Here is a 144,179-nt window from a genome sequence, read left to right on the forward strand (position 1 = left end):
ATTTAGAAGAATTGCACATGTTTAAGCTAAGTGATTTATCCAAAATTATACAGAGAAGATGATCCTTGATTTATATTGAAACCATCTAGTTCAACTCTCTCAAATAGGAGTGACTTGCTATAGGTTAAGTGTTTTGCCCCAAGTTCCTGCAACTGGTAAAAGGTATTATTCCTTAAGAGGATACAGTTGTGAAATATTGAGAAATGGAATGTGAGAGGGAAGAGAGGGATAAAGACTGAATCCTAGGATTTTGAGATCATATTATAAGTCATATGTAAATTTGGAAGGTGATCAAATCCAACTTCCTCATTTTGTAAATTAGGAAACCCAGGGTCACAAAGCTAGTTAATGTATTCCTGATTCCAAAATCTGTCAGTGTCCCAGCCTTAATATTGGAATCATTCCATCCATCCATTCGTCCTTTAATCAACTAACAAGTATTTATCACATGCCTGATAATTCCAGATACAAAAATAAAAATGAAACCATGGACTATTCTCCAGGGAAACCTCCTAAATCATGAAGAAACAAGAAGCAAAAAAGAGGTAAGTTATTATTATTTCCTGATGTTAGAGTATGTATGCTGAGCCTTTAACTGACTTATAGGTTGGGAGTGAGGAATACCTGGCTCATCATGTCCTATGAAGATTAGCTGCCAATTGACTGAAAGATGCTAACACAAGTAATTCTTTAGTACCTCTTTGATATCATTACAGTTTTAAATGTGGGTTTAGTTCTATTTGTACCTTTTGATTGAGAGACTGTGCTGTAAAGAAGATATATAACAGAAGTAATTATGTTACAGTTACAATGACAATTGTACAATAGATTCCATCCAAATTGTATAATAGATTAATTTTAACAACTACTTGGAGTGGCATACTAGTTCAAAACTGAAGAGTAGATTTTTTAAATGTGTTTATTTCATTTGGAAAAGAAAGGACAAATGACAGTATTTTGGTTAAGTTTTAGGTTAACAGAAATACATTATTTCTGTTATTTTTAAAAAATGAAATTGAAACTTTGGTTTTAAACCCCTTTTTGGAGGATGATAGGAGAGAGGATTCATACATTGTTATCCTGATGGATAACCATCGTTCTGATGCCTTTTTGCTCCATCCTCATGCTCAGTCCATCATTCCAATTTTCTCCTTGACCTCTATATATCCATTTATTCATTTCTTTAAACCAAAAAGAAAAAGATTTTCCCTTTTAAAAAGTCCTTCCTCTAGCCTTTTCTGCTCTAGCAATTGCCTCAAGTCACCTCCCAATTTCTATATCGCTTTCTTTTTCACAAATTCATCATGTATATCTAATTCTTAAATATCTATCCCTACCTCAAATCCATGTAATCTGATTTCTGCCCTGGCCATTCTGCTGAAATTGCTCTCTCTAAGGTCACCAAAGACCTACTCAACAAATCTAATGGACTTTTTCCAGTTCTCATTCTCCTTGACACCTCAGCAGTATTTGACATGGATGACCAATCCTTCATTCTTGAAACTTAATTCTTTTTTGACTAATGCTACCTAATCCTAGTTCTCCTACTCCTCTGTTTGCTCCTTTTTGTATTTTTCAAAAGTTTTGAAAAATAATTTAGTCATGTTAACTCTTCCTTTACAATGTGCCTCCAAATCCTTCTCTTCATGCTGCTATCACATTAATCTTAAGCCCTCACAAATTGTCACCTGTACTATCCCAGTAGCCTCCTAACTTGTCTTCTTTAATTTTCATATCACATTGTTGTAAAATCACGTGGACCATTTTCATAGTAGGTGTGCTTTCATTATTATAGTGAGGAGAATTCATCTGCTAATATAAATGATTATCTAACGTATAGTGAGAAAAAAAATTACACAGAGTCTAGAAGAGTAGAGTGAGTTGTTCCAATTCACACAGTCACTATTTGACAATTGGGATTTGAACACAGGATCTTCCTGATATGAAAGCCAGTTCTCTGTCCATGATGCTTCTAATTGTGAAATTAATCTTTTGAAAACATAACTTTTCTCAGTGCGTTTGTGTACAAAACTTTCAGTATCTCTTTTTAACTGTAGACTTTGGTACAATTCTATTATCCTTGTAATAGTCCCCATGTTCATTGGTCATTGGTCAATGATTTCACATTAGAGTATCAAGAAGTGTTAGTTTGTACATGTTTTTAAAATTATAATTCTCAATGAAAATTAAAACAACTCTGAGGCAGCACTTCTCAAATTGGCTAAGATGATGGGAAAAGATAATGATAAATGTTGGAGGGGATGTGGGAAAACTGAGATATTGATGGAGTTGCAAAATGATAGAACCATTCTGGAATTTGGAGCTTTGCTCAAATGGATATAAAATTGTACATACTCTTTGATCCACAGTATCACTATGGATCTATATCCCAAAGAGATCTTAAAAAAGGAAAAGGACCCACATGTGCAAAAGTATTTGTAGCAGCTCTTTTTGTGGTGGCAAGGAATTGGAAATTGGGTTACTGCCCATAAGTTGGGGAATGCTGAATAAGTTGTGGTATTTGATTGCAATGAAATACTATTTTTATATAAGAAAGATTGAACAGGCTGATTTCCAAAGATCCTGGAAAGACTTACATGAACTAATGCTGAGTGAAATGAATAGAACCAGGACAATATTGTACATAGTAACAGCAAAATTATTTGATGATCAACTGTGATAACTCTTTTTTAGCAATGAAGTGATCCAAGATAATTGCAATAGACTTGGGAAAGAAAATGCTATCTGCACCCAGAAAGAGATCCATGGAAATTGAATGTGAATCAAAGCAAAGTATTTTCACCTTTTTTGTTTGCTTTTTCTTTTGCATGTTTTTTTTCTTTTTTTCCTGGTTTTTCTTTTATAACATGAGAAATATGTAAATATGTTTAAGATAATTGTACATGTATAACCATATCAGATTGCTTGCTATCTTGGAGTAGGGTGAGGTAAGGAAGGGAGAAAAAAATTTGGAATACTTAAAATCTTACAAAAATGGCTGTCTTTGCATGTATTTGGAAAAATAAAGTACCATTAAGAAAAAAAGATAAAATTTTAATTTTCAGCATCTACTCCTCCATACAGTTTCTACTACTTCCACTATCACTGCAGAAATGGAAGAGAGTCACATAGAAACAAGAGCCAAAGAATGGATTTTATGGGTTACCATGGCCAAAGAGTGTATCATTAAGTGGACCACCTTAGGATGATGAATCCCTCAATAATTATTTAGGAAAGTTCTTGGAAAGAAGACTATATTCCAAAACATTTCTGAAATACTAAAACTTGCTGAAATTTATATTGAATTGGTATAGTTCTGAGAACATAGGATCAACAAGCCATGATGAGTTAGCTATATGAGCTATTATATAATCTCCATTTCATAGATAATGCAACTGAGACCCATATAAGCTAGATAATTTGCTAAAGGTCATTCATTTGAATATATGTTTTAGTATGATAGAGAAAATGGGTTACATTTAGTCATCCACACTCTCTTTTCTGGTTCTAATCAAAAGCATGGATTTTGTGAGATGGCTGACCAAGATTAATCTGGTTAATAGAAAATTGAACACTCTAATACCTAAGGAAAGAAACTTATGAGCCCAGAATTCCACTCAGGTGATCTTCCAGCCACAGATGGTACTTTGACTTTGTCATCTTCTGGCAGCAGTGGGTGATGAATATCTCTTTATTTTCTTATTCTCAATAAGGTTAATCCTTTTCCTAAGCATAAAACTATATTACAGTATCAAACTATAAAAATAAATATAAAACTTATATTCTGTGGCAATATTTATGATTAAGGTGGAACTGAATCACCAGTGTTTATGGAGCCCTCATTCATTCCTAAGTCATCAAACACCTCCAAAGCCAATTAGGTAGTGAGTGGTGAGGGCAGCATCCCTTGCCATTTTGTAACATTTCACTTCTGTTTTCCTCCTCTGTTGTGTTCATTTCCCCCATCGACCTATTCCCAACTATGCTTTGACTTAAATTTTCTCCCTAGCATATAATCATTCTTGGGACTTTGAATATTTTCTGGGCTTGTGTATTGAATAAAAGAGCTTCAAAATATTTCACTGTAGCAGTTCCAGCATCTGAGTGATAAAGATTATCTTTTTCAACCTGTACCAAGGAAGAAGAAATTAGGATGAGAAAGAATAGCCATTACAGTGGAAACAATATCCAAAGATCTCATCCAGGTAAAGGTAGGGTTTTTTAATAGGTGTCAAAATTATCTTTTAGCTGGTTTAGGGCACTAATACTCAGACCATTGGAATATTTTCTTGGTTAACTGAGAACAAAAGCAGCTTCCTTTCTCAGACTTCTAACCACAGATCAGCAATAAAAGAACAGTGCTTCACTGAATTGACTGTCTTCTTATGAATATTCTTTCTTCTGATTTTTAGTTTAATTCCCCTGATATTGCTAAGTAAGCCTCCTTTTGTTACATGACCTACAAGCATATGATTTAATTCCAATGTTAAAACTAGAATACCAATTTTGTCTATTACAACTATTAAAAGGGAGACATAGAAAAGAAAGGGGAAGAGGAGGAGAGAAGGACAAAGGAGGGGGAAGATGAAGAGAAAGAAGACTAGGAAAAAGAAGAATATGAAGAAAAGAGAGTAAGTAATGAACAAAAGAGAAAGAAAGATGGGGAGAATAAAGAAATGGAAAGGAAGGAAGGAAGGAAAAATAGAAGAAAGGAAGAAATGTAGGATTTCTTCCTAAATTGTATCACTTTCTGTCACTCAGTAGAAACTGGTAATACACTTCAGCAAAAAAAAAAAAATTAGAGAGTAGCAGAAGGGAAATTTAAGAAAGGAAAAGGAAAAGATCCTTCTTTGGATTTGAGAATTTTGATCTTTTTTAATACCATGCCATATTACCATCAAATTCTTCATCAGAGAGTGATAACCTGTGCTACATCTTTCTTCCTAAATTCCTAAATAGTTTTCTGTCACTTAATAGAATAGGGGAGTACACTTCATGGTAGCAACTGGGGCATGAATTCTAGGAGAGGTATAGTCTTCATTAGATACGTGTTTTGTGTGGGCATGTACCCACAGTGCCCTCTACTGCCAGGCTAATGCTGAGCCAGTATTACATAGTCACTTAAAGGCAGTTAATCATAAATTCTGTAGGGTCTCATAATAATAGATGGCTGGGGAAAAGGTGGATCTTAAGGAAGAAGGCTTATTTTTAGACCTTTCCCCCACCTTAGATCAGTCAAAGGACACCTGGAACTGACTGGAAGGAGACATATACTAGTCCTGCTTTTGCCAATATCTAAGTGCCCATGCAAGTTATAGAATCACAGAATCCTAACAGCTGGAAGGACCTAAGAGATCCTCTGACCCTACCCTCCATCATAAAGAAGAACAAATTGAAGCACAAATGGGTAAACTGATTTGTCTAAAACTGTATACTGTTGATACCAGAATCTGGATTAGAGCATGTGAATTAAATTTTAGTTCAATGCTCTTCCCCATTATACCATATTGCTATAAACAAATTTCATTATTTTTAAAATTGGGAATATAAACTCTGCTTTATCTACTTCATGGGCTTTTTTGTGAAAGGAAAATGAAAGGTGTCAAAGGTGCAATGGGTATAGTGGAGACATGAAGTCAGAAAGACCAGATTTAAATGCCTCCTCCTACACAGCTCTGAGAAGTAGGTGGTATAAATTATCCCGTTTTACATATTAGGAAAGTAAGGTAAAGTAAGGTTAGGGAAATATTGATAGTATGTGTTGGAGTCAGGTTAACACTAAATGAATTTAAAAGATTATTACAAAGCTATTCTAAAGATGAAATCTTGGGATTTTTCTTAAAGAGGGAGAGGAGGGAATAACTATGTAAGTCAGTTCAGTGGAAAATACCTAAAGTACCAACAGGAAGGAGAAATAATCTATTTAGAGACATTGTAACATTAAATGGGAAAAAAACACAGGCTCTGGAATTAGGGTGTTAGTTTGATTCCCTTTTCTGCCTTTTATGAGCTATCTGACCTGAGGCCAGTCACTGACACTCTCATTTTTTCTCTCTCTGTGTATGTATATATATATATATATATATATATATATATATATATATATATATATATAACGTCAGCCTTAGCTTTCTCATCATTTGTGTAAAGGGTTAATAAGATTTTATTGTCTATCTCAGAGTAGTGTGGGTGAGGACAGTAAGTAGCTTGTAAACCTTTAAGTACTACAGAAATTTGAGCAGGAACTATTATTAAAACTCCCCTTTGAAGATACATTCTGTGCAATTATTCAGAGAAGATTTGGTCCAAGAATTATACAACTCTATCACTTACTATCTCTCTGACATTGGACTAGTCCTTTTACTTCCTGGATTTGTTTCCTCAACTGTTAAATTAGAGTATTAGACTACATGATTTCTAATGTCCTTTCTAGCCCTCAGAATCTTTGAAAGTATGATGTCTCTTAAAGAAACACCAAAGGATGAAGGGAGTAGTATTTTAGACTGTTTTCCTAGGCAATGTATAACCCTTGTCCACTTCAACTACCTACAAAATGGAGGAGCTTTCCCTGGTGCTAGAAATATTGTTTCAGGGATACACTTTAGAACTACAATTTATAATCATAAATCTAGATCTGGAAGAGACCCTTGGAGGCCTCTAATCTAACTCTCTCTTTTTGAAGCTGAAGAAACCAAGGTGTGTAAAAGTTAAATCTCTTGCACAGGAATCACAAAAATAACTTTCTGAAAGAGGATTTGAGTCCATATCATGTTGGATACAAATCCAGCATTTCATGCACTACATTGTTCTTCTTGTTCTTGTCATTGTTGTTGTGAGAAAGGACTTTCTCAGTCCCTCACAGTCTGAAAGTCTTTTCACCTAAACATGACTGGGAACCCAAGGAAACTATTTATATACATAAGCATACTCCTTTGTCCTCGGGAATGATACTAAAAGGAGATTCTTCTGGACACTAAAAATAATTTGCTTTAGACATGCTAGCATTTTCATGTTGTGACCATGAGATTCACTCATCTTCTATAAGAAGAGAACAGGAAAAAACATTTTAAAGTCAAACTCTTGTACAGCAGAAAAATCCCTGAACTAAAAGGCAGAATTCCAGGTTCCTTTTTTAGGGTCTCAATTGTCTTGTCTGAACAATAGAGATAATAGTATCCCCTTAATGAATCAGATTCTTGAAGTATGTTCAATCTTCAGCATCAGATCTAGCTGCTCCTTCAAGAAAAAAAAATCCATTTTACCTTACTGGTTTGGAGAATGAAGCAGGACACATTGTGGTATCAAATCGTATTAGCTATTTGATCTTTTAGAAGTCTTTTAACATTTCTGGGCCTCAGTTTCCTTATCAAACATAAAATCATATTTCCTCATAAAATGAAAGTATTGGACTAAAAGTCACCAACATCCAAAATCCTGTGACTCAGAGATTCAGGATAGCATGAAAGTCATTGAACTTTAAGTCAGGAGATTGGAATTTTCTTCATCTGAAAAATGAAGATGCTAATTTTTAAACTTCCTACCTTAAAAAGGCATTACAAGGAAAATGCTTAATATGCTATGAAATACAAAATAAATAGGAGCTGGTATATTATTTTCTACCACTTTCTGTGGTAGAAGTGATTTCACTTCTATGAACATGATTCCTGCTTTCAGAATGATAGGATTGTACTATATGTTACCTGAAGTTTTTTCCAGCTTTACAATTTATGAGTCTGTATTGATGTTAAATGTTAAGAAACAGAAACATGTCTGTCATCTTTGGGGAAGGAACTTTCCAATGCAAGCCAGTAGGTGGCATTGAGAGAGCAGATAATACCACTTTGGACTCTTCTTGATGCTGCCAAGAATTTGTCCAGTCAAGACTGGTGTGGGTGAGTTTCGATGGCAGACCAGGAAAATAGTCATTTTTATTGTATTCAAAAAAGTCAAATTTTCATTTATTCCCTTCAAGTTTTACTTTGGAAATCACAAGGTATCTAAAAGAAAATACCCCTCCTAAGTGCCAGTGCAAAAAAGGAAAGAGAGAAGGCTGAGGAAGTAGAATGTGGTAGAGTTTGAATCAAAGTGACTGGATTTGAATCATCACTCAGTGTGACCTAGGATAAATCATTTAATCTTTCTCAGGTTCAGTTTTCTTATCTATAATGTGAGGGTATGAAGCTAGATGATTTTAAAAACTCTTCTTGCTATAAATCCAGTGTTACATAATGCAATTGCATAAAAAGAACTGAATTTACTGTACTTTTTTATCATTACTACAAGCCATTGTTATTATTAACTTTATTAAGAATAAAATTCTGATAACAATAACAACTAGATTGGTAGGAGGCATCCCATTAATCATGCCATAGCTATGGCATTCATCTTTTGTAAGAAGAGCTGATGGCCTCCTGCAACAATTCTATTGTGGGGGAAATAATAATAATAATACATTGTATTTGTAGAATGCTTTATACTTTTCAAAGTTCTTTCATATGAATTTTCTCATTTGATCTTTTCAACAGTGTTGCAACGTGGGCAAGGCAGACATTATTCAAATTTTACATAAAAGGAAACTAAAGAAAAAATAAAGACACCATGCCTCAAGTTGTACCCCTTGCTTATTGTGGAAGCTTTTATTCCCTCATCTTCTTTGGAGGAAAAAAAAGCAAATTTAATAATAATAGCTGGCACAACTCTATGATGTAGATAGTACCTATTATAATAATAGCATTATTATTTTCATTTTACAGATGAAGAAATTGAGACAAAGACTAAGTGACACCAAAGCCAAATGTCCATTAAATTTCAGAGGTAGAATTTGAACTCAGTTCTTCCTGACTGCATGTCCTAAGTTGTATCCACTGTACCACCCAGCTGCCTGTGAGGGAACATTTATTTTTATTTACTTATTTTTGAAGGACTATTGCCCCAACTCACACAGTTAGTTAGAATTAAGTGTTTGAGGATGCATTGAACTCAGGTCCCCCTAATTCTATGGCTGGGGCTCTATCCACTGCACCATCAAGCCACTCCTAGGGATACTTATTTTAATAGAAGGATGACATAATAGAGAAAGGAGGAAGGACATCTAGTGGTTTGGAACTATGTGTCCAGGAATACAAGCATCATAAAGACACAACTCCAGCCAATTCTTCCTTTAGACCAGTGTGGTGTGGTCAGGAGAACATTGAACTTGGAGTTTAAAGAATAGGTTCCCATTCCAATACTGTATAACCCCCAAGAAAACCCCAGTTTTCTCATCTGTAAAATGGATATTAGAATTGCAATACATATCTAATAACACTATTTTTAGATTCAAATGAACTTTTGTTAAAGCACTTTGTAGTAAACATGTCTTCTTATCATTGTTATTATAAATCACGTGATGACAGGAAGTGATATTATACTGAATCATTTCCCATCCCCCCCATGCCCCCTAGCCCCACCATTAGATCTCAGCTTTTAAGCAAATTGTTTTCAGATGTCCCACGCCACCAGAGAAATGGTTTGTGCTCCTATTTGATTATGTTAACCTTTCCTGGACCAGGAAAGTTCTACCAAGAACTTTGGTTCTCAAGATGCTGCTACAGGAATATGTCTTATAAGTATTTGCTTTCATGTCCTCATTTTGTATCTAAGGTAACTGAGACTTGCAGAGTCTGCGTTTATGAGTCTGGGTTGAGGTTACATGTTAAGAAACAGAAACATGTCTTCTATACCTGCCCCAAGTGAAAAAACAAATCTAGTCATTTCAAATTCAACACTATTATATTTTACTGCTTTCTCTCCTTTGGAGGTTTTGAGAGCAATGAACACTGCCCATTCAGGCCACTTGGATCATATGCTTGATGAATGTTTATTAAACTTTCCCCTAGAATCAGGCTGGATTCCACTTTGGTAGCTATTTATTATTCTATCTTGTTAACCAGAATTGGAGGTTAGGGTGCTTGTGAGGGGTGGAGAGGGTGATTCATAGCTCTCTAAGCTCTAGCCTAGATCACCAGTTAACATCTCAGGTTAAGGAAATTTCATAGTGTGAGGTAGATGGGGATGCATCAAGGGGAACTGGCCCATTAATTCACACTTAGATCTCTGTATCCATAATCAAGCAACTCTAGTCAACAATTCAGCCCACCTCCACATCGGGGCTAAGGACTAACATAAGAAGACCCTTGTGTCATTTCTAGATTCAGGACAAGGTTGAGATAAAGCCTTGTTCTAACATCCAGATTCTTCCCACCATACCAGGCACTAGAGAGCCCTCCTTTTAAGGTTCATTGAGGCACAGACCAAAATAAATATGTAAGGCTCTCTGAAAGAGAAATAAGATAAAGGCACTGACTAATTCTGTTAATTTTTTTAAAAGAGAGAAATACTACATATTTGCCCCTACTTCACAACTATTACTAAACCATATTTTCTATTTTCTTTGGAGAGTTAAAAGGTAATATCCAGGATGCACAAACTTCATTTGATAGAAGAGAGTACCATTTCTATAGCCAAGGACATGATATCTGGCTAGATTAATGGAACAGCAAAATTCCAAGGATAGACAGCAGCATCCCTGGCCCGATCATTAGGAACCCTGAAACATAAAAGAGAAAATGTCAAGTTATTCTCCTCTGATCTCAAGCTTTAAGGATAAGCTGGATTCCCAATAATAATTGCACAGAGGTAGAAGAAAAAGAACTTCTGAATAAACTTGAAGCCACAAGGATGCATCCACTACAGTCAGAGAGGATAATATGACGTGCCCTCTCATATGTATATCACCTATATTTGTATATCTCATACTTAATTAGCCTCAGAATTTTCAAGGCTCTATAACATGACACAGCAAAGTGGTACCATAGTGCAGAGAGTACCAGGCCTGGAGTCAGGAAGACTAATTTTCTTGAATTCAAATCCTGCCTCATATACTTACTGTGTGACCCTGGGCAAATCGCTTAACCATAATTGTCTCCATTTTCTCATCTGTAAATGAGCTAGAGAAGGAAATGGCAAACCACTTCAGTATCTCTGCCAAGAGAACTCAAAATGGGCTTAAGAAGAATCAGACACAATTGAAATGACTGAACAATCAGAGTAGCAATATGTTCTCAGATTTCTTGACCTGAAGCTAGTGTACTATAGTGGATAGAAGGATAATCTCAGGATAACAAAGACCTAGTTCAAGTTACAAGTCACTTAACTTCTCAGGTCACTTCTCAGTGACCCTAGGCAACTCTTAAAGACTGTAAGTTGAAGAAGAGGTGCTGATACTAAGGAAATGAAGACTCTGAGGTTTCTCTCCACTTCCATCCTGGCTCATTCATATCCCTATAGCATCAATAGAAGATAGGCAGGCTTTGTGCCCAGCATACAGACAAGAAAAAGGAGACTTCAAGAATTTAAGGAACTAATCCAAAGCCAAGTAACTGCTTAGCAGCAGAGCTAGGATTAGAATATGTGTCTCTCTTAATTTCAGTGCTTTTCCCTTATTGTACACCCCCATCCTCACACAAATATGTATGTATACACACACACACACACACACACACACACACACACACACACACACACACATATATATATATATATATATATATATATGTATATATATATATATATATATATATATATATATATATATATATATATAAACACACACATATACCCTATTTCTTTTAATTCTTTCTTATTTCACTATCTCTTCTACTTTCTTTTTCATATAACCTTCCTTCATACAATTTAAAAGCATGATTCATCCAGAGAAAGAGTGATAGAGAAAGAGAGTAAAAGCAAGAGAGTCAAAGAATCAGAGAGAGTTGGAGAAAAAGAAAGAGAAAGTAAGAGAGATAAAGAGACAATGAGAATCAGAATCAGAGAGAGAGAAAGAGAGAGAGAGTCAGAGTTAGGCAGAGAGAGAGAAAGAAAGAGAATCAGAGAGAGAGAGAGACAAGGGGAAGAAAAGAGGGTCTTAAAGCAAAGTTTGTTGTTGTTTTTTTAACATGGAGTCTATGACATTGATTTCATTGTTGTTATTATTATTATTCCTATGATGATTGTATTTCAGTACCACTGATTTCTTTTGTATTTCTAAGAATCTTATTTGATGCATTTAAAAGCATCCTTCTAAGAAGGGACCATAGGCTTCACTAGCCTAACTAAAGGATCCATGGTACAAAAAGATTAAGAATCCTTGGCTTACATTTTGGAGAGCAATTTGGAACTATGCCCCAAAAGTTATCAAACTGCATACCCTTTGATCCAGCAGTGCTACTACTGGTTTATATCCCAAAGAAATACTAAAGAAGGGAAAGGGACCTGTATGTGCCAAAATGTTTGTGGCAGCTCTTTTCGTAGTGGCTAGAAACTGGAAAATGAGTGGATGCCTATCAATTGGAGAATGGTTGGGTCAATTATGGTATATGAATGTTATGGAATATTATTGTTCTGTAAGAAATGACCAGCAGGAGGAATACAGAGAGGTTTGGAGAGACTTACATGAACTGATGCTGAGTGAAATGAGCAGAACCAGAAGATCACTATACACTTCAACAACAATACTGCATGAGGATGTATTCTGATAAGTGGATATCTGTAAGGGCCCTTTAAATGGGCAGGCACAGTGTAACAGGAGATTTGAGTGGCCCAGAAGTAATCTCTGTGGATATTAGGACTGCCCTGTGGTGGGATCTTAGCCATATTGAGAAAGCTTCGTAATGGGTGATGGCTCTCTCACTGGTTGGCTGTGTGTGTAACCTCACAGGCCCTTTATAAGCCCACTGCAGAGAGCAGTCTCTCTCTTTAATCTGGTGCTCTTTAACCTGGCTCCCTAGCCTGGGGTAGCCAAGCCAAGCTGATGGAAAGCCGAGAGAGGTAAGAAGTCTGGTAGTAAACATGTGGATCTTCAGACCAGGTGTTCACTAGGGAGCTGACAAGTCAGGGCAACAAGTCAGGGCATTATGTGAGTAGGTATAATAAAGGCTTTTAAGATTACACATGGCTGTTCTTGAGTGCGCTACCAGTTATTAAACTATAGATTCAAGAGATCATGACCAGAGACCTTTGAGGGCCTCAGAGGAGGCGAGCCGGGTAGAGTTGACACTGCAAAGGTCAGTGGTCAAAGGTACTCTGTTGGGCATAGGATAGACTAGTAATTGCCAGGAAGTCAGATTACAAATGGCGCCTGAAAGTGGATGAATCAGAAATTATCAGGTTTTGAAAATTAATATTTAATATTCAGAATTAAGATTCTGAAAGATTCAGTAGAAATGTTGCCTAGGAGGGAAGGCTGAGAGGCAATATGGATCCAGGTAATTCCGGGATCAGGCTCAAGGATACAGTTGAACATAATGCTTATATAAATAGGCTAAAGAGCCAGATGGAATATCTTTTAACAAAGATCACCACTAAAGAACAGCAGGAAGCTTGTAATCAAGCTCCAAGAAGGCTATCCCCACACCCATTAAATATAGCTCGGAGAGGGAGCAACCTAGTGTTTGTATGACAGTATAAAGTATAAAATGCAACAACTAGAAGTTGAGTTACAAATAGGACGACAAACAATTAAAAAGAGTTACTAGAATTGCAGGTTAAATTACAGGTAATAGAGAAAGAAGAAAAAGCTAGGTTACTACAGATAGAACAGGAAGAGTTCAAACCAGTGGCTGAAGCTAAGGAGGGAAATAAATGAACCACATGGACTTCAGTTGGAGAAATTCTTCTTTTGTTGGTTTACCTTGTGCATTATTGTCTTAAGGAATCTATTGATTACTCTTCCTTTGAGAAGAGGTTTAGTTCTTTTTATGTGCAAAGCTTGGGTTGGATTTTAAATCAGCCTTTGGGGAATTTTCCAATTCCTGATCCCCTTCTCTCAGCCCCACCTTTGTGGGCCAAGGGAGAAGGGGGAGGAGGAAAAGGAAGGGGCGATAATATCATCAGCACTGCCCATTAATCCATTCAAAACTCCTGTGTCTTCATTTCAAAAGACAGGAGTAGGCTTTATGGCCCAAGCCAAAAAGGAATTGTGGTCTATTGACTATAATATTCAGAAAAAATTTTAAAATACAGTTCACTTAATTTCTAAGAAACCTTACAGGGATAAGACCTTGCAGTTAGAGTGGAGTTTTTTACTTGTAAAACGACTAGGATCGTCTTTGGAGAGTTGGAACTCCTCTTTTCTTACCTCGTGGATTTTCCACTTCCACAGGTGGGCTTGATTTCCCAACCCCCTATGAGTACTTATAAAACAGTGTTTATGTTTAGAATGGTTTGGAAAATTGCTGTTTTAATCACTAGAATAAATAGACAGTGTGTGATCTTTGACCCAGGAGGAAAAGTAATATCAGATTTATTGAAGTACAATTCGGTATCAGAAACTCAAACTTTAATTTTAGGCAAAAGAATTCAGGGATATAGCCGAGTGTTCTTTTTTCATTAACTGTATGAGTGGCAGACCACTGAAAAGGTATCAGCTATTTTAAGAACTTCAAGAGCAAGTGAGAAAGTGCTCAGATAAATATTATATCCTACATGTCCATTTTCAGAGTGGACCTTCAAATCATTTACAATCAGGCTGTTAGAGTCTTATATTTGCAAATTGTGATAATTAAAGAGGAAGCTAGGAGCATGCAGAAGGCTACACAGCTTATCTTTCTTTCACTCTCCTATACTCCTTATAGGACAAAACCCTTATGGTTTAAAATTTAATGTTTTAAGACCAATGGACATTATGGCTTCATTCCAATCTGGAGAAGCAGCTAGACATGTGATCAACCATTTTTCCTTGTAGAAATTTCACATGCATTTAAGACAGTTTATGGATTGGCTTACAAATATTTTGCCTTTAGGTGTTTTTGCATTGAATTTGACTTTGCCCATTCCATTGGCATTTCTTATAATCCTACTAGTAAAGTCATTACTGCACAGACTATATCTCTTCTAAACAAGAGAAGGGAATTTTGGGATATGCACAAGATGTGGCAATTCATATATGTAATTGCTTGCAATTTTTAAATTTTGATTTTACATTTTAAAATTCTTTTGATTTTGCATTTTTAAGTTATTTTGATTTTACATCTTTAAAGTATTTTGATTTTACATTACTATTTTGATTTTATATTTTAAGTTATTTTGGTTTGACATTTTTTATCTATTTCGGTTTTACACTTTTAAATTATTTTGGTTTTACATTTTTAAATTCTTTGCATTTTATCTTAGCAATGTACTTCGGGCATACACAGAAAGTGCAGTTAAGTGACAGACTGACTAACTTTTGTCTCTCTTTTGTTAATCTTTTTGACAACAACTTTGTTTCCACTGTGATTTGGAAAGGCCCAAGTTGGGCCCCGGGTGCATTCTTTCCTAGGTGCAGATCCAGCAGCAGAGTTCATCCCCACCAGAGACATTTGTGACCTGGGGGTCCAAGAGAAGGACCAGACAACAGTCCAGAGGGACCAGCCATGTAATGTGCTGTTGTCTCCAGAGACTGCTGTTCGCTCTCTGTCTAACACAGCCAGATGTCAGCAGCCCTCCAGACGCTGATGGCAGCAATGTCCCTCATGACCATGACACCAGAGACAGCAGACAGTTCCAGTGTTGTAGCTGAAATGGACTGTTTTGGGTGACATGCAATATAAAGACTGTAAATGGAGAATGGGCCTGCTTGCTCCTCCCGTGGCTACTTGCCATATGGTGGCCTGGGGAGAGGCTTTGCCCTATGCTTTCTATTGAAGGACTATGCTTTTAAATTAGTGGGTGAAAAACCAACACACCCACCTGCCATTGTTATTGAGACAATGTTACTGGACATGACTTTGCTTATGTGCACCTGTGAAACTAGAATTGCTCTAGGATTGTGACAAGTGCAATAGAGAATTGTGATAAGCTAGAATTGGTCTAGAGTTGTGATAAATGTAACTAGAATTGTGACGACCTACCTCACTGATATTTAATTGCTAACTAGAATTGTCATGTTTTACCTTGTTGACTTCCCACCTCAGTGTTGACATCCTACCTCATTGGCATCCAACCTCTTTGGCTTATTGAGTATGACTTTAATGAATGGGTTGAACACTTGGCCACTGTTGAGCCTAGTTCTCATTGTCATACTTCTGTTTACTGATCTGCTGCTTTGTACCTCCTTGGGCATAACACTCTGTCATCTCATGGATCAAGTGAACTATAGCTGGTGCTAAAAGTTTAGCTTGATGAGATGTGCGGTTCCCGCAAAACAAGAGAAGGGAATTGTAAGGGCCCTTTAAATGGGCGGCGCCACAGCGCAACAGGAGATTTGAGTAGCCCAGAAGTATTCTCTGTGGATATAGGACTGCCCTGTGGTGGGATCCTGGCCATAATGAGATAGCTTCGTAATGGGTGACGGCTCTCTCACTGGTTGGCTGTGTGTGTGACCTCACAGGCCCTATGTAAGCCCACTGCAGAGAGCAGTCGCTCTCTTTAACCTGGCTCCCTAGCCTGGGATGGCCAAGCAAAGCTGATGAATAGCCGAGAGAGGTAAGAAGTCTGGTAGTGAACATGTGGATCTTCAGACCAGGTATTCACTAGGGAACCAACAAGTCAGGGCATCAGTTAGGGCATTATGTGAGTAGTTATAATAAAGGCTTTTAAGATTACACGTGGCTGTTCTTGAGTGCGCTACTGGTTACTAAACTATAGATTCAAGAGATCGTGGCCAGAGACCTTTAAGGCCTCAGAGGAGGCGAGCCGGGTAGAATTGACACTGCAAAGGTCAGTAGTCAAAGGTACTCTGTTGGGCCTAGGACAGACTAGTAATTGTAACTGACAGAAGGGCAGATTACAGATATCTTTAACATAAAGAAGATCCAACTAATTTCCAGTTGATCAATGATGGACAGAAACAACTACACCCAGAGAAGGAACACTGGGAAGTGAATGTAAACTGTTAACACTACTGTCTATCTACCCAGGTTACTTATACCTTCAGAATCTAATACTTAACGTGCAACAAGAAAATTGGATTTATACACATATATTGTATCTAGGTTATACTGTAACACATGTAATGTGTATGGGATAGCCTGTCATCTAGGGGAGAGAGTAGAGGGAGGGAGGGGTAAATTTGGAAAAATGAATATAAAGGATAATGCTATAAAAAATTTACTCATGCATATGTACTGTCAAAAAAAATTTTATAATTATAAAATTAATAAAAAAAAAAAAAAAAAAGAATCCTTGGCTTAGAGGGCAATTAGAAATCATCAATTACAGCTCTCTAGTATTACAAGTAAGAAAACTAAAGTCCAGAATGAAGAGGAGACTTATCCAGTGCTACCCAGCTAGTGAGAAGCTGCATTTTGAGGGAAGCCCAGCTCCCCTCTAACTCACTTCAGCAATTATCTTACTATACCATATATTTTGTCTACTCAGCCCATCTGACTTTTGGCTATACCAATAGCCTAGTCCATTGTGAAGATTTTTCTGACTTTAAAGATCTCCAGAGAAGGAGATTTCAAAAGGAATCATCCATTCCAAAGTTTGGCCATTACTTTTATAGAATAATATTGTCTCAGTTGTTGTAGCTATGTTCTGTGTTAAGCAGGATGTATTGGCAGGTTGCCATCTTATTGCACTTGCTTGGTGATTTTTTTTTCAGGTCATTCAGTCCTGTCTGACTCTTTGTAACCTCAAGGATCATAGCATATCACTACTGTCTATGGTTTTTTTCTTGGCAGAGATATCAGAATGGTTTGCTATTTCTTTCTCCAGTACATTAAGGCAAATACAGGTCAATTGATTTGCCAAGAGTAACATAGCTAGTAAGTGGCAGAGGCAACATTTGAACTCAGGATTTTCTGACTCCAAACTCAGACTGAGCCAACTAGTTGCTGTGGTGATTTTTATTGTACTCTAATTGCATAGCTTATGATTGGGTTTCAGGTTTCCTTATAGTCATATTCCTTATTGTAATTCATTATTACAGAGGTAAGGAAGAAAGGAAGGAGGAAGGGAGGTAATAAGAGAAGAAGGGAGACAAAGAGGGAAGGAGACAAGGAGAAAGTGAAGGAGGGAAAACAAAAGAAATAACTTACCTAAGGGTCTGGTGGATCCACTTTTGACAGGGACCGATGAGGAATCTACTAACAAGAATATAAAGTTGAGTGTCAGGTTCCTATAGCCTTTGATTCATTCTATTTCTGAAGAGTAATAGTATGAAAAATGATGGAATAATGAAAATTATGTGACTTATCACATTTAGATCAAGAGAAGGGCAAGACAGCTCAAAGCTTTAAAACAGAACCTACTTAAGAGAAATTACCTGTTGTTTCCTACTTCCCCTTACCCCCAAGGGTTCTTTCTGATATGAAGTAATGAAAGACCATTTCCATTTTATCCCATGTAGCCCCTCAGTTTCTAGATCTTGCCTCAACAACATCCTTGTATCCTTCACTTTCTCTCTTCTCAGATCCTTTCCTAGTTCAGACACTAATTATTTTCCACCTGGACCATGGCAATAACCTCATAATTGATTTACCTGCCTCACATTTCTCTTCTTCTCCAATCCATTGTCTTCCACACAGGCAACAAAGTCATCTTCCTAAAGCCCTGAATAGCAAGCTTCACCAAGTCACCCCTTAGCTCAATAAATGCTGAGGGCTCTCTATTATTTCAAGGACCAAATATAAACTGTTTTGCTGATACTCAGCTTATTTTTTCAGTCATGGAAAAGTTTACTGTATAATAAACACATCATTCCTTTTCATATACATTATAGCTTAACCAGATTGGACTTCTTACTGTTACTTATACATAATACTTGATTTCCACTTCTGCCTTTTTAAAGATGTCTGCTCTGTCCAGAATGTACTCCTTACTTCTTTCTCTTAGAAGTCTTACTTCAAAGTTCAGTACCTCTTACACGAAACCTTTCCTCATTCCCAGCTTTGTCTAAGCTACTAGTACCTTCCCTACTAACTCCCCCCCACACACAATTAAAAATTGTCTTGTATATATTTTATGTAACTTTATACATACACATTGTCTCTCCCAACCAGATTGTTAAAGGCAGAAGCTCTTTCACTTTTGTCTTATATCCCCAAAGCCTAGCACAATCCCTGACACATATCTGGTAGTTGATTAAGAAGTAAAAGAATCTAAGAGGCATGAACATGGGAAGATGGACTAATCCTAAATTTTTTTTGAATTAAAAAAAATTAAAAATCTCAAACTTAACCAATAAGCATATTAAGGTAAAGCTTTCTGTATCCCCCTACAACATGCACAAGTCCCCTTACTATGCAATATGCTTACTGCCTTTTCTTAACTTCTTTTACTCTTCAAAGTTATCATTGATGTTTCAGACTGTGTTCTACTAACCAATCCTTCTTTTGCATTCTTACTTCTTCCTCTCTATCCAATAATATGATGTGGTTGCTTCCCTCCTTCTTTTGACCTTGATCTCCATTTAAGCTCTCATCTCTCTTTTCTGTCTTAATGACTTATTTCCTCACCATCTACTCATTTCCCAAACCCCTACCATATAATCCCCAGTCCCTCCACCTTACTATTGAAAGTGCTTTTTCCAAGGTCACCAATAATAACCTAATCACCAAATCCATTAACCAAATAGAAAGTTAATTGGATCTTTCTTCCAAGGATATTACTGATGACCTCACACTCTCATCATTATTAAGTTCTTCTTACCTCTCCGGGCAATAGGTCCCAAATTCAGAACATGAGATGTGTTGATTGTAACTTCACTGCGTTGTTGAGCTCCAGAGCAAGACTGTTAGAGTGGGAAATTCCCATCAGATGAATTTCTAACAAAAATTTCCAACTGACATTTGCCCCTGACCCCAGTAGCACAAACTTTGGAAGCAGTCACACATTACTTATGTTTTTCATCGTTCAGAATAGTGTAAGTTTCCCTTTCTTAGCTTTTCCACTATTCCTTTTTACTCACCCAAATATACCTCTATGCTACTCATGTAATATCTTTGTCTGAAATGTAGTCTTTGTCAAAGTGACCTCAATTGGATCTCCAACATTTTGTATCAAATTCAGACTCATGCCTTCCAAACCACTCCTCCAATCCACCCCATGATGCATGACCTCCTTTACCTCCCTACCTTTCCAATCCATTCTCTTCAAATAAGCATACTTTTTCCAAGCTATGATTTCCATTTCCCATTTCCAAATATTCCCCCACCCTCCTGGGTTTCCATAAATGTTAAATTAAATATACATTTTCCTTTTATTTAACACTTCCTCTTCAGAGGTCTAAAATCCTAAATGTGGTTTCCCACAGACAGTGTTCTTGCTTTACTGGGATGGGTTAAGATAACCTCCTTTGTTCTTCAGTATTCTCTTAAGGAAAAAAAAAAAGGAATCTCAACAGGAAGTGGAGTGAAAAACACCCAAAGGAAATGGTTATCCTAAACTATTTCAGATTTAGCAAAGCTTCTAAAGGCAAGGACCCCATCACTCTAGTGTGATTTGTATAGCTTATATTATACCTGCACACTGATTATGGACACCCAATCATATTCAAGATGCACTTACTGGATGACATCGTTCTTTCAATTTGTCACATAGATGAACTTCACAGTGCAGGTAGACAAGGTCATAATTTCCAGCAAACATAAACATTTGAACTGAAAAGCGACCTTGTGAAGACACCCCATTTTCCACCACTCTGATGGTTGAATCATATAAGTTTGGACAGCTGTGAGGGTGACAGTACCGGTAAGGTTACACTTCTAGAAGGACCCAGATGGCCCAAGTCCTGTTGCTGAAATTTAGTTTTGCCCTCAAACAACCATTAAGTGACAAATACCTGTTCCTAATGATGAAATACTTCAAAGGGTCAGTTGCATCTTTAGTGGGTGTAGCATAGCAATTCCGCATCACTAGGTTGAACTGGGAGGTGTCCCCTTGATATAAAATGGCACCCACATATAGCATGGCTTCAACAGACAATACAGCAGTAGAACCTTCATAAGGAGTTGTGTAATTCTTGTCTTGGAAGAGAGCCATTCTCACTAGGAATTTTCCTGAGCCAGTAGCACTAATGTTCAGAGCACTGGAACAAGACCATAATGTCAGAAGCAACAGCCTTTTATCTTTCATTCATTTACTTATTCAACAAATATTTAATAAAAGTCAACTGTGTGCAAATTACTGTGATAAACCATAAGGAAGACATATCATTTAGACAATACAATATTAATGCCTTGAAGCTTACAGTCAGTTGGGGTTGAGCCACAAAGACAATTATAATATGCATCATTGTATGACAAAGGCATTAGAGATAAATAACAAAACTGATATAAGCAGTAGAGGGAAGGGGGTCATTACCAACCAGAGAGGAATGAGAATGAATTTTACTCAGAGTTATCTCCAATGGTAAAACACATTTGAAGTCAATGTTTTATGAAGCCAAAATTTTATGAGGTTGATCTCTTTATGGGCTATCTAGCTTAGACCTATCCCACTCCCACACCTACCTTTCCAATGTTCTTACACATTATACACTCTACATATTCTTTGATCCAGTGGTTCCTTGCTGTCCCGTAGACACTTATCTCATAGCTTTGAGCATTTTTACTGGTTTTTCCCTATGCTCGTCCTTCTCATTTCTACCCGCTAATTTTCCTGGTTTAAGTCCCAGATAAAATTCCACATTCTATGGGAAACCTTTTTTAATCCTTCATAATTCCAGTATTTTCTTTCTATTGATTATTTCCTACTTATCCTGTATACTGTTTTTTTGCATATACTTGTTTGCATGTTGCCACTCCGTTAGGTTATGAGCGCTTCAAGAGTCTTTTACCTTCCTTTGTATCCCTAGCATCTGAAACAAATCGGGCACTTAATGATCTATTCCATAACTTTAGGCTATTTCTTCAATTCTAGCCAAGATAAATTGGGTGTAGATGGATTGTAAATGGGACCATTGGTCATAAGTGGGGGAAAAAGTGACACAATAATTTTAAACACAATTAAGCCCTGACTCACATTCTCCTGACAGTGGGAAAGTGGTAATATTCTTGCCACCAGAGAAAATGAGGATATACAAAGAGTGCCATCCATGCTATACACATGTTCTGTGCTGTAAATTGCAACTACAAATATTGATAGATTACACCATTCACCAAAGCAACACTTCCAGTGTCATACCTGACAATGGGCTTCGTGGCTGTTTGGAGGCTGACTTTCATATCCAGGGGGTAGGCACACTGAAAGTTAATTTTGAAAATGCTGTCTCTGATGATGAACTGGTTGGCCAAGGTCAGGGTGTTTTTATAAATAGCGTGAGTTTCATTTCTCTTGGGGGAAAAAGAAATATTTTGTGTTACTAGAGTTATGTTTAAACAAATGAAAACAGCTTCAGCACTTCTCATAATGTCATAATGGTGTTTTCTTCCTTTTATATATATATATATATGTATATATATGTATTTATATATATATATATATATATGTATATATTACCTTTTATGTTTCCATCTTAAAAGATTGCTCCTTATCCTCACCATCATATACAAATATGCAGGTATATACGTGAGTGTGTAAACATATATTTGTTTTATCATTCATTTATCAGAAGGTACAACAGGAAGTTCTCAATAAGTTTTTAAGGCATTTTACTTGATTTAAATTTTTTTTTAAAAATATATTTATACTATTTGCTTCTTTTAGAGGACATTATAAAATCCAACCAAAAAAAAAGACATCACGGTTCCATGGTTCCTCAAAGACTTAGAATCACTATTATTTTTTTATCATCATCATCATCATCTTTTTCAGTGATTACTGAATGGTGATGATGGATTTTAGAGTAAGAGGTCACTGTCTAAATCATCCAGTTCCCTCATTTAACAAATAATGAAATTAAAGTATAGCTAAAACCATGCTGTTTAGTCGTTTTCAACTCTTCAAGACCCCATTTGGGATTTTCTTGGCAAAAATACTGAAGAGGTTTACCATTTCTTTTTCCAACTCACTTTACAGATGAAGAAACCAAGACAAACATCATGTAGGGCCACACAATTAGTAATATTTGAGGCCAGATTTGAACTCAGAAAGAGGAGTCATATTGACTCCAGACCTGGTACTCTATCCACTGCACCATTTAGCTCATTCATTATTTCTTCCATAATTTGGATTTTTTCCATGAGTATATTCTTTCTTTTTTTTTCTTTTTCCTGAGGCAATTAGGGTTAAGTGACTAGGAAGTCACTAAGTCACTAGTAACACTAAGGAAGTGTTAAATGTCTGAGACCATATTTGAACTCAGGTCCTCCCTAACTTCAGGACTGGTGCTCTATCCACTGCGCCACCTAGCTGCTCCCTTTGCCCCCATGAGTATATATATTCTTAACTTAGTGCTTTTCATTGAAGTATTTTCTCTTGGAAATTCAATTTTGAAAGTCATCAGTGTAATTTATGGGGATGAAGTGAATTTAATTCTAAATGTAGTCCACATATCCCTAAAAACTCTCTGAGAAGTAGCAGATGATACAGTGGAAAGTAGAGTGGAAAGATCTGAGTTGGGATCTAACCTCAAACATTTACCACTTACTAGCTGTGTCACTCTGGGCAAGTCACCTAACCCCAACTGCCTCTCAGCAAACAAACAAATAACAAACAAACAAAACACTTCTTTTAGTCTTCAAGGACTAAATGTGGAGTAAACTTTTTCACATTTTTGGTCACCTCTATGGCAAGGTCTTTATTAAATGACATTATCTATGTAAAGCACTTTGCCAACATTAAAGTGTTGTAAAAATGTTAGCAATGTAGAAGTTTGCTGGAGACAAGTCAACCAGTTGGAAATATAATCGTTACATTTTGAGTGTCAGATTTATACCTCTGAAATACCCAACACTAAAAATTAAGGCATGATTTGTTATTTTGTTGATTGTCTAGACTTAAGAAAGTAATGGAGAAATTATTAATAATGCAAATTCAACTCCATAGTTTGTCAAGCATACTTTGCCCCCGATGTTGTAAAAAAATTAATCATACATATTGTTACCATTACCATTTTAGGGTAAGATAATGATTTCAGCAACCCAACCAAAATTGGAGGTCAAGATTTAGAATGGCCCAAGAAATACTCTGTTGACAGGAAGTGGGTTCGAATAAGCTTATGAAGACCTTATTCAATGACTGACAAAGGAAAGATTACTTATCTTTCCCCATGACAGAGAATTGACTTTACTTTCAGAGATGACAGATCCAAACACTAGAATGCCATCCAATATGTTTTTAATGGAGAGTAGAGGATGGATGGTTGTTGTTGAAAAAATAGAATATCATTTTGGGAAAGACAGGAAACATCAGACCTGGCCTTCTTCTGGTCTCTTTCTATCTCCTAGAAAAGAAAGAACTGAATTAAGCCTACCTCCAGAATTGTTCCACAGGCTCCAACCTGTGTGGGGCTCACCACTGTCAGCGAGTTCCTCTCATTTGTCTTCAAAAACCCACTGCAGTTTCGGTCTTGGAGGTACCCAAATATCTGTCCTGTTAACCCCACACTCTCCAGTTGGCACTTGTCCAGAGACAATTGGATATCATTGGCTCCACATTTCAGTAGAGGGCGCAAGCTGTCAATATCTGAAAAGTCACCAGACTTACCAGTCAATAAACATTTGTTAAGCACTATATTTTACTATTGTGGCAAGCAATACAAAGAAAAGAAAAAAAAAAAAAAAAACATAGTCACTGCTCTCAAAGTGCTTCACAGTCTAATGGGAGAGACAATACACACTCAGCTATGTACAAACAAGGGTAAATTAGAAATAATCCACAAAGAAAAGGCACTAGAAATAAGGAAGAGCAGGAAAGCTTCCTATGGATGGTAAGATTTTTTCTGAACTTTGGAGGAAGTCAGAGAGGGCATAAGATGGACAGGCGGAGCAAGAGATTTCCCCAGATGGGGAACAGTCAGTGAAAACGCCAATTCCTGGGAGTTTACAATGGCTCTAAATTAGAATCTGAAATCAAGAAATGTGCAAATAGACATTTAGCTTAGATCTAGAAGGGACCTCTCAGGTCATCTAAGAGTCATTTACTGTAATCTTCCCATTTTTCAGATGAGTAAACTGTGGCTTAGTAGCTTGTCGTAGATCATCACACAAGTGGTTAAAATGTGAACCCATGTTCTCCAGCTCTAAATCCAGGCTTTTTCTACTGTTCTATGCTTTGTAATGAAATACTTGGGAGCATAAACACATATCCCCATCTCCTTTGTATTGGAAACATGGGACAAAAAATAGTTTAAATAAAACCATTTTCTTTCTTACTACAAAATGAAAAGGGGAAGCTAGATGGTGCCATAGTGCACAGAGCACCGGGCTTGGAACCAGGACGATTGTTTCATCTCCCTGAGTGCAAATCTGGTGTCAGAGACTTACTAGCAGTATGGTCCTGGGCCAGTCACTTAACTCTGTTTGCCTTGGCTTCCTCATCTGTAAAATGAGCTGGAGAAGGAAATGGCAAACCACTCTAGTATCTTTGCAAGGAAACCTCTAATGGGGTTACAAAGAATTGGACAGGACAAAATGAAAAAGCTTGGCTTTAAGACTTCGCTGTAACACTTACTACAAAATAATATTTTTCGCATATGGAAAGCAGAAAAATTCTGTCTCTGTTTCTTTCTGTCTCTCTATTTCTCTGTGTATCTGTTGTTTCTCTGTCTCTGTCTATCTTTGTGTTTCTGACTGTCTCTTCCTCCCTCCCTCCTTTCCTCTCCCTCTTTTTCTCTCTTTTTCTCTCTTTCCCTCTGTTTCTTAACTTCTCTGGTTTCCTTCATGGAAAGATGGAAGATACTACTCTCATCACTTTGACAGAAGTAAAGGGTGAGGAAGCAAGAAAAAAAAAAAAAAAAAGATACTGGATAACCTTGCTACTAGTCAAAGTTCCAAAATAATGATCCAGCAAAACCAGGAAGTTAAGGTATCCTAGCTTCTTTTCCTTGGTTGCTTTACATATTCTCAATGTTTTTCTTTCTTTCTTTTTTTCAATCAACAAGCAATAATAAGTGTCTACTGTGTACCAGGCACAATGTCAGTTAATGAGAATACAAAATCAGCTAACGATAATCCAAAGGAGCTTAAGTACGCTAAGTGCATGAATTGTTTCACTTTTGGTTTTGTGCTCCCAGCCCAGCTACTGGCATATAGTAAACTTCTAAAAAATTGCTTGTCATTTTATTGATTTAAAGCATATTGAAAAGCTACAGAGTATTCACGAAAGGAAAACTCTCTTCCTAATTTTGCTTTACATCAGTGTTGGTGGAGCATGTGTCTTGGTTGCATATCCATACCACATATGTATGTATTGACTTTATATCTCTAGTACTCTAGTACAGTATCCAGTAGATAGCTGGTACTTAATAAATGTACTTTGAATATCAGAATGGAGCAAGTGATGATAAGAGCTGTAAAATCAGACTCAGTCTAGCATTGTAGGAATGATTGAACTTGCCTCTGGGTTTTTATTCCTAAAAATCTCAGGTGGGAGAGAACAACTGGACAACCTCACCCTGCCCACTAGCTGTTGCTATTATACTTGCCTGTCCATCCTCCTCTCCCATGTCAAAGTAATTTATCTAAAAACACAGGTCAGACCATTGAACCCCACTACTTGATAAATTTTGGTAATTCTCTATTACTTCCAAGATAAAATACAAAAATGCTGTTTGTCATTTAAGACCTATCACAATTTGATACTTCCTATTTTTCCCTAACTTTTTTCATTCCTATATTTTCCTTCATGCACTGAATGATTCTGCTACTCTCCCTCTCCAACACATTTCCAAATAAGTGCATTTAATGATTATTCTTTATACCTGAGATCCTTGCTGTTATTCTCCCCCCTGTCCCTTCTTCTCTGTTCTCTCAATCTTTAGCTCTCTCTCTCTATCTCTCTGTGTCTCTCTGTCTCTCTCACTTTTTCTTTCTCTCACTATCTCTCTCTGTCTCTCTCTTTCTCACCCTTTCTCTCTTTCTCTTCTCCTCTCCCTCTACTTCTTAGTTTCCCTGGTTTCCTTCAAAATTCAACTTAAATATTACCTCCTACAAGAATCTTTTCTGGGTCATGCTTCCTTCCCTCCCTAACATTGATTCCACCTCCTTCCAGTGTCTTCCCTCTGAGATTATTTTTTATCTACTTTGTAAGTAATATAATAGCTAGAAAGTTCAAATCTAGTCTCAAATACTTAGTACTTATGTGGTCTTGGGAGCAGCTGGGTGACACAATGAAGTCAGAGAGACTTATCTTCCTAAGTTCAAATTTGGCTTCTGACATTTACTAGTTACATGACTCTGAGCAAGTTACTTCTCCTAGTTTACCTCTGTTTCCTCACCTATAAAATTGTCTGAAAAGAAAAACCAGTCCAGTGTTTTTACCAAGCAAAATCAAATTTGGGTCTGAAATAATAAGAAACATGATCTTGAGCAAGGTTACCTAACTTTTCAACCTGAGTTTCTTCATCTTTAAAATGGAGATAATAACAGAATCTACCTCATGAGGTTGCTGTGAGGATTGAATGTTATAATATGTATAAGTGCTACATAAATACTATTCTCACTTGCTAAGTTTATGAATGTGAGCTCCTTAAGGACTGGTACAGTGTTTTTGCCATGTTTTATACCTCTAGATCTTAGCCTATAGCCTGGCACATGGTATACACTTAATGAATGTTTGTTACCTGACTGATGAACTCTCTATCTTGCTTTGACTCTGACCTATACTATGTTATGGATCACCCATTCCACTCTTCCCAACAACCATTCTTTTCCTACTTATAATGTCCACCTTCTGTCCATAACCAGAATAAACAAAGAACTTTGATTTCCCACCAGTCTTCCCATACTTGTACCTACCAGAAATATTGAGATCTTTTCTGCAGTGACAGCCCCAGGTGCCATTGACAAGTTGGCATTCCTCTTGAGGGGGACAGCTGGGATCACATGTTGGCTCAGGCTCATCAGTAGTGCTGGGGTCTACAATAGGTGGTTAGGAGAAGAGGAGGTCAAACTGATAGAGGGGTTCATGAGCCTCCCACTAACAAGAGCACCAGAGTAATCCACTTCCCAGCTGCTTACCTGTACAGTACGCCAGGTCACACTCAGGAGTGCCATTTAGCTTGTAGACATAGAATCCCCCAGCACAAGCCTTCACCTTCACCACTGTATTCCAGAGGCAACAATTATTGCTCCAATGAGCACAGGCTGTGCGACTAACAATACCCTCCTCTTTTGATGGATGGGTCCCATTCAGCCACATTGGGGCATCTGTGCCACATCTATTAACTGCCACACATTTCTCTGGTATCCGTACCCCACCTGGACCGGAAAACCGATACCAGCCTTCTTTATCAACATCACAGATCTTGTTGTTAACTGTTTGGTTCAAGCTTCTCCAGGCTTCAACAAGCGTGGTGTAGTTAATACAGGGATCAGAACACACATGGGCTGTCGGTGTTCCTGGTTCTCCACAGTCCAAGTCCACTCTGTAGGAACTAGGTAAAAGACTATTTGCTGAACCTAATGGAATGAAGAAGCAGGTTCATGTTAACATTATTTTTTTGGCTGATTGGAATAAAGCTATATGGCTACTCTCTCTTGGTTTCCCTTTTCCCCTAATTGCTAGTACCCTTCCTGCCAAACTATTTTGTGATTTGAATTTATTTGCATTTTTTCTTTTTAAATTTATTCTGTATATACTTATATATTAATTTGTTATTTTTCCTCCCTTTTCTCCTTCTTTAGTCACTTCAATGGAAACTTTTTGTTGAGTAGATTTTGCTCTACTATTTGTATTTTTACCCTAGATGTCTAGCACAGTGCCTGGCACAGAATAAATGCTTATTGATAGAGTCTACTGTCTATTTGTTGTGAATTTTCTTTTTGGGGGGTTTAGAATGGAGCCTGGTTCATAATAAATACTATTTGTTGTATATTAAGTCTCTTTTGATGCAATAACCATCAACTAAATAATTATGGGGTTGAGAACAGACTCGTCAGGATATCCATGACCTACTGACTTTCTAATTTTTTAGTCAGGACTTCCACTATAATAAAAACACTACATAATTGTTAACAAGTTGTAGTAGAGAAAAGAATAAGGATAAAAACACCACTGATTTTGGAGTTCGAATACTGGATTTACAAATTAAAAAGCTTTTGTACAAACAAAACTAATGCAGACAAGATTAGAAGGGAAGAAGAAAACATTTTTACAGTTAAAAGTTCTGATAAATGCCTCATTTCCAAAATATACAGAGAATTGACTCTATAAGAAATCAAGCCATTCTCCAGTTGATAAATGGTCAAAGGATATGATCAGACAATTTTCAGATGATGAAATTGAAATTATTTCTACTCATATGAAAGGGTGTTCCAAATCATTATTGATCAGAGAAATGCAAATTAAGACAACTCTGAGATACCACACACCTCTCAGATTGGCTAAGATGACAGGAAAACACAATGATGATTGTTGGAGGGGATGCAGAAAAACTGGGACACTGATACACTGTTGGTGGAGTTGTGAATACATCCAGCCATTCTGGAGAGTGATTTGGAACTATGCTCAAAAAGTTGTCAAACTGTGCATATCCTTTGATCCAACAGTGTTACTACTGGGCTTATATCCCAAAAAGATTTTAAAGAAGGGAAAGGGACCTGTATGTGCAAAAATGTTTGTGGCAGCCCTTCTTGTAGTGGCTAAAAACTGGAAATTGAATGGATACCCATCAATTGGAGAATTATTGGGTAAATTGTGGTATGTAAATGTTATAGAATATTATTGTTCTGTAACAAATGACCAGCAGGATAAATACAGAGAGGCTTAGAGAATCATGAACTGATGCTAAATGAAATGAGCAGAACCAGGAGATCATTATACACTTCAACAACAATACTATATGAGGAACAAGTGGCTCTCTTCAACAATGAGAGGATCCAAATCAGTTCCAGTTGATCAGTAATGAACAGAACCAGCCACACCCAGTAAAAGAACACTGGGAAATGAGTGTGGACTGCTTGATTTTTGTTTTTTCTTTTTTCCCCAGGTTATTTTTACCTTTCTAAATTCAATTTTTCTTGTACAACAAGAGAACTGTATAAATATGTACACATATTTGAGATATATTTTAACATGTTTAACATGTTTAAGACTGTCTGTCATCTAGGGGAGGGAGTGAAGGGAAGGAAGAGAAAAGTTGGAACAGAAGTGATTGCAAGGGAAAATGTTGAAAATTGCCCATGCATACGTTATGTCAATAAAAAGCTATAATATAAAAGGACTGTATTTAAATTCTGCTTTTGTCCTTTTTTACATTTATTTTATGGCAGTGGCCACACCTGTGATTTCATTATTATAGGAAATGTCTTTGACTAATAAAAATTGGCACTATTTTTTCTGCAGCATATTAGGTCAACTGGGATCATTGAGAGGTTGTGATTTGCTCAGGGTTACATGAGTCAATGCCATCAAAGGTAGCTTCAACCTAGGTCTTCTTGTTCCAGGGCTTGCTCTTTAACTGTTATATTTATTTACTATATAATTATCTACATGATATTGAAAAAGTCCTTTCCCTTTAATGGTCTGTAAAATGATTGAGTTGAAGGAGGATGAAAGGAAGGGAACAAGTATTTGTTAATTGTGTACAATGTACCAGATACTCTGATAAGTACTTCCAGCTCTAAATCTTATGAGTTCTCTTTTCAATTTGGTGCTGTTATCAACATAGCTCTAGTAGACAGAGTGCATAGGAAGGATTAGAGTCTTTCACTCTCAGAGCTGGAAAGAGGTCTATTAGGGGATTCAATAACATCCCCTATGTTAGCAAACTGAAACTCAAAGTTTTGGGGTGACTTGCCCAAAAAGTTAATAACAAAGTTATGACTCAGAACCCAGGTTTCCTGAGTCCTATCCCACTGTTCTTTCCAATGTGCTACACTATCTCCTATTATAAATAAAAAGTACTTTACAGAAATAGTACTAAAATGATAAAATGGATGATTTAAAAAAGATTTAGGTAAACCAATGGATGATGGAATCATTGTGGAGACATTCATAAAAGTTAGCAATTCTTAGGGCTTAATATTCTAACAGAATTATAATTAAAAGAGACTTTAATTCTCATTATCTTATCAATGTACCTGAGGCCCCAAAAGAGAAGAACTTGGTTGAAGACTGCATACTTAATGGCAGATACAAAATTAGAATCCAGGCCTTCTGACTCCCTAATCTTTGCTCTTCCTGCTACACCATTCAAAGACTGTAATTGCCTATGTTATTTTTGAATTATGCCATACCCTTCCAGCCCAGGTTAAAACCTCCTACCTTCTGGCCTTTTGCTGCTCCTTATAAAAGCCATCTTTAAAAACTTATCTGTGAATAAATACTATTGTTCTATAAGAAATGCTGAGCCAGTCAATTTCAGAAAAGTGAGGAAAAACATAAATTGTTGCTGAGTTGAGAAAACAGAACAGTGTACAGTGTAACAGCAAGATTATGAAATGATCAACTATGATAGATTTAGCTCTTCTCAGCAATACAGTAATCCAAGACAAATCCAATTAGACTTGGGATGGAAAATTCCATTCACATCCAGTGAAAGAACTATGAAGACTGAATGTAGATAAAAGGATACTATTTTCACTAGTTTTTTTTCTTTTTTGTGGTTTTTCCTTTTGTTTTGATTTTTCTTTTACAACATGACTAATATAGAAATGTTTAAAATGATTATACACGTATAACTTATATCAGATTGTTTGCCATCTTGAAAATGGGGGAAGGGAGAAAGGGGGAAAAATTTGGGACTCAAAATCTCAAGCAATGAATGTTGAAAACTACCTTTACATGTATTTGGAGAAACAAAATATTATTAAGCTGTGGGGGGAGGGGGGGGGAAGGACCTAGATATGGAGTTAAATAGCTGTGACTCTCAATCAGCATCTGAAGATTACTCAAGGAACTAGCTTGATGTCCATAAGTAATTTTTTCCAGCTTCATATCTAGTACGTTATTTTCTTCCAGTTACATATAAAATAATTTTAACACTTGATTTATATATATATATATATATATATATAATCATGCAAAATCTTTCCATAAATAGTTGTAATAAAAGAAAACATAGACTAAGAAAAAAACCTCAAGAAAAACAGTATGTTTCAATCTGCATTCAGACATCATCAGTTCATAAATAAATTTTAATCTACAATTCTTCATTATCCATAGTAGTAATCTACTCTCCCCCTATGTCTCTATGCCATGTTCTACCTGGCATCCTAATCAACCTTGCCAGATTATCATATTGGATTAGATAAATCCAAGATACCAGGTAACACTCACGCTTCTGGGTTGCAAATGCCAAAGTGAAAAAGTAGCAGGTGCAGACCACAAAGAAGAGGTAGAACCTCTTCATCTTGATCCCTAAGGCTTCTTCGTATGCTACAGTCCTGGGAACTTTTGTATAGCTGTGGGAAGAAAAAACAGCAGGTTGAAGAGAAAATTAATAAAGCAGAATATTATTGCTGATCATGTGACAGGCACTGAAAATTGGCTTGCTCTAGAAATTGAATTCCTTCCAAACCCCACCCTTTTACTCTTCCTCTTACTCTTTATGATCAAGTTAAACTCACTTTCTCTGTGTTTCTCATACTTAACATTCTATCTCACATCTCTATGCCTTTGCATTAACCATCTTCTATGCCTAGAAAAACACTCTTTTTACCTTTGCTATATAGAATCCTTCTGTGTAAGCCACAGAAAAAGACTGGTAAATAGAATATATAGAGATATAGATAGATAGATAGATAGATAGATAGATAGATAGATAGATAGATAGATAGATAGATATGTGTCTATGTATATACATACATATGTGTGCATGTATATGTATAGATATACGCATAGATATATACATATATCTACATACATATTTATGCCTAATAGCCACCTCTATGAAGAGGTTCAGGGAAGGGAAGGAAAAAAGGCAGGGAAATTTACATGATAACTTTATCATATATTTAAAAAGAAAAGCGAGTTATATATGATATTGCCAAATAACAATAAATGATACTCAATGGTAAAATGGGATTTTATAGACAAGTCTCTCATTCACTCAGCTTTCTGGGATGCAGTTATTATATCAATCAATACATCAACAATTTCATGTGCAAACATATTTTTATTATGCTATGTTATAGAATTGCTTGTTTTATTCTATAAATTAAAAATAAGATAATAAATTTTAAAAGATATAGCTCAAGCATTATCATTACATAAAGCCTTTCCTGATCCCCCAATTTCTACCTTGTATTTAATTACTTTGCAAATATTTGCAAACTTATTTACTTTATATCATGCCATGTGTATTTATTTGTGTCCTTGTTTTCCCCATTAAAATATAAACTTCTCATGTATCTCCAATGTCTACCAAAGTACTTGGCACACAGTAGATCATTAATAAATACCTCTTGACATATTGATTGATAGAATAACTATGTCCCAGAAAGTTGAGTAAATATGAGATTTGTCAAATTCCATTTAACCATTATCATTTCATTTCTAATTTATCTTTATTTCCCAGTGGTTCCTAAAACTATAGCTTTAAATTTTTCATTCTTTTACCTCTACAACCTTCCAAGTAGTTAGTAACATGTAAGTAAACAAACTCTTAAAAGTATTGAAGGTACAAAAGAATTCTGAATGAACCTTTTGTAGTAGAACTCAACTTCTTCCTATGTCACAAGATCCTAGTATAATTACCTTATTTAACAGATAAGATAATTGAGGTCCAGAGGGATGAAATGATTTCAAAAATGTCACACAAATAACAAATTTGAACCCAAGTTTTTTTGCTCCAAAATCAGAGGAATAAACAAAGGTAATCCAAGAATTTAAAGTTAAATAAAATTAGAAGATATCCCTGATAAATGTAGTTGCCAATCAACTTCAGAGAATCAATGGTAAAAATACCTTTCTCATCTTGAAGGAGAAAGGGCAGATTATGGTTGCAGAATGAAGCATATGTTATCAGACATAGTTAATGCTTTGGTTTATTTTGCTTAATTATACAAGTACTATCAAAACCTTATAAATTGCAAAGCCTTGGGACAAACACCCTATCCTTTTAACCTAGTCATGACTCCACTTCAGAAGGACAGCAATAAAAATCAGTTCTATAAAAATGAGAGACCAAATTCTGCAAAATTTCCTTGTAGCACGTTAGAACAATTGAAAAATCTCTCCTAATATAGTTAGAATTCATATGCAGACAACTGGCAGGGCAAGATTGTAGATATTAAGTAATTTTAAGACACAGAAAAAACTCACCTTTCATTTTACCTAGTAGCCACAATGCTGATGATACAGAGACACATAGTCTCTGAAAATTTCCTAGGAATGAGTGAAGCTAAAAAATATTCTTTTTGAGAAGAGATGGGTTGGAGACCAACAGAGTCAATCTAGTCTGTTCCATTGAGCTTACCTTGGGGGGTGAATCCAATGCCTTTGTTGGCTTAAAGGTCTTAAATCTTTAAACTGTAGCCTCTCTGAGAAAGCAGATTGTGTTAAACTGTTTGGTTTTATTGGCATTCATAGGAGAACCTGACCTCCCAAACTGTCACGGGGCTTTCCTTGATTGGCCCCCCAGATCAGAAGGCAGGCGGAAATAAGAAGTATGTCTTACTGTTTTGTATACATTGAGATAAGGATTTCACTGCTAGGAAGTGACCATGAGAGCAGTGCCAAGAGGCCACACTAAATCCCAGGCAAGATAGGCAATGTCTGAAAGAACTGAGGGAAGTGGATTCTTTAAGCTTTGAGTTGTGGGCTATTTAGTCATATTTTTAATAGTCCAATGCAACATCTGACACCTTTCAGGCTCTATACTAAGTAACACTTCCCTTATCCCCATAAAGTTACAACTTAATTCCCAAATCAAGATTCTAATTCCTTTGCAGAAAGAGAGAAGGTCCTGGAATCTTTAGTACATTGGAAGCCAAAAGAAAATATTGCAATCTAATATAACAAGGACATACAGCTATAGTAAATGACCCATTTGGAAAACATGTTGAAGAGACAGCATCGAAATAAAAAAAAAAAAAAAAAATTGGGGAATGTGTCTGGTGAGGGAAGAAGGATTAAAGGGGGCAAACTATTATATAATGAGCATTAATTGAGTCTTCTTATGTTAGGGAATGATATTGAACATATCATTTCTTCTGTTCTATCACATTGCTAAAATTAGGATCAGAATTTAAAAACATCTTGAAGGAACAAATTGTGTCAATTGACATAGTGTCTTTTTATGCAAAGTCAAAGACAATAGAGATGGTAGAGTGAACGTTTTTTATTTCAGAGTAAAATTATATATACATGTATTTACATGGATACATACATATATTATGGATATATACTGTACATACATATATATGGATACACACATTTTCTTTTCACCAATTGACATGCTTGGACCTTCTCTTGTTAACTAATAATGAGAGGAAAGTAGTAAAAAAAAGTCCATTGTTCCCTTTTCAGGTACATAGAGTTATTTCAAAAGTTATACTTTATAAAGAATCTAATCCAAACTGGATTAGATTAAAGAATTGTAAGATTATTAATTTGTGTTCCATTAGAATTGGCACTAATGAAGCCAATGTCATAGAATCAAGGGCTCTTAATGTAGGTTCCATAGACAGATTTCAGGGGAATGGATAGGGAAAAAATTATTTCTTCATATCAATATAGTTGTTTTCTTTTGTAATCCTATGTCTTATCCTTTTATACTATTTTTTTCTGAAAAGGGATCCACATATTTCAAAAGACTGTACCAAAAGTCCACCATACATTAAAAAATTAAGAATTTCTTTCTTAGATTAACATTGTATAAAGGAAAACCTAGCATGCCAGACTGCTTTTATAATTCTAGTTAAATGAATTGCACATGTGTTTTTACAAGCAGGACCAGATAAATGAATATATGCCTGTTGCTGGAAACCCAAAACAAAGCAAATTTTGGAAGGTCAACAATATCATCTTTGTCTATGAAGGCTGGCACACTATTATGGGTATGTATGAGATAATGAGAAGCTGTTATATAGGAAATATTTTACTTAGACCCAATTTGCTGATATACACATGTGTTTTCCCATGGGAAACACTAAACTCAGCCAATGAAACGTGACCTTGGGCTTTTCCCAGAAGTGTTGTTAGAGCTTCCAACAACAGCTGAAGTCAAAGAAGCCTTTTCCCATTAGTATTAAACCTTTCAAATCTATTCTCTGGAAAATGAGCCTTTTCTCTGGAGGCATCTCATAGACAGTTAAAGCTGGAAGATACTTCTCAGGTGATAGAGATCAATCCCATTTCTTTAACCAATGAGGAACTTAGTATTAAAAGGGGCCTTAGAAATAGGATCCACAATTTGAACTTACATCTTCTGATGGACTGACAAGCATAGCCAATGAAAGATTTATTTTCTGAGAGATCTTTGCAAGGCTCTGTCCTCCACCACTCCTCACGCCTATCAATTCAGTCCAAGAATACTGGCCTTAATATGGAATAGCTTCCAGAGGTGATTACAAGAATTTTGGTAAGATCTGAAATCAAGACAAACAGACATAGAGAAAGAGAGAAAACAAGAAGAGAGGAGACAGAAAGAGAATGGCAGAGAAATAGAGAAAGAACCAAAGATACAGAGACTAGCAGACAGACAGAAAGGCACAGGCAAAGAGGCAGACAGGAAAAATGGGAAAAGATATAGAGATAGATGCAAAGGGAGTAAGGGAGGGAAAGAGAGAGAGAAAAAAAGACAAACAAAGAGACAGAGAAATGGGAAGGGGGAGACAAAGATAGACGCAGAGAGAGATGGAGATGGAGAGATAGAGATGGAGAGACAGAGATGGAGAGAGACAGAGAGAGACAGAGATGGACAGGGACAGAGAGATAGAGCCATTCAGAGAGACAGAGGGGAGAGACAGAGAGAGAGGAAGAAAGGAAAGAAGAAAGGAAGGGAGGGAGAAAGAAAGGAAAGGAGAAGGAAGAAAAGAAAGAGAAAGAAAGAAAAAGAAAGTAAGAAATAGAGTAACTTAATGCTTCTCCCCTAATTTCTTCTCTATTTAGAATGACTGGCTCCCCTACTGGCATAGAAACTCTGAGAAAAAGAAACTTTCTCTGCAAATTATAGTTTCAAAAAGTTGTTTGACTAGGCATTGACCCACACTTAACACTGTATACCAAGATAAGGTCAAAATGGGTTCATGACCTAGGTATAAAGAATGAGATCATAAATAAATTAGAGGAACATAGGATAGTTTACCTTTCAGATCTCTGGAAGAGGAAGGAATTTATGACCAAAGAAGAACTAGAGATCATCATTGATTGCAAAATAGAAAATTTTGATTATATCAAATTGAAAAGTTTTTGTATAAGCAAAACTAATGCAGACGAGATTAGAAGGGAAGCAATAAACTGGGAAAACATTTTTACAGTCAAGGGTTCAGATAAAGGCCTCATTTCCAAAATATATAGAGAATTGAATCTAATTTATAAGAAATCAAGCCATTCTCCAATTGATAAATGGTCCAAGGATATGAATAGACAATTCTCAGATGAAGAAATTGAAACTATTACTAGCCATATGAAAAGATGCTCCAAGTCATTATTAATCAGAGAAATGCAAATTGAGACAACTCTGAGATTGTGAATACATCCAGCCATTCTGGAGAGCAATTTGGAACTGTGCTCAAAAAATTATCAAACTGTGCATACCCTTTGATCCAGCAGTGTTAACACTGGGCTTATATTCCAAAGAGATTTTAAAGAAGGGAAAAGGACCTGTATGTGCAAGAATGTTTGTGGCAGCCCTCTTTGTAGTGGCCAGAAACTAGAAATTGAGTGGATGACTATCAATTGGAGAATGGCTGAATAAATTGTGGTAAATGAATATTATGGAATATTATTGTTCTGTAAGAAATGACCAGCAGGATGATTCAGAAAGGCCTGGAGTGACTTACATGAACTGTTGCTGAGTGAAATGAGCAGGACCAGGAAATCATTATATACTTCAACAACAATACTATATGATGATCAATTCTGATGGACGTGGCCATCTTCAACAATGATATGAATCAAATCAATTCCAACAGAGCAGTAATGAATTGAACAAGCTACACCCAACAAAAGAACTCTGGGAGATGATTATGAGCCACTATATAGAATTCCCAATCCCTCTATTTTTGTCTGCTTGCATTTTGGATTTCCTTCACAGGTTAATTGTACACTATTTCAAAGTCGATTCTTTTTGTACAGCAAAAAACTGTATGGATATATATATATATATATATATATATATATATATATATATATATATATATATATATGTGTGTGTGTGTGTGTGTGTGTGTGTGTGTGTATATACACAATACAATATGTGTATATATATATATGTGTGTGTGTGCATATATATATACACAATACAATATGTGTGTGTGTGTATATATATATACACAATACAATATGTGTGTGTGTGTATATATATATACACATATTGTATTTAACTTTTACTTTAACATATTTAACATACATTGGTCAACCTGCCATCTGGGGGAGGGGGTGGGAGGAAGGAGGGGAAAAATTGGAACAAAAGATTTTGCAGCTGTCAATGCTGAAAAATTACCCATGCATATATCTTGTAAATAAAAAGCTGTAATAAAAAATTTTTTTAAGTTGTTTGAGGAAACTGAGAAGTTAAATTACTTTCCCAGGTTCACACAATTATGACATATCAAAGGCAGGACTTGAACCCAGGTTTTCCTGATTTTGAGGCTAGACCTGTATTCATTATGCCATGATGACTTCTCCTTTCAAAATAAATAAGGACAAGGCATGTCACTGTGAAAAGGCTGTTTTTTTATTACCCTCTATCAAGTCTGCTTCCATTCCATTTTATTATGGCAAGCTAAGAAACAACTATGATATTTACTTACATACTTTCCCCTTTCACTTTCCCTAAAATTTCATTCCAAAAGTAAATGAAGCAATCCAATCCAGAGAAGAAATAAAAGAGAAAAGTGAGAGAATCAATTGGGCTGGGAAAGGTTGAAGGAGGTGTACTGTCTCTATCTCCTTTCTTCTCATATCCAACCTATAAAAAATGTTCTGTTTTTGTTTTAATTTGAAATACTATGGGAATGTATTTCAGATGAAGAGCTATGAATCTAAGTGTTTGCTTTGCTCCTTTACAAGCCACTTGATCTTGAGTATGTTAACTTCCCTGAACTTCAATGAAGACATGGGAAAAAGGAGATGGTAGGAACATAGGGATCTCCAAGACTACCTAGATCAGTCACTTAATTTTACAGATCAGGAATACTTGAGGCACAGGAATATACAGAGGGACTTACTCAAGGTCATACAGGTGAGCATCAGAGGTAGAATTTGAAGTCAGGTTCTCTGATTCAAGAGTCATCACTTTTATTGTGGTGTAATAAGACTAAAATGAAATTTTGGACTAAAATACTGTTTATAAACTGTGAAGTGATATACACAATGAAAGGATTATTTATTATTTCTCATCATTATTAACATATTATTGTTGCTATTTCCATTTCATAGATGAGGTAATTGAAAGTCAGAGTACTTAAATGGATGCAGAGATAGGGTTAAAATTTAGGCTTTCTTCAGTGGTCTTTCTATAACATAACTGAGTGGCTAGAAATCTCCCCTTGCAAACAGAAGTGAAAGAGACTTCAGAAATTTTGTAGTAAGAGAAAACAAAAGTTCAAGGTATCCATTTTAGGCATCCATTTAAAGGCACAGATTCTTTTAAAGTACCATTGTTAAAAAGAAAAAAGAAAAAAAAAGTAAATAATGGGAACCCCATCTTGTCACTTTCTGCAGGACTGGGTCTCTTCTTTCTGCAGTGAATGAAGTAATGGCTGCAAATTCTTGGTTCTGAAGCTTCTTTTCTCCGTAGCTATTTGCAAACTCAAGTGTTTCCCTCAGTTGGATCCCTGGGTTGCTAGAAGCACAATAACTGACAAGGGCAAACCCAGCCATGGCATCAGGAACCCTGAAATGGAAGTGTGAAATATTTTGGGAGAAGTCCTCATAGTTCTCAATTGCCATGGGACTCATTATTGGATTAGAGGGATCTATAGGGGAATAAATTTTATAGGATGTTGCCATGGCAATACCAAACACCTGAGGGACTCCACCACTACTATCCCCTGGTTCCCAGGGTACCAGATGTGGGGTACCAGGCAGACCAAGCAGCTGGATGGATGATCAACTGGACTATCAAGGCAACTTTTTTGGGGGTGGAGGAGTATTATTGTACGGTCTTGGCCTAATGTACAAATCATGAACCTGTGAAGTCTACCAATTAATTGCTGATCTTCAAAGAAAGTAAAAAAAAAAAAAACTGAGGAATCTTATGTTTAGTTTAATAGGAATTACATTCTATCAGATCTGTAATATGAAAGCTTTGGAAGATTGAGATTGAGTCCCAGCTCTTCTACTTGCTTATGTGACCTTAGACAAATTGATTAACCTCTCGGAATTCCAATTTCCTTATGAGTAAAAAGGAGATAAACTCACCCTCACTAATCACTGAGGTAATGAAATGAAGCAATGTACTACATGCTAAATGCTTTAGGGCAGTTTTCCATAGAAGCTAGCTATTATTTATTTATCTAGATCTTCCATTTCATTAGTTTCCTCGGTTGTAAAAGGAATATAAGGCCTATTTCATAGTATTGTTATGAGGATGAAATAAGACAATATTTGTATGTAAAAAGCATTTAACACAGTGCTTAGGCATAGTAGGCACTTTGTAAGTGCTTATTCCTTTCCCAAAGTAGACAGCTTTGGGGAGGAAACTCCCTCCACCAATAAAGATAGGCAGTTTTCTCTGCAATTTATCATCTTATAGAATTGCCCATAGAGAGGTTCCATGACTTAACCTGGGGTCACACAGCCAGTGTGTTTCAAGGGTGGGACTTGAATCCTTGATGAACCAACTCTAAGGTTGGTCTTTTCCCCTTAAGCCTCTTGGTTGTTATTGTTAGGTCTTATTAAGCAATTTGGCCTCTGGTCACTCCTACAGAATCAGGCACAGGAAGCCATTGGGCAAGAACTCTGGTTCCTCCTTCTTTCTGCCTTTTAACATGCCTTGAGGGCTACAATTTAATGCCCATTGGCTAAGGCTGCAGGTCTTAAGACTGAGATCCTAAGAAGATAGACTTGGAACTGGAATAGACTTAGAACCATTTAGTCCAATCTGAATGAAGAAACTATGCTGAAACAAGGTGATATGTGATGTTCTTTGTCTTTCATGCTCAAAGAGGATCAAAATGAAGGAGGTCAGTGTACAGAGTGCCTGGCTGTGGCTGATCAGATCAGCATGGGCTTGGAAGACTCTACCACAGGCCAGCCACAAATGGTCCATATGACTTAACCATTTGGGAGGGAGAGGTCCCTAAACTTGCACATCTCACCTTTCTTTTGAGCTACCAAAATTCCACTCTGTTTATAGATTGTGACCTAGATTATCAGAGAGAAAAACTACATACCTGCACGGCTAGGGATATCACTCAGTATGCCAGCCTGAGCATCTGTGGATACAAAGAGATGCATTAGTCTTTTGAGTTGCCCTAGATGACACAAAACTAAGGAGTGACTTAAATTTAGTCTTCTAAATAAAGGTATAAAGGGCTGTATAAGAGGGATCCTAATGGTATTTGACAGTCACAGGGGATGCAAGAAGAAGAGATGAAGATGGGGCGAGATCAAAGCAGCATCTCATATGTTTGTGATATTTTCATATTTATATTATTCAAGTCCCTCAAAAGCTTCAATTGATTCAGGATGTATTTCATATGAGTATAATTCTTACTTTTACTCCCTTTCTGAAATGCTCTTCCCCCTTCCTCTCCACTTATCTAATTCCTGACACGTAGTATTGTGTAGTGGTTAATGTTGAATAGTAGTTAAGAAACTTGAGATGCTTCCTCAGCTCTGTTAACTTACTGTCTCTGTGATCTTAGAAAACTCACAATCTCTCTTATTTTCTTCCTTAGGTCTCCCTCTACCCATTTTTTTCCTCCAGTTTTATTGGAGTTTTTATACAACAAACATTTATAGATTACTCTCACTTCATGAGATGTCTTTTGTAAAAAAGTAAAATGTTTAAGAAAAATTAATAATTCAGTAACCTCCTCTGATAGTTTGTGTAATATTTTACTTCTATAGTAATCCTTCCTACCATTTTAAAAAATGAATGGAAACTTATTCTTTTATATATATATATATGAATACACACACATATATGATGTAACTATATTTATAGATAAATATATATAATATATGAATCCTCATATAGGTATACTATATATAAATACAAAAATGCATCTCATTCTAATATGTCATATTAGGAAATATGAGGAATATCTATGATTCTAAAATATAAACATATATATATATAGGTATCACATATATGCATAAATGGATGTAATATATAATTGTATGCATATATAAATGTTTTTCATGTATATGCATATATAGATATAGTATGCATACATATTTCTTCCTAGATATAGAATATATGGATACTTATATAAGTTATATGTATACATCTAATTATTTTATCTGTTTTGTATATTTGTTATTGATGATTCACTTTTGTACAATTCTTTGTGATCCTATCTGAGGTTTTCTTTGCAGAGATACTGGAGTGGCTTACCATTTCCTTTTCCATCTCTTTTTATGGATGGGAAAACTGAGGCAAATATGATTAAGTTACTTCTCCAGAGTCACATAGCTAGTGTCTGAAAACAGATCTGAACTCATTAAGATGAGTCTTCCTGACTCCAGGCTTAGCACTCTAGTCACCATGGCACTTAGCTGCCTTAATGTTTTATATGTGTGTGTGTATATATACATATATAATATACATAAAGGTATATAATATATAGATGTATTCATGCATGTATAGATACAATATGTCTTATTCTTATATATACAGATATATATTATTATATGAATAGATACATAATAGATATGTGACATGTCACATAAGATGTAGATTGATACAATATGTAATATGATAATGTGCAATATGTGATATATATAATACATAATATATATATAAATAGATGAGTAATATATATATATATATAATATAAGACACATATCTGTATGTATATATATTATGTGTATGTCATTCTGGACTCTTTATGTAATAGATAGAATTTTTGATTGCAGGTCCTCTGGAATCAAGAATGGTCATTGGATCAGAAGTCTTAATTTCCTTATCATCAAAGCATTGTTTACTATATAGGGTTCATGTGGAGCTCAGATAAGATAATGAATATATCTTCATTCATTTGTGATCACAAATCACCTAAAAATGATAACCATCATCACTATCCTATGTATCACTCATCCTCTGATCACCCTAGATTCAAATACTGGTCCCTGAGAATTCTTCTAGCTTTATGATCTATGATCACATGACTCTGGAGCCTCTTCCTCCAGGAAGTCAACCTTGATCATTCTATGACACTCTGATCTTTCCCTTCTCTGAACTAGAATAGACAATTTAGCATTTAATTTTATACCTTTTGTATTAATCTCTAATGACTTTATCTTCTTTAGTCTTAACTTCCCCAAAGAGATTATACTATACTTGATGGCAGGGGCATGTTTTCTTTAATTATCTCTCTCTTTCTGTGGTGTGTGGTTCTGGGTAGGCATTGCATAAGCTTATTTATTTTGGGTGATAGGATTGGTCACATGAATAGATGACTAAGACAATAGAGTCTCTCCCTTAAGGCATCATAAAAAAGGAACCTGAGAACATTTTTTTGAGTTCCTTTACTTATTAACTAGGCTGCAGGCAATGGGATGGATCATAGGATGACTTCGGCTCCCCTCAAGCTCTAAGGATCTATAATTATTTATACTACCTAGAGAATAAGCATGGCAACCTGGTGGTCCCACTTTCTGGTGCTATGATTACATAGGACTCTGGTGCTTGTCAAGCTACTCTACTCATTCTACCATCTATCACGAGTAGCACAATGAGGCAGAGCTTCTTGCTTATAACTCTGTGGTTGAGGGGAGTTGTATGTTTACTCTTCCTTTTATTTAAATAACACTTTCAGACTCCTAGAATTTATGACCCAGTCCTTATGATGTCAATATTCCCCCTTCATCTGAGCAACAATTTGCATGTTAAAGAAAAGAATCATTATTAATGGGATGTCCCAAGAAGAAAAAGAAAAAAAAAAGTATTGGTATCTCCAACATCCAGAAATTCAGATTCTTCTAATTATGAACCAAAAAGCATCATCTCTGTCCTGGGCTCTGATACCTAAGTGGCTTTATCTCCACTCCATTTCTTCCCCTACCAACAAGGTGCTAGAATCAATTACCTCTCCGAGTGATAGGTCCCAAGTTCAGAACTTGAGCTGGATTGATGGCATCTCCACTACGGCGTCTAGTCCCTGAGCAAGACTGTATGAAAAGAAAGTGAAAAGGAAATTCTTATTAGTTGAGATCCTATAATTGTATTGTTTTATGTGGCATAATCTACAACCCTTGGCAATCATCTCCCAGAGTGAAGCTGAGGATCTCAGAGAAAAAACAAAACAAACAAACAAACAAAAAAAACCATTCTTTTTAATTTCGGAGATCCAAAAGGCAGTTTTTTGTTTTTTTCTTTGTTGTTTTTTTTTTAAATATGAAGAACACAAAGAAATGTGGGAGATATATGAAGTGGTACAAATGTAAGATGGCAGCATATATACCCAGACTATATAAAAATAATAGCATAGAAATACATGGGTAAAAAAAGATTAGGACTAGACATAGGAACAGTAAAGATATCATTCAAATGAATTTGTAAATGAATTTGTGATTGGGATATTACATGGTACAAGGCAGGTCACGTCAATTCTGCCCTGTCTATCCTGTGATACTCATAGGCATATTCTTCCTAAAGTCCACCATAGATGCACCACTCAGTAGGCTGGGAGCCTTCCTTACTTTCTTTGGGGGCATAGCAAGGAAGCAGGTAGGCTGTCCCATCATGTATTCATCTAACAAATTATTGTTATTTTCTTCTTGAAGTCTGGGCTAGTGGATCTGGTAGATCTCGGCCAGCTAGAAAAGCTTCAACAATGGGCCTATTGATAGATAGTATATCTAAAGTCCCAGGACCAGAATTTAAACCAGCTTGGTTAAAGAGTGATGAATATTTTAGTCATGGTATCCCTCCAAGACTGTTTACTAAGTTGTGGAAGGATTGCAATATGCATCAGCAAAAAGAGAAAATTACACTGCATGAAATCCCTAAATAAGAAACTTGCTGAACAGAGGTTGCATTGGCTTTTAGAGGAATCATCCCATGGGATAAACTCTGACTGGTAATTTCTGGTTCTAAGTTCCAACCCGCTTTCTACCACATATGAGTCAGGCTAAATGACTGACCTTTTGAGTCCTACAGTTGGCTGCAGAGTCAGGAAAACTAATAACTCAATGAACGTTTAAAACAGAGCAACCCTCTCTGAGGTCTCTCTTCCTTTCTGATTACAAATTGTGTCAGGATTATTTCTAGTTGCTTTCAGATATCCTTGCTAAATTTATTTAAATTTTATTTTCCTTTTAAGTCAACTAGAAATAGTATTTCATAGTTTTATATGTGATTTTATATTTTGTGTTTTTTTTAATATTTGCTTTTTTTCAATAGTCACTAAAGTAATAATAATAAAAAAAACAAAAACTGAAGCAATGCTGCATACAAGGTCATATCTTGTCCAAATTTCCACCAATGCCATTGTACCTCTTAACAATCCTGTTCTTCTGTCTTGATGCATTAATCCTTTCCTCTTGCTCCCTGTATTCTTAGATCATTGTTTTTGTTTTTATTTAAAATTTTAGTAACATTATTTCAACAGAATTGGTTTCCTTTGCAATCCTATGTACTTTCTTGTATGCTTTTAAAATATTATTCTGAGAAGGGGTTCATCAGTTTCATTAGTCAACAACAGCAAAAGAGTTAAAAAAAAATCTTGCCTTAGATTTAAATAATAAAATAAAAGATATCCAGAAATTCTCTATCTAAAACCCAAATTCCCAAACACTCATGAGAAAGGGCATAGAGAGAAGAATTCAGTTTATTTGTCTTTTCTCCATTGCCTTAATTGTTTTAGGTCTAAGAATACATGAGGAAATGTGAATTTGCTATTTGTTGAGGTGGGAAGGTTGGACTAGAAGAAAGGTGGAAAGAGAAGGGTAGACTTACTGGCTTGCATTGCTCATTCCTAGTGTCACAGAGAGAAACTTCACAGTGCAAGTAGACTAGGTCATGGTTCCCAGCAAATCTGAACATCTGGACTGAAAATCGACCTTGGGAAGACATCCCATTCTCCACCACCTGAATTGTTGGGTCCTGAGTGCGTGGACATCTGTAAAAGATGTGTTCATATGGTGCTCTCTCCCAGGAGGTTCTCAGTATTTAGAACTAAAATGGAATATCAATGGGCCAGTAGAATATTGGGTATTTTGAAGATCTAGAGCAGTTTTATTCGGAAGAGGGGAGAGGAGGGAGATCTTACCTTTCTACCAAAAAGGAAGTGTAGTGTCACTGACATTATGATATCAATTCCTATCTAGGAATACTCCCTGCTTTCCCTTGGGACTCAGAGGTCATGCAGGTAGGGGGTCTTACCTCCCTTCTCTCTATTTCTTATACCCTCCCCACTCCACAAAATATTAGTTGATGATAATCCATGCTCCCTGATCATTTTCCCCTAGGCCTTCCTCCTCCCACCTGAGACCCCCCCCACATCTCCATAAGAATAATCCAATACCTGTGTCTTATGATGAAATATTTCAAGGGGTCCGTGGCATTGCTGCTGGGGGTGGCGTAGCAATTCGTCATCAACAGAACAAACTGGTTCGAATCTCCCCTTTCTAATATGGTGCCCACGTAAAGGATGGCTTCAGTGGAGAGGGCCACGGAAGAGCCCTCATAGGGGAGAGTGTAAGTTGGACTTCTGAACAGAGCCATCCTCACCGTAAACATGCCTGTCCCACCTACACTGATGTTCAGGGAGCTGGAGCAGGAGAGAGCACACGCTGTTAGAGTCCATCTCATAAGGCTCAGAGATAATGTGGGGGGCTAGAAAATGGGGGGCTAGAAAAAGGTATGGAAACAAAAGATGGGCAGCTAGATGGAGCAGTGGATACAGCACCAGCCCTGGAGTCAGGAGGACCTGAGTTAAAAATCAGACAATTAACACTCACTAGCTGTGTGGTTCTAGGCAAATCACTTAACCCCAATTGGCTCACCTAGATAGATAGATAGATAGATAGATAGATAGATAGATAGATAGATAGATAGATAGACTAAATAAATGAAGTACATAAATGGATGAATGAGTGAATAAGTAAATAAGTGAGCAAATAAATGAGTGAATAAATAAACAAATAAATAAATAAAGATGATTTTAAAAAAAGAAAAAAAAACTTGGATTCAAGTTTTGGTTCTGCTACTTATTCAGAGTGCCATCCTGGACAAATCAGTTCACCTCACTAGGTTCTAATTTTCTCATCTATATAATGAGGGGATTTAACTAGATGTCCTTCAATATCCTTTTCAATTATAAAGACCAAGCCTCTTAGTCAAGATTTGGCCTTAATACTCTAACCACTAAGTGACTTTGACCACTCCTTTGACTTTCCTTATCTTTAAAATGCAAGGAGTCCCTTTCTGGGTAAAGATTCAGGAATTTGAGACAACAATGGGCTCCAGTGTTCCTTTCCCATTGGCTGTTGAATCCTCAGAGCTAGTAGGAAGAAGAGGCTTTTGCAGAGAAGAGCTATGTTATCATTCCTAAGTTTCTAGATGGCAACATGGATAGAATGCTGGACTGGAAGTCAAACATTTAATAACTGTTTGACCTTAAACAAGATACTGATACCTCAGTTTCCTCATCTGTAAAATGGGGCTAATGATTGCACCCATCTCACAGAATACTGTATTAACTCCAGATAAGGGTTTTGCAAATAATGAAGCACTCCACAGATGCAAGATATCATACCTGATAAGGGGTTGGGCTGCCGTTTGGAGGCTGACTTCCATATCCAGAGGGTAGGCACACTGAAAATTGATGTTGATATTGGTATCCCGGATGATGACTTTGTCGGACAAGTAGAGAGTGTTGCTATAAATGGCATGGGTTTGGTTTTTCTGTTTGAAGAGAACAGAGAGAAAAGGCACTAGATTCTAGTTATTATATAGGCTAGGCCTGGAGAATCTGTCAAGTCAGGGAAAGTTATCTTTGGTGCTCCTTTCGGTGACCCTGGATGACTTCTAGGACACCTGCCCCTGTATCAAAAATCATAGGACTGAGAGTTTATTTTTTTGTTTGTTTTGTTTTGTTTTTAATTTTATTTATAAATTTTTGACAGTATATATGCATGAGTAAATTTTTTTTATAACATTATCCCTTGTATTCATTTTTCCACATTATCCCCTCCCTCCCTCTACTCCCTCCCCCTGATGACAGGCAATCTCATACATTTTACATGTGTTACAGTATAACCTAGATACAATATATATGTGTAAATCCAATTTTCTTTTCTTATTGCACGTTAAGTATTAGATTCCGAAGGTATAAGTAACCTGGGTAGATAAGACAGTAGTGCTAACAATTTACATTCACTTCCCAGTGTTCCTTCACTGGGTGCAGTTGTTTCTGTCCATCATTGATCAACTGGAAGTGAGTTGGATCTTCTTTATGTTGAAGATATCCACTTCCATCAGAATACATCTTGTTGAAGTGTACAGTGATCTGGTTCTGCTCATTTCACTCAGCATCAGTTCATGCAAGTCTCTCCAAGCCTTTCTGTATTCCTCCTGCTGGTCATTTCTTACAGAGCAATAATATTCCATAACCTTCATATACCATAATTTACCCAACCATTCTCCAATTGATGGACATCCATTCATCTTCCAGTTTCTAGCCACTATGAAAAGAGCTGCCACAAACATTTTGGCACATACAGGTCCCTTTCCCCTCCTCAATATTTCTTTGGGATATAAGCCCAATAGCAGCAATGCTGGATCAAAGGGTATGCACATTTTGATAACTTTTTGGGCATAGTTCCAAATTGCTCTCCAGAATGGTTGGATTCTTTCACAACTCCACCAACAATGTATTAGTAGGACTGAGAGTTTAAAAGAGTTTCAGTCCTTCTCATTTTGCAGATGAGAAACAGAACTCAAGGACCATGTAGTGACTTGACCAGTGTCTCCTAACTGGAAAAAGAGAAGAGCCTGAATTAGAACTGAGGGTCTCTGACTCCAATTCAGGGCTTTTTCTACCATGCCATGGTCTTCCTCCTTCCTCCAGGGGTTCTGTTCCCAACCAGCTGTCAGATTCATGTAAGAAATGATAACAGTTTAATGTGTAACCTTTCCCAGGAATATTTCCATTTCCCTCCCTGATAGAACTCTGGAAGATTGAAAAGCCTTTAAGTTTAATATGTATTATCATTCTTCCCATCTCTAGTCCCAAACTTAACTCTGACTCTTAAAGTGTAATTATATGCAAATCACTCTCATTAAGCCCCAGTCTCCTCATTTGTAAAATAGAGATAATAAAACCTGTATTGGCTGTACCTCTAGGATACTGCAAGGAAGTAGGATATTGCTTTGCAAAGCTTAAAATCCTTTAAGAAATGTGAGGTTTTTGTGGCTAATCTGAAAATGTTTTGCATGACTGCACATGCTTGCTTTGTCAAGTTGAGGGAAAGGAGAGAAGGAGAGAGTATGAAACTCAAAATTAAAAAAAAAAAGTAAAAATGTTTGTGTATTGAGAAAAATAAAATAAAAATTAAATGTAAGAAAATGTAATGTGTATTGTCTATTATTATTATTGTTATTATTAGCCCTGATCTGTTCCCTACATGACCCTTCATTCAAGCAGGTTTTCAAATCATCTCTTGTTGCTAGGCTGACACTTAACTTCTTAATAAGAACTCAGATTTTGAAGAAAACAAAAATTTCTTTAAATCTCTCAGAATTAATCTTACATATAGCTGCAGTAGGTAGATATTCCAATGACATGGTTGGGGGCGGGGTATAACAACAAAGCCTTCCTCTAGCTCAAAATATCATTTCTCCAACACTGCTCTTACCATACCTGGAATATGACTACTGCATTCATTTTGCTGAATTAAGGCACTATTGTCACTGAGAGAGGTGGCACATTAAGCCATCCCCAATTTGAACCAGATGTTCTCTAGAGTCTCTTTCTACTCTAGAGTCTTAAAAGATTGTGTTCCAATGCAAAAAAAAAAAAAAAAAAAAAAAAAAAAAAAAAAAAATGGATAAGTAGGAAGTGGACACAGAATGAGAAAGTTGCACTGGAGGAAAGAGGAAGGGAGGTTGTCCAGAGTTCAAGGTACTGTTTATATGAGTCAACCAATGGGGGGTAATAAGAGAGGAAGGGAAGTATGTTTTGGGAGAACAGTGTAGAACAAAGCAACTAGACAGATTAAAAGGTGTTAATGCTAAAGACAGGGCCTGGGAGGACAGTGAACATAGAACATAGAGGCAAAACCTAATTCCTGGACCCAGCCATGTTGCAACAACATGACTGGTAAGATTAATAAAGAGTCAGGGAACAATTCAGTTGTGTGAAGATAGATATATAAGGTGAAGGGCTCCTACAGTACAGAAGACAAGACAAATCATGCTGTGTAAACTCCCCTGAACACTATCTCTTCAATAGTTTTAAGTGCTCTAGAAAGAAATACAAAAGAGAAAATAAAACATTTAGAGAATTCCTCTGACATATATAAAAAGGGAAAGGGGCTTTGCTGAGAGGGTGGAGGAAGAGAGGGGAATAGGGTACAGATTTGAGGAGATAAATATGTATAGATATAGATATACATGGGGGCAGCTAGGTGGCACAGTGGATAGAGCACCAGCCTTGAATTCAGGAGGACCCGAGTTCAAATCTGATCTCAGACACTTAACACTTCCTAGTTGTGTGACCCTGGGCAAGTCACTTAACCCCAGCCTCAAAAAAAAAAAAAAAAAAAAAAAAAAAAAGATATAGATATACATACATATATATATACACACATATATACGTGTGTGTGTGTGTATGTGTGTATGTGTATAAATATCAACTCATTAAACAGGATAGCAATAGCACTGGAGTCAGAAAAAAATTCATTTTCATGGATTCAAATCTGGCCTCAGACACTTACTACTGTGTGACCTTGGGCAAGTCACTTAACCCTGTTTGCCTCAGTTCCTCATTTGTAAAATGAGCTGGAGAAGGAAATAGTAAGCCACTGCAATATCTGTGTCAAAAAGATCCAAATAGGATCTCAGGGAGTTGAAAAATAATGCCATTAAAATCAGGTGTGAGAGCCATCACCTTTTCCCAACAATCAAACAGCTTCCCTGAGTCATTGCCCCATCACTCGGTTCCCACAGTAGGACATCACTGCTTTGCCCCATCCCATTCCCAAGCCTTGCCCTAGACAGGCTCTACCCACCTACCTACCATTAGCGTGGTTCCGCATGGCCCATCCCGAGCTGGAGTTACCACTGACACCCAACTCTGATTGTCCTTCTCTTCAAAGCCAACACAGGAGCTGTCCTTCAAATATGTAAATATCTGCTCAAACCCTAAGTTTTCCAGCAGGCACTTATTCAAAGACACCTTGATGTGACTGGCCTCACAAAACAGATCAGGTTTCAGGTCAGCAATGTCTGAAAGAGTAGGGAAGTAAAGAAAAATAGAATTGTAGCACCTGAGTTGGATGGAAACTTTAAAGGTTAATCCGGCGGTAATAAACACTGGTTAAGCATCCACCATGCACCAAGCACGATGCTAAGCATTAAGGATACAAAGGAAAGTCCTTTCAGGTAGTTCATGGTAAAACAGAGGCGACAATATACAAAGAAAAATATACTCACTCAATGGAAATTTGAAGGTTAGAATCCTTACAACCTAAATAGATAACTCTAGTGGTTTAGGAACTACTGAGCTCTCTCTATATCAGTGGGATTCTGGATGAACTCTATCAAGTAGCATCAGGAAACACTTTGTTATACCTGCACTCTGTTCTGTGTGGGCTCTACTAGATATTTATGAGGTATAGTGGGAGTGCGGGTAATATGATAACCAATCGATAAATAAATATTTATTAAGCACCTCTAAGCACTGTGCTAAGTTCTGGAATACAAAATGAGGCAAAAGATTTTGTAAAAGGGAAAACAGCACTCAAACAAATACATACAAAGCAAGCTGTCTATAAGGTAAAAGGGAAATAATGGAAGGAAGACACTGGGATTAAGAGAGGTGGGAAAAGGCTTCTGGAAGATGATAGTTTTAAGTGGGAGTTGAAGAAAAGCATATGTGATTAAATATCTTTTAGTCCACACTATCTATAACTTGCTACTGAAAACTTTAGCCTATAGTTCCTTTGCTTTAATTTAAGCTACTGACTCACAGAAATCTACATGAATCTCAATTGGTGGGATAATGCATGTGTCTGGTTGGTTTATTATTTACATTCTTCCTTACACTTCAAAGAGGATAGAAAGAGAGAGACAGAGAGACAGACAGAGAGAGAGGGAGAGAGAGAGGGAGGAAGGGAGGGAGGGAGGAAGGGAGGGAGGGAGGGAGGGAGAGAGAGAGAGAGAGAGAGAGAGAGAGAGAGAGAGAGAGAGAGAGAGAGAGAGAGAGAGAGAGAAGAGAGAGAGACAAAGAGAGACAGAGACAGAGACAGAGAGAAACAGAGAGAGAAAGAGAGAGAGAGACAGAGAAAGAGAGAGAGAAACAGAGAGACAGAGAGACAGAGAGACAGAGAGAGAGAGAAAAGAGAAGAGAAGAGAAGAGAAGAGAAGAGAAGAGAAGAGAAGAGAAGAGAAGAGAAGAGAAGAGAAGAGAAGAGAAGAGAAGAGAAGAAAAGAGAAGAAAAGAGAAGAGGAAGAGAAAGAGAGGGAGGGAGGGAGGGAGAGAAGGACACAGAGAGAGAGAGAGATGGGAAGAGACCATAACAGAGTAGAAAGAACTCTGAAACTGGAGGGAGGAAACCTGATTCTTATTTTGGTCGTCATTAATTAACTATGTTACCTTGGGTAAATAATTTATCTTCTCTGAACGACCATTTCTTCATTATTTCTCCCACATCAGGTTGTGAACTTTTTTCAGGGACGATTTTTTTGTTTTGTTTGAATTTCTTTGTAATCTCACTGCTTACTTAGCACAGGTGTTCTCCAAAAAGAAGGGACTAGATGAGATAATCTCTGGAGTCCCTTTCAGTTCCTACCTAAAACTCTTTGCCCCAAAGGCAAAATTTGGGGCAAAATTAGGGAGGCAGTGCTGTACATGAGAAAAACCACGAATCTCAAGTCTGAGATTTTGGTTTCAAATCCTGTTCCTGGGCAGTACTTTAACCTCCTTCTTCATCTGTAAAACAAGAAGTTTGACTTAAGATGCCCTCCTAAGTGCCTTTTTGCTCTGGGTCTAGGATTCTATGAGATGATAATCTTGAGTCATACAAGAGATTGGCCATAAATGTCTCCTTTGCATACACACACACACACACACACACACACACACACACACACACACACACTCACCCCCTTTACCCGTGGCCCTCTCTTGAGTCAGTGCAGCCCCTCCTCTGCCAAGGACTTGCCTGTGACATCTGAGGCCTGTTTGCACTGGCAGGTCCAGTTCCCATTCACAGCCTTGCAGTCCTCGTCCAAGCCGCAGGCATTGCAGGTTCCTTCCACAGAGCCCGGGTCTGCAGGGTACCAAGAATAGAGGGAGAAAAGGCCGGGTGACTTCAGAGCCCATGGTGTGGAAGGGATGTGAGGGACAGCGGGGATGTGAAGGCCCATCCCTTTGGAGCCCCAAGAAAGCAGAGGACTTCAGGATGGCGGCCTCCAGCGCTGCTTCAGTCGCCACTGACGGGCACGGGCGCCTGCTCACCTGTGCAGTAGGCCAAGTTGCATTCTGGGGGCGAGGTCAGATTGTAGACGTAGAAGCCGCCGGCACAGGCCTTCACCTGCACTCGGGACTCCCACAGGCAGCAGTCGCCACTCCAGTGGGCACACGCGGTCCGGCTGACGATGCCCTCGTCGCTCGACGGGTGGCTTCCGTTCAGCCACATTGGGGCAGCGGTGTTGCACCTGTGAATCGGGACACACGTCTCCGGCATGCGCACGCCTCCCCTGCCCACAAAGCGATACCAACCTCCCAGGGCGGCGTCGCAATAATAGCCGGCCCGGTAGGTGGCGCTCCTCCAGTACTCGTCCCGCAGGGTGTAAATCTGGCACGGGTCCGCGCACATCCGGGTCCCATCGGGGCTGGCGACGCAGTCTAAGCCGGCCCCGCAGGAGCCGGGGGAGCAGTGACACTGGCGCCCGTCCCCAGAGTAGCCGGGCGGACAGACGCAGGAGTAGTTCCCGGGAGAGTTGGTGCAGACGGCCAGAGCGTGGCAGGCCACGTGCGGGTCGCTGCATTCGTCGATGTCTTCGCAGCCGTTCCCGGGCGTGAGTCGGAAGCCCTCGGGACAGCTGCAGCGGAAGGAGCCCACCGTGTTCACGCAGCTGCTGGCCGAGCAGTTGTGGCCTCCCGGGGAGGCGCACTCGTCCACGTCGGAGCACACGAAGCCGTCCCCGGTGAAGCCGGCCAGGCAGGAGCAGAGCGCCGAGCCGTTGCTCTCCGCGCAGGAAGCATTGGCGTGGCACCTGGAACAGCTTCCACCTGAGAGAGAGGGGGACAAGTGGCAGCGCAGGGACAGGAGGAGACACCCGGACCAGGCCTCGAGCCCAACGTTGGCCAGCCCGGCCCGGTTAGAGACAGCACCGCGGGACGTAGAGCTGGAAATGATGTGTAACTCCCTAATACAAGCCCCCGTTTACAGAAGAGCATAGCGACACCCGGAAGCTGCCCGCGTTGCACAGTTAGCGGTGTTGCTAAGCTCGGACCTGAGTTTCCTGACCCTGAATTCAGTGTCTTTCTGACACAGATCGTGGAGCTCCAGACCCTGCGATACTCCCTGACTTGTCCAGAACGACGCTCCCACCGAATACCATCACGCTTTTTCAGGGCCATGTTACAGGAAGAAAAATGGAAGCAAATCAGCTCTGTCTGGGCGCCAGCAGCGCAGACAGAGCATGCGTCACACATAAATAACAATAAACAAATACATGAATAAATAAATAGATGGATATAGATAAGTGAGCAAATCAATAAATATAGTATGTAGTAAATTGAAAAGAGAAGTCTCCTCCCCATGCTTCTCCCAAAAAGAAAAAAATATCTTTGGCCCCGCAGAGCAAGGAAGTAGAGCCTAGCTAATGGAGTTCTGAATTCAGAGCAAATAAACCTAAGGGGTGTACCTGGCCCTACCATTAGCCAGATGAATGAGTTCTGTCAGTGAACTCCATTTTTTGCAAAAAGGGAGGGACGAGAGGATCTCAAGACTTCTCTCATTAAAAATGATTCTTTGATTGCAAGTGTTTGGTTTAGAACAAAGAACCTAGAGAAATTCTGGCGGCATCTCGTACTCACACGGTTCTCCCGGTAGAAATAAACAATAACCAAATAACGAATATTCATAATAGTATTTTAAAGTTTTGTATACGTTGTATATGTTATATAATTTGTATACACATGTATATATATGTTGTATACTTTGTATGTTATATAATTTGTATATACATGTATATAGATGTATACTTTGTATATGTTATATAATTTGTATATACATGTATATAAATGTATACTTTGTATGTTATATAATTTGTATATACATGTATATATATGTTGCATACTTTGTATATGTTATATAATTTGTATATACATGTATATAGATGTTGTATACTTTGTATATGTTATATTATTTGTATATACATGTATATATAGTTGTATACTTTGTATATGTTATATAATTTGTATATACATGTATATATAGTTGTATACTTTGTATATGTTATATAATTTGTATATACATGTATATATAGTTGTATACTTTGTATATGTTATATAATTTGTATATACATGTATATAGATGTTACATACTTTGTATATGTTATATAATTTGTATATACATGTATATATATGTTGTATACTTTGTATATGTTATATAATTTGAGTCTCACAACAGTCCTATAAGGTGGGTGCTATTATTATTTCTATTCTGAGAAAAGTTAAGGGATTTAAATGCCCCAAGATAACACAACTAAGTCCCAGCGGCAAAATTGGACCTCCTGACTGCAAGCCCAGCCTTCTCTCTACAGCATTACCTAATTTCAGCAGGTGTGGCCTCAGATACTTACTGGCTATGTGATCCAGGGTAATTCACTTAACTTTTTTCTACTTCCAATTTCCTCATTTGTAGAATAGAGATAAAAATGACAATTGTCGTGAGAATCAAATGAAATAATATTTTCAAGTGTTTTACACAGTGCCTAGCACCAAGTAGGTACTACTGAAAAGCTAGCTGCTGTCATGATGATATGATGATCATGATGATTTAAAACCAGAGTATTCAAAGACAGCAGCATCCCTAGAGAAGTAGGTGGAGGAGGTGGATAAGGACAGATGGAATGACCCAAGATCATCACTTACTATCTGCAAAACTATCAGCAGTTGCTGGATTCCAATGTTGAAAAGCCGCTATAACCAGCAGGATCAAATAGAAGAGCTGTATCATCCTTCACACCAGTTTTCTCTGTCACTGGTGTCTTGTCTGGAGACAAGAGGCTAGAAGAGTTGCCCCTTTGTGATCTCTTCTGGGCCTGATTTCCGTGACTCTTCAACCTGCACAAGAGAAGGAACATGGTTATTATGATTCATTTTGTTTCTACCACAATCTCCAAGCTCACAATCAGACCTGAGAATCTATATAGTAAAAACAGATTCCCCTTTAAAATGAGGAAGTAGCTGATCTCTTTCAAACACCAGGTCTTTATGTTGGAAAAGCACCTGGCTTTCCACAGGACCAACTTTGTTTCCTTGTACTGGTAAAGTGAGCTCATTCTTCTCTCTCCTATTCCACATACCCTAACACAAACCCATTTTTGTAGTTACAGACCTTTGGAACAAGCAGTTTAGAATGGGAACCATGGGCAATAGGCTAAGGTCCATTGAGGAACCCAATGACTTCAGGGAGAGCTCTGGGTGAATGGAGACATAAGAGATACCATTCTAAGTCCTGATTGCAATCCATCTTACCTGGGATACAATTGAAGAATGACTCAGTTCCCAAGCATTTTCCTAATATCTAATATAACTATATATAACACCAGTAGGGCAGAAGGCCACACCTCCACTCAGTTTGTTCCTTGGGGTTTAGGTTTGTTTTAATTGGGGGCATTTCACACTTTGTTTTCCTTTTCTCACTAGGCTGATTTTTCTCATTTGTTGTGACTTGCACTAAATTAACACATGGGGAGTTATGCCCTTGTCTGGCAATAAAAAGGCTTTGACTTTGTACCTTTGAACAGCAAGTGATTGCTGTTAGAGATTAACCAAAGAGGTAGTGTCCAGAGTTCTGGTCATTCTTTCTCCATCACCAACAAAGGCATAATGGGCATATCCTATGCAACCTTGAGGCATGAGCAGGTGAGCTCCAAACGTGCCTTGAATACCAATCAATATTCTAGCACCCAGCATTCTATCTAGACTGAGCAAGTTCCAGAGCTGGAGGCTGTTTCTGTGCTTCTCTCAGACATGGTGGACCCAGACCCACCTAATGACCACTGGAAACCAGGACATGTTGACTTGCCCATGGTGAGTTGTAGCTGGAAGTCAGTCCTAGCTTTTCCCAGAATGCTCATTCTCTTCATCATGTGCCCCCTGATAGGAATTCCACTCCCTAATTAGTTCCACATCACAGAATCCAAGGTGCCAGGAACATTCACACAATCACAGATTCCAGTGGGCAAGAATACTTAGTTCTTCCAGAAGCTCAGCCTTCCATCAGCTGCAGGGACCTCTGATGTTTTCAGACATCTTGTCATGAAATAATCCTGGCTAAGAAGTAGGCAGCTAGGGCTAGCCAGATGGCAGAGTGAATCGAACACCAGCCCTGAAGTCAGGAGGACCTGAATTCATATCTGGTCTCAAGACACTTCACACTTTCTAGCTGTGTGACTCTGGGCAACTCACTTAACCCAAATTGCCTCACCAATTAAAAAAATAGCCAGCTAATGGGAGCCCTTATAAGGAAGGGGTAATTTGTGATGAATGAAATTAGCCAGGAGGTTCCAGTGTGAGAACAATCCAAAGGTAGTGACTGAGACTCCAGAAGGTGATCACTACCTTTAAGAATAATTCCAAAAATTTTGAAAAAGATTACTGTGTTGAATTTCTCAGTGCTTCATTTTTAATTTCAAGGTCATAGAATCATGAGAGCATAGACTTAGAGCTGAAAATCTTTTGAGATTTTTAAAGTCTGACCCCATTTTGTAGAAGAGGAAACTAAGGCAGACAAGAGGTTAATTTGCCAAGCAATAACATAGTAAGTGATGCCATCCAAATTCAGAGAAAGGACTGTGGAGACTGAATGCGGATCAAAAGATAGTATTTTCTACTTTGTTTGCTTTTTCTTATGTTTTTTTCCCCTCTAATCTATTTTTTCTTGCACAAAATGACAAAGAATTTTACATTTATCAAATCGCTTACTGTCTATGAGAGAAGGTAAAGGAGGGAGAAAAATTTGGAATACAAAAATTTTTCAAAAATGAATGTTAGAAACTATATGTGTATTTGGAAAGATAGAATACTATTGAGGGGGAAAATGAAAAATTACTCATTGTAAAATCCTTTTTCAAAAGATAAGTGATCAAACCACGTGAGGGTATAATGGAAAGAGAACTGGCCTAGTGCCAGTAGATCTGAGTTCAAATTTCACCTTTTACATTTATTACTTGTAATAATGTATGGCCTTGGGCAAGACACTTAACCTGGACTCCCAGTTTTTTCATCTGAAAATGAGAGTGTTGGACTTAATGGCCACTAAATGGGGGTCCCTTTCATAGATAGACCTATGATACTAGGAATAAGCAGTTCAGGAATCACTATCCATGTCATTCCCTTCCATAATGCTGGGGCCACTTTAGGGAAGCTAGGCAGTGCCATGGATAGGGTGCTGTGCCTAGAGTCAGAAAGATATTAGTTAAAATTCAGCCTCAGATATTTAATAGTTTTATGAGGCAGGAGACTTTACATAGCCCTTCCTCACTTAAATCCAATTCACTTGCAAATCAAGACATCACTTCCCTGATGTCATGGTCTTAAAGAGTGAAGGACAAACAAGGATAGTACATATGATAGTACATAGTTTTTAACCTCTTCCCCCCCATTTCTGTAAAATGGGAATTATAACACCTATCATAAGGACAAAAAAAGGTATTTGTAACATGCTTTGCAAATCTTAAAGCACCAAATAAATGTGTTATATTATTATTATTTATGCATAATGTAACAATGTTTTAGAGAGACCCAGCTCTAACTCTGAAAGTGGTACCAAATGATTATCACCTTATATGGCCAAGACTGATAGAAACACCTCCCTCAAAAAAAAAAAAAAATATATATATATATATATACTTATTTTTGGAGTTTAAGAATAGAGTATTGTAGAGGATTAAAATTTTCAATTTAATTTCCTTTGGGCAAAAAAGAATTCATATTTTGTGATGAAAAGTCCTTTGAAAGTCCAAGTCATTTAACACTTCACTAGGTATTTTTGGATATATGCTCCAGAGATTAAGGGATCTCACATTTACTACAATATTAATAGCTCCAATGCTTGTAATAGCAAAAAATAACAACCAAATGGCTGCTGAATGGAAAGTGTTTGAAGAAATTTTGATACATGAATTTAATATATCTTTTTTAAAAATTATTTGATATTTTTATTTTTTGTTATATTTAAAATAATTTTATATGGTTTTTTTAAACTTTGATTTCTAGATTCTTTCCCTTGTCCCCACCTCTGACTCCCATTAAGAAAGCATATGTGAAGGTATGCAAAATATTTCCATTAAAATGGGAAAAAATAAAAGTCATGTTATAAGAAAAAATATGGTTCTTCTCCCTCCCTTCCCCCCCAAAAAAATTCAAGAAAAATAACGTAAAAGTGAGAGAGAAAGAGAGAGAAAAATAGGGAGGGAAAGAAAGAAGAGAGAAAGAGAGAGAGAGAATGCTTCAATCTGTATTCAGATATAATCATTTTTTTCTCTGGATCTGGATAGGATTTTTCATAAGTCCTTCAGAGTAACCATGGATCATTGTATTGCTGAGAATAGCAAAGAGAATGTAATGTATCTTAAAGTAAAAAAAAAAAAAAAAAAATGAAAAAAAATTAAAACCATGGAAAGACTGATATCAATGTAATTACTATAATGATATAAACAACAACAACAACAACAAACAACCATGGAAAGACAGCTAAAATCAGGTTAATTGCAATGGCTAATCTTTATTTCTTTAAATGAGGTATTTGTAAAGCATCGAACACAATGCTTGACACATTTATAATAAGCACTCTTCCTTCTCTACTGTCTTCTCTTTTTATGATTCTTTGCTTTTTAAAAAATTATGACTTTTTATTGACAGAACATATGCTTGGGTAATTTTTTTACATTATCGCTTGCACTCATTTCTGTTCCAACTTTTCCCTTCCCTCCCTCCACCCCATCCCCTAGATGGCAAGCAGTCTTATACATGTTAATTATGTTATAGTATATCCTAGATACAATATATGTGTGCAGAGCCAAACAGTTCTCGTTGCACAGGGAGAATTGGATTTCGAAGATAAAAATAACCTAGGGAGAAAACCAAAAAAATGCTAACAGTTTACACTCATTTCCCAATGTTCCTTTTCTGGGTGTGGCTAATTCTGTCCATCATTGATCAGTTGGAACTGAATTAGATCTTCTCTTTGTCGAAAATATCCACGTCCATCAGAATACATCCTCATACAGTATCGTCGTTGAAGTGTATAATCTCCTGGTTCTGCTCATTTCACTCAGCATCAGTTCATGTAAGTCTTTCCAAGCCTCTCTGTATTCATCCTGCTGGTCATTTCTTACAGAACAATAATATTCCATAACATTCTTATACCATAATTCACCCAACCATTCTCCAATTGATGGGCATCCATTAATTTTCCCATTTCTAGCCACTACAAAAAGGGCTGCCACATTTTGGCAAGTACAGGTCCCTTTCCCTTCTTTAGTATTTCTTTGGGATATAAGCCCAGTAGTAACACTGCTGCACAGTTTGATAACTTTTTTAGCATAATTCCATATTGCTCTCCAGAATGGTTGGATTCATTTACAACTCCACCAGGATTGCATCAGTGTCCCATTTTTCCCCGCATCCCCTCCATCATTCATCATTATTTTTTCTTGTCATCTTAGCCAATTTCACAGGTGTGTAGTGGTATCTCAGAGTTGTCTTAATTTGCATTTCTCTGATCAATAGTGATTTGGAACACTCTTTCATATGAGTGTAAATAGTTTCAATTTCATCATCTGAAAATTGTCTGTTCATATCTTTTGACCATTTATCAATTGGAGAATGGCTTGACTTCTTATAAATTAGACTCAATTCTCTATATATTTTGGAAATGAGGCCTTTATCAGAACTTTTAATTATAAAAATATTTTCCCAGTTTGTTGCTTTCCTTCTAATTTTGTTTGCATTACTTTTGTTTGTACAAAGGCTTTTTAATTTGATGTAATCAAAATTTTTCTATTTTGTATCAATAATGATCTCTAGTTCTTCTTTGGTCACAAATTCCTTCCTCCTCCACAAGTCTGAGAGGTAAACTATCCTTTATTCCTCTAATTTATTTGAGAGGTCATTCTTTATGCCTAAATCATGGACCCATTTTAATCTTATTTTGGTATATGGTGTTAAGTGTGGGTCCATGCCTAATTTCTGCCATACTAATTTCCAGTTTTCCCAGTAGTTTTTGTCAAATAGTGAATTCTTATCCTAAAAGTTAGGATCTCTTGCTTTGTCAAACATTAGATTGCTATACTTATCAATTATTTTGTCTTGTGAACCTAACCTATTCCATTGATCAACTAATCTATTTCTTAGCCAATACCAAATGGGTTTTGGAACTGCTGCTTTATAATATAGTTTTAGATCAAGTGCAGCTAGGCCGCCTTCATTTGATTTTTTTTTTCATTAATTCCCTTGAAATTTTCAACCTTTTGTTCTTCCATATGAAATTTGTGTTATTTTTTCTAGGTCATTAAAATAGTTTCTTGGGAGTCTGATTGGTATAGCACTAAATAAATAGATTAGTTTAGAGAGTATTGTCATCTTTATTATATTTGCTTGGCCTATACAACAGAATTTAATATCTTTCCAATTATTTAAATCTATTTGTGTGGAACGTGTTTTGTAGTTTTGCTCATATAATTCCTGACTTTCCTTTGGTAGATAGATTCCCATATATTTTATGCTATTGACTCTACTTTCCTCTTGATAGCAAGATGGGACAATATAGCTGCAGAAAGGGGTACATACTATTAGACAAGGTTGTTTCATAAATCTGTTTTGCTAAAGAACTTTGCTATATTGTAATCTAAGAGGTGGTAGATGGATAAGCATTATGTAACTATGTTGTTAAAAAACAAAAGGTATCATTAATACTTTTTTTTAAAAGGCTAAGTTAGTGACAAAATGTTCCAATTTTTGGCCATGACATCTCTGTGGTTCCAACAGAGTCATGGATGAGTCATTTATATATATATATATATATATATATATATATATATATATATATATATATATATATATATATATATATATATATATATATTTTATAATATTATCCCTTGTATTCATTTTTCCAAATTATCCCCCCTCCCTCTATTCCCTCCCCCCGACGACAGGCAATACCATACATTTTACATGTGTTACAATATAGTCTAGATACAATACATGTGTGTGAATATCATTTTCTTGTTGCACAATAAACATTAGAATCCGAAGGTACATGTAACCTGGGCAGACAGATATTAGTGCTAACAATTTACATTCACTTCCCAGTGTTTCTTCTCTGGGTGTAGCTACCTCTGTCCATCATTGATCAACTGGAAGTGAGTTGGATCTTTTTTATGTTGAAGATTTCCACTTCCATCAGAATACATCCCCATACAGTATTGTTGTTGAAGTGTACAGTGATCTTCTGGTTCTGCTCATTTCACTCAGCATCAGTTGATTTAAGTCTCTCCAGGCCTCTCTGTATTCATCCTGCTGGTCATTTCTTACAGAGCAATAATATTCCATAACCTTCATATACCACAATTTACCCAACCATTCTCCAACTGATGGACATCCATTCATCTTCCAGTTTCTAGCTACAACAAAAAGAGCTGCCACAAACATTTTGGCACATATATGTCTCTTTCCGCTCTTTAGTATTTCTTTGGGATATAATCCCAGTAGTAGCGCTGCTGGGTCAAAGGGTATGCACAGTTTGATAACTTTTTGGGCATAATTCCAGATTGCTCTCCAGAATGGCTGGATTCTTTCGCAACTCCACCAGCAATGTATTAGTGTCCCAATTTCCCCACATCCCCTCCAACATTTGTCATTATTTGTTCCTGTCATCTTAGCTAATCTGACAGGTGTATAGTGGTATCTCAGAGTGGTCTTAATTTGCATTTCTCTGATCAGTAGTGATTTGGAACACTCTTTCATGTGAGTGGATATAGTTTCAATTTCTTCCTCTGAGAATTGTCTGTTCATATCCTTTGACCATTTATCAATTGGAGAATGGTTCGGTTTCTTATAAATTATGGTCAGTTCTCTATATATTTTGGAAATGAGACCTTTGTCAGAACCTTTGTTTTTAAAAATATTTTCCCAATTTGTTACTTCCCTTCTAATCTTGTTTGCATTAGTATTATTTGTACAGAAACTTTTTAGTTTGATGTAATCAAAATCTTCTATTTTGTGATCAATAATGATCTCTAGTTCTCCTCTGGTCATAAATTCCTTCCTCCTCCACAAGTCTGAGAGGTAGATTATCCTCTGTTCCTCTAATCTATTTATTATCTCCCTCTTTATGCCTATATCATGGACCCATTTTGATCTTATCTTGGTATATGGTGTTAAGTGTGGATCCATATCTAATTTCTGCCATACTAATTTCCAGTTTTCCCAACAGTTTTTTCCGAATAATGAATTTTTATCCCTAATGTTGGAATCTTTGGGTTTGTCAAAGATTAGATTGCTATAGATGTACCCTTTTTTGTCCTTTGTATCTAATCTGTTCCACTGATCTACCGGTCTATTTCTTAGCCAATACCAAATGGTTTTGGTGACTGCTGCTATATAATATAGCTTTAGATCAGGTACACTTAGACCACCTTCCTCTGAGTTTTTTTTCATTAGTTCCCTTGCAATTCTTGACCTTTTATTCTTCCATATGAATTTTGTTGTTATTTTTTCTAGGTCATTAAAATAGTTTCTTGGGAGTCTGATTGGTATAGCACTAAATAAATAGATTAGTTTGGGGAGTATTGTCATCTTTATTATATTCGCTCGGCCTATCCAAGAGCACTGAATGTCTTTCCAATTATTTAAATCTGATTTTATTTTTGTGGCAAGTGTTTTGTAATTTTTCTCATATAATTCCTGACTTTTCTTTGGTAGATGGATTCCCAAATATTTTATACTCTCAACATTTGTTTGGAATGGAATTTCTCTTTGTATCTCTTGCTGTTGCATTTTGTTAGTGATATATAAAAATGCCGAGGATTTATGTGGATTTATTTTGTATCCTGCCACTTTGCTGAAATTTTGAATTATTTCTAGTAGCTTTTTAGCAGAGTCTTTGGGGTTCTCTAAGTATACCATCATGTCATCTGCAAAAAGTGATAGTTTAATTTCCTCATTTCCTACTCTAATTCCTTGAATCTCTTTCTCGGCTCTTATTGCCGAGGCTAGCGTTTCTAGTACTATATTGAATAGTAATGGTGATAGTGGGCAACCTTGTTTCACTCCTGATCTTACTGGGAAAGGTTGCAGTTTATTTCTATTGCATATTATGCTTACTGACGGTCTTAAATATATACTCCTGATTATTCTAAGGAATAATCCATTTATTCCTATACTCTCAAGAGTTTTTAGTAGGAATGGATGTTGGATTTTGTCAAATGCTTTTTCTGCATCTATTGAGATGATCATATGGTTCTTATTAATTTGATTATTAATATGGTCAATTATATTAATAGTTTTCCTAATATTAAACCAGCCCTGCATTCCTGGAATAAATCCTACTTGATCATAGTGTATTATCTTGGAGATGATTTTCTGAAGTCTTTTTGCTAATATCTTATTTAAGATTTTAGCATCAATATTCATTAAGGAGATTGGTCTATAATTTTCTTTCTCAGTTTTCGATCTACCAGGTTTAGGTATCAGTACCATGTCTGTGTCATAAAAGGAGTTTGGTAGGACTCCTTCATCCCCTATTTTTTCAAATAATTTATATAACATTGGGGCTAATTGTTCTTTAAATGTTTGGTAGAATTCACATGTGAATCCATCTGGCCCTGGGGATTTTTTCCTGAGGAGTTGATTAATAGCTTGTTCTATTTCTTTTTCTGAAATGGGACTATTTAAGCAATTTATCTCCTCCTCTGTTAATCTAGGGAGCCTATATTTTTGGAGAAAGTCATCCATTTCACTTAAGTTATCAAATTTATTGGCATAAAGTTGGGCAAAGTAACTCATTATTTCTCTAATTTCCTCTTCATTGGTGGAAAGATCCCCCTTTTCATTTGTAAGACTATCAATTTGATTTTCCTCTTTCTTTTTTTTGATCAAATTTACCACAGGTTTATCTATTTTATTGGCTTTTTCATAAAACCAACTCTTGGTTTTATTTATTAATTCAATAGTTTTTTTACTTTCAATTTTATTGATTTCTCCTTTTAATTTTTGTATTTCGAGTTTAATTTTTGGTTGGGGGAGTCATTTTTTTTTTTTTACCAGAAAGCATCATTTAAGCTTTTACCAATTGTAAAACCATCTTAGCAGGCAAGCTCCTCTCAACTGCTTGGTTACCTTGGTCTTGGAGCTGTGACTCTGCTGTTGTGGCAATTCTCTACCACAGTGCCTCTCAAAGGAAGATGTTCTTGAATTTGAAAACCAGAAGCTAGAGAGTGATTTCCAACCTGGAATGACAGACCCTAAAGGAGACAAGATAAAGCATGGATATTTTATTCTGGGGTTTTATTATTTTTCTTTTACAATATTATTACTCAAAATACAATAGTCCTATGTGCCCCATGGCTTGTAAATGATAAACATCTATCTTCCTGTTCTTCAGGAGGATCACAATTCTTCCTTGGTTTTCTTCCAATCTTGAAGAGAAAGGTCCTCTTTTTCATCAGACTCTTCTTCCTCAAAAGACCACTAAATCAGAGGAGAAAGAGAATAAATATGGAAGGAAGGAAGGAAGGAAGGAAGGAAGGAAGGAAGGAAGGAAGGAAGGAAGGAAGGAAGGAAGGAAGGAAGGAAGGAAGGAAGGAAGGAAGGAAGGAAGGAAGGAAGGAAGGAAGGAAAGAGGGAGAGAGAAATGAAAAAGGAAAGGAAGAGAGGAAGGGGAGGAAGAAAAGAAAGGGGAGAAGGGGAGGAAAGAAGGAAGGAAGAGATAAAGAAGGGAAAAAAAGAGACAGACAAAGACAGAAAAAAAGAGAGGGAAAGAGAAAGGGAGGGAGGGAGGGAGAAAGAGTCAGAGACAGAGAAACAAAGAAAGATTATTATCTTTTATTCTCTTTTGGGATAAAATACAGTAGTGGTATTGTTAGTTCAAAGGGTATTCATAGCCCTTTGGGCATAATTCCAAATTGCTCTACAGAACAGTTGAATTAGTTCACAATTCCACCAATAACTCATTAGTATTCCATTTTCCCCACATTCCCTCCAACATTTGTTATTTTCCTTTTCTGGTCTAATAGTCAATCTGAGAATAGCATGAGGTAGTACCTCAAAATTGTTTTCATTTTCATTTCTCTAATCAATAGTGACTTTTTAATGTCTATAAATAGCTTGATTACTTCATATAAAACTGTTCATATTTCTTGATCATTTGTCAATTGGGAAATGGCTTTTATTTTTTATAAATTTGATTCAGGTCCTTGTATGTTAGAGAAATGAGGTCTTTATGAGAGAAACTTGTTTCAAAAGGCTTTTCACAATTACTATTGTTAACTATGTTCTGGTTATTCTATTCTCTCTCTCCTTTTATCCTGTTCCTCCTCAAAAGTATTTTGCTTCTGACTATCTCCTTCCCCATGTTTTCCCTTTTATCATATTCCCAGCTTCCTGTATTCATTTCCCTTTCTATTCTGCTTCGAGGTAAGATAGATTTCTATACTCAATTGAGTGTTTATGTTCTTCCCTATTTGAGCCACTTTTGATGAGAGTAAGGTTTACTCACTTCACCTCTCTTCCCCTAGAAGACCTCTTTTAGAAAGAAACATCAATATAATAAATATCATATCAATATAATCTTATCAGATTACCTAATGATTTATCTACTTAAAAACAGTTCCTAATTTTCTTTACCAATTTATTGTTCTTTGTTAATAATTTTATTTTTATTTTCAAAGTTTCTATTTCTGAATTGGTGGATTTCTTTTTATTGGTAGCTTTTCTACTTTTTAAGTTGTCCTAATTCTTTAGTTTTTTTCTTTCTTTCATTGAAAGGGGGAATACATTTTCCCCTAAAATTTTCTTTGACTGCATCCCCAAACTTTGACAAGATGTTGTCATTTCCTTTAATAAAGTTATCTGTTCTTTCTATGAATCATTCTTTTACCCACCATTTCCCCAGGATTAAATTAATTAGTCACCCTTTGACTTTGAAACTTTTCTTCAAAGACCCTTTATTGGTTATAATTGTACTTAGGTATGGTCAGTAAAATAAAAGTTTAATAATTCTGCTTTTCCACTTTCTTATAAGGTTTTTAATGTCTTAGCAAATGATCATACAACTGAGATACATGTGTTTTCTATTCTTTTTGAATAATTCCCCCAAATTAATCACATTTAATTTTTTCTCAAATTCTATGGAAGACATTAACTTCTTATTTTTCTTTTTGTTAGATTTGTTCTGAAAGGTGCACTTTGAGGTAACTAATTATTTAAAAGTTTTGCTGTCTACTTCTCCCATAATTCAGTTAACCCTTCTTTCAAGTATTTGAGTGTATTTCTATTTGGTGCCAAATATTAAATACTGTTAATAATTAATTATTTGTGTCTTTAAGCTTCACTATATCTGAAGTATTCAGTATAACTGAAAAATTCTTTTACAATCCCTTATTTTAACTCTGTGAATTTTTATATTTCAAGTGTATTTTATAAATAATATATTGTTGGAGCTTAATTTTATTTTACTATTCTATTTTATGAGTGAATTATTACTATTCACTTTCACTATTATGATTGTTCACTATGTAATTCCCTTCATCATAACCTCTTATGATTTTTCTTCTTTTCTTGAAGAAAGGTTTATGATGAAAACTAATAATCTGTAACTAAAGAGAACTGTTCCTATTCCATTGTTCCTTCCCTCTTCACCAAACCCAGGCTCTGCTTATTATTAGTTTCTATATTTTCTAATCCTTTTTTAATGCTCAATCTTCCAAAGCTTAGCCAGTTTTCGTGTTTACCTGATCTCAATTCTTCTCTCTGTTCCTGCCAGCTTCCATGTTCTCCTCAGTTCATGATGGTTCCCATTTTTTCCCTTTCTATCAACTTTATCTAGTTGTTTATTTGTGTGTGTGTTCAATTCTGTACTAGACATAGGAGTTAAGAATATATGAAAGCTTTCTGACCCCTTCACTTTCCCCAAGAAATCTTCCTTGAATTAATTGATTTTTCCCGGATAGAAAGTAAACTCCCTAAGGTCAGAATTATTTAATTTTTGTTTATGTATGGGGATGGGGAGTATCTGGTCTGTGGGCTGCATAAAGCCCACAAAAGCCATGAGATTGGCCCTCTCAAGGCACCACAGGAGATGATGAGCTGAAAGCTAGGTATAACAACTTCCCACTGCTTGAGTTCTATAATCTGATAATTTTGTATGGCCAGTGAGTGATGTAATAAATATCCAAATGGCCCTTGGAAGAAAAAAGATTTCCCCATCCCTGTTCTATGCCTATGTAAAGTCAAAGCCTAACATAGCTTCTGGCCAACATTAGATGCCTAATAATACAAATTCTTATTGCCTGCTTCCCTCATGTATTAATTGAAATGTACCCATGGGAGAAGTGACTTGAAAAACTATTAGAGCACAGTGAAAACTTATCGGAAGATTACATTAATATCCAGCTGATATGTGCAGTACAAGACTTGGATGCCATTTTGTTCAGGTAACGGTAACAAAAAAAGAAAAAGAAAACTTGGAATCGAGAAATCAAAAGAATATTAGAAATTCTCGTTCTCTTAATCAGTGATTGAAATCAAGAGTCAAAGGTTAGGGTAATATAAAGAGTCAAAGCAGCAAAAAAAATCTCTTTACTGTAAATCCTTATTATAGAAGCTTGAGAGAAATAAAATTAAAAGAGATACAGAACCTTTGAAGAAGGAAAACTTCAGGTTCTCAAAAGTTTAACACAACCAAAATATGAGTTGAGTCAAATGCAAAAGTTTAGGTGCCATAGGAGAGTCAGGTCAAAAAGGATAGCTAAAATTCTAGCTTTTCTGCAAAACTGGACAGTAGTATGAGTGGATAAGATCAATGATTATTGCTCCAAATGTTCTAAAGCACTGAAAAAATTACAAGCAAAGTATTTTACCAACTTTTTCTCACATGCAAGTCTAATTGCACTCTTTCTTAGGAGAAGCCATCATACTGTATATCCAAAAGGCAGCTAGCTGACATAGGGGAATAGATTGCTGGACTTGAAGTCCAATGACTTGAGTTTAAATCTTGTCTCAGATACTTATTGTATGACCCTGGCAAATAACTTAATCTTTGTTTCAGTTTTCACAACTGTAAAATGAGGATGATTAAAACAACTATCTTGTAATATTGTTGTAAGAATTAAATGAGATATTGGTAAAATACTTAAGATACAGATGGTGTTTTTTTAAGCTTGTTTCCTTCTTTTCAAAAGATGACTAGTTACTTTTCCAAATATAAATCAATTGTGTGTTTCTGTATTTTAAACAAAATATTCACAGCTTGTATCACTCAAAAAATCATAAACACTTTTTAAAAACAATGTTTTGGCTGAAAAATAAAATGGATTTGTCCAAAAGTCTCAAGAGAATAAAGAGCAATTTATAATCAATTATTAATAATTGAATAAGCTCCCCAAAAGCACCCTGGCATTTATACTGCTTTTAGAGGTTATGTCAAAGCCTTTGACTCAGTTTCCTAATTATGATTTATTTACATGTTACAGATATAAGAAAGAGAACCATATATGGCAAGAATGTTAAGAGTTTTTGAAGATCATGTAGAAAAATTGCTCCCTATTTAAGATATGCCTCTAACATGGAATGAAGAGCAGGAAGTGCCCATTGTCCTATCTTCTCCTAGAATTGTCCTAAAGATGCTTTGAGCAAGCCTACAGAAGATGAACTCAAACCCCAACAACTTTATCCAGTTACAAAAGTTATAAATTTTAACTACCTGAGTTTGTTGTTCAGTTGTTTTTAGTCATGATGGACACTTCATGACCTCATTTGGAGTTTTGTTGGCAAAGGAAATGGAATGGTTTGCCATTTCCTTCTCCAGATCATTTTACAAATGAGAGAACAGAGACAAACATTAAGTGACTTGACCAGGGTCACACAGTTAGTTCATATCTAAGGTTAAATTTGTACTCAGGAAGACTCATCTTCCCAAGTCCAGGTCTGGAGTATCCACTACTCTACCTCACTTCCAGGGAACTTCCTGAGCAATAGCGTGCTAAATTTGAAGTATCAAAAAACAACTGTAGGATGCTGAATTGCACCAAAACCATTCTAAACTCCATTGAATATAAAAAGAAGAATAGTTTATTTATATAGCGATTTAGATATACTGTGCCATTTGGGCTTCATAATAACCTTGTGACATAAGTACTGCAGGTTCTTAATTTAAGTGATTTGCTAAGGGCCACTTAAGCTAATAAAACTCTGCTGAAATATGCAAACCCAGATCTTCCTGATGCTCATGTCAGTCCCATTTATACCACCTCACACTATTACTCTGAAGGCCATCTAGTTGACTTCAATAGGAAGACAAATACAAGAGCTTTCTTCCCAGATACCCAGGAGACAACAGAGTTGGCACTGATCTCCAAAAACTTGCCTAAAAGGTATTTCCAGTTGATTTAAGACTTAGTAGAAGGAAGATGAAAAAATTCCCTGTATCTTTCCTGACTTCAAGACAGAGATTTGGATTCAAGACCATCACTAGATAAGTTTTCTTTTTTCTTTTGTTTTATTTTCAGCAGGTCAGTCCAAAAGATGATATAGCTATTTAGATATGGATATATAGATGTGTGTTTATATATGTGCACATGCATATACACACACATACATAGATACACATATATACATGCACAATTTATACACATATATACATATAAAACAGCTTATATACATAAGCAAATATAACATCCTATAATTCTTGAATTAGATAAGAACACCTTTCATCTTTATCTGTTCTATTCCCCTGCCTTAAAATGTTCTATACAACTAAGCCAGTCCTTAATTCTAAGGAAGAAGAGATAATGAAAATGACTGATAGTCTATCCTAGTATGTTACTGGTTTTTTAATTGCCTAGTTCCCTAAGTTGGGTATAATAATTAAAGATAAATAAGGTATAATAATAAGGATAAGGACAGTCTTTACCTCCTCTAATTCCATTTGGGACTTGATTTCTTTTTCCACAAAGTCAATAAAGGCATTCAGGGTATATTCGCCATTATATGGTACAACCTAGAAAGAAAGAAGAACAAAACACAAATTACTGGTTTGACTTCTCTTGCAATTACAGAAATAAAACAAATTATGGCTATCTAAAAACACAAAATAGTGGTCTGACTTCTCTTGCAATTATAGAAGGAAAACAAATACTTAGTACTAGGGCTTTGGAGGTGGAAAGGGCTTTAAATATCATCTCATTAAAAGTTCTCATTTCATAAGTGAAGTCCAGAAAAGTTAATCAACTTGTTAACCAATAAATGGTAAAGAGCTGGGGCAGTATGTGAAACACTGTTGTCTGAGTCCAAATCCAGTTTCCTTTCCAAAATGCTGTATTCCTTGGCTTGGATTCCAAACGTGGTAATAACTGATATAATGCTACTGTGGTTTTAAGCTTGAATAAGTTCAGAAGTTTAAATGCTATGAATTTACAAAAACATCATTTGAAAGATTATTTAAAATTTTCAATATTATTTATTATTAAAATTCAACTATCCTCCTATGTTATCCGTTATTTTATTCAATTTTCAAACATTTAAAAAGTATCACCTCATACTCAGTGACTCAAAGATTGCATTTCTATTCTTAGTCTCAAGATCATTTGGAGATTGTTTGGTTTTTTTTTTTTTTAATTTCAGTAGCATTTTATTTTTCCAATTACATCTAAAGATAGTTTTCAACATCCATTTTTGTAAGTTGAGTTCTAATTTTTTCTCCTCTCCCTTACCTCCCCTGAAACAAGACAGCAAGCAATCTGATGTAAATTATACATGTATAATCATTTTAAACATATTTCCATGTTAGTCACGTTTTGAAAGAAAAATCAGAACAAAAGGGAAAAAAACCATGAGAGAGAAACAATTCAATTAAAAAGGTGAAAATATTATGCTTCCATCCACATTAAGTTTCCATAGTCTTTTCTCTGGATGTATATAGCATTGAGAATGAGGTTTTTATGCATGTGTGACAGTTTTAATATGATTCTCACCAAAAAAAAAAAAAAGTTTATTGGAGACAGATTAAGTTAATCTTGGTGGCCAGTGTGAAGACTCCTCCAACCAATCCACTGGTCTGAAAAAGGTTCCATATACAAATCATAATGACAGAGTTCTCTATCTTGTCAAAATTTAAAATTTATTATTCACAATTTATAAAAGTATAGAAGAAATGTAAATAATTAAGTTTTCAATTGATATTTTTCTAAGTTATAAAGTTGTTAAATGTTCCAAGACTTTTGGTATATCTTGTATATATAGTGCTTGAAAATTTTTGAATATATATATATGTATATATATATATATACATATATATATATACACACATAAATACCTTTTCTTTTCTCATTGCAAAATCATGATTTCCATTTCACAGAGACTTGAAGAAGATTAAATGACATATATAATCACACACCTCATAAGAATCAGAGTAAGAATTTGAATCAGTTCTTTCTTGAGTCCACTATATTATGATGCTTCTTCTGGTGAAAGGCTTTTATCATCTTTTTTATAAACTTCCTGAAACAAGTATTGCCTCTGGGATAATTTTTGAATGCCTCCACCTGACATTCAAGGTCCTTTTAATTTCAAATCTTTCCCAGCAAACAGTCTCTCTTCTATTTACGTCAGTGTCCTGAATACCCTATTTATTCCTACTTCCTTTCCTTGGCTCTAGAAGTTCAACCTGCTTGGACTGATCAATTTACAGCCACTTCCTCCACCATTTAAATCCTATCCATCCTTCAATTTCCAATCCAAATATCTTCTCTGTAAAGAATGTTCTCCAACCACTCCAGTCCACACTCATATCTCCCTTTCTAGAGGCTGCATTGTTTGATACTTTGTTTCCTAATTGTTTTCCTGTATTAGTCTTATGTCCTCAGCTAAACCAGTAGTTTCAAACTCAAATAAAACCAGGGTTACAAAGTGGAACACAAGGAGCCCTGTGGGCATATAATGAGTTAGGAAACCACATACTGACATTATTTACGTTTTATTATATTTTGCTTATTTCGATAAATATTTACCAATTGCATTTTAATCTGGTTCTGGCAGCACTTGAGAGTGTTGTAAGCCACATATGGCCTCTCCCTAGCTGAGTGTTTGACATTCATGGGCTAAACTCTAGAAGAAGAGACCCTACATTATTCTTTGGGCTTGCACCCAAACACTTACAGTGGCACTATGTCAGCACAAAATTGGTGGTTGGGAGAAAAAAACAAAAACAAAATGTTGACAATTAAGAGGCAGTCAGGTTCAATAGGGTGGGGAGCACTGGGCTTAAAAATAGGTAGGATCATGGAATCTTAGATTTATGGCTAAAAAAGGACCATAGCAATCCTCTAATGAAGTGCTGTCAAATCTAATGAGAAATAGGATTGCTAAATGCATAAAGACCCATGTAAAAGAGGGAGTTTCCAAAGGACCTCTCCCTTCCACTCCTGCTATTAAAAATGACATCAGGGATCCATGAAATATTAAAGCATTGATTATTATCATACAACTCAAAAAAAGGCCGAAGGCAATCCTTGAATAGATCCATATGAAAGACTGAAATATTCTCACCAAATCAGATTTAGCTGGAAAGAATTTGAAGAATGGGTACTTTTCCAGAAACGTCTGATGAATGTCATTGGCAGTAATGTCAATTTTCGCAATGGTGACAGATTCATGATACTGGTATTTCTTGCCTAGCTCCTCTATTACCGGAAGCAGAGACTTGCATTCATAAGACCATGGAGCATCTATAAGAGACAGGATATAAGAAAAGACATAGTTAAGGAAGAGGAAAAAAAAAAACTAAACTAAGATTTGGAATATTCATATTAGCCCCTTTTTCATTACTAATTAGGTATTTCTCTTCCTAATCATTCTTTTAAAATCATGTTTATCTTGCTCTTAAATGTTCTATAATCCTGTTTTGAGAAGAAATGGCCTAAGAATCACTAGGCCCAGCAATAAAAAAAAATATAGGAGTGGCCATTTGCTATCTAGGCTGGTATTTAGTCCAATATATAAGTATCTGTTTTGGCAAAAAGACACAATCTTTTCCTACAATGTAAACAAAGGTGTTTCTTAAGACTTTAAAAAGTTTCAGAGTGAAAGATGGTTGAATGGTTGCTCTTCTTTCCCACTCTGGATATTTCCTTTGCCCCTTCTTTCCATCCCTTTTTTGCCTGTTACTGGGACTAACCCCAGGGTTTCTGAGTTAGTGTAATTTCTTAACCATCTCTTATTACCCATGAAACTCCATCTAATTGTCCTTAGTGGTATACCAAGTCCCCAAGGCATTAGCAAGCTTTGCCTGCTGATTTCAGGAAAGAGAGGGATCTAATGGACCTCTCCAGGAAGCCCACTCTACCACTGCTTTACTTAAAAGAAAATGACACCGATTTTGTTTTTCATCATTACCATGACTTTTAGCAGAGCCAAATGAGCATTCTAACAACTAGAGATTCCTAGTAGGTACAGAAAGATGATTGGAGGGAACCCACAATGTTCCATATGAAAGGCTATGGATGTCCATTATTTCAACACTTGGACCTTATCTGACCCACCAGTGAAATGGAGAATGGATAATGTCTTCTTCCTGTCTCCTCCCACCCCTCCCACCAACACCTTCATATACACATCATGGTACCTCTAAGCTCACCCTTAGCACAATCTTGCTTTGCCTTTCTGATAATTATATATTCTTTATATATAAAACATAGAATAGGTATAGAATCTATGCTTTCACTCATATAGGAGACTCTTGGTTAAGAAAACTCTTACTATTATTGGTTTGCATTTGTGCTACTCACAGGCTTAGAATTGGTTGGGGGGAGCATCTACAGGTTAAATGACTTCCCCAAATTCACATAGCCAGTATTTTTCAGAAGCAGGATTTGACCCTCTTTCTTCTAAGTTTCAAGGACAAATTTAATCCCAATATCACATGCTTCCCAATTCTTCTTTTCTAGCTACTAAATTTGAGATGTTTCTTTAACAGAAGTCTTTGCACTTGTAATTGCCACTAATAAAGACTCCTCAGTATTCAAGAATCTTTTTGATTTCCTCAGTAATGTGTGTGTGTGTCACACACACACACACACACACATTACTGAGGAAAAAAAAAAATATATATATATATGGGGGGGAGTTGAATGCAGGAAAGATTTAATTTACATGCTTGCAAAAATGGGTATCTAAGTTAGTTGACACACCTTTGAAACACCGAAAGCAGTATTTTATTTCCTATCCTGAAGGGCATGTCCCTTCCCCAATTCCTCATTAATTGGATGTTAAAGAAGTTACATGACCTGAATCCCCATCCCTCATTATAAAGCCAGTACCTGCTCCCAAGGAACTTACATTCTACAAGGGGGAGGATAAGGATGGAGGACTAGGGACAAAGAACAAAAGATTCTTTTGTTACATCCCTGATTACAAAACCTAAGAAATATGTTTTTAAAGAAAAAAAGTGTTGAAACAAGTTCCTTCAGCTGCTTGCATTAATTAATTTCTTGAGCACACCTAACATTGACTTCTGAGCTGTAATTATAACAATATTCCCATGGAACAAGATGCAGACAATTATATTTTCATGGCAATATTAATTATTAAATACCTATTATACATCGGGCACCATGTAAATGCCGGGAAGACAAAGAAAGGCAAATACAATCCCTGTTCTCAAGGAGATCACAGTCGAATGAGAGAGTCAACAAGAAAATAATCATATAGGAATAAGATATATGCTGGATAAACTGAGATAATTCAGGGGGAAGAAGCTACCATTAAGGAGGATCAGGACAGTATAGAAACTCCCTCTACAAAAATGCAAGTTGGGGGCAGCTAGATGGCACAGTTGATAGCACCTGGTCTCAGACACTCAATACATAATAGCTAAGTGATATGGGACAAGTCACTTAACTCCAATTGCCTTCCACCCTCCAAAAAAAAAAATGCAAGTCATCTTTAATGTGGTAGATAAGTCTTAGAAAGACACATCTAATTTAGAGAAGTAGTATATTCATAATCACATAGACACGATGACAAAAGAGATTTTTTTAATTCCAAGTTTCCTGGATCCATATTTAGCACTGTCATAGGGTCTTCCATGTTGACCAATAATACTCTTTTTTTCCTTATGAAAATAATGTTTTGAATATAGCAACCAATTAAGAGGAATTAATCTAAATTATAGTAATGTACTGGTTTGGATGTAATCCCTTTAACAATAAGGAGAATAAGGGAATAAACACAGCCACCATTACCATGTACTATGTTAAAACACTCTCAAATATTATTTTTATTTATCAACAACCCTTCCACGTAGGTGCTGTTATCAGAAAAAATTGAGGCAAAAGAAGCAAAAGAATTATTATTAAATAGCATTTATGTAGCACTAACTTTATCCTTGGCAGTTTAAAAATATCATCTCAATTGATTCTCACAACAACTCTGGGAGGTAGAGGCTATTATTATGCCCAATTTACAGTTGGGTAAACTGAGGCAAACAGAAGGTTAAGTGACTTACTCAGAATGTTATAGTTAGTACATATCTGAGACGAGATTTGAATTCCTGACTCCAGAGCCAGCCTTCTTTCTGCTGAGCCAGATAGCTTGTTCTAATGATGCCCCAACAACCACACGTATGATAATATCTAGGCGCCATTGTTCCCTCCTGCATTCATTTTCCCTGAGCAATACTTACAGAACATTACAAACACATTCCTTTTATGGCTGAAGACAACCTCCTTGAAGTTCTTTCCCACAAGCACCTTAACAGGCTTAGTATCCCAATCTTTAGGAATATTCTCACTGGGTAATTGTTGCTGAAAAGGCAAATTAAAAGCTCAATGAGATTATAAAGTAAAAAGGCACACATATGTCTAGCTCCAGTCACAATGTCTGAGGATGAGGAGAGATTTTTCACCCTGACCAGAAATGATGGCATATTTGACCCATACAAATCAATGCTGAAACCTACTGATTGATCCTAGGTCATGGGATTATAGATTTAGACTTAGAAGGTACTTTAGTCAACTAAGATCATAGATTTGGAATTGAAATGAATGACAGGGGCAAATGCAAATCATTAGACTTTTCAGCTGGAAGGGTCCTTGGAAGCCATCTAGTCCTGTCTCCTCATTTGACAGAAAGGGAAAGTGAGGCACAGAGCTGCTGTGTCAGGTAGTAAGTAGCAGACTTGAGATACGAACAGAACTCTTTATTTCAAGTACAGTAGGCTTCTTACTATGTCCTACTGTATCATGTAGAGAAGCAGCTAGATAATATATTATATAGAATGCTGAATCTTCAGGCAGGGTGCTCTGAGTTCAAATCCTTTCTCAGACACTTACTAGCTGGGTGATGCTGGGTGACACTCTGCCAGGTTCAGTTTCCTCTTCTGGAAAGTGGATATAATAATAGTGTCTACCTTCCAGGGTTATGATGATTAAATAAGATAACCTATATAAGGCTCTTTGCAAACCTTAAAGTGCTAAATAGATGGATAGATATAAATATTATTACTATTATATATACTCTTGGACTGATCACTGAATTTAATAGCCAATTTTTTTTGTCTCTTTATCACAAATATTTAAACAAAACTTTTCATAAATTTTCCAGTAGCATCTACCATTGGTTAAGCACATTTCAGGCACTCACTCCATAAAACTTTCTTGCTTAATTGATCTCCAAAGCCCTCTTATGGACTCTGTGTCCCTCACCAAACACACACACATGCACAGACACACCTATGCATGTGCACATAAACACACACACATACACACAAAACACCTTATTTAATTTGCCTTTGCAAATACATTAGTCATGTCTCTAAAAATATCTGATAAAGACCTAAAATATCACAGTTATTATTAGGACAAAGGAATGAAAGCAGGAATCAAGAGTTTTTCCTACAAACACCTGGTAAGTGGACCTACCACCTAATAAATGGACAAATTAAGGGCTTCAGGGGGAAGACTAGAACATGAATTTATGAAGCTCCTATTATACGTCAGGCATTATGTTAAGTACTTTACAAATTTTATCTCATTTGATTCTCACATCCACCTTGGAAAGGGAAGTATTATGATTATTCCCAAGATTATTTACAGTTGAGGAAATGGAAACAGATAAAGATCAAGTAACTTGCCTTCCATCATTCAGTTGATAAATGTCTTGAGACTACATTTGAACACAGGTCTTCCTAACTCCAGATAGGGGTTCTAATCACTGACTCACCTAGCTACTGCTAGCAGGGGGAGGCAGACTCTGAGTGATGAGATTATAATTTACCATAGAATTCTTAGTAATATTTGTTCACAACAAATAACATGGGATGGGGTGGTGTAGAAAGAAGAAGGATAGAGGTGAAGTATGCTCCATACAGAAAAGTTTCATGAATGTAGACTAATTAGAGGTTGAAAAGTAAATCAGAATCAGTAAAAATTCTGAATTTTGTTTTTGTAATTTTTTTGTAATTTTCTTATTTTCAAATATGCACAGATCCAAAACCATAGTTTCTTAATTCAATGCTTAATGCATAATTGAGAACAATTTATAATTAGAAGATTAGTAGATTGCTTGCAAGTGGCTTCTGAAAAGTTGGCAATAAGTTTTTGGGAAAGACTCCTGAATTCACAGATAAGAGGTCCAGAGTTTGGATGCTGGTTCTATCATTTACTTCCTAGGTGATCTTGAATTACCTAAATGGGTGCTTTGGAATGTGCTTATTCACCAGTTTACCATCCCAAACTCATTCTCAGTCAATTAAGAATTTCTTTGATTGCTGAAAGTTACCAGATATTCTATCCATTTGTTATTATTCATTGAAATAACTAATTCTTTCTAAAAAGGAAGGTGATTTTTAAAAATCAAATAAAATTAAAGTTTTTCCTATCATCCAGTAAGAGAATATTTTAAATTCAAGTCAATATTCTATTTCTCCCCCATACCTCAAAGTTGAGCCCAAAAAGTATGCTTTTAATTGTCATATCTATTATGCAACATAAAGCTGAACCTAACCAATAGAACTATAGAAAATTACCAGATTATACTACTCACCCCCTGACCAAAAAAGCAAAACCAAACCAAATCCAAACCTTTGCAAGCCCATCCAAGAAGTTCTCACAGAACTTTTTCATGTTTTTGAAGGTTATTTCCTCAGCAGGCATTCTGTATCTCATGTTCTTGGTCAGATTTAGAATTCGAACACCAGGAATGTCCCAGGAAGTGATTTGGAAATATTCTAAAACGTGGGTATTGTCAACATCATCAGTATTCACCATGAGAAAGATGAGCTGCCAAATTAAAGCAAAGCAAAACAAAACAAAATACAATTATCTTTGTGTTCTTTGCCAAAGTAGAAGAGCTTTGCTAAATCAAATATTACCTGATGTCATGCTTCATTCCTTTTCTCAGGTTGTTTTAACTAGTGATTCAAGTTCAAATAGAAATTAGGCCTCTAAACCAAACATAAGAATCCCTGTGGGCCACATAGTAACTTAGTTTTAAAATGTAATGTCATCTATATTTTAGTGTATTTTTAGATTTTTTTTTAATTTGACAATTTCATTTTATTCTGGTTTTGGGGGTGTTGTATTTGACACCTATGTCTCAAGAAATCTTCACTTATGTTTATTATTTGGAAGATATAGATGTTTCAAAATAACAGAAGATCTAGCCATTTCATCTTTTTTTTCATTTTCTCTTCTTCCACTTTCCCTCTCTACTCTCCTTAACTTCCTCCTTTTTTCTTTTATTTGTTTAATATTTTCTTTCCCCCCCCCCAGTTATTTCTTCCTTTTTTTTAATGCCCATGCCTTTCCAAGTAGTTCTGGAGCCATGATCAAATTAGCTTTGCCACTGCTCCTCAGAAAATCTCTTCCTCTAAGGCCCTAGTCACTATTCCTATTACTCTGAAACATCATAATTTAGAAGGCACTGACCACATTCTCCAGAGACACATTCATTTTTGTCAATTCCCCTCCCCACCTCAGAATCCATACCCCAGCTCCTCATTTGGCCCTATCATTGGCAACTATGGACTAATCTGATAATAGGGTGGAAACAAGTCTAGCTCCTCCCCCCCTCTCCTTCATACTCTGTAGTCCGTCCTTCAAAAGCACAAAAAACCTCCTAGATTATTAGATTAGATATGCTTCCTCATATTGGATGTCTGCATACTTTGTGAGCATTGCCCACTTCCTGTCTATTCCTGTCTGCATCCTCCAACAAGAAAAATAATTCCTGGTTACAGTTATGCTGAACAATACAGATTCTACACCATGCTGTCTTTTCTCTTCCCTTGTCAGGGCATTTGCAGCAAGTTAAACCCAAAGGAGTGCCTAGGAGACCTACTGGCTATGTTATTTTAAACAAGTCTTTTGCCTAGTATGATAGGATATTCCTGTAATACTGCCTCTGGGGAGATTGAAAATGGTAGATTAGTCAGTCTTCCTATATTGAACTGCAGTAGGGCTAAAGCTCCCTGCAACAATAGGATGAGACCATGCGCATGGGAGCCACCAGGCTTTCCCAGGAGAGATGAACTGGTCCAGGTTAGAAATGGAGATTAAAGCTTCCATACTGATCAGATTCTTGATGGTCCCTGTACTTTCCACCTAGGAAAATAAGGAGACCTAGATTCCCTCTTCCTCCCCCCCCCCAAAAAAAATAACTTAAATCTCTAAAAACCTCAGTTTCCACATTTATAATATTAAAACAGTAATACTTGAACTAGTTGTCATTTTTCAGGTTAGGCCAAACTAACTAGATACAGCAAAAGGCTTTTCTTTTTCCCCTAAAATGGAACATAAATAGCAAAAAAATGAAAAGAATAAAAGGAAGAGACCTTTGGAGAAAGTCTGAGGGATAAGAAACATGAATTTTGAATAGAAGAGCATGTCAATTATATGTAAACCACTGTGAAAATTGGGACTTCTTTTACATCTATACTTTGGGTATTTATGGAAACAAGTTTAAATAGCTCTTTGTCCTACTCATAAAAGAGCAGCAGCTATTGAATTGATGCTTTTCTGTGTAAAGAGATAGTTTGGGACAGATGAACAGCTTCCCCACAAAATATCTTGGGCTTAATCTTCAACCTTTGGTAACGTCAGGTAAACTAACATAAAGAAACCAATAGTCCCTTTTTACAGACCTTGTTCTTGAACTCCTGAGCCACAGATTCAAAAGTTTTAACTAAGGCCCCAAATTCTGTAGAGTTCTTAGAGATGAATAGCAGGATATGATTCCTGATGTGCATATCATAAATCTGGTCCATGGTCTGAAATATCAAAAACAAAAGCATCAGGTGTATATTTCCTCTTTTTCACCTTTTCACTTTTGAACACTGACCTCTATATTGTACTCTATAACCAAGTCCATGGTGAAGAATTTGACTATTTGACTGAGGTCTCTCAAGATGTGTCTGTCTTCTTCACATTCTTCAAAATGCACAATTGTTCCCTTGAACCAAGGAAGAAAAACATTTTAGGCTAGTGCCTATATAGACCAATAGAGTAGGATTATAAAATAATTCATTGTCTTATAGATTGTTGATGGCCTGAAATAGTTTACATCAGGGTTTCCTAATCTTTTTGGAATCTCAGGCCCTTTGAGCAAACTGATGGAACCTATGAACCCCTTCTCAAAATGAAATTTTTTAATGCAAAAAACAAAACACTAATGATTACATAGAATATCAAAACTCAGTGAAATATAGACATCTAAGTTTTTCCCCCATCCAAGTTCATGGATTGCCTTCCTCCATCAAAACTGTCCATGGGGTGGACCTTGGGTTAAGAAACCTGGTTCAGATACAGTTCAACTTGGAGGAAAGGAAAACTGACAATCTCTCAAGTTCCCTTCTAGGCCAAGAGTCCATGCTTAAAAGATAGTAAGAGCAACTTCAAGTAGAAATTATCCAGTTATTCTATAACTCAGTCCTATGACCTTATCTTCTTCCATTTTTCTCTTCTCTCTCCTATATTTTTTTCAGCCCGAAAGTGACTAAGACATGGATTCAAATTAGAGGCCAGTCAGGGCAATCATTTATTTTCCTTCCTATCTCAAGGATTGTCTTGGGTTCTCAGATTTTCATTATTGCATAAGAAGAGAGGTCTTTATGATCAACCTACTCTAAGTATGGTCTATTTCCCTAAATTCAGATTTCTCTGATGGTTGGATTACAAAAATGGGATTTTTCTACTTCAATTCAAAAAATGTTTAACTACCTATGTGTATTATATAGAACTGTAGGACAGGCACTAAGAGAAAGATACAAAACTGAGTTCAGATATGACTCCCTGCCTTCATAAAATTTGGCAAGATCAAGAACATGGAATGACTACTAAGTCTTGGTTAGTAGGATTAGGAAGAATTAGGAAGCTGAATCTTTTAAAGGGGGAATTAGGAAATACCACCCAAAGATGTACTTCAGTTCCAAATATTCCCTATGAGATAATATCCAGACTTCTGGTTGAGGTATTCAAGGAGGCTAGAACCTCTCATGTTAGGAGCCCTTTTCAGAGCCACTCATCTACTTTTGGTGTCCAGCTGGCGCTCAACTCTTACCTATTGCTTCCAAGAAGCTGTAGTGTGTGCAGTGGACACATCTTAATAAAACTGTCTCCACAGATGAGCTAAACCAGGTTGAGGATGAGGAAAAGACCTCAAACCTGGAAATGAGTTAGGAAATCATTTAGCCTAAGCACATGAAGATTTCCCCTGGAGAAATGGGTGGATGGAACAATTTATTCCAATGGCCATGAAGGTGACTGAAGCAGGTTCGGATTCGGGTTCGGGTTCAGGTTAGGGTTCGGGTTAGAGGCAGGAGGTGCACATTTAGAGTTAGAATTAGGGTTAGAGTTGGGAGAGTTAGAATTATGATTAGGGTTAGAATTAGATTTAGGGCTAGAGTCGGGAGGTATTGTATACATATATATACTCGAGAAATACAATATATCTCGAGTTCTTGATTAGATTTAGAATTTAGGAGGCACAAATTTAAGGTTAAAGTTCAGGATACATTTAGGTTTAGGGTTAGGGTGAGGGTTAGAGTTGGGAGGCGAATTTACAGTTAGGGTTAAGTTTAAGGTTGGATTTAGGGTTAGTTTTAGGGTTTAGGGTTTTGGTTAGTGTTAGGCTACCATGTCGATCTTAGTGTTTTGCCACTAGATTTGATCATTGTGTAAGAGCCAGGGAGGCTGGTGACTTAGTGCAACTGTCCCTCACTTAAATCCAAGTCATTCCCCAGTTGAAAATGAAGGAGAAATAACACCTTTTCCAATAGGGTTTTCATTTCTGAAATCACTTTAAATCACTATTGTGGAATATGATTTACAGTAATTTAGAATCGTTATTCATAAATACTTGGCAAACACTCTTCTTAAATCAATAAAACAGATTTTTCAAGCTATAGCACTGAGTCTTTTCAAACAGCTTATTATATAATTCCTTATTCAGCATTCTACTTGTGATGACATTCCCAAGCCAGATTCTCTACTTTAATCATTTATAATTTCCTCTGGTAGCAAAGATGAGTTTGTATCCACAATCTGAAAGTTTGGTCAGAGTCAGGAGCATAGAAGGTAATAATTTTTCAACATGTCAGCCTAATTCATCTACATGAAGACCAAACTCATGACTGTTGCCTCATTTGTGCTTTAAAAAATTTGCCCATTTAAAAGACAACTAGGTGGTGCAGTGGATAGAGTACCAGCCCTGAACTCAGGAGGACATGAATTCAAATTTGGGCTCAGGTACTTAACACTTCTTAGCTGTATGACCCTGGACAAGTAACTTAACCCCAATTGGCTCAAAAAAAAATTCCACTTTTGAAAACTTCATTACAAAAAGTTTCAGAATCATACCTGTTGGAATACTACCATGGTGTCAATGGTAATGCCATATAGAATCCAAACATTTCTTTGTTCTGTCAGTCCAAAAGGAACTTCTGGAAAGTCTTTTACTAGTTCATAGAAGAGTTCCACTGTCCCCTCATGGAGATCCTATCCCCATACCCAACAAAAAAATATTTGGGAAAGGAAAATTTAGCAAAAAATATTCTATAAGGAACTAAGTATTTTATACTAAAAGCTAATAAATTGTTTACATATTTTTTTTTTTACCAAAAAACTAAGGGAGTCTCCATGTAATTATTAGGAGCCTTCTAGTCTTCCTTTCTATCCCATCCCCTGCCACTGACCTCAGAAACATCAGGATTCAGATTAGTAACTTGGTTAGTTACTCAACCTCTGAATCCCAAGACCTCTTTTATCTCTTTTTTTGCCAAATGGAGAATAACCATCCCCACAGTTGGAATTATGCCAACTTCAAGATTCTGAATTTTAAAATTCACTCTTCAATCATAGGTTATTATTTTATTTTTCCTACTTTCTTATTCACACTAACCATTAATCACGGTTTGACCTGGATCCAATCCTTTTCTTCTGGTCTACTCCAGGTTCATTTGTTTCCATAGTCTGTCACTTCAGTGAATCCCTAGCTGTTATCCTAAATTTATTGCTTCCCCAATCTGCAATTCTTGGGCAGCATGTGCCATTCAATTCCTCTACACTGTTAAGTATACCTGGAGAGATTAAGTTGATTTTACCCATATGGCATTATAAAGAGACTTGGATCCAGAGTTGAGGACTACCTGTGTAAAAGGGCATGGTGTCAGCCATTGGTTTTTTACAAAGGATTTGGCTATGTGATCTTGGGCAAGTCATTAAAATCTCACTACTTTATTCCATTCTATACAATACAGAGAAGATATAGATCTCCAAAGTGTTTCCTCTTCCAAGAATTCCTTATATCCACAAAATCATTATTCTAACCCCTGTTTCCTAACTCATTATATATTTGTAGTATATAACCTTAGTTGGACTCACTTGTCTACTTGACAATCCAATTCTACCTTTATGAGTACCAACCCTGGCTCATTCCCCACAGCAACTGATATTTTGCTGACCACCACTACACCCCATACAAGTGACTCACTGTTCTAATTCAGTGACAAGAGTTCAATGAGATCCCCACCTCCAGCTAAGTATGCTGGCCATATCACCCACTCTCTCCTCCTGGTGTTAGAAGAAAACATATCTCAGCTTCTCAGTAATTATAATTCCTCTATCTATTCCCCCAATCCCATTCCTTTCTTCTTCTACTAGGAACCTTTTCCAACTACCATTTCTTCCTCTTACATGAATTTTTTAAAAAATATTTTTGTTGGCATCTTTTGCTTTCTCATCACCTTCGAATATCTCCAAGTATCTATTTTCCTCTGAGAAAACAATCCCATATATCAAATAATATATTTTAAGAAAAAAGAAGAAGATTAAAAACTAAGCAAAACCAATATATACAACAAAAATATCTGAAAATGTGCACAATGTACCACACTCTTTATTCTCCCACTTTGCAAAGGAATGAAGTGAGAGTATTATCTCCTATCTTTTCTGAAGATTCATGTTGTTTTTTTGCAACTTTTTAACATTCATTTTTGGTTGTTTCGTGGTTGTTCATTTATATTCTAGTTAGAATTTATGTTTTTTGTATAAGAGCATGTAAATTTTTCCATATTTCTATGTTTCTCTGTATTTCTCATATGCATTGTTTCTTACAACATATTGGAACGTAAACCTATTGCATTCATGTCTCATACTTTAACTATTCTCCAATCAATAGAGATCTACATTGTTTCCAATTCTTTCCTACCACAAAAAGATCTGCTATAAAAATTTTAGTATATTTGGGGATATTTTTCCTTATTAATAGCCTCCTGAGCGATATACTTGGAAATAGAATCTCTGAATCAAAGAGTATGGGCATTTTTGTCACTTTATTTGTATAATTCTAAATTGCTTTCCAAAGTGGTTATACTGATTCACAGTTCCACCAATAATATACTAGTGTGGCTGTCTTCCCATCATTACTCTGCCTCCAACATTTAACTTTTTTTCTTTTTCTTCTTTCTCAATTTCAAGAGTGTGAGATCCCATCTATTATTATTTTACTATTTTTAGGTAAAACACCTTAAAGGCCTTTTTACTTTATTTTCATCCCTATTTGCTTCTCTGATTAGAAAAATACTTACTGGAACTCAGAGAATGGAGGACCTGCTGAATTCAAGTGAGACAGCAGAGAAACTTGACCTTGTTCATTCAATGAAGTGTAAGCTCTGTTTCAACCCAACTGCTTGTTATTCCTTAAATTTTTATTTGTTCCATAGTAAAGCTCAGAAGCTTTGTTTAGTCTACAACTTGGGAGCATTGGTTCTTTTTATAAGGATTGTCCTTTTGATTTCTGAGATAAGATAATTCATCTCCTTCTTTACTCAGATAAAGTAATCAATATTCAGAGAGATTAAGGTAGCAGAATGCAATGGATAGAGCACCAAATCTGGAATAAGGAAGACCTGAGTTCACATCTGCCCTCAGACACATTGCTGTGTGATCCTAATCAAGTTACCTTTCTGCCTTATTAATTTCCTCATTTGTAAAAGTTAGGATAATAATAATAGCAACTACTTTCCAGAGTTGTTGTGAGGATCAAATGGGATAATAATTTTAGGTCAGTTAATACAATCCCTGAAATATAATTAAGCACTTTTTAAATGTTATTGTTATTACTATTGTTATAATCCATGTTGTATGACTCCAAATTCAGGGGTCTTTCTTCTGTGCTACAATGAATCTTAAAATAAGAAGAAAGTCTTAAAAGCTTAAAACTAGCATTGGCTTTTGCGATGGTCCGGTCTTGCTCCTCTGAAGGGCTCAGAATCCGTCCTTGTCAGGATAAGCAAAAGTCCTTGCCCCACTTTGTGGACGCCAATTTGTAACGTGCTGTTGTCTCCAGAAGCTGCTGATGGCTCTCTGGGAGGAGATCTGCTGTGTCAGCTCAAATCTCTAGGACAGATTCTTCTTCCTGTAGAGAGCAGACTTCCCTTCCTGCAGAGAGCAGCCTCAAGTCTCGTCCAGACAAAACTCTCTCTTTCCTCCAGAGCTGCCCTCTTTTATCCTCCCAGAGAATGGGCGTGGGATAATGCAAGGGCTTCTGGGAAAAATTACTTCAACCAATGAACTTGCTCCTCCTAAGCATGCAAGCTCTTCCCTAGGAATTCACAAGTAAAAACTCCCAGTAAAGGCCAGAACTAGAGAATTGTCAAGTACCGACTTAGCACTTAGTAAGAACCTATATCTCATTATCTCATTAGCACTTAGTAAGAACGTAACAGGCTTTGAAGGTGAATGACCTGGATTCAAATTCTGCCTTTGATGCTTACTATCTGGGGAATCATGGGCAAATAACTGATCTCTGTGAGTCTTGGTCTTCTCATCTTCAAATGATGGAGTTTGGACTAGTTTTCCTCAGAGATCCCTTCATCTATGATCCTCTGATTCCTCAAAATTTTTCAGTGAATTTGAATGAAATCTGATCAATGACCAAGATGTATGATTGTTCTAAGTTCTAAGTGAGGAATAAAGTTTACAGAGCAATGAGTCCCACAGGATTGAAGTTCCTACATGTCCTTGGTGGATTTTGAAGGCAGAGCTCCTATACTCTATGTAGCCTCCTTCATGGCTTTTCCCCTGTGCCATCTTACCCCTCCCATCCTTTCCACTCTAACCAATTGAAAGTTCAAAGCACTGAATCTAAAGTTAGGGATATCACACGCATCTCCAGTGTAGGACCCCTCATTCCTCTTACCTCAAAGAAGCCAATGACAGACAGTTTCTTCGAGCTGATAAAAGTCTTTGTCTGCTCTCGGCTCGTGAGCAACACAATGCTGAGTCTAATTTGGTTCCGCAACCATGCAACAAGGGCTGCAGCTTCAATAACACCTGGAATAAGAAATAGCCAGAATGAGCAGCCAGGCACAAGGTGAGTGTGGGTAATAGTCTCGGCAAGATTGTAAAATCAGAAAAATGTGTCTAGCTCTACTCCAGATTTCTACACATTTTATATCTCAGCATTATTGTGCCTCTTGAGCTTCCTCCAATAATGATAATAATGACAGCATGTATATAGTACTTTATATAGTTTTACAAAGCACCTTACAAATATCTCACTTGATTCTTTCAACAATCTTAGGAGTAGATGTTATTATTATATTGCAGAGGAGGAACCTAAGGCAAAATAGATTAAGTGACTTTCTCAAGTCATATGGCCAGTAAGTATCTAATTTAGCATTCAAACTCAGAGTTTCCTGGCTTCAAATACTGTGCTCATCCTACTCATTCTTGAGCATCTAGATGGCATGGTGGATGGAGAACTGGGTCTGTGACCAGAAAGACTTGAGTTCAAATCTTCCCACAGACAAATTGCTAGCTTTGTAATTCTGAACATGACTCAGTTTCCTCAATTGTCAATTGGAATCAATAACAGCAACTACTTCACAAGAGTTGTTGTATTGCAATCCCTCATAATTTCTTTCCAGATGCTTCTCCCTTTAGACCTTTTATCCATCCATGTAATAATCTGCACTTAAAAAAAGGTAGAACAGTGACCTTAAGCCTAATCTGGCTCTATGAGAATTTTTCCTGCCAACCCAATTGTGATAATTAGAAACAGTCTGGGTATTTCTAGGCACAAATGGGAATCAAAGCATCAATTATTCAAAAGGGTAGGAGAACATCCATACAAGTCCAATCAATTTCAGGGACACTGGGCACTGAACAAAGATTCTAGGGTTGTCTGGCCAATGAGGATGGCCAGACCATCCAGAGAAAAGGAGTGATTCAAATCACCCTTCAGAGACCCCTGAGCCATCTATTTCCTTCTCTGCTTTAATCTGGGAAGCAGATTATAAATTCCTCAAAAGCAAAGAGACTACCTTCTAATTGTATTATAGCAGTGAAAAAACCTGGTAGATAGTGAGCATAGAATGGGTGCTTAATAAATTCATATTTGTCTATTAGAAATCAATTAATTAGAAATAGATTAGGTCCTTTGTAATCCATTCCTTTGCATGGTATTTCTAAGAACATTAAAAAAGTTTGGATTAAAAAAAGATACATTGGGTCACCTTATGGTCAACTTAAATCATTTACCCATTTATTAATGTGCTTTCTATGTTTCAAGGCCATATAATAGATGCTGAGGATAAAACTCATAAAAAAGTTAACAATTCCTGCCATCAAAAAGTTTCCAATCTCCTGAAGAGATAAAATATGCATATATATATATATATACACATATATATGTATAATATGTACACACATATATTATATATGTATATATATATATGTTTATATATGCATATACAAATACAAGATAATCTGAGGAGGAAGCAAACACCAATAACTAGAGAGGTCAGACAAAGCTTCATGGGAGAAGGCAGCACTTTGGTTGAGGCCTGAAGGGAGAAATAGAGACAATATATTCTAGCCTATACAAAGGCTTGGAGGTGGGGAATAGGTCCAGTTCAGGGAATAGTTACGAAAGTACTCTGAGTAAAGCTTCCTTAAGGAGGAAAACAGGAAATACATCTGGAAAGGTAAGTGGAAACCAAATGGTGACTGTCTTAAATACAATGTTTAATTCATAGGAAATAGGGAGCCACTAAAGCTTTTTGAACAAAGAACTGATCAGATTTGTGTCAGTAAGATTAACTTTATACTTCTTTGAAAGGATGGATTGGAGATGGGAGAGACTAGAAGCACTGAGATTAAGAGGCTATTATAATAATTTAGGCAAGAAATAGTGAGGAACTAGACTAAAGTGATGGCTAAATATATGGAGAAAAGAGAATAGAAGAGAGAGATGGGTACAGAGTAATATTAACAGGACTTGGTGAGTGATTAACTATGGCAACAGGGAAGAATCGAGGATGATTTCATGGTTACAAATCTGAATGAATGGGAGATAGAAAATAGAAGAAATTTTGATGGAGGCTGTAGGGAGAAAGATGAAACGTCATTGTGGACATGTTGACCTTGAGATGACACTCACAGAGATCTGGGTATAGTGTCTAGCAAAGAGTTGATGATACAGAAACATAGTTCCTACTAGTAGAGATGACAAATCTATGGGAGTTGGTGAAGTCATGATGACTTTGAGCAATTCTGTTTCACTTAAATCCAATTTACTTGCAAATCAAGATATCACCCTCCTGATGTCATTGGCCATCTTTGATTATGAAGGACAAACAGCAGTCACAGTAACAACAACAACAAGAGTGTAAGAAAAAAATTAAAAGGGCCCTGGACTTACTTTTGGGAAACACTCACAGGAGATGACAGAAGATGGTTGTGTAGCTAAATGGGAGGAAGGAGAGACAGAAGAGCAGACAAGATTTGGGAAGACAGGATGGTCAACTTTAACTTTAAAAGTTGACAGTTGTCAAATGGGATAAGAATTGAGGAAATGCCTAAGGAAAATGTTGATTACATGATCAACCAACAGAAAAGCAATCAAATAGCACAAATGGGTTGCAACTGGGGACAATACAGGCTTTTCAAACCAACAGGGCAGTGTCCAGTGCAAACAGCTCCAATGTAATTGCCAGATGATGAGAAGAGATTTAAAAAGTGGTAAATAGAAGGGAATTAGATAGGTTAACTGCCTGGGAGAGGGTTTGCTTGTATTTTAACAGACAGAAGGAAACAGATGGAGAAGGAAACAGATAGGTAGCAACAAGCACCTGGAGAGAGACAGAAAGAGAGAAAAATCTGGAAACAAAGGAGAAGAACTAAGAACAAAATCTTCAGGAATGATTGCATTGCCTAATACAAGATAAGACTGTTAAAGGACTTGAAAACCAGCAGGGATCATTGGATTCCTTGAGATAAAAAATTATTGATGAGATTATTGCAGGACTTCAAAACTTGCAGGAATTATGGGATTCCTGGCACAAAAACTAATGGACAATGGATTCCTTTTGGACTATTTCTAGGACTTGTGGACATGTATAATTCCTCATGTGTTATGTTACTATGTGCTTATATAATTTATGTAATTATGTGTAATACTTCCCATATTGGTGGATTTATGTATACCTGTTTCAAGTGAGCCCCTTCAGAAACCGGCTAATCTGTTTTGATTTCCCATTTCCTTTGGTGTTTTCATCTCCCTGAGAAGTCAGAGAGGATGTGACCACCTCCTTTTTATGTTTTCACTTCTTTTTTGAGCAGTCAGGTAAAGCGTGATCACTTTCTTTTTGGGGGTTCTCACCTCCTTGAGAAGTCAAGGGAGGTCATGATCACCCTATGTTCTAAATCAAAATAAAGGGGGAGATGTTAGGATTCTTACAAGGTGCTAAGTCACTGGAATGGATAGGGACAATAATTATCTAATTTAGCATGGTTCAGTATGATTGATCTGATCCTACAAGGAGATGTTATGGGCCAGAACTTGAAACAAGGTACTGAGTGGAATTGCAGAGACAATGGTTAAATCTAATTTAGCATTGATTTACTCCTACAACAAATAATGGTTTTCTAGTGATGTAATGATTGGTGTGCACTCAGTGTGCAGCATAAAGCAAGAAGCTCTCAGGGACAAAGAGGACTTCGGCAGATTCAGAGTCAAGATTCAGTCAAGGAGATTCACAAGTCAGGCAGAACGAAAGAAGACAGAGAAGTGGTTGAAGGCTGTCCTGTGGAGAACACTGAAACCAAGATCTGGAAGGCCTCCAGAAAACTAGCCAAGCCCCAAGTGAAGGAGATAAGATTTGGAAAGAGACAGTAAAGGATTTGGACTCCTGGCTGCATTTGGGATTATTGAAATGAACTGAAAGGCTGCCTCCAGAAGCTCCCCAAGAAACCTGCTCCCAGAGAACAATTACAATTTAGACAAAAGAACATTACAGGGAAGGAAAGGTATAGTCAAGACAAGGAAGTCAGCTTAGATTATCTCCTGGCACAGTATGATTAGTTGATTAATAATCCCATCCCCCAGGGTCCTGAGATAATAAAGCAATGTGTGGGTGCTAGACAGATGATAGTTGCATAAGCTTTGATTTTCTTGGCTTGTCATTTGTACAGGGGATTTTTTTTCTTGGGGGGGGTGCAAGGGAAGGAAAAAATTCTGTCCAGGTATCTGTAATTCATGAATTTATTTATAATAAATATAACAGATAAAATGGAAGGCAGAAGTCATGGAGGACTATGGAGTAACAGGAAGAGATATAAAAGTATGGCAAAAATGGAAGGACATGAGAGTTGAAGAGGTCTAAGGGACAAAGAATTTCCTCCTCAACAGAGAGTGGATCCATATCACATGAATAAGGGACCAAGAAGGTAGGTATTTGTGAGACAAAAAAACTAAGAAAAAAAAAGTTCATTAGTACTCCCACTCCCCAGGGTCCTGTGATGATAAAGCAGTGTATGGGTACTAGACAGATGAGAGATGCATAAGCTTTGATTTCCTTGGCTTGTCAGCTGTGCAGGGTAGATGTTTGGAGGGTGCTGGGGAAGGAGAGAGTTCTGTCCAGATGTCTGTGATTCATGAAAACTGGAATCAATTTATAGATAATAAAGCCATAATAGCTAATCAATATAAACTAGAAAAGCATAACGTACATCTCTTATCTATGTGCCTGACATTTGGCAGATCTTCAATAAATAATTGGAGAATAAATGGATTTTTACTCTCTGCAATGCTCTGACATTCCAAATGTGTCCCTCATTTCCCCAGGAAGCAGCAGAGTATTGAGGACAGAATGCTTGACTTGGTAATCAGGAAATCTTGGGCTCAAACTCTATTTCTGGTTCAAGCCATGGGACTTTGGACAAGTTAATTAACCTCCATTTCAGTTTCCCTGTCCAAAAATATATTTTTATCCAATATCCAAATTATCCAAAAAAAATAATAATTTTAGTGCCTAATTTCACAGAATCATTCAGTGACGTTCAAAAGAGATATAGGTTAGATGTTTGGTTCACATTTAAACACTCTTAATCCTTCACTGCCATCAATAACTTACAATGTAGTCAACACCTGTGAATTTGCTTTGCTCTATTTCTAGCCTATATCAAAGCTTCTTAGACTGTGGGTCTCAATCCATATGGGGTTCTCATAGCTGAATGTGGAAGTCATGAAATTATGGTTCATTATCAGTAAATGTTTGATTTGTATACCTATAGACTGGAGTCATGAAAAATTTCTCAGGCAAAAACGGGTACCGATAGAAAAAGTTTAAGCTGCCTCTAAATTTCATCTCAGAGTTGGCCATTCCATCAATATAGCATTTGATCTCTCAGAAACTAGGTGTTCTAAATGACCTTTGTCTATTCCCCCAAGAAAGGAAAGAATGGCAGTTTCACTGATACAATTATACCTCATAAGTCTGAGGTGCCCCTATGCTTGACAATATGTCCTACCCAGGTCACCATGGCCATCCTGGGCATCTATACACAGTTGGAACAGCAAAATGACAGCAGCAGGTGCTGCCTGATTCAGTCCATTTTCTGGCAAATGGCTTAATGTAGCCAATGTCTTTCAAAAGTCCCATGATGCCATAATGACTGAGCCAGAAAGTCATTGTGAATGATTTACAGAGATCTCATGTAGGACTGCATAATTTCTAAACCCAATGCTGTTTCTTTCTTTCATTTATTCATAGTTGCCTCTACAAAAAAAAATGCACAAGCAGTTTTGATGGGTCTTTCAAATAAATAGTACAAAATTCCATCTGCCCATTATATTTTAGTAATTGTTCATAATATTTTCATGCAATCCTGTGAAGAATGTTAAGATAGATATTATGTTATCCATTTGGTTCAAGTAGACAAATTATTCCCATTTAGTAAATGACAAAAATGAGGATCAGAGAGTAATTAAATAATTTATTACAGGTCATACAATTGCTTAGTGACATAGCTGAATTTAGAGTCCAGGTCTTCCAATACTCAGTTTATTCCCATCATCTTCCTTGGTTCTGGTTGTATTCCAGAGAGACTCCAAAATGTAATAGGGATTAGGAATCTTTAAACATATCTCTCACATTGTAAAGCCTATAGATAAGTTTCAAGTCATTGCCTCATCAAGGGCTCCCAGAGATCTTCCCAGCCTCCCTTATCCAGCCTCATGGATCCTGTCCAGGTCCACCCACTGTCCCAAAATTGCAATATCCTTACTGTGCTGCTTTCAGGCAAGTTTGGACACACCCAAAAGAAAGCAGGCTTATGGTTCAGACCCAACCCTCTAGACAGAAGAAATGATGGACCAAAGGCTGTCGCAACTACTTGATAAGAGCAGCTTCAAACCCAAAGTCCTCAGAGAGAAATTGTTTCTGTTCCCCCTACACAGCTCCATTATAGTTAAAGTGAGTCTGTTGCCAACTCTGGGCAATTTTTTTTTATTCCCTATTTTATCCTTCCTTACCAACAGCTCTATTTAAACCCCAGGCTCAGGAGCAAACACATTAGAATGAGATTTTCTCACCTTTAATTCTAAGACAGGCATCCTTAAAAAGAAACAATCCCTCTTTTTGACCACAAGTTCCCTCAATATTTATTGTCACTAAATACTTCATTATATATCTTATACTAGAGTCTTGTAAAAACTTATCAGGCAAAAATGCATCCTGATAGAAAATATTTAAGAAGCCCTAGGACTAAAACTCATCAACATAGCATTTGATCTGACTCTCAGAAACTAGGTGTTCCACATGACCTTTGACTATTCCCCCAAGATAGGAAAGAATGGCAGTTTCGTTTGTTCAACTGCACCTCAAAAGTCTCCCATTCAACCAGTTTCCCCTCCCACCCTTCACTCCTCAGCAGCCCTGCAACTCTGCTGTTCTTGCGAATCTCAGGGTCTGCTCTGACTCTTACATTAATCTAGACAGAGGTGACCGTTTGAAGGGTAGTTGTTCTGGTAATTTTGATACATGAAATGATTTCCCTCTGCTGGCCATCCAGAGAACTTCAGTGAACCAAAGTCAATCCTATACAGATGAGCTGCCCCATTCTAGTGTCTATTACTCCAGGGCCCCAGATCTAGCTTTGAAGTGGAGGTTCCTTTCCAATTGGGTGGCTCCAGGGATAAGAACTATAGAAACACCGCTGGTACATTTGATTCCTAAGAGAAAGAGAGTAATTAAGGACTCCCAATCCTGATTACTCTCACCCTTCACCCTAAAATGATCTTTTTTCCTCTTCTCCAAGATCATGTGGCAATTTCTGTCTCTCCCATGCATTGAACATGAACAATGCTCTGCCTTGTAATGTAGATTGGGGTTAAAGGATGATGGATGAGGTTGGGGGATCTAGTTTCCCCAGCTAGCCAGCAAGCTCCTCCATGTCAGAGATTCCACTGCAGTCTGAAAGGCCTGGTACATCACAGGTGTCCTGTGAATATTGATGAAGGGAGGGAATTTCCAACAAAGCATGGAATACATAGACTACAACAATGCTTATTGAGAACAGATCCACCATACCATGGGTACAGAGGGAAAGATTTAGAGAATTATGTAGGGAAAATCCGGAGGGACATTTTCCACAAGCCTTTGTTTTTTGAAGTGTCTGGGAAACAGGATGGGGTATGGAGCAGGGGTGGGGGTATAAGAGAGGGATATGGGGGGAGAGAATGAAGATTGAAGCCAAGTTTCACTCAGAAGATGCCATGGAGATGACCCAGAAAGCAAGATCAGGCTGCCCACTGGATCCAGTTTCCCCACACTTCTCCCTGAGTAACTGAAAAAATTTCTGTCAGTCTGGAGAAAAGTGCACTGTTTCTCCTTCCCAGATGGAAGATGTAGTAGAAAAAAAGGATACACTTAAAGTCAAAGGCCCTGCATCCAAATCCTGCCTCTGACACCTATCACTTGTGTAATTGTCAGCAAACCCCGGCATTAACCCTATACAAATCTCAGTTTTCTCATTTGTAAAATGAAGGGGAGGAAGTAAACTGGATCATCACTGAAACATATTCTGGCTCTTATGATTCTGCAATTGTACCTAATGTCAAAGGAGCAAGATGGCCTAAACTCTGGCCTAGTGACTGGACCTTTAGGCATTTGTCCTTTATATTCTTTGGAAAGAGTCCTACACTGACAGCTCTAAAACTATAACAGCAAGCCTTTCACAATCCTTTATTTTTTAATCCTCATAATAACACCCTCAAGTTCAAATGAGGTCGGTGGGAAACATGGTACCACCAACACTTCCTGGAGCAGGAAATTCATGAGTCAAAAAATGTGTGATTTGTTAAAGAGCACTGATGACCTGGCTAGAAACTAGAAAGAAACGAATGATCTTCCCACAAAACCATCCTTTTCCCCCTGTGTCTGGTTTTGTACTTGTGTTACTTGACGAGCTGCTCTCTGTAGCCACAGAATAGATCATAGATTAGAAACCATTATTAACAATCCATAGATCTTTAGGATCATAGATTTAGAGCTTAAAAAGTCAATTACAATCATTTCATTTTACAAATGAAGAAAATGAGATTTGGAGAGGGCAAATGACTTATTCAAAGTCCCACAGCCCACAAACTATAGAGGCAGGATTCCAAAACAGCACCAGTTGACTCCAAATCTAGGTTTCTTTCCACTCTCTCATTCTGCCTCCCACATGTCAATTTGGGAATAAGAATCTCCATTAATGAAATTCCCCCTTGATTATTATCCCTTTCAAAAACCTTCAGCTTCTCAGCAGGATCCCATTTTATAACTTCCCTTACCCCACCAAAGCCATCTCTTCCTCCTGTGAACCCCTCTGAAAACTTCTCCCAACTCCCATAATTCCCCCACTATGTTTCCTGGTCTCCAAAATCTGGTCTGCAAGAGCCCAGGCTCAGCATTAGAAAATAAAGATCATCATTATAACTGACACAGACAAAGAGCATCCATGAAGGACAGGGGTCAAAACCCTTGCTCGATCTACCATACTCAAACCTCCCCTTCACTACTCCACTCAAGGGGCTTAGTTCTCATCATTGGCAGCTTGAGAAAGAAAAAGTTTCCCTTTCATAAGATAACATTTATTCACAATAAGGGGCTTTATATTATTTCATTTGATCTTTCTGTCAATCTTGTGAAGTGGGTACAGCAGATATCATTAATCCCAGGAAGTCACTAAGGGTAAACTGATGTTCAGAGGTTTGATTCTAAGTCAGTCATATCCTTACTCCATGTCCAACATTCTTCCATCACTTCAAAGAAAAATGAAGTTAGAATGGACAGGATAATAGAAATCACCTAGTCCAACCTTCGTCTTTTACGGAAGAGCAAATAAAGGCTGGGGAAAAAGAAGGGTAAGAATAAATCAAAGTAATCTAGCTAGCTATTCTCATGCTAGGCTGGGTCCAGATGTTCTCAAACTCAACATGGTGTTCTTCCCATTGGGCTGTGTTTAGACTCAGCCGAGTAAAGCCCTATACACTACTCTCTGCCTCAATCTTCTGTGACTCAGTGTCCCCTTTAGTGAACCAGGAATCATTGGAACCATAATGAAGTCTGAGCATCATCACAGACAGCAAAATAAATTGTTAAAAGGAATTCAGCCTAATAGCAAGGGCTTGGAATACAGAAAGAAAACAGGCACTAGGGGGAAAAAACATTATTTCCCTTTCCTTCCATACCTTGCCCTCCTTTCCTCTCTTCTACATCTAGCATTGCATAGGTAGGTGACATCCCTGGCTGAGACAACGGAGAAAATTCTGATGAGATTTGAATGCAAAAGATTGAACCCAAAATATAGCTTGGAGGTCTATGCATTAAACTAATGATCTAATGGACTGAGTGAACCCTTCTTCTTTCAGTCCAACTATTGTTTTCTCCTAACTATTACTCAGAAAGAAAAGGACTCCATCCAGAGTGGGGATCTGCAAGAAAAGGACTGGGGATAGTTACCTCTGCAATCAATGGGTTGCTGTCTTTGACCTTCAACAAAAAGCTTCACTGTGGGGACATTTTTGATTGCAAATTCTTGCTCCAACAACTTCTCGGAGGTGATATTCACTTTGCCAAATAGGACTCCAGTTTTTTCTTTTCCCATTATATCCACTGCTTTGCCCATTTCCTTTATCAGATTTTGGGATTGTTTTGATAGAGGATTATCTGGAAGAGAAACAAGGCAAGAAAAATGATAAGGAGGGTCACAAATTTCTAGGGGGGAGAGATGAAAAGAATAAGAAGCAAAATTTGTTGCCCCCCCCAAAAAAAGCAGGGGCATATAGGGACAGATAGACAAGTATACTTGTCTACTGCATCAGGCTCATCCAGAGCAGCTAGGTGTCATGGTGGATAGAGTGCCAGGTCTACAGTGAGGAAGACTCATCTTTATGCATACAAATCTAGCTTCAGACACTTCCTATCTGTGTGATCCTGGGCAAGTCATTCAAGCCTGTTTGCTTCAGTTCCTCATCTGTATAATAAGCTTAGAAACAGAAATGGCAAACCACTCCACTCTCTTTGCAAAGAAAATCTCAAACTGGGTCATGAGGAGTTGGCTATAAATGAACAACAAAGGGCTGATCTTTATGAGTTGCTTATCAATTAATCAAATTTATTAAGTTCCTACTATGTGCCAGTCACTGTGCTAAGTGTTGAGGCAAAAGAGGCAGAAGACACACCTTTCTCAAGTAGCTTACAATCTAATGGGAGAGACATATATATATATATATTTCCAAATACATACAAACAGCCATACACAACATAATTAGAAAATAATTAACTTCAGGAAAGTACTAGAATAAAGAGGGGTTGAAAAAGACTTCCTAAAAAAATGGGACTTTATTTGAGACATAAAGGAATCCAGAGAAGTCCATGGGCAAAGGTGAGGAGAGAGAACAATCCCACATTTGAAGGACAGTCAAAGAAAATGCCAGACATTGTGAGATGAAGTGTCTTTTTCATGGAAGAGCAAGGAAGTCAGTGTCACTGAATTGAAAGAAGTAATGTATAAGAAAACTGGAAAAGTAGGAAGAGACTATGTTGCAAAGGGATTTAAATGCCAAACAAAACTTTTTTTTAAGTATTTGATTAAGAGAGGGTCACATGTTAAAAACTTTAGGAAAATAACTTTGGTCAAAGAATGGAGGGTAGGTAGGAATGGAAAGACTAGGAGCAGGTTGTCCCACAAGTGGGTTATTTTAATAGTTCAAGCATGAAGACCAATACCACAGTGACAGCGTTGTTAGAGGAGACAAGGGGAATATATTCCAGAGATGTTGCAAAGGTAAAATCGAACACGGGTGAGAGACAGTAAGGAATTCAGGATGATTCTTAAGATTTTATTCTAGGGAATTGGAAGGATGGCATTTTCCTTGCAAAATAGGAATGTTAAGAAGAGGAGGGGAGGAGGAGGTTTTAAGGGGAAAGATTTGGACATAATGAGTTTGAGATGTCTGGTTTGAGATGTCTAAAATGCAATTGGAGATGCAAGACGAACTCAGCAGAGGGTTAAGGGAGGATAAGTGGGTGATTCTTAAATCATCAGAAGAGAAACAATAATTAAATCCATGGGCAATGATGAGAAGTGGTGTAGAGGGAGAAGAGGTACAATGCAGTATCCTGAGGAACATCAGTTAAGAGTGTCTGCTCCAGATGAGGGTCCAGCAAAGGAAAATGAAAAGCAGGCAGATATGTGCGATTTGAAGGGCAAAATCCTGTTTTACTTACTCAAATGCAAAAGCTGATAGCCTAACTTGTTAACAATCAAAAGTTTTAATTCAATGAGATTAGTTGAGAGATATCTGAGAACCAAGTTGGGTATAGACTAGAAATGGAGTAAGGGGCTACTTTCTCTGTCTCTCCCTTCAGTGCCCTTTGTGGGGCACTGAAAGAGAACTTGAAAGGGCACAAAAGACAATTTGCTTCCTTGGAAATTTTGTAAACAATCACATGAATCTCTGGCACTTTCTCCATGAAATGGAAACTAGTGCTATTCAGATGTGACCTTCCCAGACCCAAGTCATCCTAATGAGCAAGAAGATTTGCTGAATGCTAACCTCTAACATGACCTAGTTCTGAATTTGCAGCTACCTTCAGTTCTTGGCAAAATTGTCCAGTTTGTGGTTGTTTTCCCCTTTTTTCCATGATCTTTCAAAACTCAATGACATTCACTCACAGTCATATCCATCAGTTCTTTCAGTAACACAGTTCTTGGGCTATGGGTGACTTGAATTCTATGTCAGGCCTAAGCTCTCTGAAACAAAGGTGTTTTTGGCAATTCAAGTCACCTCTAAGGGAGTGACAAGCAACTCCCTCTCAAGTGTATATGTGAATGAAATCTGCAGCAGCCTTAAAGGAGGAACCTGTTAGGTTGTACAAAGGGAGGAGGAAGTGTGGCCAGGCACACTTGTCTTAATCCCAGCTCCTTCACCCCAATCTCTTACATGCTCTTTAGTGCAGGTCCCAGGTCTTTTTTTTAAAATATCATCTCACAGAGCCACCTTCCTCTTCTTCTACATAATATCTTGTTGCAATTGCATCTTTTTGTTCCCTGCAACAGCACAAGGCTGAGACCCCATGCTCAGAACAATCAACACAATTTGTACAACCCCAGGAAGAATTCTGTTGACCTCTATAATGTAGAACTCCAATTGGGAAGAGTGGCTATATAAGCAGAAAAGGAACCCAAAAAGCATACAAGGTAAAACCCAGACCAATGACAGCCCATCCTGGAGAGAAACTTAAAGAGGCCCAATCTGATAGATGAGTCTTTGAGATGTCCCTGGACATCATCAATACTCTGGTGTGGAAACCCAGACATAGAATCCCCAGATAGGAGGGGAAAGGGTTGAGGAAATACTAGAATTGTCACACTAGTTGGGAAGTTTACTCAAGCTATCATTGGAAGCTTGAAAAGAATTTCTATTTTGCCTGATAGCATGGTCATTCAGTACATGTGTTATTAGCCATACTCGTTCTATCTGTTTCCTTTACCCAAATATTTAAAATATAGAGGGGTGATGGAGGCAGAAAAGTGGGAAGAAGAATGGTATTGATTCTCTTCAAATCCAGAACACTTTATCTTTATAAATTTCCTTTTTATCTGGAGACAGAGAGAAAAATGTACAAAATGCCTCAGTGACTGAGTACAAATTGCAAGTCTAACAGAAAGCCAGTTTCTCTAAGATCTTTTTGTTCTTTGGCAGAAATAATAATCAAATGGTGAAGGGAGCAATATCCAGGTACTAAGTCTCAAATCAGGATGGCTACTGCATAACAGCATCAGAAAGTGAATAATCATTTTCATTACATTGCCAATCAATGCCTAAAAAATGAAAATTTCCCCTTACTCTGTGATCGATTTCAGTCCTTTGCCTGCTTTATCATCATCATTGCTTTCAATACCTCCAATCCATCATGTTTAGTCAAACGCTACCTCCTCACTGGCTACCCCATTCTGCAATCACCTCTCAAGGTTTTCTTTTCAAGACCAGTCTCTCTGGATTCAGATGGTTAAGGGTTGGTCAAACAAAATGATCCAGATGGATCAGGGAATAGAAGCTATGCACACACAAAACACAAAAAAAGTCATGAAATAGGAACCTGAATGGTGGGGCAGGGGTGGGTGATGTTGGTTAATTTTATATAAACTATTTGGTGAAGAATACAAATGTAATAAGGATTCTCTGTGGAACCTAGTGGTTCTTATTTGCAGAAGATAAGGTGCTGATTATATCAAGTCCCAGAACAAAGCAAAAACTTCATAAATGAGATCTCAAAAGTTTGGTCTAACCATGCATATTGGAAAAACTAAGTTGATGAAGAATAATTGTTGTCCTGATCATGTTATGTAGTTATATGGACAATCTATAGAACTGGTCCATCAATAGCAAAGAATTTGGGGACTTTATATATAATTTTAAATTATGCCCACCCTCTCTGTGAAACAAAAACATCTTTTTATTATCAATATTCTTCTGTTGATTCTGTATGGGTGGAATACCATAGTCCCTGAAGAAATGAAATTTGCCAGCCATTCATAGTGCAATAGAGAAGCCCATGGTAACTGTGAGTAGTTTGCAATATAGTACAGTATGTGTGTGTAAGGGGGGGGGGCGGATTGCTTAAAATACATCATCAAAGAAATACAAGACTGGATAAGGAGATGGCCTTATCATGCAAAAAAAAAGGAAAAGGATAACCACATGCTCTTTTGATATTCATAAAATATGAAGAGATGTAAAGGAAAGCCTCCAAGCAATTTGGTTGTGTAGAACTCCTGTGCACAATTTTTGGAAGAACATAGATAAATCTTGGGATATGATATAAGTATAATATGAGATAAGTGTGATGGGGGAAAAGAAAGAGCCAGAGAAAGCATTCTTGGAAAATGAGGCCTGTATCAATCCTTAGAGGGAGGAAACAATATGTAAGGCTTGGGGGCGTTTGTAGGGTTAAGGACCTAAAGGGCAGTAATATGCAATAAGTCTAGAAATCCAGATTGTGGGGAACTTGAAGCACTACCTGAGGAATTTACATTTATATTTAATCCAGAGGTAACAGGGAGTCAATTAACAAGTATTTATTAAGCATCTCTTATGTGCCAGCCACCATGCTATTAGTTATTGCTTTTGTTCAGTTGTTTTCTCTTGTTCAACATTGTGACTCCATTTAGGGTTTTCTTGGCAAAAATATTGGAGCAATTTGTCATTTCCTTCTCCAATTTATTTCACAGATGAGGAAACTGAGGCAAAAAAAGCTAAGTGCCAAAAATCTGATTTGAATTTTGAATTTTCTAATTCCAAGTTCAGGGCTCTATTTGCTAAGCCACCCTGCTGCCTAAACAAATCATTTTTGTTTCCAAAGAGTGTATACTTTTACCAGAGAAAATACAAATACTTATGGGGGAATATAAAAATTAATATAAAATAAATAAAAGATAATTTGGGGAGGGCCCTAGAGGCCAGAACATCAGGAACCATTGCTTGTAAGATATCATTTGAGTCGAGTTCTGAAGAAAGCTAGGGATTCTCCAAAGCAGAAACAACTAATTTGGAGAACAGACATGGAGGGGAAGATCTGTTCAAAGGTATAGTAATAAGCACACAGTACTGTGGGGAAAGTACTAATTGCTTTCAGAGACCCTAGGCTGAAGTACCACCTTTGTCATTTATTATTTGTGTCACCTAGACTAGTCAGAAACCACCTTAGGCCTTAGTTTCTTTATCTGTAAAACATGGTCATTAGACTCAATGATCACTAATGTCTCTCCCGACTCTAGATTTATGACCCTACAGACACAGGAGAAAGAATGCTGTGTGCAAGTTGTAACAAGTAGGTCAGTTTGGTTGGAACATAGAGTATATGAAAGAGATTAATTTATCATGAATCTGGAAAGGTTGGAGCCAGACTGTGAAAGGCTTTAAATTCCAAAGAAGAAAAGTTTTCATTTTTTTCCTAGAGACAAGAGTGAACCAATAGTGTTTCTTGAGCAAGGGAATGACAAGATGAGACTTACTCTTTAGGAAGACCTAAAATATAAGAAGGTGTATGTAGACTAAAGGGAAATCAGCTGCAATTAGAAGTACATTACAATTGTCCAAACAGGAGGTGACGAAGGTTTAAACTAGGACAGTGGTCCAGTGAGTTAAAAGAAAAGGGATACATAGAAGAGATATTGAAGCAGTAGCATCGAGAAGATTTATCAACAATTGAATATGTAAGATGATGGAGAGCAAATAAACAGGGATGACTCTGAGTTCTTAAACTAGGTAACTAAAAAGATGGCGCTAACTCTTAACAGAAATAGGAATTTTAGGGAAAAACATGTTTTGGAAATGCTAAGCTTAAGATGGCTAAAGAATAGTCAGTTGGAAGTGTACAGTAAGTATTTTCTCTTATGGAATTGAAGAGAAAATAGGGGCAGATAGGTAAATCTGGGAGCCATTAGTATAAATAAGATAATTGAATCCATAAGAGTTGATGGAGAGAAAGAAACAGAGAAATGTAATAGGGAAAATAAAATAAGGGGGTCCAAGACAGAACTTTGGGATATAACTATAAATAGGGTATCACATGGCTGATACAGCAAAGGAGACTGAGAAGGAATAGTCAGATTACAAGGGGGAAAACCAAGAGAAAGTAGTGTTAAGAAAATCCAGATGAGAGCAGGTATCCCAGAGAAGGTGATAATTAACAATGTTAAATGCTTCAGAAAGATCAGTAACAAAAGAGACATTTTTAAAAGATCATTCAAACTTGGCAATTGTGTATGTAGGGGATTGATTAGGGGACCCCTAATAAGTTGAGTTCACCAATCCATTTTATGAAATACAGAATGTAAAAGGCAAAAATACCTTGAATCTATGGTGGGTCTTCCTAGTAGAATTGACCCATGCATACAAATTGGAGTGGAGGGAGTAGCTCAGAGATAACATGCACAGTAGGAGTTAACTAGAATATTTTGGGAGTGTTGCATGTATATGTAAGGACTTACCACAGAAAACTGCTATCTTTCTTTTGTCTTAAGACTATAAATAGTTTTTTAATGTGTTTCTTCACATCAGACACATTTCTTTAACTTTTTTATGATTGTGTGCTGAAATACTGGTATCTATTAGTGTGTTGATTTGTTGGGAAAAGCAAATGTTTAAGGAGGAAAGTTCAATGTCAGGGGAGAGAAGGACACCCATGTGAGCAGTATGAATGTTGAAATCACAGAATACTGGTGTCCACCAATGCTCTTAAGCACATGATAGGGGCTTATCTATGGGTTTTTTCTTTCCCTTTTGGGTTGACCTAAAATGTTTGCCCTTTGTAGTTTTCAGTTTATTTGCACTCCTTATGAACTACAAGTCCCTAACAAAAGGTTCATTTGATGGTCTAGAAGTTCCAAGTAATCAATATCACATACTAAATCCTTTTGGGAAAGCCCATTACTTCTTTGGGAACAGTTGTGAGCCTGTTTAATTAATTTAAAGATAGCCTTTCTTTTTCCCTTTCCTCTCTTCCTTCTTCCCTCCCTTCCTCTCTCCTTCCTTCCTTCCTTCCTTCCTTCCTTCCTTCCTTCCTTCCTTCCTTCCTTCCTTCCTTCCTTCCTTCCTTCCTTCCTTCCTTCCTTCCTTCCTTCCTTCTTTTCCCTTTCCAAAAAATTTGACATAACAGGAAAAAAACAAGATATGCTGAATGACTGGGAGTAGGAGAAATGATGCTACTGGGAGGACAAGCTGAAGTTGAATTTGAGGATTTAGTAGTTTTCTAAAGCAGGGTTGTAATTAGATTTGGGGAGCTGGGGCTAACTGACTCCTGAGAAAATGGTGGTGACTGCAGAGATGGTTGATTCAATCTTTTACATGACTTCAAAACATTGCACAAAACTAGACAATTTTTTAAAATGGCATCAAAGCATTAAAATGATAAGGATAAATGAATTAAAAAATAATAAAAGGACTTCTGAGAAAATAGAAGACTTCTGATATCAAACTGGCGATAAGAACATCTGTTATTTATAGCATTTATACAGAACACAATACGCCCAAGTTAGCCTTTAAGCTTTCCTAAAGGTGCCTTAGGAAAAACTTAAGAGAAAATTTACATTACGCAGATACATCCAGAAGCCATGAGTCATTTAGGACAAACTCAAATCTTTACAAGTTAATTTTCCCCATTATTTTAAGTCACTAAAATATATTGACACTTTATGCCTATAAAAAAGTTCCAGAATTCATTAAGTTCAATGGATTTAGGTCTGGAAAGAAGTCAGCATCTATCTAAGCCAATTCTCTGATTTAACAAATAAGGAAACCAAGATATAGAGGGATCAAGTTATTGCCAAAGGTCTCAGTCTAGATCCAGTGTTTTAGAACACTGTTCTTTAACTTGCTTCTCCTAGTGAAGAGTGAATTTGGACATACATTTGAAATGTTCTCTATTTTACAAAGATGCTTGTCCTAATTCCTAAAGGAACTTTTACCAGGACAGTATGATGTCTCACCTGAAAGTGAGGTGAAGAGGGGAAGATATACATAACCTACATGTATATCTACTCTTCTCACTGGCAATTTCTGTATTTGGAGAAAGTGTTTCCTGAATATAAGAGGACAATGTTTTGTTATTGTTTCTCATGCTTCAGTATTGCTGGAAGCACATTTGTTTGAGCTGATTGTGTCAAATAACCGATTACTAAAAGTAGTTAACTCAAATGTTTTACATAATTTCTTCTCACTTTTGTGTTGTTTAATCATTTCAGTGGTATCCAACTCTTTGTGACCCCATTTGGGGTGTGGTGGGCTAAAATTTTGGAGTAGTTGAACATTTCCTTTTCCTGCTCATTTTACAGATAAGGAAACTTAAAGAAATTATTTTAGGATATCCATTTAGGATGATCTAAACTACACTGCAGCTTGGCAGTGCACTGAATAGACTGCTGGGTCTGAAGTCAGGAAGGCTCATCTTGATAAGTCCAAATCTGGCCTCAGATACTAGCTATGTGACCCTGAAGAAGTCATTTAACCTAATTTGTCTCGCTTTCCACATCTGTAAAATGAACTAGAAAAGAAAATGGCAAACCATTCCAATATCTCTACCAAGAAAACCCCAAATGGGGTTACAAAGAGTCTGACATAACCAAAAAATGACTGAACAACATTTTATAACATTACATTTAAATTATTTTGTGGAAGGTTAAGTTAGAATTCTATTGCTTTGGACCAAGTAAACTGCAAAGCTTATGGAGAAAAACATAGGTATCACATGATTTAACCAACCATATGCAACCACCCACAAAAGAAGTTTCAGATACAGGCTCAAATAGCTAGTTAGTGTCAGAGGGGGGATTTAAATTCAGATCTTCCTGAATCCCAACCCCCATGTTTTATCCATTATCCTACCTTTAGGCTTCATTCTTCCTGGCTCAGAAATCAGCTTACATAACTGTTTGAGTCTGTGACATAGATTTTAGAGATTAAAAGGTACAGAAACACTCTGGCTTGCACAGCTTCTTCTGAGGCAGCAAAGCAGTACAATGAAATGCTAGACTTAGAATCAGAAAGACTTGAGTTCAAATACTTTTTCACACACTTAGCTGTGTGATTCTGGGTATATCATCTCTGTCAACGTCAATATCCTTATCTGTAAAATGGGAACCCTATCTCATAGGGTTGTTGTGAGGATCAAATGTGATAACAAAGGTAAAACACTTTACAAATCTTAAAGTGCTATATAAATGCTAGCTTCTAATATCATTATATAGTTAATGGCTAGCTAATAAGCTAAGTAACAGTACAATTAGGTAATCTTGAAACTAGTTGAATAATTTGCTGTCAACAAAAAAAGATAAGCCTTTTGTGGGACTTTCCAGAGATCTGCACTTGGCTTAGTACCTTTTTTTCATTTTTATTACTTGAATAAGACATAGATATTATTTTTTATCAAACTTGCAAATGATACAATGGATTGATAAAATATTAGATGATATAGTTGGAATTTTAAAGAGTTTTGACAGGCTGGTTATACTAAATCTAGGATAAAAATTAATTAGAGTTAAAGGTCAAATCATAAGATGTGTTTAAAAATTCAAATTCAAAAGTACAAGATGAGACAAGCATGGTTGAATGGCAATTCACACAGGTGCCAACATGATATTCCTAAAGCATTAAGATTGATATGTTGCTGTCCCTCTCAAGAAACTTCTTTGGCTCCCTATTGCTTCCAGGATAATAGACAAACTTCTCAAGAACTGCAAGCCTTTCTTCCATCTGCCATTCTAGTTTTATCATACATCTTCTTCTACTTGTTCAGACTAGTCAGACCAGACTACTTACTGATCCTTCTATACAACATTTTGTCACTAGTATCTAAGCTTTGGCATTGGATTTCTTCTTCATCTTTGCCTCTTATAAACTGAAATTTATTTATTTCAAAGCTTAGCTGGAATCATCTCTTTCATGAGGCTTTTCCTGATTCCTCAGATGATAGTGCCCTTTTCCAAATACATTTGAATTGAAGTTTAGCTTCAAAAACATAACAGAAGGAATTCCCTTCTTAGCAGCATACTGATTTATAACTCCTATTGAACACAACTGTCTTTGGAAAAGTTTGGCTGGTTCCTCCTCAATCATTTGTGACTCAAGTAGACTCTGTAAATGGGAAGGAATAGAATCAGAGCATCTACAATCAGCTCTTCCTTCTGCTACTTTAACCTTTCTTGATCTTATTTTCCACATCTTTAAAATGAGAAGATTAGAGAAGATGGCCTTCCTTTCAATTCTAAATCAATGACCCATTCTGTAATCCTATGACCTGAGAAGCAGTTGGTAGCCTTCCTCTATATCTCTTCCTACAACATGCATCTTTTGCTTTTCTGTTATTATGTTAGCTGTTTGAAAGCTAATTTTAATGTTAGCATGAACAAAACATAATAAAGACTAATATGCAGAGAACCAAGATCAAACATGAACTTCCCAGAACAAAGAGAACTTATTTTAGACAAATCATTATTTTGGAGTACCTAAACTACTTCACAAATTGGGTGGAGAAGTATGACAGAATGCTGAGTCTGGAATTAGGGACTCATTTTTAATGATGGCTATCCAGCTTCTTGGGCAGCTAAGTGGCATCATAGGGCATAGCCCATCTACCCTCATTTGGATATACTAACTTCAGACTTTTAATTTTTAATGCCTGTGTGAACCTGGACAAGTCACTTAATTCTGTTTATTTCTATTGCTTCATCTGTAAAATGAGATGGAGAAGGAAATGGCAAACTCCTCCAATATTTCTGCCAAGAAAACTCCAAAGAAAATGACAGAACGACAACAAAACTACTTTTTTGTTATTTTGTGGAAAGTTATGTTGGATTTCTATTGTTTTGGACTAAATTGCAGAGCTTTTAGAGAAGAGCAAAGGTATAATGTGACATATTTAAAAATATCATACTATATAACAAACTATAATCATCCACATACAGAATTTAACCAAGTCAGATCAAGTTTCTGAATTCAAAAACAGGTACTATTCTAGGTTTAGACTCCTAAAGGGAATTGTTGAATTTGAGCTTAAAACTAGAAGTCATCTTTTCTGAACCTCCTTGTTTTAAAAGTGTAGAAACTGAGGTCCAGAGAAGAGAAATAAATTGACCAAGATCATAAACCCAATGTGTTTGTATTTGCAGAAGAAGATAAATAAAAAACAGAATGCTATGGCAAACTCAAACCATCGGAAACTCTTCACCAAAAGAGTGGCTGCTGAGTAGCATGCTGTATTTGCAATTGAGATGAGATATTTGTGATTCACTCATTGTCCTCTAAAGCCTTCTACTCAGTGTGCTGCTGAAGCCAGAAGGATTATCTCAATGCCAAGAAAAAACTATGTCAAAGGCCATGGTGTGCCTGCCCTTAGAACATTGTGTATAGTCCAAGGAGTAACACAGCTGGAGAAGGTCCATAGAATGACACTGAAAATGATCAGTGGGCCTCTGAACAGCTGCCATCCGAGGACAGACTAAAAACAGAAAGAGATAGGATGCAACTTTTATAAATTCATGAAGTTTATTTAAAAAAAAAAGTGGGAGGGGGGAACCCAGTCAGCCAAGGCAGAACAGGAGAGTAGATTGAATGTGGAGTTGAAGGTAAAACTGAAAAAGGTAAGGAAGTGTTTGCTCTATTTTTGTTTTTGTTTTTTTAATAGCTTTAGTATTTTTTGACTTTAAAATCTAGGGGAGTAGACCCCTAGGAACACCAACAGTGTCAGGGTTGTACAAAGTAGTTCAGTGGAAGCTTTGGGACACTGAGCTAAGACCCAAGAATACTATCTCAGACTAGGCTATTTAATCATAGCAATAGAGGGATGAATGGTGGTAGTGGTAGTTGTTGCTGCTGTTGCTGCTGCTGTTCGTTATTTGCCATTGGTTCTGGAAGAAGACCAGTGACATCAGGAGGGTGATGTCTTTACATGCTTGTGAATTAGATTTAGGTGAGGAAGTGATTATATCATCATGATACAACAGAAAAAGCACTGACTCTGGTGTCCAAAGCCCTAAATGAAATCCCACTTCTGAGCTTTTACTACAATTTTGGAGAAATCACCAAATGAGCCTAGACTTTCTTCATGGGCAAAATGGTAGACTAGATTGTTTCTGAGGATCCTTCCAGATCTAGATCTATGATCTCCAAATAATATATTAATTCTGAGGTCTGAGGTTCACTTCTGGATCATCTAAATAATGTTTCAGAAGGGTTCTCTCTTCTGTAGTTTTCTTGCAATAGAGAGCAGAAGTTTTTTTGAGTAGAGATTAATAAATCCCCTTTTGAAGAAGTTTCTGAGGCAGTAAAAGGTACAGTACTACACTGGGAACCTTGAAGTAGTAGTTGCTATTGTTGAACCTTTATAACCTCATCTGGTATTTAAGTGGCAAAGGAACTGGATGGAGCTGTTTGCCATTTCCTTCTCTGGCTCATTTAAGAGAAAAGGAAACTGAGGCAAAGGAGACTAAGTGACTTGTCTTAGAGAGTCTTATCTACATAGTTGCCTTTTGTTTTCAAAGAGAATCAAACTGACATCACTATGTTAGAATCCAATTACAATGTGTCCAACTGGGGCTGAACAGACCAATATGAGCTCCGAATGCTCAGCCACAGGTCAGACACAAATAGTCCATATGAACATTTGGGGTGGCTTCTCTAATTTTGCATATTTTGTGTTTCCTTTGGGCTAATTCAATTCTTCTTTGCTTATAGAGCACAGCAAAGTTCTTTAAGAGAGACCTTGAGAGTCTCTATCCTTCTATAGATAGACAAAATCCTTCTATCACTTTTTCTTATAGAGCTGCCTGGGAACCCTAAGAGATTCATTGACAGACCTAAAGTAACAATCAAGTCTTCCTGACTCCAAAAGTAGTTAACTGTTGACCAACATTCAATACAGTTATGGTAAACATTGCTAGTTTAAAATACTAAAACTTGTGTGTGTGGGAAAGATCTATGTAAATGTTTTTACTCATGACCTAATTCAACTCAATTCATCTCTGTCTTGTCATTCTCCATTTTCACTTTTCTGCTTTACTGAGACGGGGAGAGATTGACTGTGATAGAATTGGCAGGCACCAGAAGATCTAATCTGAGACTAAAATTGGGTCAACCTGCAAACTAGGAAAGAAGTCGAACTGGTCTTCATCACATCAGGTATCTCTAGAAAGACCATAATCTTGATCACCAAATCTACAACCCTAGAAGAAGGGATTTCTCTTTGAAATTTAAAAGTTATCATTTTAGGCCAAATAAAACAAACTTCCATAAAACTTGATTTAAACAGAATATTTGGCTAGAAAGAGACAAGCAGATGCTGTTTTAATTTAAAATCTTAGTCAAATGAAGTTCAAGTAGAAAATTCATTATGTTTCCTTGCTTGCTGATAAAAATCTCTCTAAAAGATGTTAATGTTCTCTAAAATGTGTGATTTCTTACAGAGTTCAAAAATAATTTTTTCCTTACTTATAAGGACTCAGATTAATCAAGCTAAATGTAGAATTTTGTGCAATGTGGAAAATAATATAGTAGTGGTAGTAGATTTTAGCTCTTTAGTGAATTGTGATGACAAAGAACCTTAGACTTCATATCTTTTTTTTTAGTCTCACAACACCCTGTGAGGTTGGAAATACAAATATTATTGTCTCAAGTTTTACAGCCTAGGAAATTGAAGGTCATAGAGCATAAGTGATTTACTGAAAGACATATAGCTAATAAATAATAGAGAAAGGTTACCAAACAATGATCATCTGACTCCAAGCCCAGTCTATAAGACAGTCTATCCATACTCCCCATTACATAACATTTGTTGAAGCATAAACCAGATGTACTTTTTATTTTTTCATTTTTTATTTCTATCTTTTTCCTTTATATCACTTTTGGTTCTGAATACATCGTTTCCTGGCATAATACCCAAATATCTAGCTTTATAACAAAAAAATACATGTAGAAAGTGGGGAGGGCAGTTCAGTAAAATTAACCTGTATCTTAATAATATATGGAATCCTCCATATCCATAATTCTCTAGTCCTTCAAAGAGAGCAAGATGCATTGATGGATGCCACACAACTATTGTTAAGTTATCTGAGGACAATATAAAAACTCAGGTCCTCCTGAGTTCAGGACTCATTCTCTATGCATTGTACGATCTCGCTATCCCTCAAATTTTCTTTTCTTTTTTTTTTTTTTCTTGCTGAGGCAATTGGGGTTAAGTGACATGCCCAGGATCACACAGCTAGGAAGTGTTAAATGCCTGAGACTAGATTTGAACTCAGGTCCTCCTGACTTCAGGGCTGGTGCTCTATCTACTGTGCCACCTAGCTGCCCCCTCCCCAAGATTTCTTATAACAAATAATTTTCTATTAGATTTTTGTACCACAATTTGCTTAATCACTTCCTCTTTACTGGGTATCATCCAATGATTTTGCCCCACCTTCTACACACATACACACACACACACACATGTATTGCTATGAATATATTAGGACAGGGTTTCTTAAAACTTTTTCCACTTGTGACCCATTTTTGCTCAAGAAATTTTTATGCAACTCAAGAGTACTAGATATATGAAATTGGTACACAAATCACACACTTACTGTAAATAGATAATAATTTTATGATTCCCATATTCAGTTATGTGACCCCATGTGGAGTTGCAACTCATAGTTTAAAAAGCTTTGCTTTAGAGTATATTAAACCTTCCTTAAGTCTTTATCTTGCTGGGCTATATGCTTAGCAGAAAATTTTCTGGATCAAACTTTATAGAAACTTTGTTCTTTTCTGGGAATAATTCCAAATTGCTTTTCAGAATGGCCAGACCAATTCATAGTTCCACCAATAATAGTATGTAAGTACATCGGTGTTCACCTTTGACTATTTCCATATTTGGTCATCTTTAATAATTTTCTAATATGAGTTGAAACTTTCAAGTTGCTTTGATTTGCATCAAATTATATCAGTCATTCATGGAATTGTTAATAGTGCACACTTCTGAAAACTATCATTTCATATCCTTTAACTATCACACTGGAAATGGATTTTGATACTATGTATTCGTATTGATTCCTCATATATCTTGGCTATCTGAACTTTGTCAGAAATATTTGATGCAAAAAAGAATCCTCAACCAATAGTTTCCCTTCTGTTTTAGCTACATTGGTTTAGTGATGATTGAAGTTTATAATATTAACTTTGGTGCTTGTCTCTATAAACTTATTTGATTAAGAACTCTTCCCCTTATCCATTGTAATTACCATGAAGATTAATCTGTTTCTTTTCTGTTTTAATGATGTGACCTATGTTCTGATCACATAAGTCATTTTGAGCACATTATGGTATATAAAATAAGATGTTGCTTTGCTGTCAAACTGCTTTCCAATTTTCCAGCAGTTCTTTTCAAATGGGAAGTTCTTTCTACATATAATTTATGTTTAAGATGTATTGAACAATAAGTTATTGAAAACAATTCTTTCTGATTCTTTTTTACTTTGTTGCAGTGATTTACTTTTCTATTTGTTTTCTATTTGTTTCTATTTGTTTATAATTATAATGTACTTTGAGATATATCTTTATAATATATTTTGAGATCAGGACGTTCTATTCCCTGCATTCATATTTTTTCTTATTTCTATTAAGATTCTAAACCCTCTATTCCTCTAAATGAATTTTGCTATTATCCTATCTGATTCTATGGGAAATTTCTTTGATAATTTGATGAGTAGCAAAAATCTATGAATGAATTTAGTTATGTTATATTAAATATATTGAAAATTATATTGAAGGGCCCCCACCTTAAGCAAAGAATATCTTTCCAATTTCAAGTAATTATTAAGTCTTTAAATGATATTTTGTAGCTAAACCTGTTTTGAGTGTACTTTGGTAAATTGACTCTGTAGATATTTTAAACATTTGTAGTTATTTTTAATATGACTTCTTTTCTACTATTTCCTCACAAATTCTTTTATTGCCACATATAGATATTATTGACTTTTGGAGATTATTTTGCATCCTACCACTTTACTAAAGCTATTAATTATTTCACTTAGTTTCTTTGATAATTTTTGAAGGTTTTTTAAATAAACCATCTTTATCTACCAAATCACTTAAGTTGATAAAGTTATCAAGTACATCTTTTATAGAGAATATTGTAAAATTTTTAAAAATTGATATGACACAGATCCTGCCTTCAAAGAGTTTACAGTTTTAAAAAAAGGTACAAATGACAAATACAAAAATAGCTATAATAATTGTTGAGCACAGAAGAGATGTGCCAATGCCACATGTGGCCTAGCTAGATAAGGCCTTTGCTTACTCAGAGGGATTTCTTGAATGAATAACCTCATTTCCTTTTCAGGTGATTGGGGAGAGAGAATTATTAAACAGGTAGGTAATTAAAATGCTGTAGATGTCATTTATTTAGATATTGGCAAAAGATATTTAGTAAATCACAACCATTCTTTTGAATGAGATGGGAGACATTGGGCCTAAAGGACAACACAATTAACTGGATTCAGAATTGCTTGGATGGTACTGAAAGAGTATTTATTAATGCTTCAATATCGACTTAATAGGAAACCTCTAGTGGAATTGCCTAGAATTTCTTGGGTTTGTGCTGGGAATGTTTTTACCAGTGACTTGGACAAAGGCAGATGGCATAAACATCAGCATTTCATGTGATAGAAAATTGAAAGGGATTTCTCACACACAAGATCATAGTCAATATGCAAATAGTTCTTAACAGGCGCAATTAAGAACTTAAATCTAATAAGATGAAGTTCAATAAGGATAACTGTAAAGTCTTACATATGGATATTAAAAAAAAAAGTGATCCTACTTCACAAGATGAGGAGACATATTTAAGATAGTAACTGTTTTGAAAAAACATCAAGTGCTTTAATGGATACAAACCCAACATGACTCAACAATGTGATACAATAGTAAAAAAAACCTGAAACAATATTGGACCGAACTGAGAGGTTTAGCTTCTAAGCACAAGAAAGTAATAGTTCCATTACACTCTGTTCTTGTCAGATCTCATCTGTAATAGTGTAATAGTTCTGAATTCGATAGTTTAAGAAGGGTATTTATAAGCTGGGGTGAGGTGTGAGGAGGATGATAACCAAAGATAATGAAGGGCATGGCACATATAAGAATAAATTACATAAAGATAGAACTATACATGGTACCTTGGGAGAAGATAAAATAGCATAGGGAGGACATAAAGAGCCAGTTTCAGATATTTGAAGGGCTCTTGTGAAGGAAATATTTGACCATAGTGGGCAGAACTAAGAGCAATGGGTAGGAGCTTCAGAGAGACAAATTTGACTCCATGTCAAGAAAATTCTTCCTATTTAAGAGTTATCCAAAGATGAAATAAGCTGTCTTAAGAAGTCATTTACATCCTCACACAGAGGTTGAATGACTACAGGCCAAATATATTATATTTGGGTTCCTTTAACATATGACTTGGCAATGATATAATCACAGAGATGTCCCAATTCACAAATCCTATAGTTCTGTAAATTGCATAAGTTGCCTAGATCTCACATTTCACAGCTAACATTAGATAATACACAACTCTCCTGAGAAAAGTAAAACCTTTTTCCCTTCTTTTTACTCAAACTTCAAAATTTTATGACTCTCAAAATGCCACAGAAATGTGAGCTAAAATTAAACTCTCCCTTTGCCCTATCCCAACTGCTCAGCCCTTTTCTTTTGGGAGTCAGATTACTCACAAAACTCCACCATCAGAAACCGAGTCTCATTCAGCGCTCTGGGCAGCGTTTTTGCTGTGAGAACCAACAAATTCTTTTCCTCTTGGATGCCTAGTGCTTCAAGTCTCTGGACCCTGTCATTCTGGAAATTCCATCCTCCCCATGCCTGGGCCACTGAAAAGCTGGAGGAAAACAGAAAAATAACCCGGAGCAGCAACATCTTCCTCCTGCAAGAAAAAAAAAAAAGAAAAAGAAAAAAAAAAGATGCTCCCTTATCAATACCTAGTAGTTTTGATCCTAGGGGTGGTTTGATTCATCACACTAATAACCAGTCACATATTAGTGTTATTAAACTGATGAGGTAAGAAGTTTCACCATAACACTACAAGTACTAATAATGTATCTAGCATGGACTAGGCATTGCAGGTACAAAAAAATCAAATAGCTCCTACTTTCATGGAGTTTGCATTTTACCAAAAGTAGGAAAGAAAAGAAAGACTTATATACAGATAAACCAACATAAAATAAATATAATGTAACTTGGGGGAGTGACGGTGGTCTAGGAAGAAAATACTAACAACTAGGTGGTTCATCAAAGTCCTCTTGTAAGGAGTAATGCTGTCAGTGGGACCCCTTTTGAAGAGTCTTATTTGGTTGTTGTCCTAATCAGTTTTTGACCCTATTCTAATTAGAGTAGATTTTTCAACCTCCACTGAAGAAAAGAAAACATAAAATCTAGCTGAGATGTGTTATTAAAAGCTATTAGACAATGGAACTTCAGTGCCAGAATTAATAAATAGAAGAGGGTCCAGTTCTATCAATAACTGGCTATTTGACTTTGAGTAAATCACTGTACCTCTCTTGGGGTTCAATCCTCTCCTCGATAAAATGCAGAGATTGTATGAGACATTCCTGAAGATTCTTTCTCATCTCTAAAATTCTATGGTTCTAGGTAACAGGAATGACAAACAGACATGGGAAGTGCCTGTCTATGCAACCAACTCCAAACACAAAGCAAACTTTAAGATGATTTAACCAGGGATCTTTGCTATAAATTTGCTAATATTTATACTCACCACTAGGTGTTAAAAAAAGTGTACACACTTATATTAAGGTGAGGGCAGCTAGCTAGTAAAGCATATAAAGATTCATATTTCTGAGTTCAAATCTGGTTTCAGATACTTACCTTCTCTGTGACTGTGGACAAGTCATTTAACCCTGTTTGCCTTAGTTTCCTCAAAAATAAAAGAGGAGAAGCAAATGGTAAACCACTCCAGTATTTTTGCCAGTAAAACTCCAAAGGGGAAATGAAGAGATAGACACAACTTAAAAAATAGCAACTGCAACTAAGGTGAGGTGATGGCAATTGAAGAATAAGGCTGTTGTTCTCAAGTCATATTAGACTAAAATGTAGGCTCAATCTTGAAGAACTGTTTTCCATCTTCTCGGTTGGTCCCACATATCCCATTATAGTTTGAAGACAACAAACAGCAGCAGGTAAGCACATCTACTTGGCATGATGATAAAAACCTTGACCAAGAATTAGGAGATCTAGGTCTTAGTTCTCACTCTCCTAGTATGAATAGCCTGAGAAAGTCATTAAATTTTTTCCTCAGCTTCAATATCTCTATGTGTACAATAGGAGTAAGAGTAATAATAAAAAAAAAACACTAAAAGGTAATAATAACTTAATACAAAGTTGACTTCAAAGTCTAGAAGACCTGGATTTAAGCCCTGACTCTAGAACATACTAACCTTGTGGCCCTGAACAATTTACTTAATTTCTCAGTGCCTCCCAAGAAACTTTGTAAAACTACAAGTTGTAGAGAAAGTGCATATCTGCATAAAAGAAAAGTTTCAGAACCTTGGCTCCATGCACTGGAGATATCCAAAATAATGAGAGTGATGATGAAGATGATAATAATAGTTAATTTTCAACATTATCATAACATTTTTGGGAAGATCAAGTAAGAATGTATAGTTTTTGTGTTGTGAAAACTGTAAAGTACCACACAAATTTTAGATGATATAAAAGTAATCACAAAATTAGAAGTTAAGAGGTTGGGGGCAGCTAGGTGGCACAGTGATAGAGCACTAGCCCTGAAGTCAGGAGGACCTGAGTTCAAATTTGATCTCAGACACTTAACACTTCCTAGCTGTGTGACCCTGGGCAAGTCACTTAACTCCAGCCTAGGGGGGAAAAAATAAAAATAGAAGAGGTTGTTTTGTTTTGTTTTGTTTTGTTTTTTAAATACAAATTAAGACAAACACAGATATTTGGAGCAATATAAAGTTCATCTTTATATAGCCTCACCAAATAAGCTTTATTTCTACAGAGGGCTTAATTTCCAAAATCTAGTGGCAAGGATGAGATGCCTATGAGCATAAAAAGCTCAACATTTCAAAATAAGCTTAAAGTTTTCACTCTCTTTCTCCTGATTTGTTAATACCACCATGTTTCTTTGAGCTTTGAGGTTTGTGCACAAGCCCAGTTCATCAATCTGTTCACTTTGGTAGAATACTCCTTATGTATATTTGCTTCATGGATCATTTTTTACTGTTGTCATGATTTGTTTCTTTATCCTACCTGGTACCTTGCGCTAGATAAGTTTGCTTCTTGTCTCTCTTGGGCTCAGCTTCCTTTGTTATGGCTTCCTCTCTCTCCAATTTTCTCATCTCTTTTTCTCTCTTTTTTTGTCTTTCCTTGTCTTTCTATTTTTTCTCTTTTTTCTTATCACTTTTTATTTTATTTTTCCTTCTTTTCTCTCTCTTTTTTTCTCTCCTACCTAGTCTAATCTTCTCTGTTTTCTCTTTTCACTCTTTTATTTTTCTTCTTTACCTCTCCTCTTCTCTCTTCCCTATTTTTTCTTTCTATTTCCTTCTCTCCATCTTCTTTCTTCTTTTTTCCTCTTCTAGTCTCTTTTTTCTATTTTCTCTTCTCTTTGTCTTTTCTTCCTTTTCCCACTATCTCTCACCCTCCCCCACTCTCAACTGCCATAGAATGTTCTCTTTTTTATTCTCCTGAGGAAGGCTGATTATTTAACCCTTTTCCCCTAAATTTGATCTCTTTGACAAATCAAACTTAATGGAATTGTTTCCTTGTTCAAGGCTAGTTTGTCATTATGCTTTATGAATCCAACAAAAATAAATCCACCTTGCAATCCCCATTCCCACCCTTACCTGAGGTAATGGGTCCTTAAAACATTCACAAACATCTTTTACCTGCCCATTCAGAAGTAGGAACTATAAAAATCTCACTATGATGCCCCATTATGGCTAGAAGAAAACTTTGAACTTTTGAAGGCAGACTACTAGCTCTGGCAAGATCCATTAATATTAGGATAGCTTCCAAATATGGTGCTACAAAGACACTGTGGCTAGAATTCATGGCACAGCCTAGGTAAATATGCAGAGGCTCACAATCAGATTGTTCAGGATAGCCACAGTAACCTAAAAAACAAACAAGTAAAAATACAAAATTACCCTTAGTCCCATTTGATCCAATTCAACTAGAAGAGTAGCAGAAAATAGTGTTGAAGAAACTCAAAAGAAAATCAATATACATTGCTTGGCAATTGGATTAATAAATTGTAGCCAATGCTTCCCATGAAAATATAAATAAAGGTCCTTTTTAAATGCTAGCATTCTACTTGTGAGAATTGAACACAATTATCACTGAAGAATTAAAAATTATTATCATTCAGAGGGTAAATGGAGAGTGATTAGTATAAGCAGGCTGCAACATATAATTGATGAGGAACTTTAAAGAAGAGATACAAAAGATATCACCAAAAAAAGAGAAGATTGCTGGTCATATGACAAGAATGAGGCTTAATGGATGGTCACCATATAATTCCACTTGCACCCTTACAACAACAAGAAAGCAAATAAGGCTTCTAACACAGTAGATAGATATCATACACCAAACTTAGACAAGTGTTGACAAGAACCACACAGGATGGACTGAGATGAATGAGTTACAATCTGAATTAGTAAAGAGAAAGCCTAGATCAATGATATCACAGATTCTTCTGAGATTTTGAAGCAGAAACAGTGACTCTGACAAATTCAGAGAAATTGGGGATGACATATAAAATGGCATAAAGCAAGGTAAACAGAAACTACAAAAAACGTCCATCACGATCACAATTAAAATACTGAAAGACTTCAGAACACTGAATAAGAAAGAATCCAGTTGTGAGTTTGGAGGATCCAGTGATGAATGATGCATGCCTTCTACCTTATGGCACAGAGGTAGTATACTATATATGTAGAAGAAAGTATACATTTTCAGAGACAGTGAATAGTTGTGTATTATTTAACCAAACTCACTCATAATAAAGAAATGTTCTATGAGTTAGTCATTAGAAAGTGACAGCAATTTTGTTCAAAAGAGAAACAATGAAATATTATTTTTAAAAGGGCAGAGAAACACTAGAAAGAATAGGAATAAATGGAGTTTTCCTTAAAATTCCTTATCAAAATGATAAGTAGTATGTATCTAAAAACTATTCCTAAACATTATATGTAATGGGAATAAGCTAGAAGTATTCCCAATAACATAAAGGGTGAAATAAGGTTGCCCATTATCATCACAGTTATTTGACATTGTACTAGATATATTAGCTTTAGCGATAAGAAAAGAAAAAGAATTTGAGTAGATAAGGAGGAAACTAAAATATCACTCTTTGCAGATGATGGGATGATATATTTAGAGAATCTTAGAGAATCAACTAAAAAACCACCAGAAACAATTTGACAAGTTTAGCAAAGTTAAAGAATATAAAATAAATCCAAATAAGTCTTTGACATATGTTATACACAAAGCCCTGCAACAAGAAATAGAAATAGAAATCACATTTAAAATAACTATAGAAAATATAAAATATTTGGGAATCTACCTACCAAGATAAACCAAAAACCACATGAACACAATTATAAAATACTTATCACACAAATAAAATTAGACTTAAACAATTGGAAAAATATTAATTGCTCATGGGTAGATTGAGCTAATACAAAATGACAATTTTACCAAAATTAATCTACTTATTCAGTCTCATACCAATCAAACTGCCAAAAAAAATTACAAAGCTAGAAAAAATAATCTGGTCGGTATCAAGGGAATTAATGAAAAAATGACAAAGGCAGGTGGCCTAGCCGTTATTTGACCTAATACCTTATAAGACCTTATAAAGTGGGAGTCATCAAAACCATTTGGTACTGGCTAAGAAATAAAGTAGTGGAGCAGTGAAATAGGTCAGGTACACAAGACACTATAATCAGTGATGATAGTCAGTAATCAACTAAAGGATTTCAGTTTCTAGGATAAGAATTCACTATTTGACAAAAATTGCTGGGAAAATTGGAAAATAGTATGGTAGAAACTAGGCAATGGCCAACATCTAACACCATATACCAAAATAAGGTTGAACTAGGTTTATGATTTAGACATAAAGGGTTGTACTATAAGCATATTAGGAGTGCAAGGGACAGTTTTTGATCCAGCAATCTCACTACTTGTCTGTATCCAGATAGAAATAATAAAAAAGAAAAAAGAACCCATATTTGCAAAAAAAAAATGTTTGTAGCAGCTCTTTAATAGTGGCAAAGACCTGGAAATTGAGTAAATGCCTATCACTTAGGGAATGGCTAAATAAGTTATGGTATATGAATGTAGAGGAATATTATTGTTCTATAAGAAATGATTAACAGGATAATTCAAAAAGGTCTGGAAAGACTAATGCTGAATGAAGAGAGCAATACCAGGACAACAATGTACACAGTAACTACAAGATTATGTGATGATCAATTGTGATGAACTCATCTCTTCTCAACAATGCAGTGATTCAAACTAATTTCATTAGATTTGGGATGGAAAATGCCATTCATATCCAGAGAGGGAACTACGGAGACTGAATGTGGATTGAAGTTTAATATTTTCACCTTTTTTTATTAGTTTTTTTTTCTTTCTCATTTTTTTATTTTAGTCTGACTTTTCTTGCACAACATGACAAATATGGAAATATGTTCAAAAGGATTGCACATATTTAATCTATATCAGATTGCTTGCTGACTTGAAGAGAGGGAGGTAAGGGAGGGAGGAAGAAAAATTTTGAACACATTTAGAATAAAAAAAGAATGTCGAAAACTATCTTTAAATATATTTGGAAATATAAAATACTATTAAAAAGATTTTTTTAAATGCACAGAAGATACTAACATCCACATATTATATTTTGACGTTCTAAGCATGAAGCCTTACCCAAAAACTGTGAGTGATTAATTTTGCTTGAGGATTTTGTTTTCATTTTTTCTTCAGGATGGCCACAGTAACCTAGGAAAGTAGGTGCTAAGAAAAAAAAAGGAAGGAAGGAAGGAAGAAAAGAAAAAAAGATAGAAGAAAGGAACAAAGGAAGGGATGGAGGGAGGAAAGTAAGGAAAGAAAAGGGAAAGAGATAAAGCAGAGGAGGAAAGAAAGAAGATGTAATGCATGGATGAGTAGATGGAAGGTAGAAAGCATCAGAGACAAGCAGGACAGCTTTGAAAATTTCATTCTGAATTTTAAAAGAAAAAGATATCATATATAACATATGCAGTTACATGGAGAATACATTTTTGTTCTACTAAGTATATGGACATGTGTGTTTTATTTGGTGTTTGATAGATTAAAAAATTAAAAACTATTTCAACTGTTGGCATATATTAGAGAAATTGGACCATATCAGCATTGGCACACTTGCTATATATGAAATTAGAAGCCATAAGGAAAATTCATTTAAATGAAAAAATAGTTGACCAGTTGTCAGAGAGGGAAATAAATGAGCTGGCAATGTTAGTTATAACCAAAGGCAAAGAGAAACATCGATGCAAAGTACAACTGGCCATCACACTTTGCAGAACTCATTACAATTATTTTTTAAAAGATCACCATGAAAATATATAGCTTATGTACCAATATTCACTCAAAATGGTGAAGCAGAAAAATTCCATAAAGAACTCCATATGCTTCTCTAAATTATACATACATATATATATGTACATACATATTACATATATATATATTTATTTATTTATTTATACATGCATACATACACACACATAATAAATACCAAGAAGCCATTACTAGGATGCAACTACCACACTGAGGACAAAAAAAAAAATGCCTAGAAAGTAAATCAGCTCACAAACACTTAATCTCCTTGCCAAGATAAGATATGTGATACTCCAGAGCATTACTGATTATATAATAGTCAGTAGAATATATAAACTCATCTGCAAATTTTTCTAGAGGAGAATGCTTAAAGATTATGAGAAGTATCCCTTCATAAAACATCAACTATAAGAATTAGTACAAAGTTGAAAAAATATGAGAAGAAAGATAGAGTTGAACTAATTCAAATATATCATATTTTTTAAAAAAACTTAATTTAAGAAGGAATAATAGCATGTGTCATAATAATTCTACATATACATTTCAATAAATAAATAGATATAACAAGGACACCAAAAGAGACTTACAAGGACATTATTCAGCAAACTATTGAATTGCTGCATACAAAAACATGGCAGACAAACCAAAATCAGTCTAAAATAAAAAATACTTTGTAAAGTCTTGAGAAAAAGGATGATGAAAAATTATTAGCATATTCTCATAAAATAAAGAATGATAATAGAAGGTTAAAAAAAAGATTAAAGAAAGCTTGCTGAAAAATCAAATTAAGTAAAGTCATCTCAGGATTATTGGAGGATGAAAACAGAAGGACAAAGAGAAAATGGAAAAATCTGCAGTTATTTTTCATTGAAAAAATTTTGTTGCCATAAGTACATTTAAACCACTACATTTGTATTCTCATGTTACAGTTTCAGATATACAAACATATCTCTACCTCTGAAAAAAAAAAAGCGAGATATTTCTATATTTCTTCATGCAAACCAATCCTTGTCATCATTTCTCAACATTCTGTTTCTTTTGTTTTTGTTTTCGTTTGTTTGTTCCTTTTCTCTTGAAGGTAGTTATTATTGTATATGCTGTTTTCCTAGTTCTACTGTTTTGACTTTGCAGCATTTCAACTAAATCTTCCCGTATTTTTCTATCCTCATCATAGTCATTATTTCCTATAACACAGTGATATTCCTTTATATTAATGTACAATCATTTCTTATGCCAGAACTTGTATAATTACTTTGTTCCCAGTTCTTTGCAACTACAAAAAAATGCTATCATAAATATTTTGTGATTCATGAGGATTTTTTTGTCATTGACTTTTGGGGATATATACATCAATGTAGTGAGAGCCAGGTTCTGTTGGCTATGAGAGTTAATGGTTAAATTTTCAGTGTAAGCATTTACACCTTGGAAATTAATTAATGCTACAAATGAAGACTTGATTTCTTTACTAATTAACTAGACTTTTTAAAATGAAGGGGGGAAATGCAAATTAAACTTAAAACCGTGTGCTATACAAATGTTTCTTTTAAAGAGAGCCAATATTAAACATTTAAAAGCACAACCCTGAATATAACCAGAAAGGGAAGCTCTGAGTCAAATTTATGAATATTTTAGTCATTCTCTTTGTATAATTTCAATTTTCTTTTTAAAATGTTTTTTATTTTAATATTTTTTACTTTTATTTTTTCAACTAACAAGCAGTTATTTAATGTCTTCTACCTTCCTTTCCTAAAAAGATGGGGGGAAAGGAAAAAAATATTTTAATCAAAACAACATCCATATCCAAAAATATATCTCATCTTGCATCTTTTGCCCCTTACCTCTTTACCATGTGGTGAATAGGATATTTCATAAGTGATCCTCTGAAATCATGATTGGTCATTGAATTCAATAGTTCTTGTCTTTAAAAATTATTTCTTTGAGGTAGAGCCAAGATGGTAGAGAATAGACAGGTCATTGGTTGCGCTCTCTTCTTAGCTTCCCTCAGATCAATATCAGATCAAGCCTCTGACCTTATTTTGGAGTGACAAAACATACAAATATTTAGAGTGTAGCAAATTTCCAGCAGAAGATATTTTAGAAGAACTTCAGAAAAGGTCTGTTTCAATCAGGCATAGAGGAGGTGGCCAAGCACAGGCACAGGGCAGGGACCCAGGGCACTGTGGTATCCACACATGGAGAATCTACAGGGAGGCTCTTAGCCAAAATACAGCAGCATTGGCTACTCTGTCCTGATTCAGAAACCAATGGATCAGCAGATTAACTTTGAGACAGCCAACACAACTACAAAAGGCAAATAGTGATCTCCTGATCCCCAGAATAACATGGGACTTGACCATGCCCATCCAGCACAGGAAGGAAGTCAGCAGCATTGGCCCCAGGGCAGTGTAAAGTAACAACTGTAGAGGAAGCTTAGGATAATCTCTCCTTTGCCCTAAGGGAAACTTCAACCTTTAAAAATGAGGCAAAAAAGCAAAAAGAACTCTGACATAGATACTTTTTATGGGGACAGAGTACAGACCTCAATCTCTGAGGACACTAAAGGCAAATCATTTTCATATGAAGCCCCAAAGGATGATTTGAGTTGATTTCCATCTCATAAGGCTCTCTTGAGAGAATTCAAAAAGGATCTTTAAAAAGATCCTTTACAAGAAAAACAGGGAAAGAAAATAAAAACTTTGCTGGAGAGTTTGGAAAAGGAAACAAATTATCTGAATAAAACTCCTTAAAAATAGATTTAGAGAAAAGGAAAAAGCACATAACTCCTTACAAAATATATTTGATGAAATGGAAAAACTCAATGAATAAAACAGCCCATTTAAAAGTTCAATTGATCAAATGCAAAAGGAGATAAAAAAGCTAAGTGATGAAGATAATTCATAAAAATTAGAATTGAACAAATGGAAGTAAATGACACAATGAGACTTCAAGAATCAGTCAGACAAAACCAAAAAGAAAAAAAAGAAAGAAAGAAAAAGAAAAAATAGAAGGAAAATAAATCTAGGAGAGATAATCTGAGAATTATTGGACTTATTGAAAACCATAATGAATAAAAGAGCCTAGACAACATCTTTCAGGAAACTATCAAGGAAAATTGCCCTGATATCCTAAAATCAAAGGATAAAGTAGGCATTGAAAAAAATTCACCAATCACCTCTTGAAATGGACCTCCAAAATGAAAACTCCAAGGAATATCACAGCTAAATTTTAGAATTGTCAGATCAAAATATTGCAAGCAGCCAGAAAGAAAAACTTCAAACACCAAGGAACCATAATCAGGATTACCCAGGACCTTGTAGATTCCACTTTAAAGAGTCAAAGGACCTGGAATATGAAATTGTATTGCAGCTAAGAATTAACTCTTCAGCAAAATTAAGCATTATATTTCAGGGGGAAAGATGGATATTCAGTGAAACAAGTAAATTTCATCTATTTCTGATGAAAAGGTCAGAGCTGATCAGAAAATCTGATCTTCAAATACAGAACTTAAGAGAAGCATAAAAAGGTAAAAAGGAAATTTTCTTTGAAAAATTATAAAGTTCACATTCCTATATGGGAAAATGACATGTTTAACTCTTGAGAATTATATTTCTGATATGGGCATACTTAGAAGATACAGCTATAATTTCATTTTATTGTGATGACATAAACTAGAGGGGGAAATGGGTTTGTATTGGAAGAAGAGGAAAGAGAAAATAAAATGGGGTAAATTACATTTCATGAAGAGACAAAAAAGGCCTATTACAATTGAGGGAAAGAAAGGAAAGGAATGAGCATTATGTGGATCTTGATCTCATCAGATTTAGCTTAAAGAGAGAATATTAGACATTTTTAGCTCAGAGAAACTTATCTCACCCTATGGGGAAGAAGGAGAGGAAAGGGGAAAGGAAAGGAGGAGGCTAATAGAAGAGAAAACAGAAATAGAAGGAGATAGGAATAAGAAAGGGATAGGCAGTAAAAGGGAAGGACTGTTTGAGGCAGAAGGAAGTCAGAAGCAAAACACTGAGGAACAGGGAAATGGGAAAAGGAAAGAGAAAAGTATAACTTGGGGAAAATAAGAAGGCAGAAAATGCAGAGTTAGTATTTTTTTTCCTTTTTTATTAGTAAAGTTTTTTTTTTTTCTCAAAACATATGCTTGGATAATTTTCAACATTCACCCTTGCGTTCCAAACTTTTTTTCCCTCTCCCTTACTATATCCCCGTAGATGGCAAGTCATCCAATATAATTTAAACATGTGCAATTCTTCTATACACAATTTCTACAAAAAGGAAAAAATAAGAAAAAAATAAGCAAACAACAATAAAAAGGTGAAAATACTATGTTGTAATCTACACTCAATCCCCACAGTCCTCTCTCTGGGTGCAGATGGCTCTCTTCATCACAAGATCATTGGAACCAGCCTGAATCATCTCATTGTTGAAGAGAGTCAAGTCCATTAGAATTGATTATCATATAATTTTTGCTATTTCCATGTATAATGATCTCTTGGTTCTATTCATTTAACTTAGCATCAGTTCATGTAAGCCTTTCCAGGCCTCTTGGAAATAATTTCTTATGCAACAATAATATTCCATAATAATCATATACTATTAGAGTTAGTAATTTTAATTGTGAATGTGAATAGGTTGAATTCTCCCATAAAATAGAAATGGATATCAGATTAGATTAAAAACCAGAATCCTATAATATGCTGTTTACAAGCAACACATTTAAAGCAAAGTGATACAAACAGAATAAAGATAAAAGGCTAAAACAGAATCTATTATACTTCAGCTGAAGTAAAAACAACAGGGGTAGTAATCCTGATCTCAGATCAAGCAAAAATAAAAATAGATTTAATTAAAGGAGATATAGAAGGAAAGTACATTTTGATAAAGGATACCATAGATAATGATGTAATATCCATATTAAACCTATATGCACCAAGTGGCATAGCATTCAAATTCCTAGAGGAGAAACAGATAGCAAAACTGTTCTAGTGTGGGATCTCAAACTTGAACTCTCATAATCAAATAAATCAAACCACAAAATTAATAAGAAAGAAGTTAAGAAGATTAAATAGGATTTCAGAAAAATTAGGTATGATAGACTTTTAGAGAAAATTCAATGAAGATCAACATGGATATACTTTTTTCTCAGAGGTACATGCAACCCACATAAATAGCTAACCATGTATTGGAACATAAAAACCTAAAAATCAAACGCAGAAAGGTAGAAATAGTAAATGTATCTTTTTCGGGTCATGATGCAATAAAAATTACATGTAATAAAGAGCCAGGGGAAAAATAGATCAAAAATTAATTGGAAACTAGATAATCTAATCCTAAAGAATGAGTGGATGAAACAACAAATCATAGACACAATTTATAATTCCATCTAAGAGAATAATGATAATGAGATAATGTATCAAAATTTATGGAATGCAGGGAAAGCAGTTCTTAGGGAATTTTTTTTATCTTCAGATGCTTATTTGCATTAAAAATAGAAAAAGAGATCAATGAATTGGGCTTGCAACTAAAAAAGCTGGAAAAAGAGCAAATTAAAAACCCCAAATCAAATACCAAACTTGAAATTCTAAAAATAAAAGGAAAGATTAATAAAATTGAAAGTAAAAAAAAACAGGGGCAGCAAGGTGGCACAGTGGATAGAGCACCAGCCTTGAATTCAGGAGGACCCAAGTTCAAATCTGGTCTCAGACACTTAACACTTCCTAGCTATGTGACCCTGGGCAAGAAACTTAACTCTAGCTTCAGGGGGAAAAAAAAAGAAAGTTAAAAAAAAAACTATTGAATTAATAAATAAAACTAAGAGTTGATTTTATGGAAAAAACCAACAAAATAGATAAAACTATAATAAATTTGTTTAGAAAAAGGAAAGAGGAAAATCAAATTGTTAGTCTTAAAAATGAAAAGGGATAACTTTCCACTAATGAAGAGGAAATTAGAGCAATAATTAGGAGTTACTTTGTTCAACTTTATGCCAATAAATTTTATAACTTAAATGAAATGGATGAATACCTTCAAAAATATAACTTGTCCAGATTAACAGAGGAAGAAGTAAATTGGTTAAACAGTCCCATTTTGGAAAAAGAAATAGAACAAGCTATTTACATGTGAATTCTATCAAACATTTAAAGAACAATTCCAATACTATGCAAACTATTGGGAAAATAGGGAAAGAAGGAGTCTTACCAAATTCCTTTTATGACACAGATATGGTGCTGATACTTAAACCAAGAAGGGTCAAACCAGAGAAAGAAAATCATAGACCAATTTTTCTAATGAATATTGATACCTAAATCTTAAATAAAGCATTAGCAAAGAGATTACAGCAAGTTATCCCCAGGATAATACACTATGACCAAGTAGAATTTACATCAGGAATGCAGGGACGGTTCAATATTGGGAAAACTATTAGCATAATTGACTACATCAATAACCAAACTAACAAAAATCACATGATTATCTCAATAGATGCAAAAAAAAAAAGGCATTTCACAAAATCCAACACTCATTCTTATTAAAAACACAAGAGAGTACAATTTTAATAGCATCTATTTAGAACTATCAGAAAGCATCATATATAATGGGAATAAATGAGAACCATCCCCACTAAAATCAGGGGTGAAACAAGGTTGCCTACTATCATCATTAATATTATATTAGACATATTCGCGTTAGCAATAAAAGAAGAAAAAGAAATTAAAGGAATTAGATTAGGCAATGAGGAAACTAAATTATCATTCTTTGTAGATGATATGATGATATACTTAGTGTATCCTAGAGGATCAACTAAAAAAACTACTAGAAAAAATTCACAATTTTAGCAAAATTGCAGGATACAAAATAAATCCACATAAAGCATCAGCATTTTTATGTTACCAACAAAGTCCAGCAAATTATACAAAGAAAAATTCCATTTAAAATAATTGTAGATAATAATATTTGGGAGTCTACCTGCCAAGGTAAGGTCATAAACTATATGAACATAATTACAAAACACTTTCCACACAAATAAAGTCAAATCTAATCAACTGGAAAAATATCATAGGAGGGTCAAGCTAATATAATGAAAATGGCAATACTACCTAAAATTAATGTATTTATTCAGCACCATACCAATCAAGGTTCCAAGAAATTATTTTACAGAGCCAGAAGAAATAATAACAAAATTCATTTGAATTTGAACAAAAGTTTAAGAATTTTGAGGGAATTAATGAAAAAATGCAAATGAAGATAGCTAACTGTACCAGACTTAAACTATATTATAAAGCAGCAGTCATCAAAACCATTTGGTACTGGCTAAGAAAAAGAGTAATTGATCAGTGGAATAGGTTAAGTTCACAAAACACAATATTCAATGACTATAGTAATCTAGTGTTTGATAAATCAAAAGACCCTAGCTTCTGGGATTAGAACTCACTATTTGACAAAAATTGTTGAGAAAATTGGAAATTAGTGTGGCAGAAACTAGGCATTGACGCACACCTAACACCCTATATCAAGATAAGGTCAAAATGAGTTTATGATTTAGACATAAAGAGTAATATAAGCAAATTAGAAGAACAGAGGATAGTATATCTCTCAGATCTGTGAAAAAGGCAGGAATTTGTGGCCAAAGAAGAACAGAAGTGTATTATGGAAAGCAAAATGGATAATTTTGATTATATTAAGGTAAAAAGGTTTTATACAACAAAACCACTGCAGACAATATTAGAAGGAAAGCAATAAACTGGAGACAAAATTTACATCTAAGGGTTCTGATAATACCCTCATTTCTAAAATATATAGAATAGATTAAAATTTATAAGAATTAAAATAATTCCCCAGTTGATAAATGGTCAAAGAATATGAACAGACAATTTTCAGATGAAGAAATTACAACCACTTATAGTCATTTGAAAAAATGCTCTCAATCATTACTGATCAGAGAAATGCAAATTAAGACAACTCTGAGGTATCTTTACACATCTCTCAGATTGGCTTAGATGACAGCAAAAGATAATGATAAATATTGGAGGGGATGTGGGAATATTGGAATACTAATACATTGTTGGTGGAGTTGTGAACTGATCCAGCTGTTTGGAGAGAAATTTGGAACTATGCCCAAAGGATTGTCAAACTGTGCATATCCTTTGATCTTCTGGGCCTTTATCTCAAAGAGATCATAAAAAAGGGAAAAGGACCTATGTGTACAAAAATGTTTATGGCAGTCCTTTTTGTAGAGGCAAGAAATAGTTGGAGAATGGGCTGAATAAGTTATGATATATGAATGTTATGGTGGAATATTATTGTTCTATAAGAAATGATCGGCAGTATGATTTCAGAGAAGTCTGGAAAGACTTGAATGAACTGATGCTAAGTGAAGTAAGTAGAACCAGGAGAACATTGTACACAGCAATGTCCCAGTCCACAGCCTGATCTATATGTCCACCCTTAAGTAGCCACAACTAGTCCAATTTACCTGCCTTTGGGCTCCAATCTGCATCACACAGAGGCAGACAAACCAGGAGGTAGAGGTGAGGTCAGAGAGAGTTTATTTTTAGCACAGCCTCCCTGATATCCCCTGTTAATAGGGAGGCCGTCTAGGAGCTGGGAGTATTGATTGGGTCATCTAATCATTAGTTCATGGAAAAGGAGGGAGGTGTGCAAGGCTTCCTGAGCACTAAGGAGGGAGGTGTGGCACTTGCAGTGACAAGTACCACCTCTTAGGGCTAGCCCTACCTCCACATAACACTCACCTGCACCTCTACTTCTCAGCTCTCACATAACATCCCTGTGCCCTGTTCTGCATTCTGCACCCATTGCAAGCAACAATAAGATTATGTAATGATCAATTTCGATAGATGTAGCTCTTTTCAACAGTGAGGTCAGGCCAGTTCCAATGATCTTGTGATTAAAGAGAGCCATCTGAATCGAGAGAAAGTCCTTGAAGGAAATGAATAGATTACAATATAGTATTTCCACCTTTTTTTATTGTTGTTTGTTTGCATTTTGTTTTCTTTTTTGATCTGATAATAATTGTGGAAATATATATAAATTGCCCATGCTTATCCATATTGCATTACTTGCCATTTAGAGGGCGGAGGGAGGGGAAAGGAAGGAAAAATTTTGGAACACAAAGCTTTGCAAAGGTTAATGTTGAAAACTATCTATGCATATATAAAATTTAAAAAAAATTTAATGAAGAAAAATGAAAATCATTTGTTTTCCCAATTTTATTATTTAAATGATTCTGTTGGTGTATTTAAATATCTTATGCAACAATAGTATCACATTATATTCTTTTTTTTTCTCTAAATTTTTAATTTTTTTTAAATTTAAAACTAAATGCACTAGCTGTGTGACCCTGGGCAACTCACTTAACCTGAATTGCCTCAACAAAACAAAACAAAAACAACTAAATGCAAAATAAGAAAAAGCAAAAGAGAAAAAGAAGAGGAAAAAAACAAAAGAAAAAAAAAAAAAAAAACATTGTCATGTGCCCAATAGAATATCAGGGAAGATTCAAAATATGTAACAATAAATTTCCATTTCAAGAAAATGTATATAATAATACAAAAGATTTTAATTAAGTTCTATCTTTTCTTTGCTTCCCTTTAAGGTTATGTTTTTGTTCCCTGCTATGAACTTTTCATTTTATTCATTTTTTTCCTCTTTCAATCTCCCATCTCCCCTAAGCAAGCTACAAGTAAGCATGAACATATTTATGTGTTTTTATTTGCGTGTGTATATGTATAAAATATGTAATATATATTCATACCCACCTGCCCACACATATATAGAGACACATGTATACTCCTACATGCATACATACACACATATATATACATATGCATTTATAATATATAGACATGTATCTAATATAATATTAATATGGCTGATATATAATGTAGCTTTCTCTCTTGATTGAATCTTTAAGTTTGACTTTGCAAAAAATGATTACTAACCTTTCATTTTTTCCAATAAATTTGACTCATGACTCTTGTTGTTAAGCGCATTATATTTTTCTATTTTAATTTGATCAATCATTCCCCAGTTTTTCTTATTACTGCAAAAAGTCTAGAATAGTTATGTCAATCACAGCTTCACTCAAAATGTATTAGCATGTTCAATTTGCATACCTCCTCCAAAATCAGTTGTTCTCAGTTTGTCAATTTTCTAGGTGTGAGATGAAACTTTAGTTATTTTGATTTTCATTTTTATTATTTTTCTTTTGGAATATTTTTCTTTTGAATTTTCAATTTCTTTGAGAACTGCCTGCTCATATCCTTTGACCACTTATTTATTTAAGAATGATTTTTGGTCATATGTATTTCCTTTTTTTTTAAGTTTTTTTAAATTAATTTTTATAATTATAACATTTTCTTTGACAGTACATATGCATAGCTAATTTTTTTTTTTACAACATTATCCCTTGTACTCCCTTCTGTTCCGAGATTTTCCCCTCCTTCCCTTCACCCCCTCCCCTAGATGGCAGGCATTCCCATACATATTAAATATCTTATAGTATATCCTAGGTACAATATATATGTGCAGAACCGCATTTTGTTGTTGTTGTTGTTGCAAAGGAAGGATTGTATTTGCAAGGTAAAAATAATCTGAGAAGAGAAACAAAACAAAACAAACAAACAAACAAACAAAAAAAAAAAACAATGCTCTCAGTTTACACTCATTTGCCAGTGTTCCTTTTCTGGGTGTAGCTGATTCTGTCCATCATTGATCAATTGGAATTGGATTAGCTCTTCTCTATGTTGAAGATATCCACTTCCATCAGAATACATCCTCATACAATATCATTATTGAAGTGTATAATGATCCCCTAGTTCTACTCGTTTCACAAAGCATCAGTTGATATAAGTCTCTCCAAGCCTCTCTGTATTCCTCCAGTTGGTCATTTCTTACAGAACAATAATATTCCATAACATTCATATACCATAGTTTACCCAACCATTCTCCAATTGATGGACATCCATTCATCTTCCAGCTTCTAGCCACTATGAAAAGGGCTGCCACAAACATTTTGGCACATACAGGTCCCTTTCCCTTCTTTAGTATTTCCTTGAGATATAAGCCCAGTAGTAGAACTGCTGGGTCAAAGGGTATGCACATTTTGATAACTTTTTGGGCATAATTCCAGATTGCTCTCCAGAACAGTTGGATTCCAGAACGGTTGGATTCTTTCACAACTCCACCAACAATGCATCAGTGTCCCAGTTTTCCCACAGCCCCTCCAACATTCATCGTTATTTGTTCCTGTCACCTTAGCCAATCTGACAGGTGTGTAATGATATCTCAGAGTTGTCTTAATTTGCATTTCTCTGATTAATAGTGATTTGGAACACTCTTTCATATGAGTGGAAATAGTTTTAATTTCATCATCTGAAAATTGTCTGTTCATATCCTTTGACCATTTATCAATTGGAGAATGGCTTGATTTCTTATAAATTAATGTCAATTCTCTGTATATTTTGGAGTGAGGCCTTTATCAGAACCTTTAACTGTAAAAATGTTTTCCCAATTTATTACTTCCCTTCTAATCTTGTTTGTATTAGTTTTGTTTGTGCAGAAACTTTTTAATTTGGTGTAATCAAAATTTTCTATTTTGTGATCAATAATGGTCTCTAGTTCTCCCTTGGACACAAACTCCTTCCTCCTCCACAAGTCCAAGAGGTAAACCATCCCATGTTCCTCCAATTTATTTATGATTTCGTTCTTTATGTCTAAATCTTGGATCCATTTTGATCTTATCTTAGTATGTGGTGTTAAATGTGGATCCATGCCTAGTTTCTGCCATACTAATTTCCAGTTTTCCCAGTAGTTTTTGTCAAATAATGAATTCTTATCCCAAAATTTGGGATCTTGGGGTTTATCAAACACTAGATTGCTATTTTTATTCACTATCTTGCCCTGTGAACCTAACCTATGCCACTGATCAACTAGTCTATTTCTTAGCCAATACCAAATGGTTTTGGTGACTGTTGCTTTATAATACAGTTCTAGATCAGGTACAGCTAGACCACCTTCACTTAATTTTTTTTTCATTACTTCCCTTGAAATTCTCGACCTTTTGTTGTTCCATATGAATTCTGTTGTTATTTTTTCTAGGTCATTAAAATAGTTTCTTGAGAGTCTGATTGGTATAGCACTAAATAAATAGATTAGTTTAGGGAGTATTGTCATCTTAATTATATTCGCTCGGCCTATCCAAGAGCACTGAATGTCTTTCCAATTATTTAAATCTGACTTTATTTTTGTGGCAAGTGTTTTGTAATTTTGCTCATATAATTCCTGACTCTCCTTTGGTAGATATATTCCCAAATATTTGATACTATCAACCATTATTTTGAATGGAATTTCTCTTTGTATCTCTTGCTGATGGATTGTGTTGGTAATGTATAAAAATGCTGAGGATTTATGTGGATTTATTTTGTATCCTGCAACTTTGCTAAAGTTCTGAATTATTTCTAATAGCTTTTTAGCAGAGTCTTTGGGGTTCTCTAAATATACCATCATGTCATCTGCAAAGAGTGATAATCTGATTTCCTCATTTCCTACTCTAATTCCTTGAATCTCTTTCTCAGCACTTATTGCCGAGGCTAGAGTTTCTAGTACTATATTGAATAGTAATGGTGATAGTGGGCAACCTTGTTTCACTCCTGATCTTACAGGGAAAGGTTCTAGTTTATCGCCATTACATATGATGTTTACTGAAGGTTTTAAATATATGCTCATTATTATTTTAAGGAATAGTCCATTTATTCCTATACTCTCAAGCGTTTTTAGTAGGAATGGACGTTGGATTTTATCAAATGCTTTTTCTGCATCTATTGAGATGATCATATGGTTTTTATTAATTTGATTATTAATATGGTCAATTATACTAATAGTTTTTCTAATATTAAACCAGCCCTGCATTCCTGGTATAAATTCCACTTGGTCATAGTGTATTATCCTGGGGATGATTTTCTGAAGTCTTTTTGCTAATATCTTATTTAAGATTTTAGCATCAATGTTCATTAAGGAAATTGGTCTATAGTTTTCTTTCTCAGTTTTCAATCTACCCGGTTTAGGTATCAGTACCATGTCTGTGTCATAAAAGGAATTTGGTAGGATTCCTTCAATCCCTATTTTTTCAAATAGTTTATATAGCATTGGAGTTAGTTGTTCTTTAAATGTTTGTAAATCCATCTGGTCCTGGGGATTTTTTCTTAGGAAGTTGGTTAATAGCTTGTTCTAGTTCTTTTTCTGAGATGTGACTAGTTAGACTACCTACTTCTTCCTCTGTTAATCTGGGCAAGCTATATTTTTGAAGGTATTCTTCCATTTCATTTAAGTTATTGAATTTATTGGCATAAAGTTGAGCAAAGTAGCTCCTAACTATTGTTCTAATTTCCTCTTCATTAGTGGTGGTTCTCCCTTTTCATTTTCAAGACTAACAATTTGCTTTTTCTCTTTCCTTTTTTTAATCAGGTTTACTAAGGGTTTGTCTATTTTGTTGGTTTTTTCATAGAACCAACTCTTAGTTTTATTAATTAATTCAATAGTTTTTTTACTTTCAATTTTATTAATCTCACCTTTTATTTTTTGAATTTCAAGTTTTGTGTTTGTCTAGGGGTTTTTAATTTGTTCCTTTTCTAGCAATTTTAGTTGGCCCTCTCTTTCTCTATTTTATGCAAGTAGGCCTGTAGAGATATAAAACTTCCCCTCCTTACTGCTTTGGCTATATCCCACAAATTTTGGTATGATGTCTCATTATTGTCATTTTCTTGGGTTTGCTGTTTTATCCAATCATTCTTTAGTATAAGATTATTTAGTTTCCAATTATTTTTTGGTCTATTTTCCCCTGGCTTTTTATTAAATGTAATTTTGATTGCATTGTGGTCTGAAAAGGATGCATTTATTATTTCTGCCTTACTGCATTTGATTTTGAGGTTTTTATGCCCTGGTATATGATCAATTTTTGTATAGGTTCCATGAACTGCCGAGAAGAAAGTATACTCCTTTCTGTCTCCATTTAGCTTTCGCCAAAGATCTATCATATCAAACTTTTCTAGTATTCTATTTACCTCTTTGACTTCTTTCTTATTTATTTTGTGGTTTGATTTATCTAATTCTGAGAGTGCAAGGTTGAGATCTCCCACTATTATAGTTTTGCTGTCTATTTCTTCTTGCAGCTCTCTTAATTTTTCTTTTAAGAATTTAGATGCTGCACCACTTGGTGCATATATGTTTAATATTGATACTGCTTCATTATTGATGCTACCCTTTAGCAGGATATAATGCCCTTCCTTATCTCTTTTAATTAGATCAATTTTTGTTTTTGCTTGATCTGAGATGAGTATGGCTACCCCTGCTTTTTTGGCTTTGCCTGAAGCATAGTAGATTCTGCTCCACCCTTCTACTTTTAGTTTGAATGTATCACCTTGTTTCAGGTGTGTTTCCTGTAAACAACATATAGTAGGATTCTGACTTTTAATCCAGTCTGCTAACTGCTTCCTCTTTATGAGGCAGTTTGCCCCATTCACATTTATGGTTAGAAGGACTAATTCTATATTGCTTCCCATCCTATTAACCCCTGCTTATGCTTTTCCCCTTTCCTTCCCTCTTACCCCCCTATCCAATATTAAACTTGTGAACACCACTTGCTTTTCACAGCCCTCCCTTTTTAGTATCCCTCCCCCACCTTAAAGTTCCTTCCCTTTTCCTCACAATTTCTGTATTCCCTTCCCCTTAGCTTACTCCTTCCCTCTCACTTTTCAATGAAGTGGAAGAAGTTTCACCATAAATCGAATATGTCTATTAATACACACTATGTTCATCTCCCTCCTTTCTTTCTCTCAGATATAATAGGTTACCTTTGCCTCTTCATGAGATGTAGTACCACCACTTTACACTTTTTTATGGTATAATTTTCTTTCCACCTCTAGTTTCTAGGACAAATTATACATATGTTCTTTACATATTTTTATGGCAGAAGTATAGTTCTCAAGATTTCTTTTTACCTTTTTAGAAATCTCTTGAGTTCTGTATTTGAAGATCAAACATTTTATGTAGGTCTGTTTTTTTCATCAAAAATAGATGGAATTCATTTATTTCGTTAAATGTCCATCTTCTTTCCTGGAAAATGATGCTCATTCTTGCTGGGTAAGTTATTCTTGGCTGCATACCAAATTCCTTAGCTTTTTGGAATATCATGTTCCAGGCCCTTCATTCTTTTAATGTGGATGCTGCTAGATCCTGGGTTATCCTTATTGTGGCTCCTCTATATCTGAATTGATTTTTTCTAGCAGCTTCCAATATTTTTTCCTTTGTCTGATGGTTCTTGAACTTGGCCACTATATTTCTTGGCGTTTTAATTTTAGGGTCCTTTTCAGTAGGTGATTGATGAATTTTTTCAATGTCTATCTTACCCTCTGTTTCCAAAATGTCTGGGCAGTTCTCTTTGATAATTTCCTCGAAAATAGTGTCCACGCTCTTTTTTTCCTCACATTTTCAGGGAGTCCAATTATTCTCAAATTGTCTCTCCTGGATCTTTTTTCCAGGTCTATTGTCTTTCTAATAAGGTACTTGACATTCTTTTCAATTGTTTCATTTCTCTGGTTTTGCTTGACTACCTCTTGGTTTCTCCTTGAGTCATTCATTTCCACTTGTTCGAGTCTAATTTACAATGATGTATTTTCTTCACTCACTTTTTTTATATCTTTTTGTAATTGTCCAATTGTGTTTTTATCTTCTATGGAATTTTTTTCCATTTTATCCATTTTATTTTTTAGAGAGTTGATTTCTTTATCCAGCTCACTAATCCTGTTTTCCTTGGAGTTGTTTACCTTTTCCAGCTCACTAATCCTGTTTTCCTTGGAGTTGTTTGCCTTTTCTAATTCACTAATTTTATTTCTCAATGATTTGATCTCTTTATCCACTCTGGATGACTTCTCCAGGCACTCTTTCCAAGCTTCCTTTTCCTTTTCCCATTTCTCTTCTAGCTCTCTTGTGAGAGCCTTTTTGATTTCCTCTAGGAGATTCTTTTATATTGAGGAGCAGATCATATCCCCCTTAGGGGATTCCTCTGGGAACAGTCTGTTTTTAGTCTCCTCAGTATTTGAAGTCTCTCCATACAGAAGCTGTCAATGGTTAGAGCCCTTTTGAATTTTTTGTTCATTTTGTCAAGAGCAGAATGGAAGAAAACAAATTGACAAGAGAAACAATTGGTCTGTTTTGGGGGGGATGGGGCTGGATGGTGTTAATGGGCTTCCTCTACAGACTGGGGGTAGGGCAGCAGAGAGCCACTAACAGGACAGTGATGGCTGCACTGTGTCTGCACTCTGAGGCTCTGAGAACGCTCTGAGTCACTCCAAGTGGGGGTTGGGGGTGGCCAGTTCCGAGAGACATTAGCTTTCCGGGGTTTTAATCTTCACCTCCAGTGTTTATACCCTCTCTGCTGCTCCTGGCTTGCTGCCAAGACAAAATATCCACACTGGGGTAAAAGTCTTTTTGCAGAAACCACAGAGATCATACCCCTCCCCCCTCAGGTCTGAGCTGCCTGTCTCGCCCTGGCTTGCCTGCCCTCAGTCTGTGCCCAGTCTGTTCGACCCTCCCCCGAGCAAACACAGACCTTCTCTGGCGAATTTCAAGGATGTCTTCTCTTGGTGATTATTTGTGGGTTTCTTTTCTGGTCAAGCATTAACTCTGAGGCTTGTCATGAAGTAAGTCCTGAGAGAAAACACGTAGCTCAAGCAGCTGTCTGCCTCCACACCGCCATCTTGGCCAGAAGTCATCACAGAATTCGGTCATATGTATTTCTGACAAGGATCTAGATGCCTTGAATAGTATAACCTTTATAGCCATATTTGTTATAGATAATTTTAATTAGGTAACATAATCATGAGGACATTGAAAGATCGTATTTCAAAATAGCTAAAGAAAATAAAGATACTGAAAAGACAAATACTTTGATACTGATGAATTTGTTTTGGTACTTCAAAGAAGAATACTGCATTCCTTGTATCTCTTTCATTCTAAGTGGATTATTTTCATCTTTTCCCATTAATTTCCCACAAAAAAATTTCACCCATGTAACAATAAGAAATGCAGCAGATCCTTTATCCTTTGTTTGGAGTCCCTGTATTAATCCAAAAAACTTTTGTGGTTTGGGACCAACCTGTTTTGCAAAAGTCTTGTTGCCATCTCTTCTCTTCCTACTTTTACCCCCTTTAATATTCTAGAAGATTCTATGCCTCAAAGTTTACATTTATTCTGCAATCTTCCTGATTGACACCTTATTTTACTTTTCCAAGAAGAATCTGTGAATTCTTCCATTTAGTTGCAACTTTCCCTCCTTCCATTTTATTCACAATTAATAAGATTTGATCCCTCTAATAGAAGATTCTTATTTTGTGTGTATGTGTGTGTTGTGGAGCCCTTTGACAGTCTCATGAAAATATGGGCCCTTTCTTAGAATACTGTTTTTATATGAATAAGATAAAATACTAAGATCACAAAGTAAAGTGCATAACATGATGTGAATGGAAATATGGTTAGAAGAATTGCACATGTTTTATCAGATTGTTTGCTATCATGGAGGGGGGAAGAGAAAGGAGAGGGAGAAAAATTTGGAACACAAGGTTTTTCAAAGGTGAATGCTGAAAACTATCTTTGCATGTATTTGGAAAGATCTTAGTTCCCTTTTCCTCCTTTTAAGCCACTCTCCTACAGTCATTGAAGAAGTAGAATGAAGGATACAATACTGAGGGCCATGTTGTATTTTATTTTGGTTCATAGATCACCATCATGAAAGAATTCATCACTAAATAGCCACACTACTGGTGATGAAACAGCTTATGGTTAGCCAAGCTAGTTCTCCAAAAGTAGATGTAATTTGTTGTCAAGACTGTATTCAAAGCTTTTTTAATATTGGAAAACCTTCCAGAACTCATACTTCCCCTTCCCTTCTGTACCTAATTTATTCCCCTGATTATTGTGCATTCTCTGTCAAAGAAAGACATTGGAGTAAGACTTTGTGGTAGTAAAATGTAAAAATAAATTAGTGAATGACTAAACAAAATAAATGAATAAAAAAAAAAAAGAAAATAATGATAGCAAATTAGATCAACTCAAGATAAGGCAAGGTAATATCGGGACAACAAACAAAGAGGATACTTGGTTCAAATTATTATTTTATATATATACATATATATATATATATATATATATATATATATATATATACATATGTATATATAACAAATCTTAGAGAGTAAGTTCCTACTCTAAAGGAGAGAGAAAAGGTGAGAAATTGATACAAAAGAATTAAAAATTTTAAAACCACATAAATCTAACAATATGAATGTATTAAATTCTTCCCATATAGGAAAGATGAGACCTTCCCACAATAGTCAAGAAAACAAAACCCAGCAATTTTCTGCAAACAAAAAACATTAGAAACAATGAAAAAGGAAGAATGAAAATTCAGAGACTAGAAAAAAAATATGCAATGGCTGAAGTGATTTTTAAAAATATATTTTATGTCTTTAAACATTTTCCAATTACATTTAATTATAAATAATTTAAAGATCATTTTAAATAATTTTGGATTCTAGATTCTCTTGTTCTCTCCTGTCCTACTCAGCTTCTTCAGAAGGCAAGCAATTTTATATCAGTTATATATGTGATCTCAAACAAAACATTTTCATGTCAGACATTTTGCAAAATAAAATACAAAATACAAATACAAATAAATACAAAATATAAAAAAATAAAAATAAAGTAAAAATTATGCTTTAATCTATATTCAGAGTTCATCAGTTATCTCTCTAAAAGTGAATAGCATTTTTCATCATGAGTACTTTGGAACTTGCTTCCTTGCAGATCATTATCTTGATCAGAGTAACTAAGTCTTTCACAGTTGTTCATTATAATAATACTGTTACACTAAACAATGTTTACCTGGTTCTGTTTACTTCACTTCAGCTTATATGTTTTCCCTTGATTTTTTTTCTAAAACCCTCCTATTTATTATTTCTTAAAGCACAATAGTATTCCACTACAATTATATAACACAAATTGTTCAGCCATTTCCAAGTTGATGATTATACCCTGATTTTCTAATTCTTCACCACAAAAATAAAAAGCCATTGTAGATATTTTTGAAGAAATATATCCGTTTACCTTTTCTTTTATCTTTTTGGAATATAGAGATAATAGTGACATGGTAATAGTGATATTTATTGTTGGGTCAAACACAGTTTGCAATATCCCTTTAGAAGCAATTTCAAATTGTTTTCCAGAATAATTGAGTTAATTCATTGATCCATCAACAAATTCATTAGTGTGCCAATTTTTTCACATCTCCTTTAGCATTTGTCATTTTCCTTTTCTGTCATTTGAGCCAATATGATTAGGTATGAGGTAGTATCTCAGAGTTCTTTTAATTTGCTCTAATAAGTAGTGATTTAGAGCATTTTTTCATATAACTATTGATAGTTTTGATTTCTTATTTTGAAAGATTCATATCCTTTAACCATTTATCAACTGGGGGATTGTGACTTAGTTCCTTATATAGTTGAAAAATGATACCTTTAGCAGAGAAAACTTTATGCAAAATTTCACCCTAATTTCCTGTTTTCCTAATAATTTTGTTTGCATTCATTTTATTAGTGCAAAAGTTTTTTTTTATTTTATGTAATCATAATTATATAATCATAATGATTCTCCCTATCTCTTGATTTGGTCATAAACTCTTTCCTTATCCATAGATTTCACAAGCACATTTTTCCATGCTTCCCAATTTACTTATGATATTGTCCTTTATAGTTAAATTCTTTATCCATTTTGACTTCAAGCTGGCATATATATTAAGATGTTGGTCCATTTCTAGTTTCTACAAAAATACTATCCAGTTTTCCACAAAACCCTAAAAAAGCTTGAGTCTTTGGGTTTGTTAAACACTAGACTGCTGTGGTCCATTCTTACTGTTTTTATTTTGTACCCAATCTATTCCCCTGATATACCTTCTATTTCTTAGCTAATATCAGATTGTTTTCACAATTATCATTTTGTAAAAAAAAAAAAATAGTTTCAAATCTGGAACTGCTTGATTGTTATCCTTCATATTTTTTCCTTTCATTCTCTTCCTATTCTTGATCTTTTCTTTTTAGATGAATATTTTATTCTTTTTACTATTTCTATAAAATGATTCTTTGATAGTTTGATTGGTATATCAGTGAATAAGTAAATTAACTCATATAGGTGTCATTTTTTTTTATTATATTGACTTAACAACCATAAGCAGTTAAAATGTTCCAGTTGTTTAGAACTGTCTTTGTAATTTGTAATTGTGTTTATGTAATCTCTTGATTTGTCTTGGCAAATTGGTTTCTAATTATTTTATATTGCCTGCAGTTATTTTAAATAGAATCTCTTTCTATTTCATGCTGCTAGGTTTGGTAATGTATAAAAATGCTGATGAAATTAAAAATGTATCCCAAAACTTTGGAAGTTATTGTTTCAACTAGATTTTTAGTAGATACTTTTTAAAAAATGATATTGTTTTTAATTTATTAAGTTCTCTCAACCCAAATTTTTTTTTATTATATATATATATATATATATATATTTTTTATAATATTATCCCTTGTATTCATT

At 35.8% G+C, this 144,179-nt stretch overlaps 3 protein-coding genes across 11 annotated transcripts; all 3 read right to left on the reverse strand.

Moving 5' to 3' along the window:
* Positions 1-8,621: 8,621 nt before the first annotated feature.
* On the reverse strand, positions 8,622-34,637 carry GP2 (glycoprotein 2). 6 transcript variants are annotated; one of them, XM_074280940.1, is made up of 11 exons: positions 34,481-34,637; positions 32,341-32,465; positions 28,080-28,520; positions 27,858-27,977; positions 24,374-24,585; positions 22,144-22,292; positions 20,801-21,046; positions 20,527-20,689; positions 19,669-19,750; positions 18,057-18,101; positions 8,622-10,588 (listed from the first exon to the last, which is right to left on the reverse strand). In XM_074280940.1, exons 1-11 carry the CDS (start codon positions 34,585-34,587, stop codon positions 10,527-10,529), a joined length of 1,752 nt encoding a protein of 583 aa, XP_074137041.1. In that variant the 5' UTR covers positions 34,588-34,637; the 3' UTR covers positions 8,622-10,526. The 6 variants fall into 6 exon arrangements, 4 of the variants coding, with proteins under 4 accessions (XP_074137041.1, XP_074137040.1, XP_074137043.1 ...); XM_074280939.1 differs by having other exon boundaries at positions 18,057-18,104; XM_074280942.1 differs by lacking the exon at positions 34,481-34,637 and adding an exon at positions 34,327-34,464.
* A 4,246-nt stretch (positions 34,638-38,883) lies between these two features.
* On the reverse strand, positions 38,884-57,516 carry UMOD (uromodulin). The gene is made up of 11 exons (XM_074280943.1): positions 57,279-57,516; positions 56,673-56,864; positions 54,027-54,803; positions 53,731-53,838; positions 51,585-51,793; positions 48,102-48,250; positions 46,869-47,114; positions 46,301-46,463; positions 44,430-44,511; positions 41,568-41,609; positions 38,884-40,066 (listed from the first exon to the last, which is right to left on the reverse strand). The coding sequence occupies exons 2-11, from the start codon at positions 56,755-56,757 to the stop codon at positions 39,996-39,998; spliced, it is 1,932 nt and encodes a 643-aa protein (XP_074137044.1). The 5' UTR covers positions 56,758-56,864; positions 57,279-57,516; the 3' UTR covers positions 38,884-39,995.
* An 8,773-nt stretch (positions 57,517-66,289) lies between these two features.
* On the reverse strand, positions 66,290-119,886 carry PDILT (protein disulfide isomerase like, testis expressed). Of its 4 annotated transcripts, none has more exons than XM_074280946.1 (12): positions 119,765-119,886; positions 116,606-116,811; positions 98,809-99,015; positions 88,719-88,852; positions 84,878-85,015; positions 82,362-82,472; positions 82,165-82,290; positions 80,105-80,302; positions 77,707-77,827; positions 74,574-74,752; positions 71,941-72,027; positions 66,290-66,500 (listed from the first exon to the last, which is right to left on the reverse strand). In XM_074280946.1, exons 1-12 carry the CDS (start codon positions 119,797-119,799, stop codon positions 66,420-66,422), a joined length of 1,623 nt encoding a protein of 540 aa, XP_074137047.1. In that variant the 5' UTR covers positions 119,800-119,886; the 3' UTR covers positions 66,290-66,419. The 4 variants fall into 4 exon arrangements, with proteins under 4 accessions (XP_074137047.1, XP_074137045.1, XP_074137048.1 ...); XM_074280944.1 differs by lacking the exon at positions 119,765-119,886 and adding an exon at positions 119,172-119,587; XM_074280947.1 differs by lacking the exon at positions 119,765-119,886 and adding an exon at positions 119,424-119,581.
* Between the last annotated feature and the right edge of the window lie 24,293 nt (positions 119,887-144,179).

The sequence above is a fragment of the Sminthopsis crassicaudata genome, chromosome 1, assembly GCF_048593235.1.
Source record: "Sminthopsis crassicaudata isolate SCR6 chromosome 1, ASM4859323v1, whole genome shotgun sequence".
NCBI classification, from domain to species: domain Eukaryota; kingdom Metazoa; phylum Chordata; class Mammalia; order Dasyuromorphia; family Dasyuridae; genus Sminthopsis; species Sminthopsis crassicaudata.

Coding starts and splice junctions, on each gene's coding strand:
- GP2 (XM_074280939.1), bottom strand. CDS start 34,587: ATGCCAATAAAACCAAACAGTTTAACACAATCTGCTTTCTCAGAGAGG. Junction 32,466..34,480: donor CATTGGATTCACCCCCCAAG/GTAAGCTCAATG, acceptor TTCTTCCCACAG/CTATACAAAAGTTCCCAGGA. Junction 19,751..20,526: donor TGAAAGAACGATGTCATCCA/GTAAGTGCATCT, acceptor CCACTCTAACAG/TCTTGCTCTGGAGCTCAACA.
- UMOD (XM_074280943.1), bottom strand. CDS start 56,757: ATGATACAGCTCTTCTATTTGATCCTGCTGGTTATAGCGGCTTTTCAA. Junction 51,794..53,730: donor ACAGGCCTCAGATGTCACAG/GCAAGTCCTTGG, acceptor CTACTCTTTCAG/ACATTGCTGACCTGAAACCT. Junction 41,610..44,429: donor GGGACCTATCACTCGGAGAG/GTAATTGATTCT, acceptor TTGTATCCACAG/ATGCTCAGGCTGGCATACTG.
- PDILT (XM_074280944.1), bottom strand. CDS start 119,260: ATGAGAAAATTGGAGAGAGAGGAAGCCATAACAAAGGAAGCTGAGCCC. Junction 82,291..82,361: donor TTATAGAGTACAATATAGAG/GTCAGTGTTCAA, acceptor TTGATATTTCAG/ACCATGGACCAGATTTATGA. Junction 72,028..74,573: donor TTCCAGCTAAATCTGATTTG/GTGAGAATATTT, acceptor CTTTCTTTCTAG/GTTGTACCATATAATGGCGA.